Below are 113,607 nucleotides of genomic sequence, written 5' to 3'. Positions count from 1 at the left end.
AGCCGGCTCCCGCTTCTCCTCCGCGCTCTGCTCACCGGTCCCTTTGGTGTCAGCCAGGCTGGTGCCCAACGTCCCGGCCCCGCGGCCCCCAGCCCCACAGGCCCTGCACTCGCCCGTGGGGCTCACAAAAGTGCATCGTGCCGTGGTTTGTAAACGCGGTTCCTGGCCCCGGCGCTTCTCACCGTACCGAGCGCTCGGGCCCCAGCGCGGAACCCACCGGGGGGGACACCCGGGAGCAGAAGAAGCAAGAGCAGGAGGGAGGAACGCTGCAGCTGACGGTCAAAGACTGAGGACTCCGCACTCGGCACCGAGACTCACTTTAAATTAACTTAAAGAGACAGAGAAGCAACAGAAAAAAAAAGGGGGAAAAAAAGGGAAAAAAAAGAAAAAACCCAGCTCTGCTCCTGCTGCGCCCGCGGCTCTCGCCCCGCGCCTGCGCCCGCCGGCAGCGCCGCCTCAGTCCGGAGCTGATCCCCGTGTGCGAGCGAGAGCCCCCGCGGCGCGGCCGGGGCTGCGATTCACGAAGTTTTTTTCTTTTCTTTTCTTTCTTTTTTTTTTTTTTTTTTTTTTCTTTTTTTTCTTCTTTTTTTCTTTCCTTTTTGCCGGGCGCAGGAAACGCAGCGGCTGCACCGGGGCCGCCCCCGGCCAGGGCAGAGCGGGGAGGCCCCGCTCCCCGCCTGGGGCGCTGGGGGAGCCCGGCCGGCTCGGACCCCCCCCTCCGGCCCCGGCCAAACCCAGGGGCCGCCACCGGCTCTGCGGGACAAGATCCAGCCCCGGCCGGAGGGAGAGGAGCCACCGCGGGCCCGGCCGCTCACTTGCGCCGCTTGGTGGTTTTCCTCTTCCTTCTCTTGAAGAAACAGCAGCACCTGGAGACAGGGGGGACATTGGGGACAGCGTCAGCGGCTGGGCCTGGACACGGTGGTCAGGGCAGAGCTGGCGGGGGACAGAAAACCCTCAATGAGCCCCGTGGGTGCAGAGAGCCAGGAGGTGACCCTGGAGCACCAGGGTTGTCACAGTGAGAGATGCTGGCCACAGCACACAACGCCAGCCACGGCGCTCCTCATGGGTTGCTTGCTCTGGACGGAACCTGACAGGGCAGCAGCTGAACCGTCCCCGTCCCCAATCCCAACCCCAACCCCACGAGCACCCCAGCCCCAGGGGCCAGGGGCTGTGCCCTTACTTTGTATCGTCTGTCACCTCCACCTCGGTGGGGGCTGTGATGGGCGCGTTCGAATGTCCTGCCGTGGGGTCATCCGTGTTCAGCTCTCCGTTGGTGGAGCTCATCACCTGGGGAGAGACGAGCGTCAGTGTGGGGCAGCCCATGGGGCGCAGGCTGGTCCTGAGCCTCATCCCCAGCCCCATGGCAGATACAGCCCCCCCCGGCCCTGCTGGGAGCAGGGAGCCCCCCACGCAGGCAGCAGGAAGGTGCTCAGCCCCGGTGCTGTGCGCCCCCAAGAGCCCCACGGCACAGAGGGGTCTGAGCCCTCTGTGTCTCCAGGACCCCATGAACCTACCAGGAGAGGGGCAGGCTGGCAGCTGGCTCCAACCTGCCCAGAGACACAGTCCTGAAGCTGTGCTAGCTCCAAGGAGCTGCCATGGTTGAGCATCCAGACACAGTTTTGCTCCCCAGCCCCAAGCCCCAAGAGTGCTGGGCCCCGTGGGACTCAGCCCAGTGCCCTGAGCTCCTGCCCGCTTGCCGGGGCAGCGGGGCCATGCGTGGTGCCAGGATGACCCCAAGTCACCAAAGCAAGGACAGGGCTGGCAAAGGCACCTGGGACTTGCTTGAATGCCCCCTCCTGTGCCCACTGCCCCCAGGCAAGGCCAGGGGCAAGCTGGGGATGCACCGGAGCATCACGGAGCTGGTGAGGAGGCTCAGCCCCTCCGCACTCATGGCCGAGCTGACAGCTGCAGTGCCCAGCCGGGGCACATCAAGCTACAACAGCACATCCAACCCCCCCAAATGAAGCCCAGAGACCCCCCTGCGTCACCAAGACCCACTGCAGCGCGGGCGCAGGCAGAGGATGGGGTGGGAGGGTGCAGAGCAAGAAGAGCAGGAGCAGATGCCGTGGTGGGGGGGGAAGCAGGGCAGAGCACAAGCTGGACCCACGGTCTGCCCTGGCAGCAGTGGGAGCCGGGCCCGTGCCTGGCACCGAGCACCAACAGAGCCCCACTGGAGCAGCAGGAACGAGCAGCAGCGTCAAGGGAGGAAGCAGAGACGAAGGAAGCAGCTGGGGGGGGGACCCAGCACGGAGCCCCATGGGCTGGACCTCACCAGCCCGAGAGGGGCCGAGTGGCGGCGGCGAGCACGGGGCTGACGGCGCGAGTGCAGGACCGAGGCGGGGAGATGAGGACGAGGAGCGCCCAGGGCAAGGGAGGAGAAGCCGGGCCTGAAGCCATCGCTCCCACCACGGAGGCCCAGGGAAGTCCCCAGGTGGGATGAGCCCACGATGTCCGGCACTGCTGGCAGGCAGAGCCTGATGCCCACCCTGCTGCTCGCGCCGCTTCATCCACCTCTAACCACACAAGGGAGCCCTGGCAAGCAGCGCCAGCCTCGGGGCCAGGGTAGCCCATGGTGCAGCCCATGGTTGCAGCCCATGGTGCAGCCCATGGTGCAGCCCATGGTGCAGCCCATGGTTGCAGCCCACGGTGCAGCCCATGGTGCAGCCCATGGTTGCAGCCCACGGTGCAGCCCATGGTGCAGCCCATGGTTGCAGCCCACGGTGCAGCCCAGGCCAGGCCTCGGGCACGTGTGGCTGCTCCCCTGGCAGGGCCGGCAGCCACGAGGCACAGGTTGGGCTCTGCTCCCCCCCCCCAACCCCGTGCCCACCCCTGCCCTCGGCGCGTGGTGCATGTACCTGGACGGACCCCCCGAGCCTGCCGGCTGCCAGGTGAGCTCCCAAAGGCTCCTCGGCAGGCTGCCCACCGGCCTGAGGATCCCACACCTCCGTCCCCTCGGGCGGCTGCTTGCGCCAGGCAGGAGGAACAGGATGAAAAGAAACGAAAAGAAAAGAAAAGAGGAAGAATGGGGGAAGAGAAGGGAGAGGCGGAGGGAGGAGGGCAGGAGAAGAGTGGCAAAGGGAGTCGAGAAAAATAAGACATGCAAAAGCAAAAACGTGACCGGAGCAGCTCGAGTTTGGGGAGGGCACTCCCGGAACAGTCCCTGCGGTGACACTGGGGGTCTGCAGCCCCCCTGCCACGTCCACACACACACACGCACCCCCCAGCAATGGGGCTGGGCTCTGTGTGGGTCCTCTCCACGCCAGGGAGGGCAAACAGCCCTCAGGGCACAGCCAGCGCCACGCAGAGCTGCAGGGGGGGTGCAGCCAGGCCGAGGTGGCACCGGCTGCTCCCCTGCAACCGCAACATCCAGGGGCCAAAGCTCTGCTCCTCGAGGGCACCCCAGTGCCAAAGCCTCACCACAGGGAGCCTGGCACAGCCCCACGGCTGCTGGGGGACCCTGCACCCCCAGCCTGGACACTGCTCCCACGCTGTGGGAGTTTTGGTGCTGTGCTTTTCCCAGGGCTGTCAAGAAGGGATACGGAACGCGGCGTTGCTCGGGTGCTGCAGAGCACAGAGCAGACCTTACTGGGAGCAAGTTCCCAGGAATGAGACAGAGTTGCTCGGAAGATGTCACCCTCTCCCGATGGAAGCACAGCCCAGCCACGGGCCAGTGGGAGCCAGGGTAACCCAGGCTTGGCCAGGAGCCATTAGGGTGACGAGGACAGGGTGCTGAACCCTCAGCTCCAGGCGCTCTGCTCCCCATGGAGGTTCAAGGCAAGAGGATGAGGTCTGTACAGGACTGCTGGGGACACGCATGAGGCTCTGCTCTTGATGGCAGCAGTCCCACAGCCGTGTTTCTTGCTCCAGGGTAGGACAGTGCATAGCACCAGAGAAGGGCTGGGCAGCCCGGCCCCTTTCCCACACTGATGCAGACAGGGAGCTGCCTGCACAGCTCTGCCGGTCTCCTTGCCCACGGCTGCTCCCTGTGTTCCCAGGGCACAGCCAGCCCTGCTCTCCAGCATGGGGCAAAACGCTGGGAAGCTGCACCACAAATCCCCCCGAGGCCCAGGCAGCGCCCTCCCTTGTCCTGTGTCCTCATCACACCGATGAAAGTGGCACCACGAAGATAAGAACAAGCTGCTCCCATAAGGACACGGCACTGGGGACATCGTCCTCAACACAAGGTGGCTCAGCCTGTGCTGTGCCCTCACTCACCAGCCAGCGCCAAACCCTGCAGCTTGCCCAGGCCTGGCGCTTCTCCACTGTGCTACAGCCTCCCATGGCTGCTTCATCCTGCTTCTGCCCAGCTGCCTGGCCCCAGGGACACTGCCCTGGTCCCCCCCACCAACCCCATTCCTGCAGGGAGGAAGGCCTCCCACACACAGCACTAGGGGGGAGAAGGATGCTCCAGGCCCCGCTGGGTGCTGTGGGTTGGTGGGCAGGAGCCCACACTGCGCTCGCCCGCAGTCCCGTGCCCCACGGGGCAGCGCCGCTGCTCACCTGGTGTTTGGTGTGTGGCTGTGCTTTGTCTCTGTTCGGGGGCTGCACCTGCACCTCGCTGTGCATCGTGCCAATGGGGGTGGGCTGGGGACAGGACAAGGACAACATCAGCCCCAGCACAGCAGCCCACCCGCCACCCCGTGCCCCTCGGCTGAGCAACCTCTGGCCAAACATGCACAACATCCCAGAATCAGGGCCTGACCCCAGCCCCAGCAGCTCCACGCTTGGTACTGGGCTGCAGTGAGCTCATGGAGGGTGCCCATCACAGAAAGCAAGGTGCCAACTCAACTGCTGGGTTCCCCTTAGCTCCAGGAGCCTCCTATTTCTGTGGCACAGCTTTAACCCCTAGGCACAGCAGCCCCAGCTGGGGAGCTGGCTGCTGCCGGAGCTGACCTCTTGGGCCCAAGTGGTGCGTGGCAGCAACGACTGCCTCAGACCATGCTGATCTCCCCCCAACCTCCCGGGGCACCCTGGGGCCCAGCACCCTCTGCCTGCTCCCGCTCCCTCCCACTCACCAGTGGTTTCCCTGCCCAGTCGTATTCGTAGTCGAACACGTAACCGTTCCTCTCGAACAGGTCTGTGAAGAGCTTCCGCAGGTAGTCATAGTCAGGCTTCTCGAAGAAATCCAACCGCCGCACGTAGCGCAGGTACGTGGCCATCTCCTCTGCGGGGACAGAGCGGGCTCAGGTGGGGCAGGGGGAGCAGGCGCCAGGCCAGTGCGTGCTCTGGGGCCCGGCCATGCAGGGTGCCCTCACCTGGGAAGTTCTCACAGAGCACCTCCACTGGAGTGGCTCTTTTGGTGTCGCCGATCTTCTGATACCTCTCCTTTAGCGTGTCAGCCTGCAGAGACAAGGAGCAGGTCAGCATCAGGGCAAGGCATGGCCCCATAGGCACCATAGATGGTTTCTTGCTCCCCCCTTCTCCAGGGAATAGCGAGAGCTCATTCCCAGGGATTCCCCTCGCGCAGGGCAGGTCTGGAGGACAAACACCAGGGAGTGCAGTTCCAAGGCAGCCACTGTGAGAGCAGTTGGGATGCCCACAGAATGGGAGAGGGGGGCGGTACAGAGAGGGGGACATGGCACAGCAATGGCCTGGCACGGAGCTCAGAACAGCACAGCAAGGGCCTCGCACAGAGCAGCAACCCCTGCATCTGGCGGCATGCTGACTCTGTGACACCCCAAGGGCCACTGCTTCCCCCCCACTCCCCGATGCTGCCCATGCCAGGGCAGAGCCAGACCCCCAGGGTAGCCCAGGGACAGCGGGGGGTGGTTGTTACCTTGAGGCCTTGCCAAGGAAGGCTCCCACGGAGGAAGTACATAAACATGTGCCCTAATGCTTCCAGGTCATCCCTGCGGCTTTGTTCTGCATAGAGAAAAAGAGAAACATGGGCACGTTCCCCCTACAGCCACTGTCCCTGCCAGACCCTGCAGCACCCCAAGTCCCCTGCCAACACCCCAGGCTGAAGGGCAGGAGAGGCATTTTGTCCCCCAGCAAGTGCCCTTCCTTGCTCCTTTTGCCCAAGAGGCAGGGCTGGCCACACACACCTTTCCCAAGGTGGGTGTTGATGCTCATGTAGCGTGCTGTCCCTGTCAAGCTCTTGTGCTCTCGGTAAGGGATGTGTTTTTTGGTCTCGGGGTCAATATACTCTTTGGCCAGGCCAAAATCGATGATGTGGATGGTGTGCTGCCGCTTGCTGCCCGGCCGCCCCACCAGGAAGTTCTCTGGCTTGACGTCTCTGTAGATCAGGCTTTTGGTGTGGACATACTCCATCCGTGTGATCTGGGGGCAGAAGGAGACGTCAGCACCATGGCAGAGATGCACCATGCGTCCCCCACGCCTCCCTGCACCCTTTTCTGATACCCTCAGCCCCAGCCAGCAGCCCTGCTCCTGTCACCCTGGGTTGAAAGGATGGGCACAACAGGCCCTCCAGCCTGGGGAGACAACTTTAGTCTGGCTGCATTTTGGACACACAGTGAGAGATGCTCATTTGTGCTGCATGAGGGTGAGGGAGAGCTCTCCTACAGCAGGGAGAGAGTGAGGTATGGACGAGGTGGTCTGGGATGTGCCAGCAGGCAGGGTCTCCTGCAGCCTGCCAGGCACTCGTTCACTCCTCCTTCCCATCTCCTTCCCTGTGGGGTCCCCAGACTGCCCAGCCAGCCCAGGGTGGGCTGTGGCCAGGCTGGGATGAGCTGCGTGGAGCTGTGGGTGAAGTGGAGGTGCTGCGCTCACCAGCTGGATTGCAATCATCAGGACAGTCTTGAGCGTGAAGGTCCGATCACACAGATCAAAGAGATCTTCTAGGCTGGGTCCTAGCAGCTCCAACACCATGGCATTGTACTTCCCACAGGGGCCAAAGTAGTAAACCTGAGGAATTCCTTCTGCAAGAGACAGAGCAGGGGCTGTCAGGGCTTGCAACAGGGCTGAGCAGCGTGGCAACATGGCCATGCTGTCACAGCTATGCCATTGCTGGAGCTGGGGCAGGGGGCTGCGGATGGGAGGATGGCTCTGCACTGCCCTCCCTCCCAGCTGCATACAGCCTGGCTCTGCTCTTAGCTGGAGGGCAAAGAAGGCAGCTCCATCTGCATCCCTACATCCCTCTGCCTGCCGCGGGGGGAGGTGGGGGGGAAAGAACTCAATAAAAAGGGATCAAAGATTAGATGTGGCTCTGGGTAAAACCAACCTCCCCCAGCCGAGCAGATGGGCAGGAGGTGCTCAGGCCAGGGAGCAAAGGGGCAGAGTCACATTTAAAGGAAGGCTCTTTCCCTGCAGTGTCACCGTACCTGCATTGCCGAGCTGTTTGTAGAACCGGTACTCCAGGTGCAGCTGGGGGGCCCGGGATTTTATGGGTTCCTTGGAGGAGAGAAGGAGAACAGTTAAGGCTGTTGTAGGGAGCAGGATGTCAGGGTGCCAGACACCTCCTTCACATGCTGGCAGCAGCTGGACTAAGGGCATTTGGACTTGAGAAATACCGGTATAAAATGGGATGATGAGAGAAAACCGGCCCATACAGGAGCCAGACCAACATCCCTCTCCAGAGAGATCCAGGTGCTAGGGCAGACATTAACGGGTGTAGGTGTAAGTGGGGATCACCCTCTCCCGGAGGTCTCTCTGCTGCTGGCACCAGCTGAGTGCAGTCACAGGCCACAGCAAAGCCCCAGGTCCACATCACCCCACGTGCAGTGATGTGCACTACTTAACCTGCCCTCAATTCCTGCAGCGAGCACAGCTCCTCACAGCCACCCACCCTGCCCCGACAGCCTGGGTACCACCAACAATCCTTCCCAGACGGCCTGACCATCCCACCCCGAGCACAGAGGCACTCACCAATTTGATAGCTACGTATTCGTTCGTGTAGAGGTTCTTTCCTGCAGGGGGAGACACCAAAAAGGCAATTGAAAGCAAGTGAGCTGCTGCATCAACCCCACTGCACAGCCTGCCCAGGCCCCAGGGGCTGCAGAACATCCTGAACAGGTTCGGCAGCTCCCACAACACATAAACAGGCCTCAAGGAACTAGGCAGAGCAGGAGCCCACTGTGGGGAGTTGCAACATGCCTGGTAATTACCCCCAGATGGGGTACATGGATTCCTCTGGGATGGGCAGTGCTGCTGGGAGGGGGCAGCTTCCCAATCCACACCTGCAGGGATGAGACTGGCCAAGGCAGGAGCAAGGCTGGGCTTGATGTTTCTCCCTGCCCCAGCCCTGCATGCAGAGGGCCACCCTGCTCTGGGAGGGCTGTCCAGAGTTGGGGATGCTGCTCTGTTGCCCTTGGGACCACGCAGAGGGTGGCAGGAAGGAAAGACCCCCAGGAGCATGGGGGCAGCTCAAGGCTTTGCAGCTAGGAAGGGTCTGAAGACACAGTAAGTAGGTGGAAATCCCTTCCCCAGGCGTGGGGTCACTCCTAGGGATGGCACAAACATCCCCGGGAGCATCCTTTGGGATGCTCCCACCCACCCCAGGGTGCAAGGGAAGCCAGGAGCAGACCCATGCATGAGGGGGAGCTGAAGACACCAATGTGCTGCAGGGAGGGTCAGACAAGTGCCTCCAAGCACCCAGGAGAGCTGCAAGGGCAGCCAGGACACCCCAAAATCCAGGAATGACTTCCAAGAGAGCTCAGCACTTTCATGGCACTTTTCACCCCCATAACTACAGAAAAGTGGAGCTAGTGGTGTGTGCACATCATCCTGCTCACCCAGGCTGGGACAGCCAAGCAGGGGGCATAAGGAAGGTATCACACCCATCAGTGCAACTTCTGCCCCACATCCATAAAGGCTAAAAGACTGAAGAGGTTTGCAGAAATAGCTCTGAGGGCCCCTTGTGCCCTTCAGGGCCCTGGGGAGATGGGAGTTAAGGCAGCAGGTTCCCTGCAGGGCAGCAGAGCTGCAGCCACACTGCCGGGTGTGTGCGTGGCTGAGGGAGCTGCATCTGTCTGCTCGGATCTGCTCCAAGCAATTTGCTCAGGGAACAAACTCCTCCTGGCATAAGATTTCATGTGCTCTGACTGCTGCTCTGCACCTGAAGCAGCAATAAATCCTCGCCCGCTGACACCAGAGCCAGCTGCTGAGCGCCAGAGTTGGTGGCAGGATTACGGGAAGAGGGATGAATGGGGGATATTAATGGAGCAGCTCCTCCCAGGGATGGGCTCTGCAGCCAGAGGGGCTCAAGCCTGCTGCCTCTGGTCCCATCCCTTGTTCCTTGGGAGCAGAGCCCGGCCCCTCCTGGCTCCAGCCTCCTCTCAGGCACTTGTAGGGAGCCATCAGGTCCCCCCTGAGCCTTCTCTTCTCCATCTGAACCCCCCAGGTCCCTCAGCCATTCCCCATCACACTTGGGCTCCAGGCCCTGCACCAGCTCCAGTGCCCTTCTCTGGCCCTGCTCCAGCACCTCAATGTCTCTCTTGCAGTGAGGGGCCCAGAGCTGAACACAGGATTTAAGATGCGGTCTCACCAGAGCCCGGTACAGGGGCACAATCCCTGCCCTGGTCCTGCTGCCGCACTGGTGCTGATCCAGGCCAGGATGCTGGTCACTGCCCTGGCTGCCTGATTAGTGTCTGGGTTAGAGTCCTCCTCTCCAAGCCCACCCCAAAGCACCACAGAGGAACCGCCATGAGGCCCTGCTGCGAGCAGAGCCTCACTCCTGAGGACACAGGGAGCTGACAGAGGCACTGGGCTGCAGGCATGGGAGCCATCAGCCATGCTCCAGTCACCCCTGCTGCCACCAGCTTCCTCCTGCCTTGTGCCCTGGCAAGGAGGCAGCAGATGAGCAGGGGGGACCACAGGGGCTGAAGGCAGTGGGTGCTGCCCAGGGGACAGGGACTGGCACTGTGCTTGTGCATCACCCAGCATTCCAAAACCAGGATGAACATGGAGGGGCAGGAACTCAGCATGGCTCTGGCAGCCAGGAACTCCTGCCCAAGTCATTCCTCTGCTGGCTACCCACAAAGGCCACAAACCACGTTTGATTTTGGACACCTCTGCCCCTAGGATGACACTTGTTTTGGTCCAGGGCAGCTGAGCAGCAGCACCTGAAGGACAGAGCAGCACCCACCTGCTTTGGAAAGACAACCTCATCTTCCTGCATTCCTGAGCCCTGGGAGCTGAGGAGGCACCTCCTGCCTTTTATTTTATTGAAAGGCAAATGTCCAAAGAAGATGTGGGAGCTTTTAAACACTGAGCTACAGTTTGCAGCCAGCCTGCCTTGAAGAATGAATTCCTCAAGGAATGAATCCCTCAAGGAATCCCATTCCCAAGGGAAAACTGGGTGTCCAGCCACAGCTGGAGAGCATTCCTGCTCATGCCACCACTTCACAGCAGGATCCCTCTGGTCCCTTGCCATTCATCTGCAGTTGGAGGAATCCCTCCTTTCTGTGAGGTGCTGAATGCATTCCTGAGCCCTGATGCAGCTCAGAGGCACACCTAAGGAAGAGAGATGTGATTTTAGGAGAAAAGCCACATAGCTGTGGCTTTCACTGCTGTGATGAGATCCTTTGCTCAGGCCTTTACCATGCTACAGCCAGGCACTACAAGAGTGCGACAGGGCAGGAAAACCATGTGAGGGATCAGAAGCTTCTCTTGCTGATGGCAAGGACAAACTCTCACAGCAAGAATCGACCACTGCAGAGCCCCAGAGTGAGAGCTCATCCCTTCAGCCACGAGCAAACAGCACACTGCTCCCAAAGCCCTGCAGCAGCTCTGCTCTGAGCAGCCCTCACTGCCAGCTTCACAGATGCTCCTCAGATCCCCTGGGAGACTCGTGTCCACCTCGGTGCTGTCCCCACAAAGCAAGGGGGAGGCCAAGGCAGGGGTCCCAGCCACCCTCAGCACTGAGCACATCAGAGAACAGCCACGGCCCCAGCTGTTTCAGAGTCAACTGAAACTGATCCCACTTAGAGCAACCCCTGGGTCTCTCTTCAGCACTGGCAGAAACAGATCCTCCACTGCTGAATGTGGGAACCTCTCGGCTGGGTTTTAAACAGTGTTTTCCCAAGCTCTGCAATTAAGTGGTGATCCCATAGGGAATTCGGGATCGGGACAGTTCAGCCTGGCATCAGCCAGTCTGTCAGCTGGGAAGAGCTCTACCATTAACTCCCCACAGATAGGGGCAGCCCAGCGAGGTGGGAAAACTCTCCCCACCCTCTATACAGTACCTGCAGCCCCCCACCTCCTGCTCCTCCTCAGGCAAACACCCTGCCCAGATCACCATGTCCCTGTGGGGCTAGCACCGAGCTGGGCTTCAAAAGGTGCTGCTTAACATAGCACAGAGCAACAAGGCAACTGCTGCCCCAGGCTCCCTCTGCCCCTTCCCAAAGCACTCACAGCCAAGGCCAATGCTCCATCGGCATGTTCCATGTGCATTCCTGGGGACATCCTGACCACGCTGCCGGGCACTGCCACCTCTCCCAGCTGCCTGATGCCAACCCAAGAGTTGACAGCTTGCTGGAAGCCTCCTGGGACAGGAGCAACCTACCCACCCTCCAAACAAAGAGTCTGCTTGAACCTGCCAGACTTGGATCAGCATGGAAAGTGACCATGGGAGGTGTCTGGGTTTCATTCAGCCCTTTCTTTCACCCGCATAAAACGTGAGGGGAGTCTCTGAACACCCAGCTTTAACAACCAGAGAGTTCACCCAGGATAAAACACTGACTCTTCCCAGCAGAACCCACCTCCCGAGGCACATGGTGCAGCTAGTGAGGACACAGCAGCATCCCATGAAACGCTGCTTGCTAAGTGTTCCTGGACTGAGGGGGGACGGGACATACACATCCAGGCCTGCACAGGCCACCACCACTTCCAACAGACAGGACTGAGCTGTAACGCTCTCCCTGACAAACCCAAGAGTTAACAGGTATGGGGAGGAGATGGGCACCATGTCTGGATTGGGTCCTTTGGTTCTGACAGGCTTTGAAAGACTGAACACAGCATGAAGGGGCTGAGGAAATCCGTGAAGGAAGCAGGGGCTACCTGCGATGTGCAAGGCTTCAACACTGGATGGCCAGTCAACACCCTTGGTGCTGATGGTCACAGGCACCCTCCTGCTGCCTGAGCAGGATGCCAGGGCCCAGGGAGGACAGAAGATGACCCTTCTCACCTAGACGGAGCTCTCCAAAATTGCCACATCCAATCTTCTTGCCGACCCGGAAGTTGGGACCCACCATTAAGACTCCCGAGTTGGTTCCAGCACTCCGGCTTCCATGACTGCTCCTTCCTCCACCTGCCTTGGACATCCTTTTACCTTCCTCCAGCTCCCCTTTCCCTCCTCTCTTATCAAAATCCATAAGTTTGTGATACCCCGGCCTCTCCACGGTTACGCTGCTGCCATACAAATCCCAGAGCTGCCGAAAGTTGAGGGGCGAGGAGGACAGAAGCAGGGCTCTTCCTGGTTAATACACCATCCCGGGGAGCAGTGGGAGGGCTGGCTGTGGAGGAGGCGGGGGAGGCGGCCACACAAGGGTGCTGGGCTACTGAAATGTTAGTGCTTCCCAAGGTCCGGCCGGGATTGTCATCGTCGCCTGTTACAGGGAGGTCTTTGGTGGGGAGAACATCCTGTGGAGAGGGTCCTCCCAGCGCGGCTCCTCGGGCTCCCAGCTGTAAGAGGACAGGGAGAAAATCAGCACAAGGAAACACGGGGGCAGAAGACAATGGGAGGCTCCAGGCTCCTACCCCCAGAGCCCCTCCAACGCCTCCCCTGCGTTACAGGTAACCCACAATGATGAAGGGATGCTGCAGCCAAGGGGTGGGAGAAGCTGGGGTAGCAGGAGCATCACAGGGGGGCCTCACATCTATGATGCAGGCACGACTAAATCACAATCTGGCCAGGGCAGGAGGTGAAGCACTTCATCACCATGTTAGAGCCAGCAGAGAGTCATGTGGGGAGAACAGTGTCCCCATAGGGAAGGGCTGATGGCAGCCTGGACCTTCAGAGGTACCAGCAAAGCTGCTCAGGGCCAAGCTGCTGCTGGTCAGACTTGATCCCCCCCTACCCCAAGAGTAGAGGAAAATCGAACCATGGAATAGTTTGGGTTGGAAGGGACCTTAAAGCTCATTCAGCTCCAACCCCTGCCACGGGCAGGGACCCCTTCCACTGGAGCAGCTTGCTCCAAGCCCCTGTGTCCAACCTGGCCTTGAACACTGCCAGGGATGGGGCAGCCACAGCTCCTCTGGGCACCCTGTGCCAGCGCCTCAGCACCCTCACAGGGAAGAGCTTCTGCCTTGTATCTAACCTGGACATCACCTGGTTTACTTATAACCCATTACCCCTTGTCCTATCACTACAGCCCCTGACGAAGAAAAGACACACATAATCCTCTGCACCACAACACAAACCACACCAGGCATGCCCCTTCCTACGAAGCGAAAAGAGGATATTCTGAATGCTGCTTGTGCAGAGGCTGTGCCCAGCTGAGTCACAGCACTGCCCCCAGCATCAGCCTCCGCTGCAGAAGGGCCAGGACCTTTTGTGCCAGAGATGTTGGGAGAGGCCCTGTGCTTGAGGCATTCCCCCTTGGCCTGTCCCTACAGGCCCTTGTCCAAAGCCCCTCTCCAGGTTTCCTGGAGCCCCTTCAGGCTCTGAAGCTGCTCTCAGGTCTCCCCTTCAGGAGCCTTCTCTTCTCCAGGCTGCCCCAGCCCAGCTCTCTCAGCCTGGCTCCAGAGCAGAGCTGCTCCAGCCCTCGCAGCATCTCCGTGGCCTCCTCTGGACTCACTCCAACAGCCCCACATCCCTCTTGTGCTGCTGCCCCAGAGCTGGCTGTAAGACTCAGGTAAAGTTCAAGTACTGGGGAACGAGGCCTTCCCGTGGGATGGGAGCCCCCTTCTTCCCCCACAGCACCTCTGGAGCAATCCCAGAGCACAGCAGCCTGGTCTTCCAGGGCCACTCACAGCAGGTCAACCCCTGGGGACCACCCTGCTGCACCCAGTTCATCTTGGCAGAGGGAAATTGAGGCACGCTGAGCCTTCCAGCCTGCCCAGAGCCAGGCAGCGAGGGGCAGGCAGCAGCCTGGGTTCCATGCCAGCAGGAAGCGGGGTTGGGAGCAGCTCTGGAGCAGGGCTTCCCTGCGCTTTGTTCTCCCCAGCCCTGCGCGCACACGGCCCACACGTGATATCCTGCTCATTCTTTGCTCCCCCAATGGTTTCCGCTCCAGGTTCGGTGCATGGCCATGCCCTCCCACCCCTCTCCTGCTTTTCCCCACCTCTCGCCCTCAGGCAAGGACATGCAGGAGCAAGGAGCTGCCGGAGCAGGTGGCACAGCATAGCTCTCCCCAGGCATTTTGGGAACCAGCAGCCACATACGAGGCAAGGGGAGGCAGCGGGATGCGTGGGACACGTTCCTTCACATCCCGTTTTGGGTTTGAATCAGACCTTTATGTTCCTTCCCAGGGGATTTCAGGCCCAGACTGTTTGCATAGAGTCAGGCGGCCGGCAGCCAGAGCCCAGGGAGTTCCAGCCCCCACGCTTGGGGTTATTTGGTTTACAAGAGTTATGGGCCAGTCTCTGCAAGGGAATTTCAGACAACGAAGAGACACAGACCCAACAGAATGGGAAAGATTAAGCCTGTTTCCTGTGAGCACTGGGAGGCTGCACTGTCCTCCCCCCGCCCGGACGAACACAGGCAGGACTCTCCAGCAAAGCCCAGCTTTGGGAGCAGCTCTGCTCAAAGCTCCCAGCTCCAAAGCCCAGTTCCAGACAGCCCCCAGCCCTGCAATGCAATTCCTGCTTTCCCAAAGCGGGGCGGGCAGAGCAGCAGGAAGCCGTGGCTGAGTCAGGCTGGGGCGAGCGATGCTTCCCCCCGGGATGAGCCATGGGGAGCTCAGGGCTGGCAGGAATCTATTTCTACCTCCAAAGAGCACCCAGGAGAGGCATCAGCTCACTGCACCTCAGCACCAAAGCAGGACCCACCACCCAGGGACTGGTCAGGTTTTCCACTCTGTGCCATAAAGAGATCTCTAGCCTTTAGAACTGAGAACAACCTAATCAGAAACAGAAACCTTTGGTAAAACCCCAGGACTCCCACTGCTCTGGAGCGAACAGCCCTGCAAAACCTGTGTTTGTCACAACACAGCAGCCTCTGCATGGGCAGCAGGGCCTCACACTGCCCTGTCCTGCCAGCCCAGGGGAGCAGCACCACGGGAAGATGCCCCTGATAATCAATAGTTGCATTTTTGAACAGGAATCCTCACCCAGAAGGTCACATCGAGGCAAGCAGCCTCAGAAAAGCACCTTCGAAGCTGGATTTGTTGGCCTGGTATCAAATCTGATGCAAGATGAGAGTAGGAAGACTTCTTTCTCTCTTTGGAGGGAAGGGAGAGGATGAATAAGGAAAAAAATACAAAATTGGCCTGAAATTTGGTAGAAGAAATTTCAAAGTGAGGTCTTCAGCCAAAGGAGTGCTGTCCTGCAGTGTCTGCACTGCAAGTGCTCCAAGGCAGGGAGCCTGAAAGGGAAATGAGCTGCAGCCAAGTGCAAGTGCCTTCAGCAACTCCCCAAAACAGACCCACAGACAGTGAAGGGGCAAACCCATGGCCAAGCAATGGCTGAAACCCAAAGGGGTTCATGTTGGGTTTGATGCAACACTGGGTTCTTTCTACTTGCCCCGTAGTTCTGAGCATGCCAGGGCTGCTCCAGTCACATCTCCAGGCTTTTCCCTGCAGTCAGGGGGTGAGAAAAAGGGATTGGGGATGGTTTGTTGTTTTAAGTAAAACGAAGCAGCAGCTGTGATTCTGGTGCTAGCCCTCGTCTCTAAGACCTGGAGACTGCAGTGTTGAGGCTCAGCAAGTTCCTGACCACATCTGCAAGCATAAAATGCTTGCACACCACCATCTGGGGCACATTGTTCTAGGCCTTTGCTACCCACGCTGTGTTCCTGCCCAAAAGAGGTTACAATTAAACGGGGCAAGACAAAAGAGGGGAAGAGGAGGCAAAAATAGCAGCCCAGAGCAGGGAGTGAAGGTCAGGAGCAGGTCCATGGTGCTTCTTGGAACAGAGCCCAGGCGTTCTGGACCAGCCAGCACCCTCAGGATGCTGCTACCAGCCATGGAGGCTTGACCACAGCGAGCCCTTATCTCCACAAGTCTTTGGGCTGGTTACTTGAAGCTGTTTTCCCCGTGTACTCTGTGCTTTGTGAGCAAGAAATACAGCTGCATGCAGATGAAAGAGAAAAGCAAGCTTCTTGAGAGCACAAGGAAGAAAAGCCCTTGACACTACACAGCTCCAAGTACAGATCACTGCCAATTAAAAGCTAAAAATAATCCCAAATACTCTGATGTCCCAAAAGACGACCCATCAGCTGGCTCCCAAACCCAAAATGCAGACCAAAAAGCAACCAGTGGCCTTACACAGCTGAAACCAAACCCCAACACATTTTAAAACTGGAAGAGGCAGATAAAGTCTCAGCTTGCAAAGAGATCAAAAGTCTGAAAACAAAGCAAGATCCAACATCTTTAAAGCAAGTACAGATGGTCCCAGATGACAGCTCCAAAGGTTTGCAGTTAGAAATGGATTCCAGTCTTTAGTGTGGCAGCCAACACTGCTCATCCCAAACAGGGACATGCTTGCCATGACACGGAGGTTTCCCAAAATGAGGGGCATGGAAAACCTCACCAGGCTTCCCACAGGAGACCCCTGTCATGGGCATGGTCCAGCTGGAGGCAGGAGTGATGGCATGCGAGGGACACAGGGCAGGAGGACCAGGGCATCCCTAAACAAGCTCCCTGATGCATGAGTGCTTCCTAGTGCATGGAGACCACTACAGGGCTGCTGGGGCCCCTCTCCATCCAGCCCACCCCCTACACAAGGCCTCCAGGGACCCAACTAAGCAGGACAACTCTTGGTACTCATGCATGGTCCTGATCAGGGGCCTTACAGGTTAAGCAGGTTCAGGAGGCAAACAACTCATCTGGGGTGTGGGAGCTATAAAAGGAGAAAGAGATGGGGGGGGGCAGAACAACCCCAACCAAACAGGCTCATTCCAACCTAATACTGTGAACTGTAGTTCCTCCTGAGAGGTCCTCCTGAGACGCAGGTTTGGGCCCACATCTACATTCTCCATGGCCCAGGCCACCATTCACACACATGCCTGTGGCAGTGGGGAGCAGCAGGAGCCAACACAAGCTGCAGGAACAAGACAGCATCCTGCAGACAAAGGCTGTTCCAGCTTCTCCAAAGGCCAAGATCTGGCCGTAAAGTCACCTTCTCCCACCAGCTTTGCTCTGGATCAACAAGGAAAGGAAGAAACCTTCTGGACTGTTGCAGTCCAGCAGAAACCTGTGGTCTGCAGTGCCCTGGGCTCTACAGGGCTGGCTGGGGTCCTCTCTCTGGGCTGAAGCTGCTCACTTCTCTTTCAACAGCTGAAGGAAAAACCTGTCCACACAATAGGGAAATCCAGTGGATTTTCCAAGATGTAAAAATAATGCTAACTTCTCCTACCCTGGCAATTTTGTGTTCAAGCTGTATCTGTCCAAGCCCCAAACCACCAGGATTAAAAAACAAAAGTAAGTCAAATACTAATAATAAAGCATTTGTGGTTTTCCCCCCAGAGCTGTGCTGTGCTGGATTTTTCCTCCTGGTTTCCTCTTCCAGCTATCCCATCTATGAAGCTTTTCTCTAAATTAGAAGCATTCCCTTGTTATTGGCTATTCCCTTTCCCAGGAGATTTTTTAGACACTGCGAACTTTGGTCAGCTCTTAACCTACAACAGATGAAGCTCCAAATCGCTTCTTTTCTCCCAGCTTCCAAACACAAATACAGCTTTTTCAATATATCTTCATTTAAAAACAGATCTGTGCCACACTGTCCCCTCCACAACCCCACGAGCAGCAGTTTCAACCTCACAGCAGAGAACTGCTCCTGCTGTAGAGGAGTCACAACTTGAGGCCTCACCAGCACTCAGCAAGTTCTCACCACACGAAACCAGTCCTGACCCACATGGGATTTCACCGAGTTCCTTAGAGGATACCAGATGACAAAGGCAAACCCAGCAGCCTGCTTTAGAAGCAAAGTCTCAGCTGTTCCTCAAACCCAGCACCACAATGGTGCAGCTGGTGCTGGGCAGCCAGACATCCTCTTGCTGTGTTCATGACCCTGGAGTGCACGCAGTGACCCCAACTCAACTCCAGCCCCGAGAAAGAGTGGGAGCAAAGCTGAAACCTGTTCTCTGAACATAATGAAATTAAGTAGTAAAAAGGGGGGGGAAACCACCAGTAGCAGTGTTTTCAGTTTCTAGTAGAGCCCAAAGGCAACATGCTAAGAGTCTGCAGGACCTCACGTGAAAGTGTGAATTCCCTGTTGTGATTTTAGAACAGTTCCCTCCCTTTTGAGATGGGCATGGAAGAGCCATACAAGCCACATGATGGACATCTCTGGACCAGCAGGCAGGGGACTTCACCCTCGAGTGTGAACCACTCGCACCGCAGCTTGGTGTGCACAAGAACTCCCTTCTGGGCAGCAGGCAGCAGGACATGTCTGTTCCAAGCCTTACGAAGAAGCAGCTTCTGGCAGCAGCTCAGCAGTAATTATTTTGCACCAAAATTTCTTAATGAGGAAACAGGCCCCTCTGTAACCACCAGGAGCGGGACTGTTGCAGTGAGTGTCTGCTCGCTGCTTGCATAAGCAGAAATGGAAATCAATGTGCTTTGGATAGTCCAAATTGAGAACAACCCAGATCCTCAACGTTTCTGAACACAAACATGCTTGCAGAGTCAACAGCTCTTCCAGGGCAGGTCCTGAATTTCTCAATAAAAGCAGCCACAAAGAAAACTTCACAGAGCATCTCACCACCGCTGCGAGGTGCTGAATGCAGAACCACAGAATGAACTGGGTTGGGAAAGACCTTTAAGCTCATCCAGTCCAACCACTGCCCAGCCCTGCCAAGACCACCACTGACCCATGGCACTGAGGCCTTGTCTCCACACTGTGTGAACACTTGCAGGGACGGTGACTGCAGCCCTGCCCTGGGCAGCCTGTTCCAATGCCTGAGCACCCTCTGGGGCAGGAATTGTTCCTCAGCTCCATCTAAACCTGCCCTGGGGCAGCTTGAGGCCGTTTCCGCTTGTCCCATCCCTTGTTCCTTGGGAGCAGAGCCCAGCCCCTCCTGGCTCCAGCCTCCTCTCAGGCACTTGTAGGGAGTGATCAGGTCCCCCCTGAGCCTTCTCTTCTCCAGGCTGAATCCCCCAGGTCCCTCAGCCGTTCCCCATCACACTTGGGCTCCAGGCCCTGCACCAGCTCCAGTGCCCTTCTCTGGCCCCGCTCCAGCACCTCAATGTCTCTCTTGTAGTGAGGGGCCAGAATTGAGCACAGGATTCAAATCTTACTCTTTTTGTTGGATCCCTGTTTAAAGCAGTTACACCTGGATGGAAAATATTAACCACACTTCACCAAGGAGCCGGAAATATCGTGATGGAAACTTCAGCAGCAGCACAGGAACCAAGCAAAAAGCTGAAAATACTTCTCTAGGAAAATTAATAATAGTAAATACACACATGCTAAATTAAGACCAGATCTGAAAACTAGGCTGGAGAAGACAAAACACAGCACAAGTTAAACACATCCATCCAAGAACCAAGTGCCCAAGAGAGTCGATGCACATTTTTGGGCTCAGCCACAAATTTAAACTTCCAGTGACAGAATTCCTAACATCCACCAGAAAACACACGGAGGCTTTATCAGAGAGACTCAAAGAGAAGCAGCTTTAGGGCTGACTCCACAGAGCCCACAAAAGGGGCCTGACTGTACCCCTTGATTCACCCCTTGTGTAAACACACTAAGCCCCAGGGCAGCCACCTCCCTGTTCTCAAGCCACATCCACCTCCGGAGCCATTCCCATGGTCCCCATGTTGAATCCACACTGTGTGGGGTTTGCAAACCTGTGCTGGAAAAGCAAAACCCCTGGTTGCAAGAGAGAGTCAGGCAGCAAGACACCCATCCACCTCCTACCTATCATGCCACTGGGAGGTTCACAGCATCTTCTACCTGCTCTCCGCTCCAGCATCCCTTCTCCAGGACCAGCAACAGCCATCCTCGGGGCTGCTGGGCCAGGAGAGGTTCTGGGGCAGTGCTGGAAGATGGCAAGATCAGCAAATAACCCAACCCCAGCCTCAGCCTGCTGCTCACTGCTCGTACAAGGGTCACTATAGTGCTCCTGCTCACGGATGGAGCAATTTCTGCCTGAGAAAGTGCAACTTGCTTTGCTGTTACTGTAAGAGGGACGCCGCAGGTAACGTGTAAGCAGAGCAGCAAACCTGGTTCTGAACAACAGAAAAGACACAGGCTCACCTCTGCCCCTGCGTGCGTGAATTACCTGCTCCTGCAGAATCTAGAGCATCAGTTCAACACAGAACAAAGCCAATAGGATGCTGAAGTGGTTTCAGTTTTATTAACATCAAGTCAGTGGTACTGGAAGAAAGGAAATGCATTACAAAGGCAAGTCCCTGGCTGGGAGACCTCTAAAGGACAGTAGTCAGAGCCCCAGTTTTCCATCCCTTCCCACAGCCATATGCTTCAGCGGTTTTCCTGGGACACATCCCAGCCAAGGCGCTGACATTGCCTTTCACCACGAGAGCTGGACTCAATGAGGCAGCTCATACATGGAGACACTTGAACCGTGGCCTGAGCCATCAAGTCCCTCGCAGGAGCTGGGTTCTGCAGCTCTCCAGTGAGCTCCTGTTTGAACCAAACACCACATCCACAATGCAGCAAGCTCCGGTTCCACACTGGATCAGATCAAATCCAGAGCTGCAAGGGAACCAGCTGCCTTCCAAAAGTTCCAATTCACCAGTGCCGTGCCTTCCCCTTCTCCTGCTCTCCCCTCCACACGTCTACCATGCGTGACGTAAAGAGCAGAACCCGATTCTTTTCCAACCAGTCCCATCCTGCCCAGTTCCTGCACCAATTCCATTGTCACAAGCGCACTCATCCTGGGAGGGAGCCTGCAACCACTTTGTTTCTACAGTCAAGACCCAAGCCTGGCATTTACTCCACTTGTGCCCAGAGCATGAAGCACGACACTTCATCCAGTTCCAACCCCTGCCACAGGCAGGGACCCCTTCCACTGGAGCAGCTTGCTCCAAGCCCCTGTGTCCAACCTGGCCTTGAGCACTGCCAGGGATGGGGCAGCCACAGCTTCTCTGGGCACCCTGTGCCAGCACCTCAGCACCCTCCCAGGGAAGAGCTTCTGCCTAAGAGCTCATCTCCATCTCCCCTCTAGCAGGTTGAAGCCATTCCCCCTGGTCCTACCATTATGAGCAGCAGCATGAAGGTCCATGCCTCATCACAGCAGGACAAGGCTCTGAAGAAAGCCCAGGCAGAGGTGCTCTGGTGTGCATGAGACAGAGGGTCCCACTGGATGGTGGGGTGAGATCTTCCCCTTCCACCATGGGATGGCTCCTCACAGCTCTGCTGACAAAGCACACACCACCACTGTGTCCCACAGGATGGGCAGCAGCAGAAGGGCAGCAGAGGACACAAGAAGTCACAGCCATCCAAGCACTGTCTCACAGGCAGCCATTCGAGAGCAGAGGAAGAATGCAACACTTTCGAAGATGTCCTCAGATCCCACAGCCTTGAATTCCAAGTGTTCTTCCTTCTGGCATTGCGAGGGATCAGCTGTATATAGAATGAGGGGCTCAGTATCTTCTCTCCAAAGGATAAGGGGCATTTCTCAACTCCTTTCCTTATAAACAAAGGAGAATTCCTGGATGCATGTCTCCCTTCCCTTCCTTTCCTCCCCAAGCCCCAGCTGGGTGACAGTCTCAAATGCTTCCATCCACCTGGAGATGATTTCCTCCCCGCAGAGGAGCTCCACTGAACAGCAGCATGGGGAGCCAGGGAGCAGGACACCAGAGTGACACACTCAGCACTTGCTCCTCCCCACGGCCTTTGGCCAGGCTCCTAAATAACCTCAGGAGCAGGAGCCTGGGACAGACTCTGCCCTCGGTCACTCACACCATGGGTCTCCCCCACAACACAAATGGCTTGGAAGTGGCCAGAACTGTCTCAGCATCCCTGAACAACCCAGAGTGTCCCCACTTGCTCCCAAGTTCTAGGGAGCAGAAGATCAATGTTTAGCAGAGCATTAGCTCTCAGCACTTCCATTCTCCCTCCCTGCAGCCGTGCAGCCCCAAAGCAGGCACAGAACAAGCTAAAGCACTCCCTGCACTCACCAGTTAACAGGCCAGGTCATAAAGCTGCTCCCACATCAGGTGTTCACTCTTCTGGAACCACCAACCCTGCAGGCAGGACATCCCTGCTGCCCAAACTGGAGTCACACTGCGAGTCCACAGCAAACTTTCTCTGAACCACAGCTTCCCAGGAAAACCCCCTCTTGCTACCCCTCTGTCCACCACAGTCCAGGCCACCAGGGAACTCTGGATGACACCGGGTGTCATCCTGACCACATCTGTCACACCACATGGGACAACCCACAAGAGCCAGATGGCTCCAGGGGCTGGGGATGTCTCCTTCCCTTAAAGGGGTAAGCAAACCACAAGGACCCCGGCTCAGCAGATGGGATGTGTACATCCAGCCCAGCTGCCAAAGGCCTGTGCCCTGCAAGGACAAGAGGGGTGCCAGCAGGTTCCCTGCTCCCATCTGGGGACTGTCACTCTGCAGGGATCTGCTTGGCCTCCTGTCATGTGTGTCGCTACCAAAGGCTTTTCTGTCAGCAGGATCTGGGTTGGCACAAGCACTCTGAACAGTAGGATTTTTACTTTTTTCCCCTAACCCATATCCTCTTGACAGAAGCAGGCTGAGGAGCAGCTGCACCTGCAGGTCCAGGGTGGCCTTTTGCAAGGCAAAGTGGTAAAAGATGGGGTGCCTGCATCCAGTTCTCTCTCTAACCACCAAACTACAGCGAATTCCAGTTCCCCCAAGGTCACATGGAAGGGGGAATAATGTCACTCTGCTGTCCCAGCACAGGAGCACCCTGGAAAGCCCTGGCGCAGGGTGCGTGGGGGGGGTGTCATTCCCACTGGTGACAAGGGCTGTTTCCATTTCTGGGCTGCAGAACTGCAGCTCTGCCAAACTGAGCTGTCCCACATTCAAGCAAACATCATTTCCCCCTCTGCTTTCTTCCCCAGGCTGCTCGAAGCCCATAGGTTTCCTCTCAGTTGACTGCCAAACCTCGAGAAGGAGGGACGGAGGGAAGGGTGAGCTTCTGGGGAGGGGTCACAGGGAAGCCTCTCCCCAGAGAGCTGCCAAACTCCTTGTGCCAAGCTCCAAAATCACTTCCCTGATGCAAAAATCACCCAGGAGCTGGTTGCTGTCTCAGGTAGCTGCTCCCAGCTCTTCATCCAAATGGGGACAGCCACCACCTTCCAAGACCAGCAGCAGGACCCACAGCCCAGGCTGGAAGGGGAAAGAGTAGCACCAGGCAATTATGCTTTGCTGCAGAGTAACTGGGGCAGAGGGATGCTCTGTGGCACGACAGGATCCATCGGCTTACATGCAAGAGTCAGCGAGCAATCCATGAGGCAATCCTCTTCCCACCCCCTCTATTACAAGGCCAAGCAGCTCAATCCATTCCACATTTCTCCTTGCAACCTCCTGAAGGCACAGAAGCGACCTGCTTGTTTTAGAGACAGGGAAGCAAAGTGCCCGTGAGCTCAGAGAAGAGGAGGGAGGTAAAGAAGGGCAATTCCTGACTCATTGGAGACTAAGTGGGACAAATTCCTAAGACCTAGACAAATACCCCTGGCTTGCAGGGAGAAATGAACTTAAGAACACAGGGGCCAGAGACCTACAGCCCATTTCTGGTCATGCCACAAACTGTCCAGGGTTTTTCCCTCCTCCATCCCACACACAGAGGATCAGACATGCAACCCTTTATTAAGCACCGTGACAGCTTTGTGGATTAAGGACTCGGTGTGGTTTGCCACAAGCTCCACATTCCAAAGGTTGTTTCTCATCTGCCCTCTTTGCCCACCTGTGTGTATTTTGCACAGGATCAGATGGCCAGGACTGAAACAGGGACACCACAGGAGCAGCTACAGCTAAAAGGTGGCTACAGAGGTGCTGCAGACTGGGAAAGGAAACTTCTTAAGGGCTCACCCAAAAGACTACTCTCAAACAGGCAGAACTAGTGTGACCTCACCGGTTCCCCCTTTACCTTACCTGCTCAAGACCTTCTCCTCTGGGCCCTACACAAAGGGCTTCATTTATAAAGCCAGAGTGCTCACCCACGTGGAGGAACAGGCAGGATACACCCCCCAGGAGGACCCATTTCATCTTCCTGCTATTAATATCCGGAACATGATTTGCACGAACAAAGTGTCCCTTCTCCCTCATTTCTGGGCTCTCACTTCTCTGATTTGTCCCAGAAATCCCAGCCAACATACATCCATCCTACTCCAGTGCACACTGCCATCCAAAACCCCAAACTTGCCTTTCTTTGTGTTAATCACTCCTGAGTCCAGCTCCCATCACCTCTTCCAGCTCCTGCAGACAGGACACAGCTCCCTATGCTCTCTCATTCGTTATGCAGCCAGTCTGTGGGCTTAAACCCATCAACACTCATTATGGAAACAAGCCAAGACTTCCTGCAGCTGCACAGTGCTGTTGGGTGCCCACTCACAGCAGCCCCTCTGTGGCCCTTCAAAGTGGGAACACAACTCCAGAGGGGCTCTGGGATGTGGTGCAGACACCACCAGAGCCTGTGGGTTGGATGGACACAGCTCAGTTGTCACCACTGAGTTATCACCTCCATTACAGATGGTACAACGTGCCTGCAGAACATGCAAAAGGGGGGAAGTCTGTTTGCCACCTTCCTATACAGTGTCTGATCCCCTTTGGAGCTGGATGGGGCTCTGACAAAAGCCTTTGCTTCCCCAGCACCGAACCTGTGACTAAAAGCCACAGCTGGACTTGGCTCTCCCTCACGTGGCTCCAGGCTGCGACTGAGGGCTGCCTACAAGCCCTCTGCTACACTGGAAGGATAAAGTCCTCAGCCTTTCAGAGCTGGGCTGAACTCTGCACACAGGAACCCAGGCGAAGCCTTCCCCTTGGGCTGGCTTGCAAACAGCCTCTGACGTGGCTTCAAGAAAAAACATGTTCTTTCTGGATCTAAGCACAAAAGAGTTAAACACGGCCAAAAGCATCCAATCAAGAGCACAGGAAGTTAGGGCAGAGGGTTACCATGTAGCTAAGGAAGCCCAGATTTCACATCCAGACCCAGAATTACCAACCTGCCCTGCCTGCAGAGGGGCTGCCTGCTCTGACTGAGGCACCTATGGAGCTGGGAACAGAGGAGCAGGCTCCTCTCTCCATCACCATGTCCTCATGCACCACAACCAGCCCATACAGCCCACAGAGATGCCAGCACAACCTGAGCTGTGACATCCACCACCAGCATCCCAGCGCACAGCCCCACAGAGCTGCTATCAGCACTGGCCAACAGCAGCAAACATCCCCCACAGGCTCACACTGGCTGAGCAGTGATGTGTGTGTATGTGGAACACTGTGAGAAGCATCACCCAGAGAGGTAAGAGAGAACAGGAGGAGCCACAAGCACCTCATTGAGCAGGTCACAGAATGTAAGAATCGATGAGGTTGGAGAAGACCTTTAAGAGCATCAAGTCCACACCACTGCCAAGGACACCACTGCTGCTGGGTTCAAAGTACAGGAAATCCTGCCATTAGCAGGATCCACTGCGGAGTGGATCACAGTTCAGGACCTCTTCCCACTAAAGAAAGCAGAAGCAGCAGAGCATTACTCGTCCCATAAGCTGCTTTTATCACTGAGTTCCTGCCCGCTCCATCCCAGCTGTGCACAGCAGCCCTGGTTGGGAAGCATCTCCAAGCCTGTGCCTTTAAAGCCTGGCTGCAGCGGGCGCAGGACCGGCTGCGGGCTGCGAGCAGTGAGCAGACACACCCTGCTCCAGCCCAGCACACAAACATTTCCTCTCGCTGCTCCCGTGCTGCAGCACAGCCTCAGCCGCTGCCGGACCTGCCAGAACAGCAACGCAGCCCGGTCCACACAGACCTGCAAACACACGCATTGCAACTGCTTCCTGACCCTGCCCCCAGCAGCGGGCCTTCTCCCCTCAAACTTCTTCCTTAAATCAAATATTTAGAGTCTAACAGGCATTCCTCATCACAGGCACAAGTTAAATATTGGCCCTAAAACAACAGCAAGTGCCTTTAAATGACTGTGGCTAGAGAAGCACCGCTCTGGACTTTGATTTCTGGCTCTGCACAAAAACAGGAGCAAAGCACTGCGTGTCACAGTCTTCTCGCAGGAGAAGACAGATTTCAGGCTCTGTAAGTCCCCTGCCAGGACCACAACCAGCAGCAGGAACTGTTCCCTGCTTGAGCCTAACCACACTCCGGGTGCCTGTCTGCTGTCACCGAGCCAAGCCCACTGCAGTGCATCCTCTGCGCTCTGCACAGGATTATTTTGAGTCTCGTTTCCAGGTCTGCACTTATATATACTCAGAGAGACATTAGAGAAGACCTGCTGGGGAGCATGGGTGCCATCCAGACTGCAGTGATGGCATTTGCAAGTGTTGTCCTTCCCGCTCTGGCTGCTCTATCACCTTTCTCCCAAGATGCCCACCTTTCCAGTGCAGACAATGCTCTGGGCTGTTCCTCCTCTGCAGACAGCTCAGCTCTTGCAAGAAAATATCTCAGCGTGATAAGAGCCCCAGGAGTCAGAGAGATGTCAGAGAGAGGAAAGGGCGAGGAGAAAATACAACATGCAGTGAGGTCAGTACACCTGAAGCACAGCAGTTCTGGGCTCTGGGACACTGTGGGCATTTTCCATGCAGAGCAGAGCTCCCGTTGTGACTCTGCAGCAGAGCTGGGCCTGGCCTCACCCCAAAGCAGCCCTGTGACGCCAAGCCCAGCGGCAGGCAGGACTGCTGCAATTCCCTCCCTGCTCACACAGCTCCTGCTGAAGGCAGGCCTGAAACCACCTGAAACCGGAGTGTGATCCAACACAACAGGGCTGCCCAATGTTTCTCCATGGCAGAATGCCACAACAGGTTTACCCAGATTTAGGCACAGAAAGGTTCCTGCAGCACAGACAGCAGGAACAGAACAGCACACTGCACAGTAACCCCCATTCACAGGGTTTATTCTAGACCCAGTTAAGTTCAGTATGGTGTGTGTTAAATAAGCTTCATTCTGCCCTCCTGAAATTGGTGCCTACAGATCTGGTGAGCCTGAGCAGCATTTGGCTCAGCTCTCCCCACTCCAAGCAGCAGCCTGGGAGACAGAGCAGGGACCTAAGCAGTGGAGAGCTGCTCCCTGGCAACATCCCCTGCTATTGGGTGAGGTGGAGAGTGTGACAGTCTGCTCTGCCTCTGTCTGCACCCTTCCCTGCACTGAGCATCCTACCACAGCACTTCAAGCTGGAAAATCTGCTGAGGCCTCTGACAATCTTCTCCCCATCAGGCAGATACCCCTATGAAAACAGCCTGGGTTTAAAATCAGCTGCAAGTTACCCTGGAAGAAATGTTAAAACTCCCATCTCTCCACACACTTCCTATTCCTTCCCCAGTGACTGAAGCCCACTGAGCGACGAGCTCCAGCAAGTTTGTGCAGGAATTCCCAAGGCTCAAGGCAGGGACTAGTCTCTACCTGTTAGCAACAACACCTCTGGTGCCTCGTCCCACAGCACACTGACCCCACACCCACCAGAGCTGACTTCTGCTGCTCAGCTGCTGGCTGCCAGCAGTCCCTTCCAACACACACACCATACCTCTGCTTCCAGCACTTGTCCCAGGTCACAGCCTTCATATTCTCTGTACTTGGGAACAAAAGAATGAGGCTTCAACTCAAACCTGCATCACCTTCAGGATATGGGGAATCAGTATAGTTGAGGGTGGGGGGATTCCAGCAGAGCCTCAGCCTGCCCCTTGCCCACACGTATGGGACAGAAGGTGCTGGAAAGCACCATCCTCTCCCTGCATCAAACCGGGGAAGCCAGGCAAAGAGTATAAACTCTGTCAACAGTCCATGCTGAAGAAAGGAAAAGAAAAGGGGTTTCTGGCTTTGTAGTTTATACCTCAGTACCACCTCAAAAGCAAAAAGCAGTGGATTTTCCACCTGAAAATATGGGGTAACAAGTCTGTAAGAACAGAGCTTCTGAGCAGGACAAAACCATTACCTCCCTGCTGGCTTTGAATTGGATTAGCACTGACCTTGCAGAGCCCAACTAACAATAAGACTTTTCCAGCCTCTGGACTGGGAAGGGGATCAAGTCCCCAGAGCCATGGCCATGTTTCCAGGGGACCTGCAACCCCCCCAGCAGTGCTGCAAAGCTCTTCCAAAGGAAAGTTCCATAAAATCCAAGTTCAAACCAACCTTAACACTTGTTTATTAAGTGCAGAACATCCCTCTCGGGCTGACAAAGCCTGGCCATCACCTGTCAACTGTCTCATTCACTGTCTGGAAAGCAAAAGCCAGGCCTCCCTCATTAAAAACCATTACATAAGGTTAAATAACAAAGGGCCACAGGACACGTGGGCATGTAAAAGTGAGCAATCACAAAAATTAATGCTCCTCTCCTCCAGCCTCTTGGTGTCAAACACCCCAAAGAGCACAACCAGCACCTCATTTCCAAGGTCTGCCTGCAACAATGTCCTGGCTCATGCCAAGCACTGGTGTTCAACTTACTGCCACCTCCACCCCACAGCCACCAAAGGGACGCCAGCCTTTCCTGGCTCTGTCCCCACCGGCGGGGCTGGATTCTGCTGCCTGACTGATACTGGAGAGGAAGCTGAGGTCTTGAACCCTTCCCAAGCCTGAGGCTCAGCTCCTCCGGACCTCGCGGGCCAGGACTCCACTTCCCTCACGTCACCATCATCACGCAAGTCCCCTCAGCAGACGAGCTCATGGGAGCCCATGGGTTTCTCACAGCTGAGCCAGCCAAGACCTTCCTTTCCTACAAGAGAGGATGTTTATGCTGCAACATGCTAAGCGACATGGTCTGACTGCAGCAGAGAAGGCAGGTGTCACCAGGGGACTGCCTGGAAAATGCAACTGTCACCAATCTTCCAGCAGAATACAGACTGCATGGGCACCTGGGAAAGCTTCCTGGACGCATGGAGAACATTTGTCTTTCTGGAACCAAAGAAGCCAGTTTAAAGTCTTGAAAGAACTAATTGGATTCCTCTACTCCAAGAGCAAACTCTCCTTAGTGTAGGCCACAAAAGAAATCACGGACATCTTGCTCCATGTAGCATTTTGAGACACCTTGCAAAGTCTGACCTACAAGCTTCAGCTTATCTGAGGAACCACTTCCTAAATGACACAGTGTGGGATCACCTGGAGTGCACCCATGTGCTGCAGGCTTCCCTGCAGGAGGCAGGAGACACATACCGCACTCACACCCTGCACTCTGCATCCCAATTCCCTCTCTGGCCCAGCAGGACTGGGGGGAATCACAGCTCTGATCCGAGACAAGCCTTGAAAAGGCAGCCCCACGTCTCACCCTGGCAGCTGATGGGGTAGTGAAGACAAGGCAAGAGAGAGCCGGGAACATTTCAGCATGATGCATGCTCTGCAGGAAGCTTTTTTTAAAGGCAGTTATTAAGAATAATGCATCACCAGAACATGCAAGGGAGGGGCTGGCCAACAGGAAGGGCTGCAGCCTGCGCAGGCATTCAGAATTCCCCAGGAGATGGAGGGCAGCTTAGTGGGAATGTGGGAGCCAGGCAGAGAGCCCCAAGACTCAGCTGGCCCAGCAGAAAGTCACCTTTACACCTTCCTCACAGCCAAGTCCTACTTCTTTCTCTCCGGTGACAGACCAGCTGGAGACACAGACTGCCCATAGGAAGTATAAACATCCAGTGAAATGAAACCCCAAAACTATTTATAAGTATGCAGCTTTTCTAACAGGAAGGTAACTTGTTCTCCAGCAGAATCCTTGAGCTGCTGGCACTGGCTCCTGCTCCTCCCTTTCCAGCTCCCAGGGTAGAGCAGGACCAAAGCAGTCTCCAAACCACGCCACGTCTGGTCTGGGCTCAATTTCACAGCTTCTCACTGCGCCCAAGACAAGCCAAGTCTGCCAGTCAAAGCTCAATTACAGGGCTGTGGGCAGAGCTGCTCCCACAAGCTCCGAGGAAAAAGCCGTTATAAGCACATGAAGGAAGCTCCTGCATTGGCACCCGAGTCTCCCCCCTCTCAGCAGCACTGTGAGGGAAGAGGGTTTGAGTCCTGATGCAGCTGGAAGTCACAGGAGTAGCACAAGGCAAACCAGGCCACTGCACCCTGGTACCAAACCTCACGTTCACCAGCCCTGCTGAGCCAAAGGAGAGCATCTCTTACACAGCCCTGAGCTCTGCCCCTCTCCTGTACACACCCAAGAAGGAGCAAAGCACAGCAAGGCTTGCTGCTCACCCGAGGCTTCCTCACCACCTCCAGGAAGCCTTTAATGCCTGTAGTGCTGCAGCTCTTCTACCTGAAAAGCACAGATAAACAGCTTCCTCCCCAGACTGGCTCATGCAAGCACTGGTCCTTCTAGCAGGTTGTAAAGCCCCCAGACTGGATGCTAGGGACATACCTGGATGGAGCAGCCAAAGCAAAGGCTTGCTGTTCCAGCACAGCTCATCAGGGCTCCTCCTGGCCAGGAATACCACAGGGGGCAGGGGGAGAAAACTACAGAGCACCATCAGGCCTGAGTCCAGTAAAGATGTTTACAGGCAGTTGCTCTCAGACATGGTCTCTTCCAGCCCAGTGGGGCTGGAGGGGGTGGGAGGAAAACACTGATTGTCAGTGAGCACAGCCCTCATGTCATTCCCATTGATCCGCTGAGTCACTCCCGTATGAACAGTTTTGACCACCCTGGGGCTGCACAGGAGCTTGGCAGGGGAATACAGAGCATGAGGTGATGCAAAGCCTCCCCACGTACCGACACCAGCAGAGACAAGCACTCGCAGGGAAGCACCCAGAAACCTGCTGCACTGCAAGTGCCAACTTCCTCCTCTCTGCTCGCTCTGCTCAAGAGTGCTGCAACAACGAAAAGCAACCCCAAACCCACTGCAAGGGCAGAGCAGAGAGCTCCATTCAGTAGGACCAGAGAAACTGCTGCACGAAAGAAAGTCTCCCCTGCAAACCACCAACTGCACCCCAGTTGTTTTGATGCAACTGCAAACCAGAACAGCAGCTGGTTTGGCAAAGAACCAACACAACTGATTGATAAGGCCTTACAGATTTGTAAGCTAATGAGAAGGAGATCAAACCCTGAGCAGACAGACATGGGACGGCAGCTGTCCCTCCAAGCTAAGGAGACAATCCCCCCAGGGAGAACTGGGGGCTCCCCAAGTGCACAAACCACCACAGACCCCAGAGAAGCTGCCAGGGGCAGGTTGGGGTTAGATCATCCTCATCCACACAAGACTACAACCCACCCAAAGGCCCAAAAGGTGCCAAGCAGCAACAAAACCATCGCCAAACAATGCTCCTCCCTATCACACCGAATTCAACCAAACCCAAGGCAGCTTTGGCAAGTTCCTCCCAGCAGTCGAGCCCATCCCGCCACAGAGAAGGCCTCTCCACAGGATCCCCACGGAGGCCTCCTGCCCTAATTTACAGCAATTCTTTTTCAGACACACTGGCAAACACCAAACGTTGTCTCCAGTCTGTTATATAAGGCCCGATTTTGAAAGCTCTGTGCCGGAGACGGGGGCTCACTGCGTGTGGCAGGGCGATGGGACAGTCCAGCTGGGAAAGGGACACACACACTCCTCCGAATGCACCTCCAGATGCCAACCACTTGTTGTACAGAAGGAAAACGAAGGGATTAGTTCATGAGGCAACTTCCAAACACACCGGTGCAAACCACTCACCAGCCTGCTGCTGTTTCGCGCAGGGTTTCACCTGGGTCCCTGTTACCTGTAGTTTGCTCAGAACACGTTCATTTCATGGCAACTTGAAAGAGGTTTAACGAAGTTTGGGTTTTAACTCCAGAAATACACAGCAGGTCCTCGTGCTGCCCAGAGCCATTCCTCAAAAGAAAAGACACCTTCCCAAATACCCCCCCCAACTTCACATTCTTTGCCCCCCGCCCCAAGAGCCTCACTCAGTTCCCTCTGCCAGTCACCAAACAGGAGGCACAGGCCTCTGGCGGCCTGGCTCCACAGGAGAGCTGCTTCTCCTCCTCAAACCTCTTTTCTTGGCTGCCTTAGGAAGGGATAAAGTCAGCTCCTGTTTGGTGGGGGCAGAAGGGGGAGGGTTATTTTTCCTGTTTCTCACATTCATCCTCACTCACTTTGCTAAAGAAAAAAAAAAAGCTATTTTAAATACCAGATTCAGCACGCTCCCTTTCCCCAAATAAACACTTCCCAAGCCCTCTGGAGAGAGGAAAGCCACATACAAAGGAGCCAACATCCTGCGAGGCTCCGGCTCCACCGGGCAGGCCGGGGCAGGGCGCGGGCCCGGCGGACACAACGGGGGCAGGCCCGGCCCCATCCCTGACACCGACCCGGCCCTAAGGAGGCCTTGGGAGAGGGGGGACCGCGATCCCCGATGGACCCGGACCCCTTCCCCAGGGCCATGAAACAGGCACGGCCGAGAGGAAACGGAGCCAGGCGGCGCTGGGCCCTCCGGCCCGGCCCAACCCGAACCCCACAGCCCCTTCAGATCCGCGGGCCCAGCCTGACTCCCCCAGGCCCAGCCTGTTCCCCCCTAGCCCCACCACCCCTGCGCCCCCCCCCCCCCCACCCGGCCATGCCTGGGCCTCCCCACAGCACCTACCTCGCCCCGTGGCCCCTCCAGCTCTCCTGGCCCTGCCTGGTGCCCACAGCCCCCCAGCCGGCGCCCCGGGCCCGGCCCCCGCCAGCCCCCGCCTGCGGCACCGCCCGGCCCGGCCCGGCCCCCCCACTCCCCGGCACTGCCCGGTCCCGGCCAGGGGCGAACCGCAGCAACAGGGCACAGCCCCGGGGCTCCGCGGCAGCCGTTACCTCGGCGGGCCCTCAGCGGCGGGCCCCGCTGCCGCTGCCCCGCGGCCGCCTGCCCATGGCGGCGCCCCCGGCCCGGCTCGCCTCACGCCGCCTCTCGCCTCCCCTCACCACTCCGCCGCCAGCCAGCCAAAACGCTACGCCATCGGCGTAGGCTCCGCAAGCACCCATACGCCCCCCGCCAAGCCGCCGGCGTAAGCGCCCTTCCTGAATACCAACTCCAAAGCGGAAAGGCCCGGCGCAAGCGCAGCCGACAAGAGGGTGGTGGCGCAACGGCGTTGGCGTAAAGTGAGTTGGAGAATAGGAGGCTTGAGGCGAGCGACGTGAGGGAGGCTTTGCGGCAGCCAGGGGGCACTTTACGGCAGGACCGCGCTTGGCGGCTGCTGGCGGAGTCACCGTTTAACTCCGTGGTGCCCGGAGGTCGGAGCGCTCCGGTACCGGCCGTGGGGACAGGCCCCGGTACTGGCCGTGGCACCGCTGTAGGGTGAGCTACAGCCCCGGTGTGGGGTGATCGGTGTGGGATCAGGGAATAACCGGGGTGGAAAAGACCTTTAAGAGCATCAAATTCAACCGTGCCCAGCAGTGCCAAGGCCACCCCTGACCCATGGCACTGAGGCCTCGTCTCCACACTGTGTGAACACTTGCAGGGACGGTGACTGCAGCCCTGCCCTGGGCAGCCTGTTCCAATGCCTGAGCACCCTCTGGGGCAGGAATTGTTCCTCAGCTCCATCTAAACCTGCCCTGGTGCAGCTTGAGGCCGTTTCCTCTTGTCCCATCCCTTGTTCCTTGGGAGCAGAGCCCAGCCCCTCCTGGCTCCATCCTCCTCTCAGGCACTTGTAGGGAGCCATCAGGTGCCCCCTGAGCCTTCTCTTCCCCATTGGACCCCCCCCCACGTCCCTCAGCCGCTCCCCATCACACTTGGGCTCCAGGCCCTACTCCAGCTCCAGTGCCCTTCTCTGGCCCCGCTCCAGCAGCTCAATGTGTCTCAGAGTGAGGGGACAGTGTGGGATGTATTGACCCAGGTATAGGGGACAGGTCCTTATACACAGCTGAGCACACCACTACAGCAGAGCCCTGCATTGTTTAATATCTCCATCAGCAACACAGTGGGATCGAGCACACCCAGCAAGCTCAAGGACAGCACTGAACTGTGTAGCGTGGGTGACACACTGGATGGAAGGGATGGGAACCTAGACAGGCTGGAACCTCATGGAGTTCAAGAAGGCCAAGGGCAAGGGCAGGAGAAAGAGCTCAATGCTGGTGCTTGGGAGATGGGATCTTCTCAGCACCACCCACACCTCTGCTATTCATTCCCTTCATAGGGCGTAATAGCAGCACCTTTGGTAAATGCTTACTGGGCACCTGTAAGAGTACAAAGCACATTGTGCTGCTGTCACACCTGTCCCAGCACACAGGATGAGCTTCAGCCATAAACACGCTGTTGTTTTAAAGGAAAGAAAAAACAACATCAGGTGGGAGATACTGGAGGGAAACAGATTTCACCATTTCCCTCTGCCAGATCACTGTGGTTACCTAGGAACAGACTTCTCTGGTGCAGCCAGTTCTTCTCATCAAGCACAGGATGAGCATTTATTGTCTTGTGATCAGGAGAAAAAAAAACAAACCACAAACAAACCTCAGAGCTCCACAAGTGACAGGAAACATCGCACACAGACACGCCACGTGCTGCCGAGCACGACCAGGAGCCAGGTCCAGGTTAATGGTGTTAGAAATCTAATGTAAACACTTAAAAATGTACAGAATCCCAAAGAAAAAAATAAACCTAACCCACCCCAAATATGCCATGTTCAGGCAGAGTGTTGTCAGCTTTCTGGAATTACAGTTCCTGGCACTGAAAAGGATGGAGGGGGGATGAAAGGTGGCAGATCCCAGCCAGAGAGGTTCATCCAAGCTCTGTGGAGATCTTGGCAGTGTATATGAATGGGGCACGAGTTTGGTGTTCTGCTCCAACCATTTTAGTGGGCTCCTCTCTGGCATCAAGCATTTTCAATATGACTGGGGATGGGTACTTCAAAACAACACCAAGGGGGGAAAAAAACCCAAGGTGAAGCAGGATGTGGAGTCCCCAGCACTGCTGCTCAGTTTGGTTCCTCTGAAACCTCCAACCTCACACACTAAAAAAGCACAGACACCAATTCCTTCTGAAGAACTTTGGCAAGAGGCTGAGGATGGCAAGGGGCAGGGCTGGAGGGAGCATGGCACTCTGGAGCACCGTGTTCCAGCTTCCAGACATGGCCAGTCTTGGTTTAATGAGCCAGATTAAACCCTCCTCGCTCCCCTGTAGTGCAATTGTATTTCCAGGGAGTTAGTCACCAGGCAGGTCTCCTACCATTGATGGCAAAGCAACAAAGAAAATCACGCTTGACACAAGACAAAGGCACCTAAAAGCTTAACAATGGGGTTGGGTTGTGTTCTGGTAAATTCAAGCACATTGCACATTCACAAGGCAAAAGCCCTCACGCTGTGTTCCCAGCTCATGGAACCCCCAAGCATGAGGCAGGGGCTGCAGCAGGATGGTGATGGTGCTCTGCCCTCTGGGTCACGGTCACTTTGGCCCTAGTACCAAAGGTGTCACGCAGCCTCCGAGCTGTTCTGCACTCAGTATTTACTGTGTGACACAGGAAAAGTTAATAGAGCATTTGGGGAGTTGTGCAGGGGCAGTGGGGAAGGAAGAGTGCTGCTTTGTGAACGATTAATTCTTTAGATAAGGCACATGGAGAGACAGTTTTCAAAAGATCACTTGCAAATCAGTTCCACTGAGCCAGGACAACCTCCCTGGCCCTTTCCAGGAGCCAAGGTTGTTTTCCAGTTACTCAGTGTAACTGCAACACCTCTGGCAGCCTGTTGGCAGCCTCTGGGTCTGACCCACGGGGTGCCCAACACCTCCCAAGCCTCTGCAGTGGACCACTGTGTCCTTTACAGGACTATTGGCCAGAACTTTCAGAGCTAAAGACTCTGAACTCTCACTTCCTATAAAAAAATCTTGGGAATTGACCTTCCAGTTTTGATGTTTGAAAAAATAAAATAATAAAAAGAAATTCACAGCAAGCTGTTGAAGGGGAAGAAAAAACTGCAGGATCTGACTGCAGCAGGATCTGCTGCCTGGAGGACACAGGGGAATTGGATGGCTCAGACTCCAGGAGTCCTGATGTACATGCACAGAACAGAGATGAACAATGAGATGGATGCTGCCTCTCAGGGAAAACAATCCCTGCCAACAACTCTATCCTCTCTCAAGCTGCTTCTTGGAGAAAGGCAAGAATCAGTCTCTCCCTGCTCATACATGGAAGGAAAGTGCTGCTGGCTACACAGACACAGACCAGGTCTGCCCAGTAACACCAGTTACAAGGACTAACAAGCTTTCCTTTGCCTACCAGACCCCACTGTGTGGATTTCAACTACATCCGTAGAAGGCAGAATTCAAACTATTCATTGTAATAGAATTATTCCCAACCCACAGTGGGGGCCCAGCACTGAGATCAACAATTATCTTGCATCTGGGGGGGAGCTCAGAAAACAGGGTGTCCTAACAAAGCAAGATGTGTCTAGTAGGACATTCCTTGGGTCAGCACAAAACCTGGATGCCACATAAGTGGAAGTTGGATGGCATAGAGATCTTGTGCTGCCTATCTGTGATGGAGTGACCATCCCCCAGGCAGCCAGCTCCAAAGCCCAGCATCAGCCAGGTTCTCAGTAATGTTCAGTGGGCTTTGAATCAGGCTTTTAGCGAGCAATCATTAACCAAATGAGATGAACCTACACCTCTGAAGCATACAGATCCTTTTGGCAGCAGAGAAAACAAAACTCCTAAGCATAACAATAGTCCTACCCAGGCAAATGAGGACTCTTGTGGACTTCCCATCAGAACAACACTCACCCACAGCAAGCACCGTTATCTACAGGATTCTTCACCAGAGTGTGCAAACAAATGAGGCTGTAGATATTACAATACCTTCGATATCACTAGTACCAAATAATTTAGGTGTTGCATTTCCCTTAGAGTGAAAAATTCCAGATTATTCATCCAGGAGAGTAAACACCAGTTGCTACTAATGCTCTGATTGCATTTGTTAAGGACGACTCAGGTAGCGGTAGCTGATGAAGACTGAGCAGGGAAGGCAGAAGGAGCAGTTGTGATAGTGTGTGCCATCGTGGGGAAGTGAAGCCTCTTCACATAGGGTCACAAGAGGATTCCCTCAAGCAAGGGCAGGGAATGGTTGGTTCCTCAGTCTGCAGCGAGGCAAATACTGGTAATTCAACACAAACAAAAGACTTTCTGATAAGGCCGTGCAGTGCTCTGGAGGTGGCAGGGGCTGACAGCATCTATCTGCTGCAGAGATGAGGAGGCAAAAACCAAAAGAGTCCCCAAGGTGACTGGGGTGCTTGGGGAGGAATGCAAACGATCTTTTCCAATAACAATAATAAAAAAGACCAAAAAGAAGAGAATCCAGGCAGTTTGCAGCTCATGCTGCTTAAGGCCATTGGTTTCCCGGGGGATAGTTGGGTACTGTGGGATACTCTGGCAGGCTGTTCCCAGAAAAATTGCTGTACTGGGCCTCCCTGCTGGGGGGGTTCCTCCACGTGCCGCTGTTCCACTCATCCTGAGCTTTCTGAAAGCTTCCACCAGCCCCTCGGTAGATTTTATGTACCTAATGGATGAAAGAGAGGGATCAAGAAGAAGGTCAGCAACACGCACCCACACCTCTCTCCTCAGAAGAGCTGTAGCTACTTTGGTACTGCAGCATGAATTTGCTTCTCTCTCTGTAAAGAGCTGTATTTCCATGGCACAATAGCATTAAGACTGTAATAATACAGTGAACAGAGGTGTAAATTGGTAGTATCAACCCAAGACTTGAACCCAGTACAGCTGCAAGTGTGGGATTCAGGTCAGGGATCCCACAGCAAGGCCAGTGGGCTGAAACCTCTCTAGAACTGACTCTGCTGCTTCAGCAGGGCTTCCACCTTCCCTCCTCCTCCGCCATCAGCCTACAGAAGTGTTCCAGACCTACCTCCACATCCTGCTGAGAGAACCAAGGACCGCTTCCAATCCTGCCAGCCATTGCTCACTGCAGGCCATCTCAAGATGCTTCACCTTTACCATCAACGACTATCCTAATAAGCAATGAAGCTTGCTTCGAGTGCTGTGACAGGGTGACAACATCCAGCCCCAGCTGCCTAGTGTTATCTGGACTTCTCCTCTAGATGAGACACCAACTGACTGCTGTATAAAACCTTCAAAGCAGCGATGCCTTACGGTGGCTGCTAAGCTGCCTGTTCACATCACTGTGACACAAAGTGCGGAGAGGCCAAACCAGAGACACACATAAAGCACCTACCCTTATAATGCTGACGAGCATCGCAACCGCTGACATCGTGAACATGATGGCAGGAAAGAGCATAAACACAGCAGCTGCAATGTTGGTGCTGAAGAAAGTAATGGCTGCCAACCATCCACTGGAAGAAGCACAAATAAAGGAACAATATCATGACAGCTCTCATTTAAAGTGCCCTTATCACCAGAAAAGGTGGTTACTCATACCCAGAAATTACAAGGTAGCTTCAAAGCTCTTGAAAATTAAAAGAACAATGAAGACCTCAGAGCAGCCTTCCAGTATCTGAAGGGGGCCTATAGGGATGCTGGGGAGGGACTCTTCATTAGGGACTGTAGTGACAGGACAAGGGGTAACGGGTTAAAACTTAAACAGGGGAAGTTTAGATTGGATCTAAGGAGGAGATTCATTCCTGTTAGGGTGGTGAGGCACTGGAATGGGTTGCCCAGGGAGGTTGTGAATGCTCCATCCCTGGCAGTGTTCAAGATCAGGTTGGATGAAGCCTTGGGTGAGATGGTTCAGTGTGAGGTGTCCCTGCCCATGGAAGGGGGGTTGGAACTTGATGATATTAAGGTCCTTTCCAACCCTAACTATTCTATGATTCTACGATTCTAAAATGGACAGGATTAAACTGAGCTCAGGCAGGTACTTCTCCAAGCCCTCAAATCTCACTTGCCAGCATCCTTCCCTAACCCAGCCTCAGCCCTGGGGACAGCCAGCTGCACAGGCTTTGCACAGAGCAGGTTTATTCCTAAGGTGCTTTTGGTTGTGCAGAGGTCATGTGTCGAGAGACCAGAACTGGGATCAGGGAACGTGAGGGCCCTGGGATTTACACTGCATCCCTACTCCTCTGATGGCAATAATCAGGTAGGGCAACTGGAGAACACTGGAGAAAACAAAATGCTATACGGAGTGCTTGGACTTTCTCTTGTCATTTCAGCAGCAACTGCTCTCAAGTGTCTACAGACAGGAAGTTAAAATGCCAAACAATTATAACATAAGCAGGGACAGCCACTGAAGTCCCATTTATTTTAAGACAACTCTGACAATACTTCCTCTATAGGCCAACAGTGAGTCATCCCACACTGCTCACCATGTGCTATGAGGACACCGAGGGCAAGGCTAAGAGAAGATGAATCTTGCCACTGGCCAGTTAAAAAGGAATGGACATTGCAGGAAGATGCTAAAAAAGACAAGCAGGTAACAAGATATCCGAGTTCTGTCAATACAGCAATGAAAACACAGCTGTGTACTCCAAGAGCGGGTATAACTATGCCACAGAGGAAACCAGAAAGCTTCTTCCACTTCACCTTCTACAGACTCCCACCAGTTTCTCAAAAGTTCATGGAAGCAGCCCACAGCCTGAAACTCTCATGCCCAGGAGCTGAGTGCTGAAGTATGCTGCTTACCAGGCTCCCCAGCCGGAGAATCCGATAGCCTGCAGGAGTGTGAGGATGAACTGTGCACCAAAGATGAAGAAAAAGGCCATGAAATTAAAGGAGCTGTCTGACCTGTGGAGGAAGAGAGGAAGTGAGTGAGGGGGAGACAGGCACCTCACGTGGCTTCACACCGGGTGTTTGACCCCATCACACACAAACGTGGTACCTCAGAAGAGGTCCCTTTGCAGCTGTGTACTTTGAAGGCTACTCCTCTCTCCCTAGCAGAGAAAGCACACAGACCCATGAATCATCAGTGCCTCATCTCTTCCAATAAGCCTGGCTCCTGCAATAGCTCCACCAGAGCAATTGCATATGTGGTGACACATGAGGAGAGACAGTCTCCAGCAGAACAGAGGGCCTGAATCATTTCTCTGACCACTCATCCCAAGACAGCACAGCCTGACACCTGAGCAGCTCAACCACTAGCAAGCAGGAACAAGGGGGCTGAACACTGGCAGGCAGTGGCCCCATACACTCAAAGTGATAACCGAGCATGAGAATTCCAGCTGGGAATGTCTCACTGGCTGCTCATCATCACATTTATACACCCATGGTTAACATCCAGCACTGGGACATAATAGGAGGAAAAACAGCCACAGGAGAAGCGGGTGGTACCCTGGCTGGGGAAATGCAGAAGCAGGCTTTGACATCTCTGCAGGCTCCACATCTTCAGGATGCACAGGCTGAAAGCATCCCAAATATGTGAGGTCCTTTAATTTACGCAGGTGCAACAGGCAGATGACCATGGACACAAGGCAGCTGACCAGTTACTTTGAGGGCCTCTCTGTCAGGGGTACACTGGGCACTCTCCTCTCCTGCCCAAGTGTGGGCTCTGCCACAGGACTGCAGCAGAACATCTTCATCCCATTATCCCAGCTATGTCAGGCACATCTAAGACTTCCAAACTATCATTTTTAATGGTACAAACATTTCCCTTTCTCTCAGGAACTAAAAAGGCCCATGATTTACAGAAGAGATTTACAAAAAACACTTCAGTTGCTTATGAGGCAGCTTAGTGCAAGGGGGAGTTTACAAAAGAGCTCCAGCCATTCCCAGCTCCTGCTTAAGCCCTAAAAGTATTTAAATCTTTATGATTTTATGATCATTTTAATGTTTATTAGTATTCTAATCCTAGCCCCTGCTGCCTAAAGAGATGAGGAAGGAAGGACCCCAGGCTCTGAAGAGGCCAAGCAGGGGATCCTGGCTAGTCTGAGACAAGTGGAAAAGCCTCCAGCCACTCCGAGCCACGTGTCGGTCAGAGATGCTGGGAAAGAAATCTGTATCCTCATGATCCCACCCTTCAAATATCACCTCAGCATACAGCAATGTGAAAGAAATACTTTAAACATGGCCTGTTCACAGGAGAGCCTATCATAATCCAATTAACAAGGATTAGGCTCAAGGCTGAGCCTTCAAACACTCTTGCAACTACAACCTGAAAAGGCTGCAGGAGCCTTGGTTTGAAAGGATCTGTGGGAATTAGTGAGAATATCCAGAAAAGGTGATTTCAGCTGCAGCTTTCTGGTGCACATTTGCAGCAGCTTTGCCCTAGCACCAAAGCTCCGCAGCTGATTTCATTCTGGGTGCAGATGTGTGACAAAGCCTTTCCAGAAGCATCCTCCCAGCACGAGGCCCAGGGCGGCCTGTGCCCAGAACCAGAGGCAGCGAGTGGCTCTACCCTCACCGTCCTCATCCACCACTAGCTGTGATCCCCCAGTAACCTCCTGCCCCACTGCAGTGGTTTGCAAGCCTTTTCTACAACTGATGTCAAAGATCTCTGGGCTTGCCAGGCTGTCCCTAGGCCTTATTGTTTTTTTAACTGTAGAAGTCTTTACACAGAATAACCTCGGGGACCTTTCAGAATTCAGCTGCTTAAATGCATACAAACATTGAAGAAATCATTAGAAACAGTCCCTGGGAAGCCCAGAGGAGGTCAGTGGGGAGGAGTGATCTCTCCCAGACTTCAGAATGGAAACTGCTCTTTGCAGCACTTGGAGGCACTCGGGCTTCTGAACTTGGGATGGGGACAAAACCCCAGCTCCAGAGGGCAAGAGTTCAGAGCTTCTGTTTTCACGTCTTAAAGCTTTCAGAGTAATCCAACCCAGTGGCCTTCCATCTCCACCAGAAGGAATCCTCCCCTGTGCTCCATGAGGCAGTCACTGGTGGGTTAAGTCCCACCAGCACAAATGCCCAAGTGCTGTTTGCACACAAAACATAACTTCAGAAGAACATTTAAAGAACTAATTCAGCATGTACTGAATCGATAGGGCCCCACCTGCCAACCCCATTCCTGTCAACTGCTTTGGCTGTAATTTAAAGCAACTCCTCACAGTATCTGGTGAATAATCAAAATCCAGAGTATTCTGGTAATGGGGAACTAGAAAGAGCTTCACCTTCAGAGCCCAAATCCCTGACTGGGGTCTGGGGTCTGCTGGTGACCTGCAGAGTGACACAGGGCAGTTCCCTCCCTCCTCTGTGCCAGGCTGAAAACTGCTTGGGACCTTCATGGCTGTGACAAGCATCATGTATTGCCATGGGAATGATGCCTTGTGATCCACAGCGAGATGAGCAAATGCAAATGTTAGTAATTAAAGTGAAAATGTAGCATGGCTTTAAACAGTTGTGGAGTTTCAGAAGGGCTCGCTCCAGGGAACTGCTTTCATCTAGAAAGCAAAGCAGCCAAGCTCTCAAATACCTAGAGACAAACCCCACCAGAGTGCTCAAAAACTAATAACTTAATAGTTTGCCATCAAAATAAACCTCAGTGAAGCTTTAACAAATTAACATCTATCTTAATGCTACCCTGATATGAGGCTGCTGCTAAGCTTGAAGTGTTTAAGTAAAATCTGAATTTTACCCTCATGGAAGTGGCAAACCACTCACTGCTGCCCACTTCCAACCCGAGGCAGGTGACCTTCAGTCCTACGTCTAGGATTGAGAAGTAACCACATTCTTCTTCAGTTTGAAAGGAACCAAGACATTCAGATATCAAGTCCTTAACTTTATCCCAGACAGAGACATCCACAGGAGCTCTCCCCAGCAATATCCCTCTCCCTCAGAGGGAACTGAAACTAAACTACCTCTACTTACCGAAAGGCTTTGTAGGCAGGTCGGAACCAGCAGACGTAGCCACAGGGACTGAAGAGGATAAGCCAGAGGATGGCCAGACCAAAATTGACCCCGTAGCCTCCTCCGATCCACCATGCCAGGCACGCAATGATATTCACTACTAGTGTGATGCAGTAAACTGTAACAGGGACAGAGGAAAGACCGTGAGTTGTGCAGTTCCACATCTTCATGCAAAAAGGAAACAAAAACCCGGAATTACAATAGGAAGGGTCCACGCTGCAGTGGGAAACTCAAGCCCAGTAATGCAGCTTCCCCAAGGGAGTCTCAGGATCCTGCATGGCCCCAAGAGCTGGCAGCAGAGACACATCCATTTCCTAAGGGAGTGCTGCGGCAGAATGATGAGGAAACTCTTTTGGGACCTGCCAAAGGATGGGTAGTAAAGACTGCAAGCAATACAAGACTCAGGCAGGTATTATGATGACTTAAGAGCAAGGTTCAATTCCCACTTGGAGCAAAACCCCTTTACGAGAGGAGAGGGATGTAAAACACTGCCCTGCACCCAGCCTCAATGTGACTTTGGTCTCTGTGCTTGCTGAGGCTGCCTCAAGAGCTCTTACAGAGCCAGCACGCTGCCTTGTGGGCTCACTCTCTGCTTCCCTGAGCCCCTGAGGAACCCTGGAAGTTAACTTCAGGGCTTGAAAGTGCTGCCTTGAGCGAGGGAGAAAGCAAACTCCAATTAAGCTGAGAACATGGGACCATAGGGGTGGCTTAAAGGCCTTTTCACATCCCTGTTCCTGCCGCTTGGATAAAAAGGCATAGTTGACAACGGCCCCCAGAGCAAACCAGCGCTGGGCTAAGTAGACATGAACAAAGAGATGCTGCTCCCCTCTTTCCCTGAAGCTGATCATCCCTGCAGATGGGGGCTGCACACTTCTGAGCTTCTACAGTTGACCTCCATGCCAGAGGCTCTGCTTTCCTCCATGTGCTTCTCTCAGTGCCCCAGGGACTCCCTGCAGTGTCCTTGCATCCCCCAAGCTCTGCCAGTGTCGAAGGGGCTTGGCACAATTACAAGCTCCTGCTCTGGAAAACAGATGACAACTCTTAAAAATTTTGTGGTAACCTGTGAGGGTGCTGAGGCGCTGGCACAGGGTGCCCAGAGAAGCTGTGGCTGCCCCATCCCTGGCAGTGTTCAAGGGCAGGTTGGACACAGGGGCTTGGAGCAAGCTGCTCCAGTGGAAGGGGTCCCTGCCCGTGGCAGGGGCTGGAGCTGGAGGAGCTTTATGGTCCCTTCCAACCCAAACCAGGCTGGGATTCTAAGAACCTCTATCAATTAGCACACAAAAAATGAGAAGGTGGAGGGTCCAAGACCCTTGGGTCCCACTTGGTGATGAGCTCACAGGAACACTTTAGGCCCCGGCCTCATTTGTTCAGTCAAAATTAAATCCCTGTATTCCTCTCACCCATGGGAAGTCCACATGCTCTGCCCATTCCTTGCTTCACTGCATGTGGTGCTCTGCATCATGCCTGCACGTCACGGTCCAGCCTGGCCCCTCCTTCTGACTTCTATTTCCTCCTCTTGGCACAGACCCACCTGCCTCCAGCAGCCATGGGACTGCTGAACAACTACAACATTTTGTGGTTGTAAATTAATATTGATAGCAGTTGGAAGACTGTAGGGTGAAAACATGGATCCCAGCTGCTACCTCTGACATACACATTCCAGGAGACTTAAAATCAAACACTGGTTTACTACAAAGAAAATTTCTCCTGAGTAGCTAACAACAAGGCTTTATAGGCAGTGGTTTAGATGTACCTAAATACTGGGGGGGGAAGAATTTTAATGATTTCAATTTCATTTACACAGTAATCAGCTGGAATTCTCCACATTTTTTATTTTCAGAAGTCATTTATTCTCCAAAAGCTACTTAATGAAAATACCAAAGCCAGCAAGCCAAGAGCACCCAGAAAGCTTGAGGGAACTGGTGATTCCCCCAGGTAGGAGTTTGTTCTCCAGCAGTGGGAGCTCTGGTACAGGTTTCCTCAACTCACAACCCACCTTCATAAGATGTTCACATCCAAACAGGAGCATTCAACCTTCTAGCAACGGCTTTTATGTTTCTATCTTCAACAGCAGCATTTTCTTCTTTACTGCCTTCCTTCCTATGTGTCGCTCTCCATCCTACCCCAAAAAGTCAGGGAGACCCCAAAAGGAAGCCTGCTGCAGATGGGAATTTCCCACTCCTGGTGAAAATGCCAGGTTCCCCCAGCCATGGGCTCATGTCCCAAATGGCACCTTTCCAGCCTGCCATTAACTGGCATGAGGGACCCTTTGTCTAGGGAGAGCCGCAGACAAAGGCAGCTTTGCAGCATGCAACGTTTCAGCAGTTAGGCTGAAGGGACAAGCAGCTTCTTCAGGCAAGAAAATTACAGAGCTCATTTCAGCCTCTCTAAATAACGAAAGAACAATGGAGGGACAGATTATTCCATTATTTATGCACCCAAATCTCTCTCGTACACACATCCTATGCATCTGGAATAAAAGCCATGCCACCAAATGCCTAGCTGGCAGAAAACAAGCTTTCCTTCAGTGAGAAGGGTAAAAAAGGATGACAAGTGTTTTGGGGAAAAGAAGATAAGCAAGGCAAAAGGATTTTTAATCTTCCAAAGCCTTCCCCGTGCTTTTCAAGATCTGCCCCCCCCAGTTTCATTCCCATTTCATTCCTTGGAGAAGAATGGTCAATTTTCATTACTGGCTTTTGAACAGCTAAGCCTGACAAGACGAGCTCAGAGCCAGGAGGTCTGCTCAGACCGAGTATCAGCAAAGCACCAGCTGTGACCAAGAGGATCAGCACCCTTCTCCAGCAAGCCAGGGAATGCTTTGAGGCCTTGGATAGCTAAGGAAGAGACACTGTATGGCTAGAGACACTGCTTCAGTTGGGAAGGGAAACCTGTGGATGGCACAGACAAGGGGGAATTTTACCCTTCCCTATAGCAAGCATATGGGCCACATTTTCTTGCCTAGAATTTTCCTACTCATCTTACTTCAGGTGAATTGGGAATTACTTTAAGAGGGTTATTTTGGGGGAGTAAAACATCACTTAACATTAACAAAGGTATTAGATGTGGTCTGCTTTTTTGTTCCTCAAATTTACTAATAGACTTTTCTAGCACCCACGCTCTCTCCAACAGCTTATCTGTGGCAAAGATTCAAGGCACAGCAGCTTCAAATTCAGGCCTAAAGTTGTATTACAGTGTTCTAAGAGGAATCATTGTTTCTCATCAACTAATTGCAGTCAAAACTTTAAAGCATGTAAATCACTGAGATCTACAGGGTTTTTACTACCTATATATGTTTTCCCAGCACAGGTTTCTTATTCAACTTACAGATCCATACGTGGTAGATTCTCTTCACCAGAGACTGATAATCGATGGGAATTTCATCAGCAAAATTCTGGTAGAAACATGGTTTCAGTGGGATGAACTTGGGGAGCGGTGGGAAGTTATTCACCTTTTCTGCAACAGAGAACACAGAGGTTAGCTGAATGCAGAAACATTCTGAGGGTTGAGCAACAGCCTCTGCACCTTCCCAGGACACATCCATGAAACCTCAGGTTGAGGGGTCTCATAAAAACCAAGAGGAACCATAGCCAGCTCTGGCCATTCATGTTACTCACTGCAGCATGTTCATCCTCACCCTGGGGACCAAACCTTTGGTTCTTCCTCAGCAGTGAGCAGCAGCGCATGCAAGGCTTGGAGTGAGGAACAGAGGTGAGCTAATAAGTAACACGTGGATTGGATACCTTTACACATCCGTGTAAAGTTGTGCCAAATGTGCTGCAAGACAAAAACCTTCAAGTAAGCCCCAGGAAGGGGGAGATGCCAGCAACATCTGGGGAAACAAACTGCACAGAGGTGTTGAGTTCCAGCCTCAGAAAACCAAAGCAAGAGGAAAGGCTGGCAATTGCCCAGGCAAGCAGACTGACCTTCAGACACAAGCTCTGAGTAGGTAGGCTTGCTGGTGCATGGATCAGACCTTAGGACCTGTAATAGCTATGTCCCTATAACAGTAGGAAGGGTGCCTTTGGGAAGCATCTCAAACTGGGATTTAGCACTCGGACATGATCCCGTTCAGGGAAGACAAGTCAGGTGTCAGGGATGATTTTGTTGTGACAAGACTCTTTAAAAGTCAAGTTTTTCTGTCAGGTTAAGCCCCAGGAAAAATTAAATAAATGTATAAACCCTAAAAAAAAAAGCTTTGCATGCAGATACAATAAATCAGCAAACACTGACAAAAGTGAGATGGTGAAGAAAGCCTTACCTTGGAAAGAAACTGGGGTTTAAAATCAAGTCATTAAATGCCTTTGGCCTCTGTATTTAAGCTGCCGTCAGCTTGCAGCCAGATGCGTAGATCTGGGCCGTATATGTGCCTGGATGTGTGTTTCTACACGTTAGGGAATGTTTGCTCTTGCCTTCCAGTGCTGATTAAAGTCTGATTGCAGGGCATTGGGACTAATTGTCTCTAGTCTACTTCAGCCCCAGTAAACAGAATGAAAAACAACCAGAGGAGGAGATGAAGAATGTCCTGGGAAAACCTCCAAATGGCACAGAAGACAAGAGGAAATGTCTGAACAAGAACTGTCAGCACAAGAGTTCCCCTTCTCTTGCCATTATCTCTGTGTGAACAGATATTTAGCAGGAGCAGCTCCTGAGCCTCATTTGAAGGTTGGCAGGGAAGATCCTAAAGCTGCTTTAGGAAAGAAAAGGCTTTTCTTCATGCAAAGGACAGGCACATTTTCACACAGAAAACATGAGGAGGAGAACGCCCACTGTGAGTACATCAGAACTAAATATGGAATCCTGGCTGAAGTCACCAGCCCAGTTTGGCTTTTCAGTAGACTTTTCCTTATCAAAATAAACACGAAGTCTTCTGTGGCTCCTCACCCATCTCCACTCAATGCATTTCACATTGAGATTCCTCCTAAAGTTACAGGTTAACAGATACTGCTGACCCCATCACAGGTAGTGCTGATGTCCCATGGCTGCTTTCAAAGTCCATAGGAATTTTTGGTCTCCTGAGCACTAATTTTCTGTTTGCTATAAACACCTAATGGGCTTTCTCCTGGATTGTCTGTCTCAGCAGCATAGAAAAGGACATACCAATGCTGGATCAAAGGACAGGAAAGGAAGGAGCACAGCTTTTAAAGCTCTCTGGGGAGGTCAGTATGACCAAATCCAACTGAGAGCTGGGCTTGTTCTGCCTGGAGAAGAGAAGGCTTCAGGGAGAACTTAGAGCAGCTTTAGTGCCTAAAGGGGCTACAAGAAACCTGGAGAGGGGCTTTGGACAAAGGCCTGTAAGGACAGGACAAGGGGAATGGCTTGAACCTGCCAGAGGGGAGACTGAGATGAGCTCTTAGGCAGAAGCTCTTCCCTGGGAGGGTGCTGAGGTGCTGTCCCAGGGTGCCCAGAGAAGCTGTGGCTGCCCCATCCCTGGCAGTGTTCAAGGCCAGGTTGGACACAGGGGCTTGGAGCAAGCTGCTCCAGTGGAAGGGGTCCCTGCCCGTGGCAGGGGTTGGAGCTGGAGGAGCTTTAAGGTCCCTTCCAGCCCAAACCAGGCTGGGACTCTGTGACTCTAAGATTAACTGACCAAAGGACAAGCAGATTTTCTAACAATCATCTTTTTTGAATTTTTTTTTTTCTCCCTCCATTGCCATATTTTGAGATCTCTTACCTGCCATTTCTATTAGGAGTGCGCCCTAGTGAAGTTTCAGACAGAGAGCAACAGATCTACGGGAGAAAGAAAATCAGGTCAGCACAATACCTAAAGGCGGCCAACAAGAAATCTGGAGGGACATTTTACAGAGGCATGCAGTGACGAGACAAGGGGAATGGCTTGAACCTGCCAGAGGGGAGACTGAGATGAGCTCTTAGGCAGAAGCTCTTCCCTGGGAGGGTGCTGAGGAGCTGGCACAGGGTGCCCAGAGAAGCTGTGGCTGCCCCATCCCTGGCAGTGCTCAAGGCCAGGTTGGACACAGGGGCTTGGAGCAAGCTGCTCCAGTGGAAGGGGTCCCTGCCCATGGCAAGGGGGTTGGAACTGGATGAGCTTTAAGGTCCCCTCCAATCCAAACCATTCCGTGGTTCTATCCCTAACCCAAAGACTCTCCCAGAACCAGGAGCATCACCGGTGCAGTTTGATAGATTGTGAGCCCAGGGTTCCCACTACAAATTGCTCATCCCCAGTTGCTCAAAAGCACAGTGGAACCTCACAGAAAGGATCACAATTCCTCCTTGTTCATATGAAGCACCACCTGGTAGCATCTCATTCAACACAACCCCACTGTCAACCACTTTTAAGGCTTGTTTTACTCAGCAGCAAACAACTGTGCTCTTAGCAGTACCTGGCAAAGGTTGAGAATGAACAGACAGCCACTGCCAGAACACATGTACCTTCTGGCTGCAGCCAGACAACAAGCTGAGACAGACAGGTCTGGGTGGGACGCAGCAAAGCCCATACACTGGCAGAGAAACCTGCACGAGTTCACCAGACTTAATGCCTCATTTAGGGGTTGAGATGTTGTGTTGGCTCCTGGCTCTCTGTGGACCTTCCCACTGCTGAAACAAACAGATAATCACTGTTAGCCAGGAAGTCGACTGTTAAAAAAGAATCAGCTGGGACACAAACCCCATCAACCTCATTACTTTAATAATTCTGCACAAACCCTTCTTTTTAAATGCAGATTCATTCTTCCTGTCACCACCACTGAACATGACCATCATTCTGGAAGAATCGAATCATGCAAAGTTTACTCAGCATCAGCCGTGTCGCTGATTTTGGCAGAGCTGAACACACAGATGAAAGCCGCAAAGGTCTGTGCTGAGCTTTGATTCTACCCCTTCTTCCTAAGGATAAAGGCATCATGTGCCCCTACCTGCAAATCCCAGAATTCCACAAACCAACCCCCTAATCCAGCACTACAGAACTGGCAGGAGTTATCCAGAATGAAGGAAGTCTAGACTGAAACCTGCCCCTACAAAAACACAACAAACACCCCATGCTGCTGCCAGCACTGAGGTCAGAATAGCTGCACTGTATCCAAAGCCCCTGGGATTTACAGCAGCTCATTCCCCTTTCCTGCACCTCTGTGCCCCATGCACGGTTGGGAGGTTGCAGAGTTTACACTGGCACAATCACATTGCTGGGGTTGAATTTACTTTCCTTTTTAACTGAGCTGCTGGAGCACAGTCCTTGGTGGAAACAATGGCACTCTGATGAGAAGTGCCACCTGTACAGGCAGCTTGTTCTTCCTGTACGTAGAGATGCAGTTATATCTAAGCTTTATGTCTACAGAGAGGATAACACATTAGTTTGCCTGTACCAGTTTAAAGCAAGCAATAATGTGGACAGGATTGCTATGGCACTCGTGAGCTGCTCACGGCTAGGGCATTCCCTGGGGAACGCTGCAGCCTCTGGCTTTCACACAACACAGACAGGAAATTTCCCTGTGTGGCTTAAACAACTTCAAGTCAAGCTCCAGCTGTAAGGTCCTGGCATAAGGAAACAGATTCACAGCAAATACAGGTATAGAAATAGGTATCACCCCCCACACATGAACTTCTGCAAGATACATCGAAACAAGCTCTCTATTTACTGGATCATTTTCTATTTAACTGGGAATAGAGAAAACCCAACATCCCATGCTCCAGAGATTTTTTCATCTATATCCCACAACGAGGAATGAGGGAAAAACCACACATACCCCAAGGAAAGCAGTCTGTGAAGTGAGCTTCCTTTTCCCACTGTGCTCATGCGCACTCAATGAATAGCTCTAAAGTTTACAGGCCAAGGCACATGACTCACAAGAGCCCACTGGAGACAGTGGGAGCTTTTCTTCCCCAGTGGTTCAAAGACAAAACTGCCCTGTGCCATTCTAAGGGGCAGCGCTTCCCTTTTAAACCCAGCCCCGTGTGCACGCAGCAGTTTTTCCAGGCAGACAAGGGCACGATGCCCTGGAGTGTGATTTTTTGTGTGAAACACGTTTCACCAGCTGAGATGAGGCAAGATTCTGTGAGGGAATGCCCGCGGCAGTCTGCTGAGGCACATGATGTGAATGCATGGATGTTGCTGTTTGTTTAGCCTGTTGATATAATAGTAAGCAGTCTCCTAAAAGAGAAGAACGTGGTAGGAGAAATACATAAAGGACAGACCAAAGGGAGAGTTCTGCCAGGGAGGTGGGAGAGCTGAGCTCATTCCTGCTCTGCCATAAACCCGCCTGGTCACCTAAGACCAGATTTACAAGACACTGGCTCCTCTCTTGCCACCTGCAGCCAAACTCATCCCGACGGCCTATGCTTTCCATGCACCAAATCCACCAGCTTCTCAAGTCTTGCTTTAGGCTATTTTCTGCACTGCTTTTAGGTTTTCATTCTGGTACGATGAACGCGGCGAGGTCAAGAGCTTCTACGCAGATCTGTCCCCAAGGGTTTAATCCAGAAGCAAATCAAGGGGCAGGATCTGTACATAACAGCAACGGCAGAAGAGCTTGCCAACACTCCCTCATAGAGACAATGATTTAATGATTAAAGCACAAGCATTATAAGAAGACCTTGGGCAAAACACACATCTCCTGAAGTGCTTTGTGCTAGAGAGAGCAACCACCAGAGCCAGGCTTTCGGAAAAGCAAATGCCCTAAAAGCAAAGGCACCTGCAGGGATCTGGGAGATGTGGATTTGAAACCATCAGACTCAGCAGAGAACCAGCACAGCCTGCAGTGTTCCCAAGACAAGCCAGTGCCTTGCTTGTATTCCTCTCCAGGGGCATTTAAAAACGAAGCAGTGACTCTGCCCTGGTTTTAAGAGAAAAGGCTGGGTCTGAGTCTCATTCAGATGCCCAACTCTTACCAGGCCAGCCCAGAGAGCCCAAGGCAGCAGAGGTCACACTCTACAAGACACCAAAATGCTTGGCTCAGCTTTATGAGCCTAGACTTTGTAGAGCTATGGCAGCACTGCTGCTGAGAAAATGCACAGGAAACAATGAAGTTAGCAGGGTCAGTGTCCTCCCATGTCAGTCTGACACACAGCTCCATGTTACCAGAGCATCCTGCCTGAACAGGGTGTTTTGCTGCCTCCCTTTCCCCCACCCTGGAGCAGAGGAGCAGAAGCCTTAGTAAGGTACTACGGAACCCACAGCAGACAAATACTGACTGTGGTACAAGTGCTTCAGAAGCAAAGCTTGGTGGCTCAGGGTCAGAACTGCAGAAGGCTCAAGAAGCATTCAGGGCTGTATTGGATGGGGATTTGAGCAACCTGGTCCAGTGGAAGGTGTCCCTGCCTGTGGCACGGGGGTGGAACTCAATGATCTTTAAGGTTCCTTCCAACCCAAACTATTATATACATAAAAGACAGCACAAAACACACATGTTCAGGACACAAGCCTATTCCACCACTTGGAGTGGCCTCACACTAAACACCTGGGCTGCAGACAGCAGCACCAGCAGTTCCATCACTCACATGAACTGCCCCTGTGACCGGCCTGCGTTTACCCTGCCTTGTCCCCTTGGGGGTCCCGAGACCCCCAAGCACCGGCCCTGATGTCCCGGTGGGTTCCTCACAGGGCCGGGGCAGATTCCCGAGCACCCTCCGGAGAGGACGGAGCGCAGCGGGGTGCTCCCAGCGGGGTCGGCAGCAGCCTCCATACCCCCGCCACCACGCTCGGAGAGGGGGCACGGGGACCCGCCTGCAGCACGGCCCGCACACGCTGGCCCCGATCGCTGCTCCCAGCGGGGCTGACCCCAATGCCGCTCCCCGCCAGGGCTGGCCCCGATTCCCCTCCCCACAAGCGCCTTCCCCCCGGGGCCTGTCCCCGAGGCCTCCCCTCCATCGCCCCTCACCGCTGCTGCCCCCAGCGCTGCCCCCGCTCCGCCGGGACCCCCCCCCGGCAGGCCCCGTGCCGAGGTACCTCCGTCACCGGCCGCCCCTCCCAGGCCAGGCCGAGGCACCGCGGCCCGCCCGGTCCCCCCCCCGACCCCATCGCCCCCCAGGCTCAGCCCCGACCCGGCGCTCACCGCTCTCCCCTCAAGCCGCAGCGCCAAGACCCAGCTCCGGCGGGCTCGCCGCGGGGCGCGCTGGGAAATAGAGTCCCGGCAATGGCCGCCGGCCCGGCGCTCCCCGCGGCGTGGACTACACTTCCCAGCGTGCCCCGCGGCGCGCCCCCCCTCCCACCACCACACGTCACGTGAGGGAACGGCCGGGATGGGGCGTGGCGGAGGTTGCTACGGCGGCCGGGAGGGGCTGGGCATGGAGTCAGGGAGCGAACCGGGGCGGAACGGAGCGTCAGGAGCATCAAATCCAACCGGTCCCAGCAGTGCCAAGGCCACCCCTGACCCATGGCACTGAGGCCTCGTCTCCACGCTGTGTGAACACTTGCAGGGCCGGTGCCTGCAGCCCTGCCCTGGGCAGCCTGTTCCAATGCCTGAGCACCCTCTGGGGCAGGAATTGTTCCTCAGCTCCATCTAAACCTGCCCTGGTGCAGCTTGAGGCCGTTTCCTCTTGTCCCATCCCTTGTTCCCTGGGAGCAGAGCCCAGCCCCTCCTGGCTCCATCCTCCTCTCAGGCACTTGTAGGCAGCCATCAGGTCCCCCCTGAGCCTTCTCTTCTCCATCTGAACCCCCCAGGTCCCTCAGCCCTTCCCCATCACACTTGGGCTCCAGGCCCTGCTCCAGCTCCAGTGCCCTCCTCTGGCCCTGCTCCAGCACCTCAATGCCTCTCTTGCAGTGAGGGGACAGAACTGAGCACAGGATTCAAGGTGCAGCCTCACCCGTGCCCAGCACAGGGGCACAATCCCTGCCCTGGCCCTGCTGGTCTCAGGTCCTCATCACCCCATCCCCTCTGTACCCCTTCACACCAAGCACAGAGCTGGGGGGCTGCTGCCACCGTGCTGGTGGTCTGGGCACACAGGGGGTTTGGGACAGGGTGCAGCACCCTCAGGGGACGCGCCAGCACCGAGCTGCTCCTGAGCCACGTGCGGGCTCCATCTCCAACAGCGTTACAGCAGCCAGCAGCCAGCTCTCACCACGGCTTGGCTCCAGGGTTAGTTACAGCAGTTCAGAGGATCATTACATTATGTCTGAGCAAACGCTGAGGCCTTCACACCCCAAGTCTGCAAAGTGTCCCTAAAATACAGGTCTTGGGGCTCACTGCTTGTGTTCAGCCCCAGCTTTCCTGAGGTTTGCTCCCCAAAACAGGCACAGGCAGTGGCACTGGCTGCAGTACGGGCCAGCTGGGCAGATGTTTTGGGAGGCCTCCTGTCTCCATCCGTTGAGAAACATCATCCAGGGAGACCTTAGAGCAGCTCCAGTGCCTGAAGGGGCTGCAGGAAACCTGGAGAGGGGCTTGGGACAAGGGACAAGGGACTGGCTTGAACCTGCCAGAGGGGAGACTGAGATGAGCTCTGAGGCAGAAGCTCTTCCCTGGGAGGGTGCTGAGGCGCTGGCACAGGGTGCCCAGAGAAGCTGTGGCTGCCCCATCCCTGGCAGTGTTCAAGGCCAGGTTGGACACAGGGGCTTGGAGCAAGCTGCTCCAGTGGAAGGGGTCCCTGCCCGTGGCACTGGATGAGCTTTAAGGTCCCTTCCAGCCTAAACCATTCCATTATCACAGACACGCGGGGAATATTCCAGCTATAAACCAGTAGAGGTCACTCCGCCCCAGTAAATCCAGCGCTGCTGGAGACGTGTGGCCAACAGCAGGGATGAGGCAGTGGGGGGAAGGTGATGGACAGTGGGATGGCAAAACCCAAGGACGGGGACATCGGCTACCCAGAGCCCCCCAATGCAGGCAGCTCCCGTCCTCGCTGTGCTCCATGTGGGACGGACACACTCGGGTGGTCCCATCCTGCCGCTGCTTAGTGTTTGGTGTTCCAGGGTCCTGCAGAGCCCGTTCGTCCGCTGCTGTTAACAGTGGAACTGAAAGTTCATTTTCCACAAACACGGTTGAAGGAGTAGCTTTTTGCAAGGATTTTTAAAGCAGATTTCCCGAGTTTTATTGATTTTATTAAAGATAACTTACCATGGAGAAATGTGTTCGTTGCTGTTCCCATCTCTTGGTTGCAGCCAGGTTTTATCCTGCGATATAGAAACTCTGCACGTGGGACCCATGAGGAGGACGTGTGCTGATCCTGGGCACGGCAGAACAGCACCATTGTGGAGCTGGTGAGGTGAGGCCGAGGATTTACTGAGCCTGCAAGTTACCTGCAGGTACAAGGATTCCTTCGCATTGCTCTGCTCCACAGCTCCAAACAGCTCCCGACAGATCCTGATGGTGCTGAGGGACTCAGCTGCTCTGGATTTGCACAGGGAGTGTGCCCCCAGGTGAAGCAGAGGGGAATCAGGATGAGCTTTGCATGCTTAATACCGAGAGGTACCTTTGAACTGTCTGCATCCTGATGGAGAGGAGTCCTCGCATTGCAGTCCTAGCATCCTTTTATCCGGGGTGTGCATCTTCCTTCCCTCCCTCCTGGGCCTGGGCACTGTTTGAATCCATGTACCCTCTGGCCCAGAATGGGTCCCCAGCACAGGCAGGTGCTTGGTGCTGCTTGAACAGGTTTCCTAGATGAAGTCCCTCCTGGATCTTGGGTCTCCCTCGGAATGCTCTGGCTGGAGGATGATGCACAGTGCTTGGGAAGCACTTGCAAGTGCTCTGAACCCAACGCACACCCATGGCAGACAAACCCCACCTCTTCCCCTGCTCACACCAGTGTGTGCCTGCCTTTAAGTGAACCAAGAACCGTCGAATCCCAGCCTGGTTTGGGTTGAAGGGACCTCAAAGCTCACCCAGCTCCAACCCCTGCCACGGGCAGGGACACCTTCCACTAGAGCAGCTTGCTCCAACCACTCTCACCCTTGCTAAGAGTCTGGAATCCCAGTCACTGTTCCCAACATTATTCATTTTGTTACCTGCTAAAACAGACTTTATTTCAATTCCTGTGAATTCTGTGCAGTACACATCGCTAAACCTATGGAACACACCTCAAAACGAAAGGGTTGGGTTGGTTGTTTCTTTTGTCCATACATTATATTACTTTTTATTGAATGTCATCCAAAATCCAGACAACACCTTTGTCCTTAAATAACCGTTTCTCCCTCCCCTGCCCTCCCTTCCAAGCTGACTGGTCCGAAAGAGGACGTTTTATTTAGTTCTTTGCTTTTCTTTAAAAAAATAGAAATTACAATCTTACACGACAGAACATTCCATGAGAACAGAAGCATCTGCCTACATCTAAAAACAGTTCCAGAAAACCTGTTGGTATCTACAGGTAGGTGGGTGTGGAGGGTGCTGAACGGAAAGAAAAGTGGTTTCCATTCCTTCCTTTCATTCATAGAGATAAAAAAAGAACATAAAACCGACTGAAACTTTAGATAGTTTTCTCTTTTGCACCAACATTCACAAGAATATATTATATATATATATATTTTATCCATTTTTATACACAGTGTGAGGGTTCTGGAGGTGGAAATGCACACTCAGCTAAACTGCCAGAGCGAACAAACACAAAATGCATCTGCGTCTGGACAAGAGCCATCCCTCGTGCTGAGGCTGCCCCGCTCACAGGAACCACTGGACATCGCAGGTCAGCGGGATGGCAACGACCCCGAGACACCAAGGACCTGAAGCTGGGGGGCTGGGGGCTCCCATCCATCATCTCCCCCAGCCCCACGCAGCTCCGGTGCAGGGAGAGCGGAAATCTCCCTTTTCCAGGCAATTTCTACCCAGGGTTTTCCATTCGCTCCTTCCCTACAAGCTCGATGCCTGCCTCTGCAGAGCCACTGCTCTCGGTGGCACAGGGCGAGCGTGAGGGACCTTGGCACAGCCACCGTGGCTGAAAGCAGGGGCTGCAGCCCCAGAGGTGCTCCGGGGGTCCCTGTCACCCCTTCCAACGCGTGCCACCCGTGCCAGGCAGGAGACAAGTCGGTTCCTGTAAAGAGAACTTCAAAGTGCAGGTTCCCACAGTTTGGCAGGTTGAGTTACACACATTTAATGCTTCGAGTCTTCCCGAGATTCCCCACAGGAATCCCTTATTGCTCAGAATCCCGAATCTCTCCCGTGAGGTGGGTGCTGTGGCAAGGGCTCCGTCTTCTCCCGATTTAAGGTGCTTTCTTGGTTTCTTTGCCAGATGAAATGAGAACAGTGACATTGACCATTGGTGCATGTTGGCTGACGGATGCTGAGGACATAAATAAAGGTGTGTGTGCTTCCCCCCCCCCCCCCCCCCCAAGCATTTCAAACCACCCGAGGCTGTTTCCTCCAAGGGAGTGCTGCTGTCCTGCAGAAACAGGGGGCAAGAGCCCCTTCCTCAAAGCACATCGGTCTTCTTGAGTGCTTTTCCCTGCAGAGAGGAGCCAGGAAGCGAACGGTGCTGTCAGAAATGATGCTTCAGGAAAAGGCACAACCCTCTAGATGAACAAGGCAGTGCTGACTTCTCACTCCTGTCCAAGCCTTTAGGATCCAAGAGGGTCAGGAAACAAGCACGGTGCATCCCCACCCCGGCGAACACTGCACTGGAGAACAACACATTGGCACTCAGCATCAGCAACCTTCACCAGGGACCTGGGCTCCAGTGCCTTTGGGAGGAGAAACAAGGCTGACCAACTCCAATATGCTCTGAGAAGCAGTTCAAACAGTGGTTAGCAAAACCAGAAAGCACAGGGCTGTATGTGGTGGGTGGCAGCTGCCAGGGAATAGCACGGTCCCTAAATTTTCTCTGCCTTATACCAAAGCAAAAATCCCATTGGTTTCCTGGTGAGCCTTTCCTGGTTAAGGTTGGTCCACGGTTTTCCATAGGTCTTTAAACTGGAAACATGAATATCCCCTACATGGCTAAGAAAGCTGCTGGCTTAGTTTAAGGGATGCAGTTATGGAACTGAAGGTCTTCGGCTCACACTTGGAGATGATCCGAGCTGCCAGAGGACAGCGTTGGACGCACGAGGAATCAACGTGAAGCAGGGATGGGGCTTGGGATTTTAGCCCTTTGTCAGCAGAAACGGGGGCTGCCTCGGAGCAGGTTTTTTCCCTATAGCTTTTGGCATTTGCTGTAGGACAAACAGGAACAGGGACAGAAAAACCATGTGCAGAGCCTGGCCATGGAGTCCCTCAAGTGTCCCTGCCGGCTGTGGGCTATCGCAGCATCACCCCATGAATCCATCCCTTCTTCACCTTCTGAGCCTCCCAAGCTCAGAGCAGCAGGTCCTGACCACTCCAGGGAAGGAATAAGGACCTTTCACTTCCCCTTGACCCCAATGGGCAGTTTCTCCTCCTAAAAAGCTCCCAGGTCCTGCTAAATAGAGAACAAACCCCAACATAACAGAGCTCCTTGGAGTGAAAGCCTGAGTCCAACTCAACCTGCAACAGCAGCCATGGCCATGCTTCCAATGGTCCCAGCGTGGGAACTGGGGACCTGGCTGTGGGCTGGGCAGAGGAAAGGCCACAAAACCTCCTCTGGGTGCTGAGCTGTGGGTCTCGATAAGAGAACTGCACGCAAGAGCCAGCACCAAAAGAGCCCCTGCCTGCTCCGACGCGCAGTCAGGCACCGAGCCCCTGTGCCTGCATCCCTGCCTGCAGCTGCCTCCCGGGTGCAGCAGCCACAGTCCCAAGGGCAAAGCCCCTCCTCGGAAAGCACTTGGGATGCAGAAAGGTGGCAGGAGGCGGGTGGATGTGCCGGATCAGCTCCAAGCACCAGCTGGATGGGCGTTTGGGAGAATGCCGCGACGGAGGGCATGGAGACCTGCAGAGCTCGCCTCCTTCATGGGAAAATCCTGTGCTAAATCCCACCCTGAGCCACAGCCAAGCTCCTGAGGTCACCCCATGTCCTATGGGCTCGCTGCACCCGTGGGAGAAGGAATAAAGCAAAGGCTCTGCCTTCACCCTCTCTTTGGCTCCAGGTGGGAGCCCAAAGCTGCCGCCACCGACCTGGCTCACTCCCGGCCAGCCAGGCCTGCGTTGCCCCTTCTTTATCCCACGCCTTGTGTTTGGGTAATAAAAAAATAAAATAAAATAAAATAAAAACAATACTTAAAAGTAAAAAATAAAACCCAGGGGTGGAGAAAGCAGCCAGGACAGCGGGCAGGGCCGCACCGCTCCCTCCTCCTGTGCTGCCCGGAGGAGCCGGTCCCTTACCACTGCCAGGAGCATCTCCTCTCCCGAGCAGGGATTTCACATTCATTTCACTGGTATGGCAAAGTCCGTTTGCTTTTTCCTTCAAGGTGCTTTACATTCAAGAGCTATCGCAATCCACAGCGAGGAAAATGGGGCTGGGATATACCCCAGCACCCGGGGTTCTCTTGAGTTTGATTATTTGACTTAAATAAACTTCCCCAAACCTCTGAAGTTTAGTTTGCTTCCAAGTTCTGGGGAACTCGAAGAGGGCCTGTGGCTCCCTGCTTTAGCTCTCCCGTGGGTCACTGTACTGCAGCTCCGAGTTGAAGACCTCCTTATAGAGGGGTGGGAAGTTCATGGCAGTCTCCGGGTGCAGGAGACGGAAAAACTCCAGCTTGTCCAAGTGCAGGTTGCAAATGGTCTTCATCAAGGGCAGCTTGGAAACCATCTGCAGGGAAAGGAGGAGCTGGTGACCATGGGGGTCCTGGTTAAGATCCTTTCCCTTGGGGACAAGTAGGTGGGTTTGGGGACCACTGGCACCGTGCACAACTTCCACCATTGGGCAGCCTGGCAGCAGCGTGGCTTTGCCTCCCAACCCACATCTTTCTGCAGGACAACCAGACCCAAGGAGCCCTCAATGTCCCACTCTCCATCCCAGCTCCATCCTGCCCAAAGCGTTCCTGAACTGGCTCCTTTTGCTCCAAACACCCGCTTCCCGACACACTGCCAGGTCCAGTGGCACGGGGCTGCCTGCGGTGAGGATGCCTCTGCCTGCACTGCAAAGGGAAATTCCCCTTCCACAGGTCCCAGGGCTCACTGCCCATGAGCTCCAGCACAGCCACCTCCACCAGTTGAGACACCTCCCCTTGCCCCAACCTGGCTCCATGCATGCATCACCACTACCTTCGAGAGCTTGTCCTCAGCGGAGTGCTTCTTCTGGATCTCGTGCTGCAGGGCCACGTAGATCTTGTCCTGGAGCTTCTGCACCTTCTTGGACTCGGTCAGCCAGGGCCGATCTGCAGGAGATGGCAGGTCAGAAACAGCACGGGGGTCTCCCCCAGCCTCCTCCCTTTAAGTCACCCACCAAGGAAGCAGCACTGAGATGTATGGGTGCTCTCTCCCCAGCTTTGGCACGAGGCACCCCCCTCCCCGGCTGCAGGGTCCCCCCATACCCGGGGAGAGCAGAACGGCGGCGGTGAAGAGGGCGAGCTCCTCATCCGATAGCTGCAGGCGGCACAGGGTCCTCCCCAGCTCAAAGACAGCACCGATGAGGTCGTCACAGCCTGATGGGGGACAGCAGGGAAGAGGGGGACGTCACCCCCGGCAGCACCCGAGGCTCGGAAAGCTTTCGGAAGATGAGATGGGTGAAGGGGGGTCCCCAGCATCGCGGGGCTTCAGACCAGGGCAGAAAGCGCGTCCCAACCACGGCGCACATCAACCCCATCCCAATGGGAGCGGGGGGGCAAATGCAGCAGGGTCTCACCCGCCCAGCCATGGGGATGCTGCTTTTCACCCAGCCCTGTCCGGGTGGCAGAAGGAGAGGAAAAGGGGAGGAGAGCCCTGAGAGGCTCTTACCGAGGGACTTGAACATCTGCATGCCTCCAAACTTCCCCTCGAAGAGCACGGTGTTGTTCAAGGGGTTGAAGGCGCGGATCATGCGGATCAGGAGCACCTCGAGGCAACCTGACATAGGCAGAGAGAGCGCAGACAAGGGCAGGGGGTTTCCATCATCCCAGGACCAAATATAAGGCAGAAGAAAGCCCGCAGGGCAGGTTTGAAGTCCATTCCCAAGAGCAGAATGATGATTTCCAATAAATCCCGGTTGGGGGGGTTGGTTTTTGGGGTGGTTTTTTTATGTTTAGGTTTCCAATCGTGACCACAATATTTCACCAAAGGGAAATAAGATCCATCATTTGCAGCCAGCCAGAGAGATCCATCAACATCATGGTGGAGCACCGAGAGGGGAAGAGGGTGAAAACAAAAGACATGGAAAGGAAATGGAAGGGAGAAAGGAAAGAACGAGTTAAACTCCAGTGCGTCGGGCACGGCCAGCTCTGGCTTTGGGATACAGCACCCTGCCGGGATGCTGGCACATGTCTCCCTCTGCCCTTAGCTCCCAAGCCTTCAACACTTAGGAACTAAGAGGGTTTTAGGCATGTGGGGGCTTTTGCACATTGAGCTCCCTGGCCAGGCAGACTGGGGGGACACGGGTGTGCGCTGCTGTTGTCCTCCTCTCCCCAGTGTCTTGCCAGGAGAAGAGGCCAAACCTTTCCTCTTCTCCCTCCCAGCACAGCTTTTCCTGGTGGGAAACCAAGTGTGCTCATTTCCATCCCGGGTTCTGAGGGACATTTACTTGAGGGTGCCCATGGAGAAAAGGCTCTGCCTGGAGTGGCCACTCCTCACATCCCTCTCTATCCCATCACCTTTAAACACGACCTTCAACTCCTTCTAGCCCAGCACCTGCTCCCCAGGCACTGATTTTAAGCCAGGAGGCAACCAGGGTGGAGGAGAGATCCTGAAAGGAAAGCACTAGCCAAGAGGAAAGATGGGATATACATATCCTTCTAGTGCCTAAAGGGGCTGCAGGAAACCTGGAGAGGGGCTTGGGACAAGGGCCTGTAGGGACAGACCAAGGGGAATGGCTTGAACCTGCCCGAGGGGAGACTGAGATGAGCTCTTAGGCAGAAGCTCTTCCCTGGGAGGGTGCTGAGGCGCTGGCACAGGGTGCCCAGAGAAGCTGTGGCTGCCCCATCCCTGGCAGTGTTCAAGGCCAGGTTGGACACAGGGGCTTGGAGCAAGCTGGTCCAGTGGAAGGGGTCCCTGCCCGTGGCAGGGGTTGGAGGTGGAGGAGCTTTAAGATCCCTTCCAACATAAATCATTCAGTGATGATTCTATGATGTGCCTTTGGCCGCTGCTTGGGAGAGTTTTCGGGGTCATGAGGGGTCTGGCAGGGACAGGAGAGGGGCACGGCCGGGGCGCTGCTCTTACCGGCTTTCAGGAGGATGATTTGGTCGTTCTGGCAGAGCTCCATGAAGCCGTCGATGCGCTTGGCGAACTCCACCACGTACTGGATGGCGTTGGAGATCTGCAGCGAGCACTGCTGCCACATGGCCTCGCAGCTCTGCCGGAGAGCGGGCACAGCCCTTAGGGCTCCATCACCCCATCCACTGCTCCCCCCCATCCCACTGCACGGGGCAGGGAAGGGACACAGGCCATCCATGGTGGGTGCTGGCATGAGGACACCCAGGATGTGACTGCCACCGCATCCGCCTCCCGGGATTGGGCTTCAGCAGATCCCGGAGCAGTGATTGACCCTCCTCATCCTCCCCACCCTCACCCCTGCCTCAGCACAGCACCGGGGGACAGCAGTGGCCCTTGCTGGGGGCTGCTGCAGCACTGGGGAGCCGTGGGGGCCACAGAGCAGTGCTCACCTTGCTCTGCAGAGCACGGACCTCCTCGGGGGAGTAGAGGCTCCACGCCAGGCGCTTGAGCTCCTCTGTTGTGTACTGGCACGTCTCCAGGTGGGACTTCACCACGTTCTGGGCCACCCGGTCTGCAAGGTGAGGGCAGTGCGGGGTGAGCCCCGGGGACCCCCAAGCCTCACACCCCAACACCGTCCTCTCCTGGGTCCTCCTTATGGGAGCTGCTGGGGCTGGAGGGGCTCATGCGTGGTGTCCCGGGGGTATGAGGACAGATGGGGCTGTTCCCAAGGCACGCTCAGGGTGAGCTTCATTGTGCTGAGCTCCATCAGCGCTCAGCCTGGAGGAGGGATGCGCTCGGGGCTGCTCTGAGAGCCGAGGCTGGGTCGGTGGCTTGTTGTGACCGTGCCCAGCACAATGTGGGCACCCAGGGCTGGATTCATACTGGAAGGTGCCCGGGGCTGCAGCCAGCACCATGCCCAGGGCTGCACACCCCAAGCGTGCCCGGCCTCGCGCACCAACACTCACCGATCTCGAGGACGGAGATATCAGCCGCCAGCTGAGCACCCTCCAGCGCGCCGTGCGCGAACAGGGCTGGCTCCAGCATCAGCTCGTAGATGGACTCCTGCTTGATGAGCGTGGCATCGGCCACATCCAGGCTGGACTGGTCGGGCGAGGGCTGCGCCGAGGCGAGCAGGTCGAGGTTGTAGTAGGTGCTGCTGCCATCGGGGGTGAGGGGGAAGTCGAAGAGGAGCCCGTCCGACAGCGTGGAGATGTCGTCCAGGTCCGAGAGCCCGCTGCTGACGCTGGTGGTGTAGACGCGGCTCAGAGGCTCAGGCTCATCCTTGGTGCCCCCGCTCTGCTCCTGGCTCTGCTGGTGCTTCTGCACCTCGGCGTAGAGGCTGTCCCGCTGCTTCTTTGACATGCGGCCAAACTTCACCGCTGCCGGGGGGAGAGAGCAGCATCAGGGCGGCTTCCACCCCGCAGAGCATCAGCCGGGACCACCCCCTGCCCTGGGATGGGTCCTGGCTCCCGGAGGCGTGCGTGGTTCCATAGAATCACAGAATCATGGAGTGGGTTGGGTTGAAGGGACCTTAAAGCTCACCCAGTCCCAACCCCTGCCACGGGCAGGGACCCCTTCCACTGGAGCAGCTTGCTCCAAGCCCCTGTGTCCAACCTGGCCTTGAACACTGCCAGGGATGGGGAAGCCACAGCTTCTCTGGGCACCCTGTGCCAGCTAACCCACGTCACCTCGTCTCCACGCTGTGTGAACACTTGCAGGGACGGTGCCTGCAGCCCTGCCCTGGGCAGCCTGTTCCAATGCCTGAGCACCCTCTGGGGCAGGAATTGTTCCTCAGCTCCACCTAAACCTGCCCTGGTGCAGCTTGAGGCCGTTTCCTCTTGTCCCATCCCTTGTTCCTTGGGAGCAGAGCCCAGCCCCACCTCACCACCACAAGGAGGAGGGGGAAGGCGCTGGGGCAGGACTCACCATCGCGGGACATGCCGAGCGCCAGGCATTTCTGCAGGCGGCAGTGCTGGCAGCGGTTGCGGTTGGTGCGGTCGATCAGGCAGTTCCGCTGCCGGGAGCAGGAGTAGCTGGCGTTGTTCTGCTGGCTCCTCCGGAAAAATCCCTGCACGGGACAGGGATGTGTTGGGAAAGCGCCCGGCGAGACACCGACCCCATGGCCCCGCACCCGCCGGCTCCCATCTCCGGGCAGCCCCGGGCTCACCTTGCAGCCTTCGCAGGTGATAACGCCATAGTGGATCCCTGAGGATTTGTCTCCGCAGATCTTGCACGGGATCACCTCGATTTGGGCTGCGGCGGAGGGGAAAAGGAGGGGAAACCACGGTGTTAATGACGGTCACCACTGAACTGAGGGAGGGAGATGCCCTCCCGCTGGGACGGGGGGGAAACTGAGGCACGAGAGCCGGAACTGCTGCAGCTCAGCCCTTCCCGCAAGGATGCTTGGGCATCAGAGAGAGCCTTCACAGGGTGTGGGGTGCCCCCAGCTGCTCCACCATCCTCTCCAGCAAGAGACAGGCAGAAAAGCCTTTTGATCTACAAGGGTGTTTGGGGACCAATCTGCCTGGGACCCCGTTTTGGAACCATTCCCCTTATTTTTCAGTGTGAGCCCACTGAGGGGCATCCAGGACAGGGACATCCTTGGCACAGGCACCATCCCCATCCCCTGGCTCTCCTCATAGAGGTCTGGCCCAAGCAGGGGGTCCAGGGGCCCCGTTGCCCCCCTGCCAGCTCCTCCTAAACCCAGGACTGATGCAGCCATCACCAGCTCAAGGTCCCGGTCCCCTTCCCCCCGCAAATCCTCTTCCCTCCCGCTTCTGCTTCGCTGGCACTGAGCTGCTAATAGGCTTCGTCCTCCTCATTTTCCAGCTGCCCCAGATCTGGGCTGCCTCTGCCCGCCCCACACACACCGGGAGGGGGGGCGTGGGGCACCCCCGGGACTCGTACGTGCCTCTCAGCATCTCTGCACCCTCTAATCCCTGCTCCAGCACCAGCCGGGCTCATCCTGGCATCGCTTTCGAGGGTGCTGGGCAGCCACGCCAAAATAACCCCCGCAGCCAGATTATGGTTGTTTCAAATCTCCTGGGCCTGTGCAAATCCTCAGCTCGGGTAATTCCCTTCTGCCTCTCTTCTCCCCTGGGAATGACCGGTTCTGGTCGTGGTTGGAGGCTGCTCCTGCGAGTGACAGCCCCAGTGCAGGGCCAGCACCGCCTGCACCTGGCTGTGTCCTGGGGTCCCTCCTGGGCTCTGGAGCCAACCGTCACCCCTAGGAGCTGAGAAGAAGCCCTGACTGCTCAAGGAAGCTGGGCTGGGTCACCCAAGCCTCGCTGGGCAGTGGCTGCCGTCGGTCCCCCAGCCACAGCGGGGAAGGACTCATCCCAAGTCTGGTTGTGAGCAGAGGGATGGATCCCTCCCCCATCACTGCTCAGCTCCTGCCCCAAATGCACTGGGTGATTTTGGGGTTCACCCCTTCCTCCTCAGGCTGCCAAGCTGAGCTCCCAGGACTGCGTTCTGTCCCTCCCCAGCCCAAGGGGGTCACATCCCACCCTGTCCCTCCTCTGCCTGCGCCTCTGCTGTAGTCTTGGGCCTGGGGCAGCAGAGATGACACCCCACCCCCCCCCCCCCCCCCCAGGGTGGGCAGGGATGCCAGGGCATCACCACAGCCACACCAGTCCCAGCACCCCCAACTGCACCGGCATTGCAGCCCAGGCTCAGCCCTTTGGGAGGCACCAGGAGGGTGACGTGTGGCCACCCCCATCTCACCACTAAACTCTGATGGCTGAGAGCCCCCCCCCCCCCAGCTCCCTGGCCGGGGATGGGCTGGAGGCGGTGGCACTTCGGGGGGCACTGGGTGATGCTGGTGCTGCTGCCACCCCCAGCAGGAAGCGGCGTCGGTTCCTTATGCAATGTAATTGCAGGCGCGGGTGAGGCACCGCGGTGACACCGCACCCTCACGCCCGCGGCCGATACTGCCGGACCCCGCAATTACCGGCACCACGCGCCCGCACCACAGCCGGAGCGAGAGTGGCCCTGGTACCCACAGCACCCAATGAGCACGGACCCCAAAACCCGCTCACAACGATGCCAACGCTGTCCCCATAGCCCTGCTCCAGGCAGAGGGGACTCCCCTAAGAGCCCCCTGTAGCCAGCGCGGCAGAGCTCAGGGTACAGGGGGCGATGTTGTTCTGGCTCCTCCGGAGCCGAGCATCACCCCTGGGTGCTGTGAAGCAGAAGCCCCTGCTGCTCGCTGGGTGCCCGCAGCCTTTGGGGCTCTAATTAGCATCCTGCTAATTACACATTGTGCTGCCAGCGGCACCTGACCCGCTCCTAAGACGTTCGCCCCACATAACCGCCGTGGGGCTGCGGCCGTAACCCCGGCGCGGTGGCAATTACAGCCCAGAACAGCGTTTCATTGACGCTCTGTTTGTAAGCACAGCGTGAATCACGGTGCCAGCTCCCTCAGTGTCCCCTCATGCCGTGGCCACATGGCCCCTGGGGTGGCCAAACAACACCCTTAGGCAAACCCAGCAGCACAGGGAGGGATGTGGGTGCTGGTGGGGTGCTCTCCGCATCCCCTAAATCTCACATCGCAGCAAACCCCAAACACCAGGCACAGCTCCCCCCCCCACATACACACACACACACACTGTGCCTCAGTTTCCCCACTGGAGCTGGGCTAAAACAGGGCAGCAGGGGATAAAACAAAAGGGTTAAAAGGAATAAACTCTTGTCTTCAGCCGGCAATTAAATTGTCCCTGCCGCGGTATTTGCTCTCCTCCCACTGTAAACGCTTCTTGCCCAACTCCTGGCCCTTATGTAAGTGGCACCGTGGCACCGTCCAGCCACCGGCTCGGCTCTGATGGTGACAACCGGCCCCTGGTCCAGTGGCCCTGTGGCTGGAGCCATCCTGTCCCACTGACACACTTTCTGCCCGTGGTCCCATGCGCTTGTGTAACACCGCAGCCGTTAACCCTTCCCATGGCCACGCCGCGATGGAGCCGCGGCTGCATCCTGACCTCCCGCCCTGCGGATGGGACCTTTGGGGCATTTTTTGGGTGATGCCTCAGCCTGGGGACACCCGTTTGCTGCCCCGAGCTGTGGGTCTCTGTGGAGGATGCAGGTCCACCCTTGCGTGGTCCCCTGCCACCCCCTTGCCTCCCATGACAGACACCCTCGTCTCCATCACCTCCACATCCTCTTGCACACCAAAACATGACAGGCCCTGCCCGATCTGACCACGGGGGTCTGGACCCTCCCTTTGTGGTGCAGCAGCCATGAGCGGCCCCATCTTCCTCCTCCTCCCTATCCTTCCCCTCAGCTGTTATGATCTCACTGCTGAGGGGGGTCTCCCCAAAGCCCTCAGCACCTACCGAGCCCTGGGACGTGCTGCGAGGAGCTGCCCCTGACTCCAGCCAACTCAATGGGGACTGGGTGTCCCTTGGCTGAGAGGGGAGGACTCCTGCGGGATGGAAAAAATGGTGGGGGGCACCAGGAGGTCCCTGCAAAGCCTCTGCACAGACCCCTGAGAGCCCACATCCCCTCCAACCCATGGGGCTGGGGTCAGGATACAGCCACGGGAACAAACCCATGCCCGGGCCCCCGGTGCCCCTTGCTGGGGAGCCCCGTTCTGGGTGTTTTGGAAGGGGTTCTGTGGCCATCCCTGCCTCAAATCCCCCCTTGGCTGCCGTGGCCAGAGCAGGGCCGGCAGCTTCCCCAGTGCCCTGGCTCATTACCCAGTGAACCTGCTGGGAAAGTAGGTCTGTGCCCCATCCTGCTGCCGCGATCGATGCTGCAGGACGGGCACCTCCGGTAATTAACAGCAGCCCCGCAGCCCTCCCTCACCCCCCAACCCCAGCCAGGGCACTGGGATGCTCTGATGCTCCATCACCACCATCATGTCCCCTCTGGCTCAGCATCCCCATCCCTGCACCCAGAGCAGGGGGAGGAGGACGGTTCCAGGCTGCACAGGGACACTCAGGGACCCATGGGGACAGCAGGGACCCACGATGCCATCCTACATCTCCATCCCTGCCCCAAACCCCAGCTCTGCTCCCTCATCCCCTGCAGCAGCCTCTGCCCCGGTTGCTGCTCCCCACTGCACCCACCTTCAGGAGCCTCTGTGCTTCCCCACAGCAATTAGGCACCGTTGTATTTCGGGAATGGTTGGCCGTGGGGTAAAGGAGGTGCAGAAGGAATGAGTAAGTGAATAAAGGGAATGATCATCCCTTTACATCTGCTGCTGGGTTTGCTTTTAAACAGGCTCCCGCACTGCAGCACCCCGCAATCGATGCTAGCAAATCCCATCCCCATCCATGCACCCTGCGGGTAACCCCAGCTGGGCTGGGGCTGTTTGCAGCCAAAGCTCCGGCTCCAGAGGCACCGGCGGCACCGGGGCTGTGCGGGCAGGAAGGAAAACGGGAATTACCCAACTCCAGCCCGGCGCTGGGTGATGCTGGACGTGGGAACCGGTTCCTGCATACATTAGCACCGATGTCCTGGAAACTTCGGGCTCAGCTGCTCACTCCCTGCCCCGGTGACCCCATGGCCACGCAGCCGATGGCTTCACAGCTACCCCCAAGGAGCCGTTTGTTTCCTGTCCTGCGGTGCAGTGCATGTCCCCAGCTTGGAAGCTTCCCACAGCAAGCAGCTCGCTCCAGGCAGCAGCAGGCGATGAGGGTCCGCACGGCCACCTTGCTCCTGCCCTGGCTGCACTGGTTCATTGCCTCACCCGCTGCACAGCACGGCACCAAGGCCACTGGTGCAGGGTCCAGCCCTCTGCACGTTGTCTGGCACAGGAGGCAAAGGTGCCAGTGGTGGGGATGAGGACCTGCAGTCAGCGTGGGGTGTGCAGAAACTGGGCTGTGGTGGGAGAAACCTCTGGCTCCACAGTTGAATCAGGGGGAATTATCTCCATGAGGCTAAATAAAGGCACTGAGAGGGGCTCTGCTCACCACATCCAATAAACCAAGTGTGATTGAGACATCAGCAGCTCTTTAAATAGCCACTGCCAAGTTCAAAGTTAAACGTGACAGGGAGGAGGGACAGGCAGGGATGCTGCCAGCACAGCCCTGGCCAAGCTGGAGGGTAAACCCATAAGGAAAGGACCAACATCTCCCCATCACTTTGCTCTCCCCCTCCATGTGCTGCTGCTCCCCAGGGTTATCGGGGTCAAGGATCCCAAATGCTACCTGGATCCCACAGGACCCCACACTGCCGATGGCCACCTTTCTCCTCCAACCTTCTTTTTGGGAACTGAAGGGCATGGACATCCCCATCCCATGGTACCCAGGACGGGTGCAGCCGTCGTCGTGCCGGGCATCCTCGCCCGCGCCAGCGTGTGCACGCTACCGAAACGGGCAGGGAAGCTCCTCCTCCACCCTCTCTGATTTTTCCAATGACAGATCTAGGTCACTAGGACAAGTCGGGAAGGCAGCCGAGCCACCGCACGCTCCGAGCCACGCCGCTTGCAAAACAAGCGAGCGGGAGGGCTGGAAACCCTATAGGATTATACAAGGCAAAGCCTCTCGCCCGGCCCTGGCGCAGCCGCCGTGCGGGGAAGGACAAGAGCAAGGAGCTGCTGTGGTCCCCGGGGAAAGGGGCAGAGCCGTGGCCCTTTGTGGGGGAGAAAACGGAGATTGAATCCATTTGGGCATCGTCACCAAACGTGGCACTTGGGCGAGAGATGGGGACCCTGCGCCAGGCAGGACTGCGGGAAAAACACCTGATGGGGGGAAATGGCGTGAAACCAACGGGGGTGGGGGGCTTAATCTGGGGCAACACGCAGGAATTTGGGGGGCAGGAAAGACATTTATATAAAGAAAGGAAAAGTTCACCCAGCTGCTAATTAAACCCAGCGCTGGCTGTGTAAGTGCTGCATAGGAGCCGGTGTTATCCGCCAGGCAGGTGTTAATGCTGCCCTCCATACTAATAAAGGTGAAATCCCGGCATGTCATGGGGTGGGAAGGGGATATGGGGGCTCACCTCACCCTGGCACCACCATGACATGAGAGTGCGGCGGGTGGCAGAGTCGCAGCACCCACAGCCGCACCAGGAGGGAGGAAACCCCATATGAGGGGCTTCAAGATGTATGCCCTAGTACATACAACCCCCAAAATGTGCCATTTATGCACACGCACCCCCAAAATACACCTAAGGAGGTGCAGAAACGGGTCCTGGTGGGGTGAAGGGCTCGGGCATGGTGGGTGATGATGGAAAACAGGGATGGAAATCCCACCCTGGGGTGCGAGGTCCCAGCCGTGCTCCCAGCAGCTCCACCAGGCACGGGCACGGGATGCACTGGGTCCGGCCACCACTGCGTCACCATCACCGGGCCCGGTGGATCATCCCGCCGGAGCCTTCCTCCCTCCCTCCCTCCCTCCTCCTCCCAACCGCCTGCTTTGCAAAGCGGAGGGATGAAAAGTAGGAATCGTCTTTACCAGAACGGCTGAATCCAGGCAGGCACGGGCGCCACTCACCCCTTTCCCTGGACAAGGGGCAGCCAAAATCGCGGCTGGTTTTTCCCTCTCTCTCCGGCGGCACCGGCCCGGCCCCAAACCACCCCCAAAGCAGCGGGAAGGGGGAAAAAGGGGGGAAAAACAACCATAAATCCAGCCCTGGTGGGAGCAACATATTGGAGAGGAGATTAAGGGGTTTAGTGCGAGGAAAAGCTTAAGAGCGGGTTTAAGCCGGCGTCGGAAAGCGAAGCAAAACAAACAATTTCATTCCTAATGAAGCGGGGAGCGGGACAGAACCCGGCGGGACTCACGCGGGACCCCCCCCTGTCCGCAGCGGGGCTGATGCGGGTCCCCCCTGTGCCCCACCGGGGACAACTTTTGCCGCTGCCTCCCCGCAGCCGCCCCCCGCTCTCCCCGCACTCACCTCGCATCGTGGCCAGCGGCGCTCAGGACCGCGCCGGGGGGCGCATGGGGCGGCACCGGGGGTCCCTGCGGCGGGGCGGGGAGCGGCGGCACCGGTGGGGAGGGCGGGGGGGGACACCGGGAGGCACCGGGCGGCTCTGGCACCTGCCCCTCCGCCGCGCCGCTGACCCACTTCTGCCCGAGCATGCGGCCGTTCACATGACGAGCCCGCTCCGCCCCCCCCAAATCGGTTTCACTTCCAGCCCCACCTCCTGCCCTTCCTCCTCCTCCTCCTCTCCTCTTCTCTTCGTCGTCGTCCCCCCCCCCCCCCGTCCCCACCGCTCCCACCGGGCCGGTGCTCAGCGCTGCTCACGGGCACTGCACGGGGTCCGCTCGCCCCGGGCTGGGAGGGGGGACACGGCTCTGGGACCTTGGGGGGGTGCTCGGTGCTGCCCGCCCCTGGGAGGGCGCTGCCGGTGCCGGTCCTGCCCCGGCTCGCCCAGGCACGGGGCCCGCTGCGTGTCCCGCTGAATCACTTCGCCCTTGCGCGGCTCCGCTGCTCCCCACCGGGTGCCCTGCTCGGCTCTGGGACCCCACAACCCGGCGGGATAGGGCCGGGGGGGGGGGGGGGGGGGGCGAGAAGGTGCAGACACCCGGCGCTGGAGGGATGTGGGAAGCGTGGAGACCCCCCCCGAGCAGCCCCACCATGACCCAACATCAGGGTGCGGATGCTGAGGTCCAAGGGGTGTCTGGCCAGGTCTGCGTGCACACAGCGTGCAGGGGAAGCAGTGGGAGCTCCAAGAGCTATTGCCACCCCATCCTTTGGGATGGGATTCACACAGAAGGCTTTCGGGCCTGGGGTTGTATCCTCTCGGTGCTCCAACACGCTGCTGTGATAAATGTAGAGAAATGATGGCTCTGGACCATAGAAGGAGGTATTGTGCTGCAATGTCAAGGTCTCAGCATGGACAGAGCAGCAAGGCTGGGGTTTGTGGGGAAACTCTTGCACCAGGTCAGCAGAGACCCATGGTGCCACACCATAAGGGGGGAGGTGGTTGGTCTGTGTCATGGGCTCAGAGTGCGAGGGGTGCCTTTGAGTGATGCTGCTGAGCACCCAGGGATCATACAATGGTTTGGTTTGGAAGGGACCTTAAAACATGTAGTTCCAGTCCCCTAATGCCTGGATCCTGGGGATGGTAGTAATGGCCTGGAGATGTGCTGTCTGTGGAGGGGGCATCCACTATGAACACGGATAGAGTGCTGAGGCGCTGGCACAGGGTGCCCAGAGAAGCTGTGGCTGCCCCATCCCTGGCAGTGTTCAAGGGCAGGTTGGACACAGGGGCTTGGAGCAAGCTGCTCCAGGGCAGGGGTTGGAGCTGGAGGAGCTTTAAGGTCCCGTCAACCCAACCCATTCTGTGATTCTATGATTCTATGGAGATAGAAATGGTACCCACCACCACCATCACGCGTGGCGTGTCTCCCTGGCCTCCCCTGCCCTTGCACATGGGCTCTGCAGATCCCCCACAGCCCCAAACCCTTCAATTCAACCATTTAAGCGCGGCTGAAGGAGGTGATTTCAACCCGCGTCCATCCCCAAGCCCGGGGCTGAGCCGGGCGGGTGGCAGAGGGGCTCCCCCCGCTCTCGGAGCCATCCTCCCGCACTGGCAGCGGAGCCGCGGTGGCAGCCGGTGCGCTCCCACCCGTGTGCGAGCTGCGTCCCGCTCTGCCCCGCAGCGGGAGCGGGGGCCGCGCCGCGCTCCAGTGCTGCTGCCTGATGTGATCTCGCTGATGGCGGCTGGGGACGGGCCCGCTGCTGTCGCCGGTCGGGTTCGCTCCTTCCCTCCCTGCTTTCCGCCCGTCTCCCCCCCGCCGCGCTCCGCATGGATGCGCACATGGACGGGACGCGGGCCGACGGCTCGCCTCGGTGCTCCCCGGCTCCGCTTCCAGCGCGGTGCTGCGGGCGCAGCTCCAGGCTCAGCCTGCAATCCCAGCCCGGCTCCCACCGCCACCGCTCCCGTGAGGCCGCTGCCTGTCACCGGAGGTCACGGCCGCTGCCTGAAGGAGGTCACCCTCATTAGCCCCGTTTCACAGATGGGGAAACTGAGACCGGGAGCAATGCGGGGACTCTCTGGGGCCCCGGCGAGCTCGCCCCTCCCATCGGGCGGTCGCCAGCTCGCCCAGCACGGCCCCGGTTGCCAATGTTGGGACAGCCTTGGCCAAACCGTGCCAGAGCGAGAGCGAAAATACACCCTGAGCAACCCACAGGTGTTACACAAATGGCACCAACCACACCTGCAGTGAGCAATGTCGGACCCACGCACGCTCCGACACTGACTCCTTAACCCTTCACACCGTGGAATTCCTGGGGACAAGGAGATGCTGTGGGGTCACGTAAGCGGGAGCAGCCTGTGGGCACTGCGGGTCTGGGACTCAGCCCCCTGGTTTGGGGGGCACAGGAGTGGAGGTGTGAGGTTACAGCAGAGCAGAACCCCCTTTGTCTTGTTCAATGTCTCACCCTGCGGACTCAGACAGCTTTAAATTGGGGTCCTGGACCCAGCAAAGCCAGAACTGAGGTGGAGGCAGGTCAGCGGTGGTGACAGTTGAGTCCTTGGTGTAACATTTGCTCCAAAGAGAGGAGCAGCCTCCCCTCCGCTCGCCCAGGGCTGGTTTGGAAGTGGCAGCACTGGAGGTCACTGAACCACTCCTAAATGTCTCCCTCTCCACACAGTGTGGTGTGGAGCCTGGTGCTGCCACGCTCACAGCCAGTTGGTGCAGAGATACTGACCCCAGCATCGACTGGTGCCGTTCCCAGTGATGGAAAAGCAGTGGGGCCAGAGCTGCTGTTTGGTGCCAGGGTGCTGCCAGAGTCGGGCTCAGTGCCGGGGACCTGCCCCTGCCCGGGTGATGCCAGGGGATGCATCCCACAGGGCTGGATCCAGCCCATTGCAGTGGCACCAGCAGCCCCAGGTATCAGCAGCACAGGAAGGAGATGGCCCCTGGGAATGGACAAGGAAAGAAAACCTCTGGCACCCTGTGACGGTCCAGCCCTTCTCCTTCCACTCCTCCCTGGCCCAGCCTCGCTGCTGACTGCCGTCAGGGCCAGGACAGATGCTGGGTGCTGCCAGCCCGTGGCCACCTCAAAGTGGCAACCACCGGCACAGCTCCACTGCCAGCATTGACCCAATCAGCCCCTGGCTGGCCTGGAGGTGAGCAGGAATCTGGGATGACACCACTGCACCTTAATCACTGTTTGCTCTCTCTCACGCCCCACACAGCGAGAGGGGAACCAGCATCACCCCATCCTGCACCCGCAGACTTGGCGACCACCAAACTCCCATCGGGGCTGGGCTGGGCTGCCCTGTGCCCGCTGAGCCCTGGCACAGCCACGGGCAATGGCCACTGCGGTGGCTCTGCCATGGGCTCCCTGCCATGGGCACTGCCAGGTCGCTTCTCCTCACTGTGACTCAGTTTCCCGTCGGGAAGGGCTGACCTGCCTGGCTGGGAGCAGGTCACGGGGTGAACCCACTGATGGGGGCCACAGCGTTGGTGCCCCCAGACCTCGTCTTTGGGTGCCAGGACAGGGATATGTCCCAAGGCAGCCCCAACCCCAAGGCCAGGTGAGGGTCCTGTCCCCCAGTGCCAGGGGTGCAGGCAGCAGGAACAGGGTGGCTGCAGGGGAGCTGTGGTGGTTGCACCTACGAAGCGTCAATGTGTCCCTGGCTGTGGGGTTAACACCATGGAGAACCCCACCACTCTGTCCTCTCCATGGCACCGGTGCCACCCTTCTTCCCAACCCCGCTGCCAGAGTGCTCCAGTGGCACAGAATAAGGGTTCCCCCATTGCACTGGATGGGGCCAGTGCCATAGACCCCTCAGATCCCTCAGACCCCTCCCTCAGACCATGGGGGCCAGACATGGCTTTGCTGCCTGTGCCAGCCCCTGCCCGCTGCTGGATCTGGCATGGTGCTGGGCACGTGGACCTGCAGAAGCAGTGTGAGTCAGTGCCCCACGGCACTCGTTATGCAAAGGCCGTGCTGTGGGGCTGGGGCACACAGTGGGTGCTGCCTGGGCACACAGGGCAGGTGAGTGGTGCAAAGGGGGAAACCGAGGCATCAGTGGGGGTGCATCTAACCCACCATCCCCGTGGGGCTGTCCCTGTGCCCAGTGGGGCCAGGGGCTGTGGGTCTGGTGTAACCAGAGCCCCCGGGCTGGCCTGACCCGCTCACGTAACGCCTGCCTGGCACTTATGCAATAGCCGCTGCCATAAGGGACACCCAACGCCGCAGCAATTACCTGCCCCTTCGTCAGAGGCGACGCGGGATAATGAGGCTAATTGGAGCCGTGGCCATGGAGCTGCCGCTGGGCCAGGGAAGGGGCGTTCGGCCTCACCCAGCACCCCAAGGGTGGCCCCAAGCAATTAGCGCTGCTGAGCCTTCGTTAGGTGCTGGGGGGGGTGAGGAGGGCATGGACCCTGCTGTGCCCTGGGCAGTGTCTGTGGGTGCCTGTGGGGTGGGATGGAGCATCCCGGTGGCATTGCCAGCCCCATCCCAGCAGCCTGCAGCACAGTGAGGGGCAGTGTGCTGGGTACCCTACAACATCCGCCCTGGGGAAGGGGTGTCCTCCGGGGGATGCTCAGCCTCCACCGACCCCATCATCACCCCTTTGGCTTCTGGGGTCCCCGGAGGAGGTTGGGGGCTAAAGGCAGCGTGTGCCCAGGGCCAGGCTGCAGAGCCCTGGCACCGCTCCTTGCACAGATGATGCCTGCAGGAGGGTCCTGCTCGCCCCCCCCCCCCCCAGCCTTGTGTGGGTCCCAGCCACCCCGGGTACTCAGCCTGGGGGCAGATCCCCAGGCATCCCCCAGCCCTCACCCCCGGCTTCGGCTCGGCACCAGCTCGGGGCACTGCGCGGTGCTGCCGAATCTCCAGCGTCGTAATTAGGAGATAAACAGGGAAGAGGGAAGGGGCAGGCTTCATATCCCACCCGCTCCCCCTGGGACAGATAAAAGCAGAGCGGGTGGGGGCATGATGGGGCCTTTTTTTCCCCCTTGTTTCTGCTGAATCAAACAGTTTTCCTCCTGCTTAGAAGATTTCCCTGCTCCCCCGCGCACCCCCCCCCCCCCCCCGCTCCCGCCTTAATGAGGTTTTGCTCTAAAAGTCTCCGAGCCTCCACCGTGGCCTTGAGTTAATCTCCAGGTACCTTCAAAGCCGGGTTCTTCCTGCCCCCCCTCCATCCATCCCCCTTCGCCTCCATCTTTTTGAACTTGCCAGCCACAAAAATACCGAGTTTCATGTGATGCTGCAGGCAAGGGGGGACCACGGGGTGGGGGGACATGGAACCTAGGGATGGAGAAGGGGTGGGGGGTCCCCAGGGGTAGAAAAGCAGCCTGCCTTTGGGGGGAGTTTAAATTAGGGTGAAAAGGGGCCGTTTGGGGATATTATTCACCCTAAACTAGGATATTGTGGAAGTAACAGTCCTTGATCTGCTGAGGTGGTGGCCAGAGCCCGCTTCGGCACTGACAGCGGTCCAGGGCCTGGTGATACCGGGGCATCACCGCTTGCTCAGCCCTGACCGCAGCAGGTCCTAAACCCCAGCGAGGGGAGAAGCGGGGCTGAAAGCACCCAAGTTGGTCGAGCACGGGGGGTGCTGCACCCACCCAACCATGCTCACGCTGCTTGGCTTCCTCCTCCTGCCCATTGTGCCCTTACCTGGGCGTCCCGCTCCAGAGCCGATCTGGAGGCTTTAGCACAAGTTAATCTCATCAATCCCTTAATTCCAGGGACCGAAATAGGAAAGATCAGTAGGTCAGTGGGAAAAGCTCTTGGCCAAAGTTAACGTTAATGCGGAGAGAGGGCGAGAGGAAGAGCGGGGCAGAGAAAAGCACCCAGGGATCTGCTCCGGTCACGGCGAATCCTGCTGGGAAGCGGTTTTGGGGGTGCAGAGCACCGATGGGGCAGGGAGTCTCTGAGCGGAGGGAAGCTGTTCTCCCCCTCCCACCCAAACAACGTCCCCAGGATGACTTCGCTGCAGTTTAAATGCCGGCCTCCAGAGGCGAGGTTTCCTCTCACCCCGCTGCGCTGCCGAGCGGCTCTAATTAGGGCTTGGCAGGCTCCAGCCTCAGCCCTGAAGCACCTTTTTGGCTGCTGCTCTGGAAAAAGCCTTGCCAGAGGACTCAGCTTTTAATGCAGCCAAAGCCCAGGTGAGCTCCCACCGCTGCCTGCCTCGCCTGGGCATGGAATCGTGGAACCACAGAACCCCCTGGGTTGGAAAAGCCCTTTGAGCCCATCCAGTCCAACCGTTCCCAGCACTGCCAAGGCCACCACTGCCCCATGGCACTGAGGCCTCGTCCCCACGCTGTGTGAACACTTGCAGGGCCGGTGACTGCAGCCCTGCCCTGGGCAGCCTGTTCCAATGCCTGAGCACCCTCTGGGGCAGGAATTGTTCCTCAGCTCCATCTAAACCTGCCCTGGTGCAGCTTGAGGCCGTTTCCTCTTGTCCCATCTCTTGTTCCTTGGGAGCAGAGCCCAGCCCCTCCTGGCTCCAGCCTCCTCTCAGGCACTTGTAGGGAGCCATCAGGTCCCCCCTGAGCCTTCTCTTCTCCATCTGAAACCCCCCGCTCCCTCAGCCCTTCCCCATCACACTTGTGCTCCAGGCCCTGCTCCAGCTCCGCTGCCCTTCTCTGGCCCCACTCCAGCACCTCAATGTCTCTCTTGCAGTGAGGGCCCCAGAACCGAACACAGGATTCAAGGTGCAGCCTCACCAGTGCCCAGCACAGGGGCACAATCCCTGCCCTGGCCCTGCTGCCGCACTGGTGCTGATCCAGGCCAGGATGCTGGGGGCTTCCTGGCTGCCTGGGCACAAGCTGCTCATGTTCAGCTCCATCAGCACCCCCAGCTCCTTTCCCATGAGCAGTTTCCAGCCACTCTTCCCCAAGCCTGGAGCATTCCATGGGGTTGATGTGGCCCAAATGCAGGACCCAGCACTTTGCCTTCTTGAACCTCAACCCATTGGCCACAGCCCATGGATCCAGCCTGTCCAGATCCCCCTGCAGAGCCTCTGCAGGTCCCAGCCCCAGCTATGGCCCTGTGGGCAAGACCTCACAGCTCTGCAGTGCTGATGCATCCCGAGAGGGACCAGCCCGGAGCCTTTCCTGCATTCCTGGCTGCTTTCCCCTGGGCTGGGTGCTTTCGGGCAATAATATCGCTATGGGAGCAGTTTCCTTAAATCCATCTTTGTTACCGCAAGCAGCTTAGCGCCAGGAACGCTCTTCCGCCCTGTTCTTTTAATGCGATCCCAGCTTAGCAAAGCCCCAGGCTTAGCCACTGCCCCTGCAGTGCAAGTGAGGAGAATTAAATAATATGAAAGCAGAAAACAAAGAGCTCTGCTCGATTTAAGCAGCTGGAGGGAGGGGGTCATGGGCTCTGCCCTGTACTGGGGTTACCTGAGGAGGGAGATGCTCAGGTGGAGGATACAGGCTGTGGCCCCTCCAGGATGCGGGTTTTGTGGGTCAGTGGGTCAGGGATGCTCTGATGCTTTCAGCCATCGCTCCTGCTGCTGGGGACCCAAGGGGGCCTAGCTCAGAGACACGCTCACCCTAAAGATTCCCGTTTTCCAGCGTTTTCCCATCTCAGGCTCTACCACAGCTGCTGAGTGGCTTTGGGGAACTCATTGCCCTTTGCAGAGGCAGCCTCCCATCGAGGAATGGATCTTGCTGGTCTTTCCCACCCAACCCACAGCACCGGTGCCTGGGCTGGTGCTTCCTGGCTGCCTGTGCTGTGCCGATGCGCCGGGGGTTATTGCTCATCCTCTGGGATAAGCTGTGGCTCCATCGCCAGCACCCGGCTCACCTTGGACTCCGCTCCCGGCGCGGCGTGACGGCCGCAGGGTTGCTGGGGAGACCGGTGGTTTATTTACCATCAGGGCTGCGATAAGGAGCGTGGAAGGGGAGGCGAAGCACATGGTGTCCAATGTGCCTGACCCACTTTTCCAGCGCCTGGGCATCGCTTGCCCTCGGCTATTGGATTGCAGTGGCGGAGGCGCAGGGAGCCCCGCTGCTTGCTGGAGCCGCTGTGCTATGAGGGCTTGGGGGGTCCTTGCCTCTGAGCCCCGTTTTCTCTGCCCTGGTTGAGAGGAAAAGCATCGCTGGGCACTGTGGGTGCACCGTGGATGCACCGTGGCTGGGTGCAGAGACACGGGGACGGGGACAGAAACGCGTGTGGACGCTTGCAGTGCCCGGCTCCTCGCGGCCGTCCTTGGCCGTGGTCCCCGCCGTGGTGTGTCCCCCGCCGGCGCTGGCACAGTGGCCCAGATCTGCCATTCCGCATGGCTTCCCCGGCTGTCCCCGGGGCCGGGCGCCGGCAGGCAGGGCGCTCGCTCCGCGCCTGCCCGTAATCCAACATGACTCTTCCATTAGGGACGAGATGCCGGCAAAGAGCTTTTCAGTGTAGGAATTAACTCCTTCTCCCACCCTGCAGCTTCCAGACCTGGAGCTTTGGCTCTGTCTCCATCACCCGCATGGCCTGGGCTCTGCAGGATGCCCTCTGCCGCCATCCCCGCTTTGGTGAAGGGTCCCTGTGGGAGCTGGCTAAGCCTTTGCACGTGCATCTCAATCCTCCTCTGAGGATGCGGGATGAGAGCAGAGACCCAGTGTTGTGGTACTGGAGGGTGCCAGGGAAGGGGCTTCACAGGCCCCCCCAAGGCAGCAGGAGGGGCCCCAGCCTGGCTGTCCCTGGCCCCAGCTGCAGCACCAGCCGCGTCCCTTATTGATCTCCTCTCCTGCTGTTAATTATCAGCTCTAATTCAGCCCGATCAGAGCCGTGGCTCCCTGCAAAGGGCCTGTCTCGTGGTAGCCGTCATCCCCACGGGGCACTGGGACTGCTGGCAAGTAAATGGCACCCAAACGGGGAGCATGGGGGGGGTTCAGGGTCAGCATCCCAGATGGGGGGGTGCTCGTGAGCAAGGGGACCTGCAACTTGGTGGGGACCGATGGCAGGGGGATGAGGCCAAGCCAGGAGCCAGCATCTGACCCCCCCCAAGGGCACAAATGTCCCAGCTTGGAGGTGGCAGCATCTCACATCCAATGTGATGCTGTGGGGGGGAGGACGGTGGCAGTGACTCTGCGGTGGCAGCCAGCTCCAGCAATAGAGGAGTGTGGGGTCAAAACACAGCCCAGGGACCACTCGAGGGCTACCCCTGCCCCAAGGATGGTCACCTTCCCATGTCAGGGCTGTTGCTCATGACCCTGCTCCCCTGGAGCTGCTCAGGTGACAGTGGTCCTTGGTCCCCTGCTTTGAGGACAGGCTCCAGCATCCTTTCAGAGAGGGGAGGCAAAGCTGATCTTGACTGATGCTGGCCCCTGGGGTGCCCGGCCCAGCCTCCTGCTCCTCCCATTTGATGGAGAAAACGATGGGTGAATGTGTTCCTTGGCCACCTCTCCCATCAGTGTGCTCGGAGCTGGGGTCTGTCCCTTGGTGGAGGTCAGGATCCCACCCATATCCTATTCTCTTCCTCATGGCCCTGGAGGGTGGCCCTGACTCCCTACAAGATGCCTGAGGGCTGGCTCATCCCCAGGGTACAGCGGGGAAACTGAGGCACAGGGTGAGGTGGGGACGTGCAGGATGCCGGGGTCTGCCCGGGCAGAGGCAGGGGCTCTGGGGCATCATCTGAGCCACACCAGTGCTTGAGCCCAGTCAGGCTGCAGCATCCCTGTCCCTGCTGTGGGAGCTGGGGGCTCTGCTGCCCTCCAGGGCTTCATCTCAGGGGGTTTCAGAAGCAGCCGCCCCCCCAGCAGTCCCCCAAATGAAGGTGCTTGAGTAGGTCCCCAGCCAAGGGGACTGGGGGAGAAGGGGCTGCTCCAGGGCAATGTGTTCCTGCCATCAGCTCCCCCATCGCTGCCCTGTCACAGGCCGGATCCTGCATTATGCTGGGATGCCCCCATGGGGAGCTGAGCTGGATCCCAGCACCCCAGTGGCTGTCACCTCCTGTGGCCCCATTTGTCCCTGCAAGAAGGACTTGCAGCATGGGGGACAGCCCTGCAGTGGGCAGGGAGGGCAGGATGGGGATGGCTGCTGCCGCTGTCCCCATCCCTTGTGATGGACCCCACACGGTGCTTTGGGACATCCACTGAAGGCAGTTTGGGAGGTCACAGTGGAGACCCCAACCCTGCACCCAGGGTCTCCTGCTTCCCCCTGGAGCAGAGATTCCCAGCAGGACATGCCTGCTGCTCCTGCCCCGGAGCTCACCCTGCGTCATCGCTGTGGGACTCTGGCTGCGGATCAGGGCATCATCACCCTTCTTCCCCACTGGACATCATCACCCTTCTTCCCCACTGGACACCTCAGACTTCACGGCAGGGTGGGGATGTGGTGGCAGTGGTGGAGGAAACCCTCCCAAAATCCTGGTGCAGAGCCACCCATGAAATATTCAGGCCGTTCAGTGCAATTCCTGGGTTGCCGTCGAAAGCACCATGAATATTGCAGGCAGGCATTAAAGTTTGATGGGTACCACGCTCCAGCACAGCCCCATGGACACCGGTACTGTGGGAAGCCCCTCTGCTGGGATGGGGGGCACCTCTGCTGGGCTCCAGCAACATTTCCTTCTGGTTTATCCCTAAAACATGTGGTGGTGATGGGCTGGGTCCCTGAAGTGCTCCAAGAACAACTGGGCTCAGATCATGGAATTATAGAATCATGGAATGGGTTGGGTTGAAGGGACCTTAAAGCTCCTCCAGCTCCAGCCCCTGCCACGGGCAGGGACCCCTTCCACTGGAGCAGCTTGCTCCAAGCCCCTGTGTCCAACCTGGCCTTGAGCACTGCCAGGGATGGGGCAGCCACAGCTTCTCTGGGCACCCTGTGCCAGCGCCTCAGCACCCTCCCAGGGAAGAGCTTCTGCCTAAGAGTTCATCTCAGTCTCCCCTCTGGCAGGTTCAAGCCATTCCCCTTGCCCTGTCCCTACAGGCCCTTGAAGCTCCCCACCACATCCCTAGGACTGAGGGGCAAAGCTCAAGGCAGAGCCGCAGGAGGGTGCAAGGTCCTGCAGGGCTGGGGCCAAGCACAGTTTGTGGCCACCCCATCCCAAAGCCCAGCTGTGCTCCCACTGCCCCATCAGCCTCACTCTGCAGCCTGAGCGATGCCCACGCCAGGCACAGGAAGAGGTTTTCATCTCCCTGAGCATCTCGGAGGGTTTCATCCTCCATGTCATGAGCTTTCCAGGTCAGTCCTCACCCAGAAGGGACCATTCCCTTCTCCTCCGCCTGCTCTCATAACTCGGCTCTTCCCGTGTTTATATAAGAGCGACGTCTCCCGCAGACCGGGGAGAGAATTGGCTGGGGAGAAATAATGAGGATAATTCAAGTCATTTGGGAAGATGAGGTTTGTGAGGTGCCCAGCGTCTTCCACCTTTTACATGTTGTCTCTAATCATCCGCAATCTCGGATGGCCATTGATGGAGCTCGTTGCTGTGGCGACGGATGAATAGCCCTGGGATTGTACCATGCCAAAAAAGTGCTGTCCTTCCATCAAAACAACAACAACAACAAAAATATCATTTTGTTCAGGAAATTAAGCAGTTTGCAACCAAAGAGCAGCGTCTGAAAGGGCTCCCGCGTCTGTTCTTGCCTCCTGGCTCCCACCATCACGGTGGGGCTGTCAGGAACATGCCCGGCGCCCCGGAGAGCCCTTTGTGTGCGCTGGCCAAGGAGAAGGTGGTAATTGCGAGGGGGTTTCTAACCCACTGAGCCTGTTAAAAGGATTTTGTACCCCCCTCCCGGCTCTCTTCTTCCCCAGATGTGTGTCACGCCGGCAGGCAGCACGGGGCGCTGCGGCCAGGGGCTGGTGCAGCACTAGGTTAATGTGTTAGCTCTGCAGGGGGGGACCAGGAGAGGGAAGCAGTGATGGGGGGCAGCCGGGCAGGGTGTTGGGGCTCAGGTCCTGCTCCTCCCCTGGGCTCCCTTACAGGGAGCACTGGGCTCCTGCCATCCACAGCCTCCCTGGTTTTCCATTTAACCAAGCAACATCTCCATTTCTCCCGTGCAGCACAACCTGAGCCCAGGCACTCTCCTTCCTTCCCCACTCCTCTGGGAGCATCTCCTGGGGTGGCAGAGCCTCCGAGGACAAGGCTGCGGGGCTGTGAGGGGGGATTTGGGGTCTGCTCAACCACAGCAACCTTTGCTCCAAGCCCCTGTGTCCAACCTGGCCTTGAACACTGCCAGGGATGGGGCAGCCACAGCTTCTCTGGGCACCCTGTGCCAGCGCCTCAGCACCCTCCCAGGGAAGAGCTTCTGCCTAAGAGCTCATCTCAGTCTCCCCTCGGGCAGGTTCAAGCCATTCCCCTTGTGCTGTCAATGTCCCTCTTGTCCTGCCACTTGTCCCTGTCAAGAATTGATCCTGGCTTTGGGTTTGCCTCTGGGGGTGGAAGCATCTGACCCTCCTGAGGCTGTGAACCACAAGCAAAGCTCCTGCCGCATCCCAAGGCCCATGCTGTGGGTATTGTCCATGCGCTGCCACACTGGGCCACGGCACATTCTAAACTTGCTGGCACCTTTGATGGTCTCAAATGCCAGCTGCCAGCAGCGATGTAAATGGTGTAAGTCAGAGCTGTGTGACCCCAACCCTCATCCTATGAGAGCACAAGAAACCAAACACCCTCAGGGCACGTGTCCAGCCGGCAGAACGGGAGAGCCTTGGGTGCAGCAGGGCTGGAGCCAGCCCCTGTGTGTTGGGGCAGCGCGGAGGAGCAGGGGGAAGGAGGGATGAAGACATGGGGAGAAGGCATTTTACAGAGGACCCTCAGGACGAGAAATGGGTCAAACTCTTGTGGTTCCAGCTCCCCTTTGGGTCAGAGCCTCCGACAGGGCTTTGCTGACCACCTCCAGAGCCCTGCACCATCACAGGGCTCTGCCAGAGCCAGATGGAGCCCCATCTTGGCTGCAGCGGGCTGGGGAGATTAACTCTGCAGGGAAAACAAGCTCAGCAGACGCTGCTGAGCTGAGCCGAGCCCGCCGGCGCGGCTGCGGCTGCATGCACATGCATGTGCCAGAGCCTACATGGGCACGCGTGTGCAGACATGAAGCGCTTGCGTGCGTGCAGATGTGTTTGGCCAAGCTGATGAAGCAGTGTGTCTCGTCTCAGGCGGGCGGGCAGGCTATTGGAAATGTGTCCTCATCCTTTAATTGTGCTGCTTTGATAGAAGTGATAATTGGCCAGAAATCAATGCTGGTTTGCTCCCGTTTCTCCCATCCTGTCTCACCCGGCCCTCCCCTCTCCGGGTGCGTTGCTCCCTTTAGTGGAGTGACATTTAAAGGCTCTGCCATAATCGTTAGGTAACCCAGGCAGAGAAGATGCTTAAGAGGGGGCTCATGCAGCCAGGCAGCAGGCAGAGGTGGAGGCAGCTCCTCTCTTCACTGTCATGGCTCAAGGGCAGATGGAGATGATGCTCCAGAGCATGTCTGGGTGCTGTGGCAGTGAGAGCATTGGGTGACTGCAGCCATTCTGGGGGTGAGGGGAGAGTGGAGCAGGGAAGGGACAAACTCCGGTTGTGCCAGCCAGGAGCAACCTCCCTGCTGCAGAGCATCATAGGACAAGGTGTGTTAATGATGGAAACCAGCCTGGTTTGGGTTGAAGGGACCTTAAAGCTCCTCCAGCTCCAACCCCTGCCACAGGCAGGGACCCCTTCCACTGAAGCAGCTTGCTCCAAGCCCCTGTGTCCAACCTGGCCTTGGGGACTTGCATTGCCCAAGAGGGGCTCCAGTTCCAGAGGGGGACTCTGGGACCACTCAGGGATGCAGGGAGCTGGGGGTGTCCAGTCAGTGATGGGCACACGAGGGGTGACCGGACGCACAGTGATGGGCACATAGGGGGTGACCGGTCAGTGATGGGCACACGGGGGGGGTGACTGGACGCATGGTGATGGGCGCACAGGGGGTGACCTGTCAGTGATGTGCACACGGGGGGTGTTCAGTCAGTGATGGGCACACAGGGGGTGACCGGATGCATGGTGATGGGCACACAGGGGGTGGCCGGTCAGTGATGAGCACACAGGGGGTGACCAGATGCACAGTGATGGGCACATGGGGGTTTGTTCAGTCAGTGATGGACACACGGGGGGTGACCGGATGCACGGTGATGGGCACATAGGGGGTAACCGGTCAGTGATGAGCACACAGGGGGTGACCGAATGCACAGTGATGGGTGCACAGGGGGTGTTCAGTCAGTGATGGGCACACAGGGGGTGACCAGATACGCAGTGATGGGCACATAGAGGGTGACCGGATGCACGGTGATGGGCACATGGGAGGTAAATGGTCAGTAATGGGCACACAGGGGGTGACCAGATGCACGGTGATGGGCATATAGGGGGTGACCGGTCAGTGATGGACACACGGGGGGTGACCGGATGCACGGTGATGGGCACACGGGGGGTGTTTGGTCAGTGATGGGCACATAGGGGGTGACAGGACACACAGTGATGGGCACACAGGGGATGACCGGACGCACGGTGATGGGCACACAGGGGGTGTTCAGTCAGTGATGGGCACACGGGGGGTGACCGGACGCACAGTGATGGGCACACAGGGAGTGACCTGTCAGGGATGGGCACACAAGGGGTGACCGGTCAGTGATGGGCACACGGGGGTGACTGGATGCACGGTGATGGGCACACTGGGGGTGACCGGATGCACGGTGATGGGCACACTGGGGGTGTTCAGTCAGTGATGGGCACATAGGGGGTGACCGGACGCACGGTGATGGGCACACAGGGGATGACCGGTCAGTGATGGGCACATAGGGGGTGACCGGACACACAGCGATGGGCACATAGGGGATGACCGGACGCACGGTGATGGGCTGGCGGCCGCGTTGCCGTGTGAGAGCGGCGCCACCTGGCGGTCGCACGGCCGTGTCCCCCAGGTCACGGTGGGAGAACGTCCATGAACATCCCGAGCTTGACGGTGGCTTGCAGGGGTTTTGCTCCCGGCTGCTTCCCGAGCCGCAGCACAGCCGGGCCATGGGTGCTCTGCCTGCTGGGGGCTGTGCTGGGCACCCCACCGCCAGGACCTGAATCAGCCTTGTGACGGGCTGGCTCACAGCAGCACCCATGCGGCATCCAGGGCTTGGTGGAGAGCAGCAGGAGCGGTTTGCAGCCGGGGATTCCTTCCAGCTGGAGACACCAGAGCATCACAGAACCATGGAATGGTTTGGGTTGAAGGGACCTTAAAGCTCATCCAATCCTAACCCCTAAGATCTGCCCCCTTTCAGTGCATCACAGCAGAAATGCCCCAGGGGCACTGCTGCCTGCCAGGTGTCCCCCCCCATAGACACGGTACAGGGTCCTGGACCCAAGAGCTGGGCATGGGCATCCCCAGTCCCCCTCCTACTACCTGGGGTAGAGCTGGCTGCATCCTGCCCCTATAGCTGGTGGGGGGCAAAGAGCATTGCCCACCCCGTCCTCCACAGATGGGGACATCCCCAGTCCTCTGCCCTATAGCCGGGGCCAAGGTCTCTCTCAGCCCCTATAGCTGGGGAGGAAGAGCCCCGCTCCCTCCCTTATAGCCAAGGAACGTCCCAGTCCCTGCAGCCCAGGGTAGCGGGGTCTCGCCCCCTTCCCATAGCCTGGGTCTGACTGCGCCCCAGTACCTACAGTGGGGGCTGCGGATCCCCTCTCTTGGAGCCCGGCTGTGTCCCACAGCCCTGTCCCCTATAGCGGGGCCCAGCCCCATCGCACGGGTCTGCCCCAGCCCTGCAGCCGGGAGCTCACAGCCCCACCGCTGCCCCACCGCTGCCCCACCCCGCCCCACACCGCCCCACACCGCCCCACACCGCCCCACACCGCCCCACACCGCCCCACACCGCCCACGGCCCGGCCTCTGCTCCCGGCTGCAGGCGCCAGCCCCGTCCCGGCCCCCCCCTGTCCCGCCCGGGCCGGGCCCTCCCCGGGGGAGGGCGCTCGGGGGCCGCGGTCCCACGGCCGCGCCGCCATGTTTCCCGGCAGCCCGCCCTGCCCGCCGCCCGCCTGAGCCTCCCGGCGGCCGCCCCGGCCCGGCCCGGCCCGGCCCGGGGGCCGCCCGCCTCCGCCGCCGGTGAGTGGGGCCCGGTGCGGCCCAGCTACTGGGCCCTGCCCGGCTCGGCCCGACCCGAGCCGAGCCTCCGCCGCGCAGGCCGCAAAGCCTCGGCCTCAATTTCCGCCGCGGGCGGGGAGCGGGGCGCGGGGCCCGGCCGCGGAGGGTGGAGGCGGGGTGGGCACGGACCCAGAGGCCGCCGGGGCGACAGCGGCCTTCGAGCGGACCCCGCGGCCGGGGGGTGCGGGGTGGGCGGGTGGCGGCGGCGGCTTTCCCTGGCCGGGGTGTCGGGGCGGCGGCGGCGGCGGCGGAGCAGCGGGGCAGGTTCGGCTTCCCCCGCGGTTCATGGCAGGGGGTTTGCGGTCGGGCCGCCCCCGGGCCAGCGGCGCGGGGGGAGCGGGACTCGCCCGCAGCCGTCGCTTTCTTTCTCCCTTCAGGGACGCTCAGCGTCAGAAGCAGCTGAAGCCTGGCCCGTGTGTGGCAGCGGGTGCCTTCCCTTTACCTCCGTGGGGATTCAGCCTGCCGGCTCCGGCACAAAGGAGGCTCCCGGGGCTGCCGGTGCCGAAGCAGAGGAGCAGAGGTCGGGTTGGGCCGGGAAGTGCTCCTGGTCTGGTAATGGGAGCACTGGCCTGAGCTCTGCCAGCGGAGCCCCCGGTGCAGAGCGGAGATTCATATCACCAAGCTGAGGACAAGGAGGAATAACCCAGACCTGATCGGCTTCCACCCCACAGCAGTGCTCCTGGGAGGGTAATTATCTCGTGTTCCCGTTGTTTTATTCCTTTGGTGCAGCAAGGTTTGTAGGAGTGTGAAAGGAAGCAGCAGAGCGAGCTGTGAAGTGATGGATACTTGGTGTATCCCACAAAGGGGATCCCTGTTGCTCACAGCCTGGAGCCACCTACACCTGCCATGGTCCTGCAGTTGTCCTCTCCCCTTGTCCTCTGTTGAAGCTGCGCCAGCCACAGCCACATTGTTGGCACAGATTTGAATTGGTGTTTGTTGGTGCTGGCAGTTATCACTTACGGTTCTCATTTGAAGGGGTGCAGTGCCATATAGATGCTACATCATGTGTGGCTGGAAGGGGCCCGTTCCTGGGTCTGGAGAGGACTGCATGCGATCCAGAGAGACATTATTAAGTTTGATTTTAAAAGTAGGTTTCCCTGTGTCTGCTGCTTCCCCTGAGAAGGTGTTCCAGAGCCGCATCTCACTGCTGGGAAGAAACCTTATCCTTCTTCTCTGCCTGACTGCGCTAACATTCCCCTTATCCGCCAGCATATGTCAGGAAGCACACGAGGATGTCTGAACAGGGAGGCAGTGGGTTCATTTTGCAGCGCTTGCATCATCTTCCTGAGAGCTAATAAACTAAAGCAGGCTTGAAATGAAAACAGACACCAGGGAGTGCGAAATGGGACTAACGAGGCTGGCGGGGGGCCCTCTTTGTTTTGGTGTGTGCAGGAGTTGTTAGTCGTGCTATGGGGGCTCTTCTCGAGTCCTGGGAGCCGGTTCCTGCTGGCTTTTTGGAGTGGCTCAAGGCCCTGGGACCCAAATCCTGTGGCTGCTTTTGAGCTGGGGGTATCCTGTGTCAGGGGGCTTGGATTGCGGTGCTGTGCCCCCGCAGGAACTGGGCTCCCTCTGGATCCTTTGTGCTCCTTCCTGATCAGCTGCAGCGTACAACGACCAAGCGCTCCGGCCCTAACAGCCCTCTCATTTGTGTTCCTGTTTGCAGCTCAGCACCTCGGAGGATCCAGGATGGCTCAGGAGACGAACCAGACCCAGGTGCCTCTGCTGTGTACCACAGGCTGTGGATTCTATGGCAGCCCCCGGACCAACGGGATGTGCTCTGTTTGCTACAAGGAGTTTCTCCAGAGACAGCAGAGCAGTGACCGGATAAGCCCCCCAGGTAGAGGGTTTTTGTCTGAGAAACCTGTCTTAAATGGGTGCAAACTGTGTCAAGGAAGTGGGCTAGAGCGTGGCGCTGGTGCTGGCCACCGGCAGATTTGCTCCTAGAGAACTCACGTCTTGCCCTTTTTGTGCAGACCCAAGCTCCTAAATCAAAGACCCGAGCCTTTGAGCGCTTGTGTTCCCTGTAAGGGGATCATTTGTTTCCTTCCCAGTCCCAGCTGTTTGTGAAGCTCCATCCCAGTCAGCACCTTGAGTAAACTGGAGAACTTCGTTGTGCTAACAGTGATTTTTAGGTATTTCCTGCTCCCTGAGTCACACACTGACTGCTGGGAACCACGACAGATCCCTGGAAGGAAACTTTATTTGAGACCTTTGTATTAATTCTCTTTTCTTAGGAGAGCTGACAGTCAAAAGCAATGACACAAAAGCTTTGTTTCTGGCAGCTAAACGTAGCTGACACATCACCTGGGAGGCAGCTAAGTGCACAGAAAGAATGCACTTGCCATCATTAGCAGGATCTTCTTTGGCTGAGAGCCTGTGCAGATGCCCCGTGTACAGATTTTGCCATGACAGTGAGAAACCCCTTCTGGAGATCTTCCAGTTTTGTTCCTGAGTGTGATAATGGTTTTTCCTGAATGACCCACCCAAAATATGTATTAGGAACACAGCTCTTATGATGAAGAGCTTTCAAAAGACCCCGACTTAGATCCTTGGCTGACATAAATGAACATGCTTCTGTTGAAGCCAGCTCCCCTCAGCGGATGAGGATCTGGTTCTTGTACCTTGGAGAAGTTGCAAAGTAACGCTAGGTTCCAGGTATGTTGGGAGCTGCAGCACTTTCATTTCTACTGACAGGATATACTGATCTATACTGACATTTATAGCGATTTATGCTGATGCAGTGTGTGATTTGCAATGCAGAGAAGAAGGGGAATAAAAGAATGCTGGAGGTGTCATGGGTGGCTGAAGTCAGGTTGTACCAGATGTTAGAAACTGTGCAGTAATAGAAGGCATTCAGCACACCTTATCAACTCCTGTGATAAACCCTTATCCCTCAAAAGGGAGCTAATGGATCCTGAGGAGCCACAGAGATCTCCATAAACAAGACCTGCAGTTCTTTGCTAGAAGAACTCATTCCTGATCTAACATAAGAGTAGGTAGCTGCACTGGTTCATGGCCAGGTCTGTCTAGCCTTGATGTGTTATCCCCATAGAAACCTATGCACAGATTTGGGAGGGAGAGTATAAAAATAGGGAAATTAGGAGTGATTCCAACAGGGCTGCACCCTCCCAGCTCCTGGTAAGGAGCAGGAGGTGAAAAGCCTGCTGAAAGCCCTCATCCTGCTTTCTCCTTGGCTGTCCAGCACCCGGGGAACTTGCTGACATTCTTAAGAGTTCACCAAGACTGTTATCTTGTCTTTTTAGCATCCAGTGGTCCCAACAGCAGCCCCGTGGCTTCGGATTCAATTGCAGGGCAGCATGTGGAGGGAGACTCCAGCCCTGAGGATGCAAAAGCCAGGTAAGGGCACAGTCTGGGGGTTAGATCTATAGCCATGCTAAAAGCCAGCTCTGGGACACAAGGGGTAGGTTCTCATCCTTAGTATGGCCAAGGGGATCTGTGAGGCAGGCTGAATCAAGCACTGTTGTGACCTTGGTTTATCTGGAAGATTGGTATGTCCTTCATGATCGTAGAATCCCAGACTGGTTTTGGTTGGAAGGGACCTTAAAGCTCGTCCAGCTCCAGCCCCTGTCACGGGCAGGGACCCCTTCCACTGGAGCAGCTTGCTCCAAGCCCCTGTGTCCAACCTGGCCTTGAACACTGCCAGGGATGGGGCAGCCACAGCTTCTCTGGGCACCCTGTGCCAGCGCCTCAGCACCCTCCCAGGGAAGAGCTTCTGCCTAAGAGCTCATCTCAGTCTCCCCTCGGGCAGGTTAAAGCCATTCCCCTTGGCCTGTCCCTACAGGCCCTTGTCCAAAGCTCCCCGCCAGGTTCCCTGTAGCCCCTTCAGGCACTGGAGCTGCTCTGAGGTATCCCCTTCAGGAGCCTTCTCTTCTCCAGGCTGAGCAAACCCAGCTCACTCAGCCTGGCTCCATAGGAATGCATAGAGGATGCATAGTCAGGTTCCAAAGGGTCAGAAGTGGCATCCTGGTTCTCTTGGAACCAGTGCACGTTGTCACTAGCTGTGTTAAACTGTTCCATTTTAAACTAGTCCTAAGTGAAAGGACCTGGTGATGATCCAGTCTGGAGGCTGCAACAGCAGGATTAGGGTCACAGTTGATAGGAAGGAACATAGTACTGCATTGAGCTGTACCATTGCACTCCTGACTCATAATTCTGTTTCCCTGTTCTTGGACTTGTTTGGATGGGCTGTTGCCTTGGCTTTGAGATATAGTTGGGTGGAAGAGGAAACTGAGATCATCACAGACTCACTCAATTTCATATTTTATTTGGTATATGAAGAACTTTGATCCCAGATCTCAAGGGCAATTTGCCTGCTGTGCTCCTGAGCTACCTCTGAGTATAATGTAATTAACTTCATGGGTTGAAGGCATCTCCCACATAACTGTTCATCAAAAGGAAATACTTGTATTTGTTCTGTGGTTTATATGGTTGTTGCAAATTCTCCCAGTGCTCAGACTCCTGTGACCCATCAGATGACGGCCATGAGCATATCCAGAGAAGAAAACAGCAGTGAGACAGAAGAACTCATCAAGACAGAAGAAGCCTCATCAGCATCTTCCTCATCAGGTAGACTGATTGGTTTGGCCTTTGCACCAGTCTGAAGGACACCGATCTCACAAGTTGGTTTGAGCAGCAGGTACAATACTGGCCACTGACTCCAGGAGAGGGTTGTTACCTAAAGGTGCCCTTTGCAGGAGAGCTGAGGAGAGAGCTGTTTCCAAGGCAGGAAGGAGAGAAAATGCTGTGCCTGAGGGCAGGCCGATAGAGATTGCTTTGTGGGCTGAGGGCTGAGTAGCTGCCAGCCCTCGACTCTGGCAGGAGGATAATCTTCCATGACGCCTATCCTAGTGAATGGCAGAGAGCCCAGAGCGGCCCACAGCCTGCTGCACGGCTGTTGTTGGCTGCAGTTCCCTGCCATCTCGAGGGAGGGAAGGAGATGGATCCAGCAGAGTCTTGGGAAAGAGGAGATGTGCTTGTGACAGTGCAGTTGTCACCCTGTGTGCTGGGAGGCATCCCTGCCCCTCAGAGGGCAGTGTAAACCCTGTTGCTTTGTTTGCCAAGTGGGTACCTTGAAGTGCTAGAGGAGCTGGGGTGTCATTACCCAGCAGGGTACATCCTCCACTCCTTGATGAGTTACAGGGTGAGCCATTGTGTTGCAGCGGAGCCGTAACCAAGTGACACTGCATTGGAGACACCTTCCTTTAGTTCAGCTGACAGCTTGCTAGCATTGAAAGCTAAAAAAAGACCCCAGGAGTTTTTGGTTGCTAAAAAACCCCCAGGCTCTAGTCACTGCATATGACTGTGCAGTTTGGATTTGGCACTCCCTTCTCTGCAAGCCCAGGGGACAATTTACAACAGGAGGATGAGAGACTATGTGACAAAAGAGGCTTGGAAGATCTGCCCCTTTCTCCTGATTGTGTGATGTTTAGAGAGTTGCTTAGGGTCACATCCACAAAGCACTCCCTGCCTCTGACTGTCTCCTTAGCCTGTTGTTGAGAGCAGTCTGCGCTGCAGGTGTGTATCTGCTAACAGTTGGAGCTCCTCCCTCCTGTTGACTTCTCTAACCTGCTTAGGTACTGTAGGAAATCCTGCTAAGCATCAGTGACCTTTAACAATCTGGCTTTCAGGGCTCAGTTTTCCTTTTGGTAGATTAGAGGCAGCGATGAGTATCTGCGTAAAGCATTCAGAGACCTACATATGAGGAACACTTACATAAGAGTCAGCCAAAATAATTAGTAGTACTTACAAGGGGTTAACTTTTTTTTCCCCCTGCAAAGATTAACTCTAGGCTCAGCCATGTGGTTGATTACTGTACATCAGCTAAGCTGTAGTGACTGTCCAGACGCTATGGCAAGCATAAGGTAATTCTACTTACCTTTTGTCAGCCAGAGCTAAACAGCATTGTGTTACCGTATGTATGCCATAGCTAAACCATAATATTTTTTTGGTGTTCCTGAGCCTTGGAATTAAGGAATTTGAAACAGAGGGAAAACATGAGGTTGTGTGGGGTGTAGATCTTGGTGGAACAAGGCAAATCTTCTGTAATACATTGAATGGGTTGCTTGGTTTATCAAGCAAGATAGTACAACTCTGGCCTCTGTTTCAGGTACTCTGCTTGAAACACCCCAGAACACAGCTGAGGGCAAGGCAGCCTCAGAAAAACCCAAACAGAAGAAGAATCGCTGCTTCACCTGCCGCAAGAAGATAGGGCTGACTGGTAAGACCCTGGCTGTGGGAGAGCTTGCCTGTGGCCCAGGTAGCCTGGGTTCATAGTCCTGCAGACAGAACTGCCCCTGCTCTGATGCTGCCTGTGTTCAGAGGGTCAGTGTGGGTCAGTGCCTGGAGGTACCCCTCCAAAAAGTACTTCACATCCACAAGACGTGGTGCTGCAAGGGAGAGGGAGGGAAACTCCAACCTGCGGACAGGACAGTGCTGTCTGAGGCAGTATCCCGGGGAATCCGCTGCTCCCTGCCAGCCCTTGGATGCAGGGTTGCGGAACTGGATGGAACTGCTTGGCAAAAGCTGCTCCTAGCAGCAGTGGCAGTGCTCGCTGTGCATCTAATTCTGATCCCACAAGCAAAGGCAGCACTCGCTGTGTATTCTGTCAGAAGCAGAGGCAGTGCTCGCTGTAGATCCAGTTCTGTTCCTCTTGGAGTCAGTGATAAAGTTTTCATAATAGTAACGGGAACTGAGTTAGACCCAAACTGAAAATCTGACTCCAAAACTCATCCCATTTGTGAATGCACTGTTAGGTTCCTGAGAGCAGGATGGCTGTTGGCATTCAGCCTGGAAAGCTGAAGGGAGAGGTGCTGAGATGGTGTCAGGTGACTGGTATCAATAGGAAAACTGCCCCTGGAAAGCGAAGCAATTAACTTGGCTGTGGTTTCTTAATAAGAACATCATTCCCCTAAATTGACTCTGGCATTCAGTGTTTCCCTGGAAAAGGGGAACCCCAGAGCTGTGCAGTCATGCTGTTCAGCGGAGCACTCACCTCTCCTGGAGTGTTCAGCAGCCAGGGACTGCAAAATGTGCTTTGGTTCCGTTGGTGGAAGCTGAGTCTGGCCTGGGAGGTTTGTCCAGGGCCTGGGCTGGGGATCCCAAGCTTGCCTGGAGCTTGGAGGACCCTGTCCTAGAATAAACGTGGGTTTCTAAGCCTGGAACTGGGCAGGGTGCTCTGCCTTCAGCTGTGCAGGGAGGATTGTTTTCCTGGATTAGTGTTTCCTTAAGGGCTTCAAACCATGAGAAGATTCCTCTCCTTTAGGAGGCTCAACCTGCAGAGAATTCCTTGTGAATTCAGGGCATTCAGGATAAAATGGCTTTTCTCAGATAGGAGTAAACTGGCACCTCGTAGCAAGGTGTCTGTGGTATTTACAGCCTGTAGTTGGGAAGGTGGTGCTCTCTGCCTCGGTTTCCTGGTGTGCTGTGGTAACAGCAGCATCTCTGCACAGCCTTGTCTCCAAGTGAAGTGATTAAAGTATGGATTTTGAAGCCTAAATAGCTGAAAAGTGATCCTAATGAGGTGAAGGGTTTTGCTGCTTGCTGCCTTGCTGCTGGTCAGCTCAGATGCTGCTGCGTGACGCCAGGGGAGCCTGGCTCGGGGGCCTCGGCTCCAGCTCGGGCTGCCTGGAGGGCTGGATCAGCAGTCTGGCACTCTGCAGTCCTTGGCATGTCCCTTGTCCCTGGGGAAGCATGGAGAGCAGCTGCTGTGGGAGCGTTGCCCCTGCTGTGACAGCTGGGGCTGACCAGAGGGGAGCTGCTAAGCCAGAGGAAAGCAAAGAGCCACTTGTGGTCATCCCCCCACACGCAGACCCTTGCAGCAGCTGGGGACAGAACCCCCCTCCCTCATCTGTCTCTCTTTGCGCATTAGTGGGGCTTCCAGGCCTGGCAGGGAAGAGGGGGGGCCCTGCTGCCTTCCTGTATGGCTGGCTGTGGGTTCAGTGGCTTTGTCTCTCTGCTCTTCCTCCCTTCAGGCTTCGACTGCCGCTGCGGGAACCTGTTCTGTGCCATCCACCGGTACTCCGACATGCACGCCTGCCCCTATGACTACAAGGCAGAAGCTGCTGAGAAGATCCGTAAGGAGAACCCCATTGTTATCGCCGAGAAGATCCAGAAGTTGTGAAGGGGGCTGAGCAGCTCGAACTGCAGCCAGGTGGCCTGGTGCTCCTCCCCTTCCTCCCAGCCTTCCTCCTCTTCCTCCCAGCGCCATCCGTGGTGTGATGGGGACTCCAGCAGCACACACGAACCAGCACGCAGACATGGGGATTCCTCGCACCTCCTTGGCAGACAGTTAGTGTTCCTCCTTTCCCTTCCTGCCCATCCGACAGCCGCCGCTCAGCTGATCTGCTCCCAACCAGCTTCCCAAAGGAAAAGGGACTGTCCTGCCCCGCCACTCCAACGCTAAGACCTTCGGACTTGTCTTCACCGGGGCGGTTTGTGCATGTGGCAGCCAGGCTCTGCCTTTCCCTTCAGCCAGCAGCTCCGAGGCCCGCGAACCTCCCAGGACTCGCAGCCGGAGCCCATGAGCAGCTTCTGGACTTTTCCCTCTGCCCCAGGGTCTTTTGGGCGGGTGTAGGAGTGGGAGCTGGGCAACGCCAGCAGCGAGGCTGCCTTCTGCTCCCCAAGAGGTGTTCGGTCTCGGATGCACAAAAGATGATTCTGTAGTTTTAATGCTCTAAGTACCCTTCCCCTCCCTTTGCGACACTGTTGTGGCAGCACCGAGGTGGTTAAGCAGCAGAATACTGGCACAGTAAAGTTATTTTGTGGCTTGAAGTGATGTAGATGCACTCCTGGCGCAGGTCAGGACCTCTGGGGAAGTGCTGCTCGTTTCCCCGTGTCTCTGGCAGCAGGGAGGGAGCCTTCCAGGCTCCAGGGCCATGGCTGGGCTGCAGGATACCCTTGCCCCAGCCTCCTGTGCTTCAACACCCCCTGAGTAACCACCAGCCACTTCCCAGGAGAGGTTTGTTGTCACCTTTCCTCTCCCCTCTGCTCCCTGCCTTCTCTCCTTCCTTTCTCATTGGGGTTGTGCACAAAGCTCAGATCACCAGACCTCTGCTTCCCTCCCTGTCCCTGTGTCCCTTCCTCCCCGTGGGCTCTGCTGGTAACTGTGAGAGCCTTTCTCCCTGATGAGTGCATTGCATTGGCTTGGGAAGCCCCCCAGCTGCACTGCTCTCGCCTGGCTGCGTGGCCCCATGGGATGAGAGGCAGGGCCAGATCTGCAAGAGGATGCTCTGAAAGCTGGACAGAGGGATTTGGGGCACAGGGAAAGGCATGTGGAGGGCTGCAGGGTGTGTGGGGAGTCACACGGAGGGGCTTTGGGTGCCCAGAAGCACAGGCTTTTTTTCCTGAAAGCCATTCCAGGAAAGCCCATGGGGAGCCCTGGGGAGCAGGGAGAGTCCCTTGGGGGGCTCTGGACCCACTGAGGCTCATGCTTGGGGTACAGGAAGACTCAGGGAGGGCTCCAAGGTGCATGGGAAGGCAAAAGGAGAGCTTTGAGGTCCAGTAGACATGCTCAGAGGACTTCAGTACCTCAAAAGGCACAGAGTGAGTAGCGCTCAAGTAGAACGTGGAGAGCTCTGGGCTATTGAAAAGGGAACCGTGGGGCTCAGGTACGCAGCACAAGGCAGGCAGTGGCTCTTGGGGTGCAACAAAAGCCACCTTTAGGTCATGCAAGGTCTGCACCACCCTGCGAGGCTCCTCCAGAGGAACAGAGAAGTAGAGCTGAGGCCACAGAGCTCTCAGCAGAGAAATCTGATGGTTCCTAGGGGAAAAGCAGCAGGTTCTGCCCCACTTGTGGCTATCCCGCTCTTTGGAAGTGTTTCCCTTGGCATCAGCTCCTACAAGGGTGTCAGAGCAGAGCTGCAGAGGCAGAACCAGCAGCTGGGGGAGTCATGGCAACTCCTTCCCTGCGCTGGTTTTCCTCATGGGAATTGTGCCCTGGTGGGGGTGGGTGTATTGTTCCCAAGATTCCATTTTCCCCATTTGATTCCTGCAGCAGGCGCTGTCAGACGGCTTCACTGGGAGGGTTCAGACCTCTCGGGGTGATGCAAGTCCCTGGCAGCGCGGGCGGAGGCTGCCTCTCACCAGCCTCTTCCTCACGGCTTTGCCTCTGGGTTAACGCTGGCGTCACGTCTGGAGCAGGCAAGCGGCGGCACGGGGCAGAGCGAGGATGCGCCCGGTGCCAGCCGGAGTCTGGAGAATGAGGCATGGCTCCTGAGGGGGTGGAAAGCCGTGAGGAAGTGCACCCATCCCTCCCCTTGCATCGCACGAGGGTTGTGAGTCCTGGGGACGGGAAGCAGCTCCTGCGGATAGAATCACAGAATCAACCGGGTTGGGAAAGACCTTTAAGCTGCTCCAGTCCAACCCAGCCCTGCCAAGGCCACCCCTAACCCATGGCACTGAGGCCTCGTCTCCACGCTGTGTGAACACTTGCAGGGATGGTGACTGCAGCCCTGCCCTGGGCAGCCTGTTCCAATGCCTGAGCACCCTCTGGGGAAGGAATTGTTCCTCAGCTCCAGCCTAAAATGCAACAGGAAAGCCCACGTGGCAAAAGGCAGCCACCTGCTTCTCCACCACCCACCTCTTCCTTTTTGTCCCCTTCCTCCTCGTAAGTGTAAATATTAATACAGTCTAGTTTGCTTGGATGCTCTGGGTGATTTGTTATGGATATGGATTTGTCCCATGCTGGTGCTGGCTCAGCCCTGGGTTCTTCTAGAGCGGCTGTGGGGCTGTGTGCCTCAGTTTGCCCATGGACAATCATAATCATGGAGTGGTTTGGGTTGGAAGGGACCTTAAAGCTCATTCAGCTCCAACCCCTGCCACGGGCAGGGACCCCTTCCACTGGAGCAGCTTGCTCCAAGCCCCTGTGTCCAACCCGGCCTTGAACACTGCCAGGGATGGGGCAGCCACAGCTTCTCAGGGCACCCTGTGCCAGCGCCTCAGCACCCTCACAGGGAAGACCTTCTGCCTTATCTCCAACCTGAACTTCCCCTGTTCCGGTTTGAACCCCTCACCCCTTGTCCTATCGCTCCAGTCCCTGATAAAGGTCCGTCTCCAGCATCCTTGCAGCCCCATTCAGACACTGGAAGCTGCTCTGAGGTCTCCATGCAGCTTCCCCTCTCCAGTCTGAACAGCCCCAACTTTCTCAGCCTGGCTCCATGCAGGAGCTGCTCCAGTCCCTGCTCATCCTCATGGCCTCCTCTTCACTTGCTCCAACAGCTCCACGTCCTTGTGCTGAGGACCCCAGCACTGCACGCAGAGCTGCAGCGGTGGTCTCGCAGAGCAGAGGGGCAGGATCACACAGGGGGGTTCTGTGCTACTGCAGTACCTGTGCCCGGTGCTGGCAGGGGACAGAAGTGCCCTCACTGCCCGTACTCAGCTCTGTGCAGCTCCCCCAGGCCCTGAAGGGCCAAACCCTCCCTCGGTCCCCGCTGGTTGCTGCTGTGTCCGCCCGCGCTGGCGGGGTCGGAGCGGGACCCGCGGTGCTGGTGGCCATGGGCTGGGGGGTGACGAGGGCCCGGGGCTCGGGACCTGAGCTCCAACCTGGGCCTAAACCAGCACCGCCGCCCCGTGTCCGGGAAGGGGAAGGGGAAGGGGAAGGGGAAGGGGAAGGGGAAGGGGAAGGGGAAGGGGAAGGGGAAGGGGAAGGGGAAGGGGAAGGGGAAGGGTCCGGCCCCGCTCCGCCCCCGCCGCCATGAGGGGCCGGAGACCTCAAGGCAGCCGCGCTGTAGCCTTGGCAACGAGGGGGGGAATGGCGTCACTTCCGGGAGAGGAGAGGCGGGGCCAGCGGGCCGCTGTGTAGCGCCGCCCCCGCCTCGGAGGTCCGCAGCGGCCGCGAGTCCCTTCGGCAGCCCCGAGCGCGGGGCCCGGGCGGGCCGCGGCGGAGCATGGCCAGGTACGGGGCGGCTGGGGGGGGGATGTGGGGCCCACACGGGTCATGGAGGGGGTTCCATCGGTCAGAGAGTGCTGGGGGGGGGGGGGGGAAGTCAATGGTGGGAATGGGGGTGTCGGGGCTGTCAGTGAGGGGAGGCCACCAGAGCGTGGAGGGGGGGCCCAGGCAGGTCCGTGTGTGTGGGACCCCCCCCCCCCAGCCAGTGTAGGGTAAGAGGCCGGTGGGTATGGGGGGGGGGGGGCAGGCTTGGCAGTGGAGGCCCTCAGTGGGGAGGGGAGGGAGGAGCACCCACTGGTCGGTGCAGGGGGGCCCATACGGTCACTGGGGGGTCCCACATGGTCACTGTGTGCTTGGGGGGGTCTCTCACGGTCCCTGTGTGCTTGGGGGGGGTCTCACACGGTCACTGTGTGCTTTGGGGGGTCTCACACGGTCTTTGTGTGCTTGGGGGGTTCCACATGGTCACTGTGTGCTTGGGGGTCCCACATGGTCACTGTGTGCTTGGGGGGTCCCACATGGTCACTGTGTGCTTGGGGGTCCCACATGGTCACTGTGTGCTTGGGGGTCCCACATGGTCACTGTGTGCTTGGGGGTCCCACATGGTCACTGTGTGCTTGGGGGGTCCCACATGGTCACTGTGCTTGGGGGGGTCCCATACAGTCCCTGGGAGGTCCCACATGGTCACTGCGTGCTTGGGGGGGTCCCATATGGTCCCTGGAAGGTCCCACACGGTCACTGTGTGCTCGGGGGGTCCCACACGGTCACTGTGTGCTTGGGGGGGTCCCACATGGTCACTGTGTGTGTATCGCACTCAGGTTAGTGGGTGCCATGTGGCTCCCCCCCCTCTGGCTGTGGGGGAGTGCTGGGGTGTGTAGTGTGGGGCGTGGAGCCGGTCCCATGGGGCAGGCAGGGCTGCGTGTCCCCAGCCTCACGCTCCCTCCCTCTGCCTGTGTGGACGCACAGCCCAGCGTGCAGGTCTGCAGGCACTGGACGCCCTGCTCCACTGCGGGTGCCCAAAGTCCCGCTGGCACGGTGCTGGGTGATGTCCCCGTGTGCCACCAGCCCCGGCACCACTGTGGATGGGCACAAACACGAGGGGGATCCAAATTCAGCCCCAGGCTCTGAAGCGCAGGGCTTGCAGCGGGACCGGGGCATGGGGCATCCCTTCTGAGTATGCCCCATCCCTGGCAGTGCCCAAGGCCAGGTTGGACACAGGGGCTTGGAGCAAACTGCTCCAGTGGAAGGGGTCCTTGCCCGTGGCAGGGGTTGGAGCTGGAGGAGCTTTAAGGGCCCTTCCAACCCAAACCATGGAATCTGGGATTCTATGGTATTTCCATGCCACATGCCTTCGCCTCATGGCTGGGCGGGAGGCCTCCCCCCTCCACCCTTTCCTCCCCTTTCCTAGCCCTTGGGAAGCAGATGGAGCGAATTCCTGGGGCTGTGGGCTGGTTGACATTCCTCAGCTCAAGCCTGTGCCCAAACTTGCAGAAAATAGTTGCTTTTTTCCCCTCCTTTTCTCCCTTCTCCCCTTTTCCCTGTGGAGCTGGGTGCTCCTGCCGCACGCCCGTGCTGCCACGGCGGGGCTGTGTCCTTTGTACCACCAACTGCATGGCTGTCGTGGAGCGTGTGGTCTGCTCCTGCTGTCCTCTCCCACCTCGGCACGGATCTGCGTGGGCTCGGAGGTGTTGAAGGCGGCTTCTTTTGGGGGGGTGTGCGTGGGTTGAATGCGAGCGTGGGCGCTGTGAGCAGCGGCTCTGTGTGTGTGTTGGAGGGGGGCCCTCAGCCCGCTCCATGTGCTCATGGGAGCTGTGTGCTTGTCCCCATCCGCGGGTCAGGGGGTGCCCATTGCAGAGCCCTCACCCTGCCTTGTCCTGCCCGCAGGCCACCGCTGCTGCCCACGGACACAGGCATGGCGGCTGCCGCAGCCCCAACCGGCGCCGTGGGGGGACTGCTGGCGGCAGCCGAGCCCAGGGCCAGCTGAGGACGGGCCTCCCCGGGCCGTCGTTGTTGCCGGCTTCTGTCCCGTTTGGATCCTCCGTCGCTCCGGGCGCAGCTGCCATTGGCCTCGCCGCCGTCATGAACGGGCTGTCCATCAGCCAGCTCTGCTGCCTCTTCTGCTGCCCGCCCTGCCCCAGCCGCATCGCCGCCAAGCTGGCCTTCCTGCCGCCGGAGCCCACCTACGCCGTGGTGCCCGAGCCGGAGCCCGTGGGCAGCACCAGCACCGGCTCCCTGCGAGGTGGAGCCGCGGGCCGCTGGAAGCTGCACCTGAAGGACCGGGCGGATTTCCAGTATTCCCAGCGGGAGCTGGACAACATCGAGGTGTTCGTCACCAAAAGCAGCCGAGGGAACCGGGTGGGCTGCATGTACGTCCGCTGCGTGCCAGGAGCCAGGTGAGTTGCCTGTGGACGTGCTGCCCGGCACTGGTGCTGGGGATTGACCCTGGCTGGTGAAGTGCTGGCAGGGCATGGTGCCATCCTGCCACTCCTCTCCTTCAGCTGGGTGCCACCTCCTTGCCCTGGCTTGACCCAGCGCCTCGCTGGCCCTGCCGCAGGGGTTTGGAGGCATCCTGGGCCAGCTCAGCTCCCAGGACCGGTCTGGCTTGTGGCAGCTGGGAATGGGGTTAAACCGGGAGCAGAGGCAAAGCCAGAGGCTGTAGTGATGCTGGGGCTTCCTGGGCTGTCTCACAGATTGCCCCCTGATATCATGTCAGTGACACAGTCATGGGATGGCTTATGTTGGAAGGGATCTTAAAGCTCATCCAGTTCTGACCTTCCACTGGAGCAGCTTGCTCCAAGCCCCTGTGTCCAACCTGCCCTTGAACACTGCCAGGGATGGGGCAGCCACAGCTTCTCTGGGCACCCTGTGCCAGCGCCTCAGCACCCTCACAGGGAAGAGCTTCTGCCTAAGAGCTCATCTCAGTCTCCCCTCTGGCAGGTTCAAGCCATTCCCCTTGTCCTGTCCCTACATCTCTTGTCCCAAGCCCCTCTCCAGCTTTCCTGCAGCCCCTTCAGGCACTGGAGCTGCTCTCAGGTCTCCCCTTCAGGAGCCTTCTCTTCTCCAGGCTGCCCCAGCCCAGCTCTCTCAGCCTGGCTCCAGCACAGAGCTGCTCCAGCCCTCACAGCATCTCCGTGGCCTCCAGCTGCTCCTTTTTATGTTCTTATAATGCTCCAGTTGTGAACTGAGCATCTGTGCCTCACCCCCTTGAATCTGTAAACTGGGAAGCTGGAGAGGGATGTGGGATGGAGACCTCCTTCCATCTGCTGGTGGCTGGGCACGAGGGGTTTGTTTGCAGACAGGAGGGGACTTGGCAGCTGCTCCCCACGCTGGTGGCACAGCTTGGGGGTTCAGGTGCAGAGGGAGGCCAGGTCCCCAAGCCTGCAGCACCCAGCTGAGCCCATGGCACTGGTATCCTCCCAGGAGCAACGCACCCTCCAAGGAATAGCATCTGCAGAGACCTCTGTGTGGGGGAACCCAGCCCGGATCTGCCCTCAGCTTGCCAAGGGCTTCAAACCCACCCAGTGGGCTTGGGGCGAGGGGGGGGTGGCTTTCATGGGGTTTGGAGACCTGTGTTATAGGAGGCCTCTGCAGGCTGCCTGGTTGGGGACATCCCCTGTCCCCCTCCCCATGCCACAGGTCCTTGGAGAGAGGAATCTGGCGTTGGGTTTGCTCTGCTTCCGCATCTGCCTGCCCATGGCGAGGCTCAGCGCTGGCCCCACTCCTAGCACAGGTTGCAGGGCTGGGGGGCGGATCCAGCCCTCCCAAACTCTCCAGGGGCATCAGGTCTCTCATTGTCCTGTCACCACCTTCCTGCTGGGGCATCCAGGCTGGGACATGGACCTCTCTGACCATCTGTGGGGGCTCAGCAGATCCCTGCAGAGCTGCGGAAGAGAGCCAAGCCTCCATCAATACACTATTAGTTGTAATTTTTAGGATGAACGTTGTTTTTCCTCTTATGGTGGATATTTCTTGTGCCTTGTCACTCCCACAATTCACTTCTCTCCCAGCGGCTGGTGTCTTGCCAGGCTCAGGAGAGGAGAAAAAAAATCACTGTCAGAATTCTTACTTGAAATCCCCATTGGGCAAACGGCCCCAAATCCTGAGCTTTTTACCAAAAATAGACTCCAAATCTTGAACAGAATCCTCCTGCCTTCAGGCTGCCTGTTCCTGCTGGGCCCCGGGTGGGGAGGAGGGTAGGGGTACCAGTGGTTGGATTGGGGGTGTTCTGAGAACCTTCGGTGGTGGCCAGAGAGGTGTCAGGGGTGTCCTGGGGTTCAATCTCTGAAGCAGATGTCCTGGCACATCTGTCCCTGAGCTCCTGGTGGGACCGGGCAGGGTCCATCGCTAACCCTCGCTGCCCATCTCTCCCTGCGCTGCAGGTACACGGTGCTCTTCTCTCATGGCAACGCCGTGGACCTGGGGCAGATGAGCAGCTTCTACATCGGGCTGGGCACCCGCATCAACTGCAACATCTTCTCCTACGACTACTCAGGCTACGGCGTGAGCACGGGCAAGCCCTCGGAGAGGAACCTCTACTCCGACATCGACGCCGCGTGGCAGGCGCTGCGGACGCGGTGAGCGGGGCAGGGGAAGCGGCCACGTTCCTGCTGCTGCCAGGAAAAGCCTGGGCTCCGCAGCCTGGAAATCAGGAAATCTCCCAGAAAGGGAACCCAGGCCGCTTGTCACGGGAAGGGGTGGCCGGAAAGCAGCTGCAGGGGAGCCCAGAGGGGCAGGGATGCTGCTGCGGTGGGGCTGGCACAAGCTGTGCTCCCCATCAGGCTGTTCCCAGGCTCTTCCCCTGGCTGTGCTCAGCCCTGGCTCCCCAACCAGGCTCAAGGTGCAGCGCTGAGATTGATTCTGCCTCCTCTGTCCTGCCTGTAACCGGGGCTGGTTCGCAGTGTGGCCCAGGCAATGGGGGCTGCCCATTGCAGGTGGGCTCCACAAATGCTTCTACTGGCAAGAGTGAGCCTTGACAACCCTCAGAACTCATCTGGCAGCTCAGCCCTGGCTGCTCCTTGGTCCTTCTGGGGGTGCAGGGGAGCTACTCTGTGCCCTGCTGTGAGGGGCTGGGGTAAGGCAGAGGGGACAGAGCCCCATTCCCCCACCCCAGGAAGCTTTGCAGGGTGCTGTGACCAGAGCAGGATGACACTCTGGGCTGTGTCTCCCGGTGATGTGACTCTGGTGCTTGGGTGCTGACCTGGTCCCTCCTCTCTCAGGTATGGGATCAGCCCAGAGAACATCATTTTATATGGCCAGAGCATCGGCACGGTGCCCACAGTGGATCTGGCATCCCGCTACGAGTGTGCTGCCATCGTGCTGCATTCACCACTCACCTCTGGCATGAGAGTCGCCTTCCCTGAGACCAAGAAGACCTACTGGTTCGATGCCTTCCCCAAGTGAGTGGCCTGAGGAGAAGGGACAGGGGTCAGCTCTGCAGGGGCAGTGTCCACACCAGCTCTGTCCTGGACACCAGCCCTAGCCATGAGGGGTTATGGTGAAAACCATGGACCTGTCCCCTGTGGCAGGCTTGAACATACCCATTGCATCCTCTTGCTTTGTGTTGGGCCCCTCTGGGGCATTGTAACCCGCCGTGGGGTCACCATGCCCCAGCGTGAGGGCCATATGTCCCCCTGATGGTGCCACCTCCTGGGCATCCTGTCCCAGTCTTTGCCTGCCTGCTTTGGGCCCCTTGTCAACTACCACAAGCCCCAGGGTTCCCTCTCTTCCCCCTTGGGCTTTTCTCCCTCTGCAGATGGCAGGGCAGTGGCAGGGAAAGGCAGCACTGAAGCAGGACAAGCTCAAGCTTCACCTCTCCCTTACAGCGGGGCCCAAGGGACAGTCCCTGAGCCGGAAGCTGTGGCTGAGAGCCCCCAGCCCACGCTCCACATCCCGATGGCCTCATGTGGCCTTTGGGGCCGTGCTGGGAACAGCTTCCACTCAAAGCCTGGCACAGCTGAGCTCGGAACGGGGAGGGTCTGTGCTCACGCTGTCCTGCAGCGGCCTCCATCGCGTCCCATGGGGCTGTTGTCACTGCTGTCTGGTCCTCGTCTTTCACACTGGGGTAGATCTTGTCCTGGAGCTCCTCCTTGGCAGAAGCTCCATGTCCCAGTGCTCTGCTGGGATCAAAGAGCACTTCCTGGTCCCTCTCCCCAAGGGGATGTGTTTTGGGAGGTAAGGGGGGGAAAGAGGAATGGGCGTGCCTTGATCCCTGTACTTACCCCCTCTCATCTCTTCCCCACCCACCTTCTTGGCAGCATTGAGAAGATCTCCAAAATCACCTCTCCCGTGCTCATCATCCACGGCACGGAGGACGAAGTCATCGACTTCTCTCACGGCCTGGCCCTCTTTGAACGCTGCCCCAAGGCTGTGGAGCCGCTGTGGGTGGACGGGGCTGGGCACAATGACATTGAACTCTACAGCCAGTACCTCGAGCGCCTTCGGAAATTCATCTCCCAGGAGCTGGCCAGCCAACGCAACTAGCCATGGGGTGGATGGGGGGGGCTCTCACTGTCCCTCCCCAGTCCCTTTTGCTGGAGGTGCAGTGAGTTTGTACAGCTTCAGCTGCAGGCTCAGGAGAGGGCAGGAGGCCCTGGAGTGGATGGTGCGTTCCCTCTTGGACACGAGCACAGCTCTGCTCCCTCCTGGTGGCACCACTGGCTGGGCTGGCAAGAGATGGCAGCTCCCTCCTTCCCCCTTCCTCAGAAAGATGAGAGCCCATCGGATGGCCTATCCTTGGCTTTGGACACGTCCTCATCCCCTCTCCTAAACCAGCGAACTCCTGAATCCCTCCTGGCTGCTCTGCTGCTCTGACTATAGCAATAAGGCGAGTTGGAGAGGGCCGGGGGGTCCGGCCCCCTCCCTGGCATCGCTGCAGGGTGGGATGGAGGACGTGGCAGTTCCTGCTCTGGACTGAGCTTTCCCAGTGGTGGCACTGGGGTGCCTGGTGTTCCCCCTGTGCCTGGGGCAGAGCCATATCCCCAAGGGGAGTTTGGGGACACACAGTGGAGGTGCCCCCCTGTCCCACACCCCCTCCAGCTTGGCTCTGCTCTGCCTTTTCAGAGCGCTCCCCATGTTCAGGTCATCCCTGGAAAACCTCCTCTGTACCCCTGGGAAATGGGGAGAGGGCACCAGGCACTGAATAAAGAGCAGAGGTTGAATGTTTTACACGTGTGTGCCCTTTCCCTGGGTATTCCTGAGCTGGCTTCCCTGGGCCCCAGCCCCTCCGGCTCTGGCCCCTTGGCTTTCCCATGGGCTGATGCCTCTGCTGAGTTGCCAGATGGGGATGGGTGTGGGATGGAGCCCATTTTCTTCCCTGTTGTCTCTTTGAATCAGGCTGTGGGGATGATGGGGGCCCGTTCCCCCATGATTTCCTGTCCTGTTTGATTAAGGGATCCCATGGGAGCAGAGGTTGCGGGTGGCATGGGGACATCCCTATGGCCTCCTGGTGTACCAGGGCCACTGGGGCAGGGGATGAAGGATGCTCCGGAGCTGCAGGGCAGTTCTGAGGGGAGCAGATCTTGATGTTGACCTGCTCTGTGCCCAGCTCTGCTCCAGTTGTGATTCCTGGTGTGTGGGGGGTGCATCCCACTGTGTTTTGCCCCACAGAAGAGCAGAATGCTGGGGTTTGGGATCGGCGCCTGCTCGGAAATCACTCCAGGAAGAGCTGTTCCAAGTGTTCAGGTGTTTTCCTGCTCCCAGGATGTTCCTTGCCCCAACCCAAGGAGCAAAGCATCACTGCTCCTTCCCGCACCCACAGGGACCTTCATGGGGCTCCCAGGCACCAGTTCCCCCTCCCTGTCCCCTCACTGGTGCAAGGCCATGGGGCTGGTGGCTCATGTGAGGAGTGGTAATCTCCTTAGCTGGCTCTTAGTGGGGGGGGGGGGTCAGGGGCCTTGTGGTGGGGCTCAGAGCACTCAAATGCACCCATTGCTTGGGATTGGGAGCTGTGGGGGGGTGTGAGATGGGGAGCACAGGACCCCCACAACCTTCCCCTCCCCTTGGGACCGGGGCAGGCTGCTCCAGTGAAGGGGGATGGACCCTCCCTTGGTGCTGGGGCTCTGCATGAGCTAGAAGAGGATTTGGATGTTGGGGCCTTTGGTGGTCTCCCCCCTTCTCCAGGGGGTCAGGAGCTGGGATGCGATGCCTGTCTTCTCCCTGAGCATCCCCCCACCCCTCCCCTCACTTCCCCAGCTCACCCCGTGCAGCTGCCGGGTGATTTTAGAGCCTTTCAGCTCGCGTGTGCTGGAAGCCAAAGCCACCGCGGTCACCCAGGCGGGCTCCCCGCTCAGCAGGGCTGGAGCAGCCCCCAGCACCCTAATCCCTGCACAGAGACGTGTTGTTTGCACCAGGGGTATTTTTATCCTCTTAGTGCTGCCTGTTTCCTGCCGACGACAGGCCATGCCTTGCCAGTGGGGCGGCTCAGGGCTGGTGCATGGGTTCAGGGGGTGCTGGGGTGCTTTGAGGTTGGGTTTGTGGCGTCTCGGTTTGTGATCAAAGGCGAAAGGACAGAAATGCTCAGCCTGAGGGCTCACAGCTAGACCCAGCTCAGGTACACCGGAGCCCAGTGAGCCGGCTGCCCCCGCCGCGGCGGGGAGCCAGGGCTGTGATCCGTCATCCTTAGGGATCAGAGCTCTTAGGGTCTGGATCCTTTCCTGTTCCTGACCGAGGGGGCTCAGGCTCTGTCCTCACCCAGGCCCAAGCAGCTGGAGTGAGGAAGGAGCAGCACTAATCCGTACATGAGGTGCGGGCTCCCTGTAAAGCACGAGGACTTTTTGGGGCGCAGCATCCCCACCAGTGCTGCCAAACTGGTCCATGGCCATCAGGATGGCGCTTGTGTCCCCAGGGCTTGGGAGCACCAGGAGGAAATGGGGAAGGAAAGGAGCTGGGGATGGCCCTGGATGGGGTTTGGTGCCTGGCGGGGACTGGGGAAGGCAGAATCCAGCCTCAGTGTCCCCGAAGTCCCTCCAGCAGCCAGAGCAGGGACAGGGCAGGCGGCAGCACAGGCAGCTCCTGCACCCATGACTGTGGCAGCAGGGACATGGCTGGGCTGCGGGTTGCATGCGTGTGCATGGATATCCATGTGTGGCTGTGGATAAGGGGACAACATCCTGGGCATCTCAGGAATCCCACAGTGGGAAGGCTGGGATCCCACTGCCGTGTGCCTTCGGCAGAGGTGCGATGCCAGCGCAGCCAGGCTGAACATGGGGACGTGGGGCTCACCAGCTGACTGCCCAAGAGGGGTTTAAGTCTCTTTGGGGCATAAATGAGGCTTTTGATGGCCAGGGCCTGCATGCCACAGTCATGAGACCCCATTCACAGGCCGAGCTCAGTCATGGGACCCAGAAAACTGCATTAAAGCATCTTAAGGAGCTTTTTTCCGAGCTCTGCTCTGGTTTTCCACGTGCTTGTCATATGAATGAGGACAGTATAAAAGGGCAGAGGGGAAGGATCCCATCAGTGGTCAGGCTGGGGAGAGGGCAGGGTGCTGGAGGAGGGATGCCAGGTGAGGGGCTCTGCATGGCACTGGCTAAGATGGAGGGAAGGGGACAAGGAACCACAAGGAGAGGAGAGGATGCGCTGGCAGCAGGTGCGTGAAGCAGTGACCTAGGGCTGGTGTGGGGACACTGGGGACAGCTCTGGGGGAGCAGAGTCCGTTCTGTCCCTGCCCCTGGAGCAGCAGCGGCGCTGGAGCATCCCTGCTCTTCCCTGGTGAGAGGCAGCGAGTGTGGAGTCGTGATGTGGGGAGGTAGGAGCGCGGGGGGGGCACCCAGCACCCTGCTCTGTGGCGGGGGGGGACACACAGCGGTGGTGGGTGCCCAGCGGTCCCCAGAGGTCCCTGTGCTGGGGGTGGAGCTTGGAGCTGTGAGTGGGTAAGGGTGGGATGGACCCATCCAGCTTGCGCTGTGCACATACATGTGTGCACACACCACTTGCACACGGACACATGAGCACACACACGCAGGCCTGCACACGCATTCACATCCACATGTGCGCACACACACACACGCATGTGGATGTGCCTGCATGCGTGTGCACCACCGTGCTGCTCTTTTGGCTCTGCACTCCTCACCCCCATAGCGGGGGTTTCCATGTGCAGCCCCCCAGGGAAGCCAGCGCTGCCCCTGTGTGTGTCTCACTCGCACCCCACAGGTCCCAAACCATCGCCAGGACAGGAGAAGCAGCATCAGGGCTGCGGGGGAGCTCGATGGGCTGCACATGTGGGGCTGGCCGGAGACCCCCCAGCTCCCCCAACCCCTTCCCTCCCCTCCTCTGTTTCTCCTCTGCAGGAGCACTCGGCGGGAGGAGTGCGGGGCCGGCCCCTGCCCCTGTGAGCTTCCCTTTGTCATCCTATGCCTGAGCGATGCCTGGAGGCTGGGACGGTGAAGGGAGGCCCACGGGTGCCACAGCCCTGCGGCGACAACGCCCGGACAGGACATGCAGGACCATGCATATGGGGCAGGGGGATGAATTGTAGTGGGGCTGGAGCACCCTGGGGGGCTGGAGCATCCCTTTGGAAGGGCAGAGCATCCCCTTTGGGTGCACAAAGCATCCCCTGGGGGAGTGGAGCATCCTTCCCAGGCTGGGTGATACCCAGTGGGTAGGGACTGGGCACTGTGGGATGCAGCAACCACGCCATTGCCCAGGGATGTGGATGGAGCAGTGGGGTGTCATGGAGCACCTCTGGCAATGGAGGGGTTGGGGAGGGAGCAGGATGCTGCAGCAGGGCCAGGGAGGATTCCCATATGGGCCATGGCAGGATACCTGAGGATCATGTACCAACCAGGATGGGATGCCAGGAGCATTGGGACAGGCTCATCCCTGTGAAGAGACAACCTGGCATGAGGACATCGGAGCAGCTCTGAGGAAGACAATGGGAAAACTCCCACATGGATGCAGATAAAATCTGAACCCCCCACTGAGGGGAGCAGAAACGTGCCCTGGAGGTGCTTTTATAGAGTCATGTAAACCAAGCGAGAGGCGAATGTCTGCAAGGAGGGAGGCTGCTGCTACATGAGCATCTCCATCCCGTTTCCTCTTTTTTGGCTCTTTTCCCCCCCAAAACCTCAACCCAATACACCCTGCCACAGGTTTATCACAGGGTGGGGATCGTGGTGGGGAGGCAGGGACCCACTTTGCCTGTGGCTGGGCCTGGGCTGAGGGGTGGGGATAAGGTTTTGGGGCCTCTCCAGAGGTTTGGGTGCCCCAGGGCTGGATCCATCCTCCTGCCCTGAGGCACAAGCCAGGAGCATCCCCTGTGGCAGGTCTGGAGCCATGTTTCTGGGCTGCATCCTTTGCTCAGTCCCAGTGTGCTGAGGAAGCCCACCACAGTGTGAGGTACCCAGGAAGGGGCTGTGGTGGTGGTGGGTGCAGCCCTGATGTAGGGACTGACTCTCCCAAGCCAGGAGAGGGGCACCCACCAGCACAGCCCTCGCTCCTGAGGGGTGCCCACATCCTTAGGGATGCTGGCACACATGCCTCTGTGCTGCCCTTTGTCCCATGTGAGGACCTGTGACAACCCTGCCCGAGGTTGTTCCCCTCCTTAAACCTCTCCTGTCTCCTTTAGCTGGGGCATTTGGCTGTTGGATGTGAGCCACGTTGGGGAGCAGAGCATCAGTCACAGCTCAGATCCACCCGGATGGGTGAATCTGGGGGGGACTGTTCTCAGAGGACCCCCACCTCGTGTGTGCAGGGACCCTCGGGACCACTTCCAGTGCTGCTAACCGGGAGCTGGTCTCAGTTACGGGAGCTGCCCTTCCCATATGGGGAAGTGAAAACCTGAACCCATTTCAGGCAGTTTTCCCATATGGGATCCTCCAGGTCTGGACAGAATTGAATGGTTTATATTATTTTATGTTATTTTGGTTTATTTTGCCAGCTTGGGAGTTGAGCGAAAGCGGGGTGAGAAGTACATGGAAGGGAAATACTGTTATTCAGCGTGTGCCTGCGCACAGTCCTCTCCCTACAGCTGAAGTTATGTAAAATAGATTTATTTCCACCACAGAAATAAAAGTGCTTCCTTTTTTTTTGTGGGGGGAAACCAGCTTCTTGCTTTTCCAGTCCTTGGGGAAGGTAGGAGTGTGTGTAGGGATGCTCAGTGCAAGCCCTCCCCAGGTACCTACCTACTAAAGCACCTTGTGTCGGCTCTTGCTGGAGGAGCTGCTCATCTCCTGTGGGTCCTGCTTTAAGGTGTCCCAGGGCCAGCTGCTGCTTGTCCCAAACCCGACAGCACCGGGCATCAGTGTCCTGCTCACCCTGCCCTGCGTTTTGGCTGGGTGCAGTGCTGGGTTCCTCTCCTGATGTCCTCAGCTCCTGGACTCAATGGGCAGCAGCATCACCCTGCTGTGATGCCGTGGAAATAAAGGGGTTTGTCTTTTGGTTTTGCCACGAACCACGGCTTCTGTAAACCTTCCCTTGGCCTCTCTCAGGGCACAGCACAGCTCCTTCTGTGCCTTTCTCTGCATCGTCCAGCTGACTCCCTGCACTGCCCTATCTCCCATCTCTCCTTTCACAAGGGATGAGGCTTTCCCGGATGACTCCTTCCCTCTGGACTGGAGCTTCTGGCTCCACATCATGGGATTTCTCCTCCAAAGGGCTGGCTCACTTGCTGGCCTCCCCAGCCTGCTGAAGGTGGAGAATCCCTGCCCTGGAAGCTCAAGGTAGAGGCAGTGCCGGGTGGTACCCAGGAGCTGCAGATGCCTCTTGCCTGCATGACCCCCTCCCCGGCCAGCTCCACATCGAACTGCTGCTACCATGTGCCTAAGTTTCCCCAGTGGTAAATACGAGTGTGGTGACTGCCTGAAGAATCATGGAATGGGTTGGGGTGAAAGGACCTTAAAGCTCTTCCAGTCCCAACCCCTGCCATGGGCAGGGACCCCTTCCACTGGAGCAGCTTGCTCCAAGCCCCTGTGTCCAACCTGCCCTTGAACACTGCCAGGGATGGGGCAGCCACAGCTTCTCTGGGCACCCTGTGCCAGCGCCTCAGCACCCTCCCAGGGAAGAGCTTCTGCCTTATCTCCAACCTGAACTTCCCCTGTTTCAGTCTGAACCCATCACCCCTTGTCCTACCGCTGCAGTCCCTGATGAAGAGTGATTCAGAGAAAACTCCAGAACAAACTCACCAACAAAGGTTTCAAGCAGGCATTCTTTATGGAGACATGGGAGATAGCTCCTCCTAACGTGTGTCATGCAGGCCATCCTTACACGGTCACTGGGCATACTGCATCACTTTCCAGACGGTTTCCGGCACGCACACAAAAGTGGGATGGCGGTCTTTAAGGGTCGTTTACTTTTCCCACCAATCTTCATAACCAGCTTAATTAACATTACAGACATAGCAACCATCCTGTCCTTCTACTTATCAGTTAAACTGCGCCCACCTTGGACATCTGCTAGGCCCACGTACTCCCCATCCCCAGGTCCCGTTCTTCTATTCTGCTTTTCATGCACTTTTTGTACTAAGATCCTAAGGACCTAAAACTATGTCATCTACCTTCAAGCACCACAGCTATTTTCCATTCCAGAGCCATCAAACTTAACGTTACTTAGAACTGATTACATTGTGCTGTTGTGCCTCCTTGTCTCAAGAGCCCCTCTCCAGCATCCTTGCAGCCCCCTTCAGACACTGGAAGCTGCTCTGAGGTCTCCACGCAGCTTCTCTTCTCCAGGGTGAACAGCCCTGTGATAAACACATAAATGTATTGGCTTTCACTAATCATAGGTGTGGTTATGTGGATATAACTGAACCAGTTTATAATAACAGAAACAAAACTCACTAAAGACACAAGACTAGACAAGTTAGAAAGGTTCAGATCGCTTGACCAAAGCAGAGTCACGTAGCAGAAGAATTTGTAAAGGTAAAAGAAAGAAGAAGGGGGGGCTTGATATAAGGAAAGCTGGTGCCTGGAAAACATAGAGTACTTTTTAGCTTAACTTAGGTGGCAGAAAGAGAACAATGTTTATGTTGTAAGTGTGTGGAATGTAGTGGCCCCACTAAGCATGGGTTAATTGTTTCACACCAGTCTTCTGAAGTACCTTTAGTTTTAAAGAACAATGTTTGTGTTGTAAGCCTGTGGTGAGAGAACAGGATTTAGTGGCCCCACTAAACATGAATGAGTTATTTCACACCATCCTTCTCATTATCAGTTAGTTTTGAGACAGAGCCTCCCGAACATCTGCTACCTTGAGATACTCCTTGTCTGCCCATCCTGCAATAAATTTTGCAGGAAGGTCACACTGCTTTAAATCTTTGCTAGTTACCAGAATAATTACAGCTATAGCTGGTTGTGTGATTGCTGGGGGGGACCAATTGTGACAAAGGTGAGAAGTACACTGTGAGGAAGACTGCTTACTTCATCCTCAAGCCCCCTGCTCACAGTCACCTCAGAGCCGTGCACAGACACCAAGAGGAGACTTATGATAATAAATTCTTGGAGCTAGTTATAATAACCCCCGCCTCTATGCGGGAGTTATGAATATGCATGTAACTAATGTAATAGTGAAAGTATATAAACCTGTAACAAACACTAACCACTTGCGCCTCTGGCTCCTGTCATGCGCGCAGCGCTGTTGCTTTTGCTTTGACTTTGTCCCTCAATAAAACATTGTTATCTCGTGTAGAGGACTGAGTTCGTATTTCACAGCCCCAGCGTTCTCAGCCTGGCTCCATGTAGGAGCTGCTCCAGCCCCTGAGCATCCTCATGGCCTCCTCTGCGCTGGCTCCACCAGCTCCATGTCCTTGTGCTGAGGACACCAGCACTGCACCCAGTGCTGCCAGTGGGGTCTCAGGAGAGCAGAGCAGAGGGGCAGGATCCCCTCCTTCGCCCTGCTGCTCACGTTCCTTTGGAGGCAGCCCACGATACGGTTGGTTTCTGGGCTCGTGTTCAGTTTCTCACCGACCAACACCCCAAGTCCCTCTCCTCAGGAC

At 57.0% G+C, this 113,607-nt stretch overlaps 5 protein-coding genes across 8 annotated transcripts; 2 read left to right on the top strand and 3 right to left on the bottom strand.

Annotated features, from left to right (window-relative positions):
* Positions 1-575: 575 nt before the first annotated feature.
* On the bottom strand, positions 576-33,109 carry CSNK1G2 (casein kinase 1 gamma 2). Of its 3 annotated transcripts, none has more exons than XM_061466747.1 (13): positions 32,988-33,109; positions 12,083-12,579; positions 7,825-7,865; positions 7,281-7,350; positions 6,730-6,878; positions 6,045-6,279; positions 5,777-5,862; positions 5,256-5,340; positions 5,016-5,164; positions 4,501-4,584; positions 2,856-2,960; positions 1,181-1,287; positions 576-866 (listed from the first exon to the last, which is right to left on the bottom strand). In XM_061466747.1, the coding sequence occupies exons 2-13, from the start codon at positions 12,267-12,269 to the stop codon at positions 812-814; spliced, it is 1,353 nt and encodes a 450-aa protein (XP_061322731.1). In that variant the 5' UTR covers positions 12,270-12,579; positions 32,988-33,109; the 3' UTR covers positions 576-811. The 3 variants fall into 3 exon arrangements, with proteins under 3 accessions (XP_061322731.1, XP_061322730.1, XP_061322732.1); XM_061466746.1 differs by having other exon boundaries at positions 32,880-33,036; XM_061466748.1 differs by lacking the exon at positions 2,856-2,960 and having other exon boundaries at positions 579-866; positions 32,880-33,036.
* A 1,320-nt stretch (positions 33,110-34,429) lies between these two features.
* On the bottom strand, positions 34,430-52,914 carry SCAMP4 (secretory carrier membrane protein 4). 2 transcript variants are annotated; one of them, XM_061466752.1, is made up of 8 exons: positions 52,794-52,914; positions 49,275-49,344; positions 48,464-48,519; positions 46,120-46,248; positions 42,757-42,913; positions 39,637-39,738; positions 38,234-38,351; positions 34,430-37,546 (listed from the first exon to the last, which is right to left on the bottom strand). In XM_061466752.1, the coding sequence occupies exons 3-8, from the start codon at positions 48,468-48,470 to the stop codon at positions 37,370-37,372; spliced, it is 690 nt and encodes a 229-aa protein (XP_061322736.1). In that variant the 5' UTR covers positions 48,471-48,519; positions 49,275-49,344; positions 52,794-52,914; the 3' UTR covers positions 34,430-37,369. The 2 variants fall into 2 exon arrangements, with proteins under 2 accessions (XP_061322736.1, XP_061322737.1); XM_061466753.1 differs by lacking the exons at positions 48,464-48,519; positions 49,275-49,344; positions 52,794-52,914 and adding an exon at positions 47,677-47,862.
* Positions 52,915-58,859: 5,945 nt separating this feature from the next.
* LOC133276165 (nuclear receptor ROR-beta-like) lies at positions 58,860-70,891 on the bottom strand. Its single transcript, XM_061466730.1, has 10 exons — positions 70,695-70,891; positions 64,024-64,109; positions 63,783-63,924; positions 62,822-63,235; positions 62,306-62,427; positions 61,863-61,995; positions 60,450-60,557; positions 60,047-60,157; positions 59,778-59,890; positions 58,860-59,322 (listed from the first exon to the last, which is right to left on the bottom strand). The coding sequence occupies exons 1-10, from the start codon at positions 70,699-70,701 to the stop codon at positions 59,161-59,163; spliced, it is 1,398 nt and encodes a 465-aa protein (XP_061322714.1). The 5' UTR covers positions 70,702-70,891; the 3' UTR covers positions 58,860-59,160.
* Positions 70,892-87,311: 16,420 nt separating this feature from the next.
* LOC133276164 (AN1-type zinc finger protein 5-like) lies at positions 87,312-95,572 on the top strand. Its single transcript, XM_061466729.1, has 6 exons — positions 87,312-87,469; positions 88,446-88,619; positions 90,046-90,139; positions 91,251-91,369; positions 92,910-93,020; positions 94,774-95,572. Exons 2-6 carry the CDS (start codon positions 88,469-88,471, stop codon positions 94,920-94,922), a joined length of 624 nt encoding a protein of 207 aa, XP_061322713.1. The 5' UTR covers positions 87,312-87,469; positions 88,446-88,468; the 3' UTR covers positions 94,923-95,572.
* A 2,972-nt stretch (positions 95,573-98,544) lies between these two features.
* On the top strand, positions 98,545-105,848 carry ABHD17A (abhydrolase domain containing 17A, depalmitoylase). Its single transcript, XM_061466728.1, has 5 exons — positions 98,545-98,693; positions 100,569-101,077; positions 103,064-103,258; positions 103,901-104,080; positions 104,939-105,848. The coding sequence occupies exons 2-5, from the start codon at positions 100,764-100,766 to the stop codon at positions 105,162-105,164; spliced, it is 915 nt and encodes a 304-aa protein (XP_061322712.1). The 5' UTR covers positions 98,545-98,693; positions 100,569-100,763; the 3' UTR covers positions 105,165-105,848.
* Positions 105,849-113,607: the final 7,759 nt, after the last annotated feature.

This window comes from Pezoporus flaviventris, unplaced genomic scaffold (assembly GCF_033815535.1).
Source record: "Pezoporus flaviventris isolate CSIRO_AGI_PZ_B2104156 unplaced genomic scaffold, CSIRO_AGI_Pfla_v1 ptg000043l, whole genome shotgun sequence".
Lineage (NCBI taxonomy): Eukaryota > Metazoa > Chordata > Aves > Psittaciformes > Psittacidae > Pezoporus > Pezoporus flaviventris.
This window is presented reverse-complemented; position numbering and strand designations above follow the sequence as displayed.

Excerpts from the sequence above, each read along its gene's own strand:
- LOC133276165 (XM_061466730.1), bottom strand. Across the intron at positions 62,428-62,821 it reads TATCTCCGTCCTCGAGATCG|ACCGGGTGGCCCAGAACGTG; the intron begins GTGAGTGTTGGT and ends CTCACCTTGCAG. Across the intron at positions 60,158-60,449 it reads GCAGATGTTCAAGTCCCTCG|GCTGTGACGACCTCATCGGT; the intron begins GTAAGAGCCTCT and ends GTCCCCCATCAG.
- LOC133276164 (XM_061466729.1), top strand. The coding sequence starts at position 88,469 with ATGGCTCAGGAGACGAACCAGACCCAGGTGCCTCTGCTGTGTACCACA. Across the intron at positions 88,620-90,045 it reads TGACCGGATAAGCCCCCCAG|CATCCAGTGGTCCCAACAGC; the intron begins GTAGAGGGTTTT and ends TTGTCTTTTTAG. Across the intron at positions 93,021-94,773 it reads CAAGAAGATAGGGCTGACTG|GCTTCGACTGCCGCTGCGGG; the intron begins GTAAGACCCTGG and ends TCCTCCCTTCAG.
- ABHD17A (XM_061466728.1), top strand. The coding sequence starts at position 100,764 with ATGAACGGGCTGTCCATCAGCCAGCTCTGCTGCCTCTTCTGCTGCCCG. Across the intron at positions 101,078-103,063 it reads CGCTGCGTGCCAGGAGCCAG|GTACACGGTGCTCTTCTCTC; the intron begins GTGAGTTGCCTG and ends CCTGCGCTGCAG. Across the intron at positions 103,259-103,900 it reads TGGCAGGCGCTGCGGACGCG|GTATGGGATCAGCCCAGAGA; the intron begins GTGAGCGGGGCA and ends CTCCTCTCTCAG.
- CSNK1G2 (XM_061466747.1), bottom strand. The coding sequence starts at position 12,269 with ATGGATTTTGATAAGAGAGGAGGGAAAGGGGAGCTGGAGGAAGGTAAA. Across the intron at positions 4,585-5,015 it reads ACTGGGCAGGGAAACCACTG|CCCACCCCCATTGGCACGAT; the intron begins GTGAGTGGGAGG and ends TCCTGTCCCCAG. Across the intron at positions 2,961-4,500 it reads AGCCACACACCAAACACCAG|CCGCCCGAGGGGACGGAGGT; the intron begins GTGAGCAGCGGC and ends TGGCGCAAGCAG.
- SCAMP4 (XM_061466752.1), bottom strand. Across the intron at positions 39,739-42,756 it reads CCTGCCTACAAAGCCTTTCG|GTCAGACAGCTCCTTTAATT; the intron begins GTAAGTAGAGGT and ends CTTCCTCCACAG. Across the intron at positions 37,547-38,233 it reads TGCTCGTCAGCATTATAAGG|GTACATAAAATCTACCGAGG; the intron begins GTAGGTGCTTTA and ends TTCATCCATTAG.